Source organism: Biomphalaria glabrata, chromosome 6 (genome assembly GCF_947242115.1).
Source record: "Biomphalaria glabrata chromosome 6, xgBioGlab47.1, whole genome shotgun sequence".
Taxonomy (NCBI): domain Eukaryota; kingdom Metazoa; phylum Mollusca; class Gastropoda; family Planorbidae; genus Biomphalaria; species Biomphalaria glabrata.
Window position 1 is genome coordinate 5,716,472 of NC_074716.1, and position 104,521 is coordinate 5,820,992.

Below are 104,521 nucleotides of genomic sequence, written 5' to 3' on the forward strand. Positions count from 1 at the left end.
CGAGTACCTTTATAGTGTTGGCCACCCTTCGACCAATAAAAAATTAAAAGCACCAAGATGCCTGAGTGTAGTCGCTGAATGAACTCTTTATGTTGTGTCTGTTCTATGTATGTGTATGTTTCTGTTGTGTTGTCTGTATATGAGAAAAGAGTCCTTGCAATCACAACAAATTTCCATAAGGATGAATAAAGCAGTCTTAGTCTTAGTTATTTCATTATTTGTATGTTACCTCCGTTTAGACCTATCTGTACAAAACAAAACGGAGGCACTGACACAGATGAACCAGTTGTCAGGTAAACCAATTGTCAAGTGAACCAATAGGTCAGGAAAACTAATTATCAGTTGAACCAATTGTCAGGTGAAACAAATGTCTGAATAATTTGCGATGACCTCGAATTCTCTACATCGATACAAAGTAAATAATCTTTTAAACATCTTTTACATGTAACTGATATATTGAAGAATGTGAAGCATTGTAAATACACATTGAAAAAATATATAACAATGTTAAACATATTGTTACAAATGAACAGTGACAAGTAAAGGTCAACGTGTGACCCCAGCGAGATGACACAGCACCGAGTGTTCTCTGGAATCTACGCGTATAAACAAAGATAGGATGTGACTTGCCCTCACGTGTTGTTCCAGAGGACGAACTGATCTACGAAGGGGGCAGTGTTACAAATAAACAGTGACAGTTAGAGGTCACTACGTGTGAGCTCGGCGAGATGACACTGCAGCAGGTGTTCTCTGGAATCGACATGTATAAACAACAACAGGATGTGATGTTTCCTCCCGTGTTGTTCCAGAGGATACTAGCAGTGTTTTTGTAACAATGGACAAGCGATTAGGGACTCTTTATAAACCAGAGAGTTCATGTGAAAGTCAGTCGTGAATGAGTCGTCGGTACTGTTGTCTACTGTGCGAGACAGTAGAAGAGAGATGTGTACGACTCGATGCAAGTTAACTAGGGTAGAGTTAACTGGAGTGGACTACTGTCGTTAAAGTCTATACAGCGAACTACAGTGGACTTGAGCCGTTACAGTCGATACAGTCGATGTAAGACGTGTGCGGCTCTGATTCGGTAGACTTGAGTACGACTTGGTTCAGCTTTGGGAGACCTGGAGCGACACTGGGAAGTGTGTCGTTGGTCTGTGGAAGACGGCTCGATGCAAGTTGAGAAGAGATGAATTGCAACGAAGTGAAGAGATGAATTGCAACGAAGTATAGCTAAGTGTAAACTGACAGATATTGTACAGTCTTCTACGCTACATGTTACAGTGATGAATTGTTAGAGTTAATAGTCATTAAAGCTATATGAAACTGAAAGTTTAGTCGTCAAGTTCTTTGCAGTGTTTTTATTTGTGTGACTACTAATACATTTAGCCAGAAGATTCAGAAATACGTAACAATATTCTTGGTTAAAGGTAATACTGCAGAGAGAGAGAGTCTATCACATATCTTCATAGAGAGAGCTGTCCAGATATTGTTTGACAGCGGACGAATTTGCGTAGCAGTTTTCTGCTGGTGTTGACTGGTTCAGATCTCTGTACAATCCTGCGACGTCAGGGGATGATGGAACAATCACAACATCATAGCTATGCTTGTTATCTATAGAGAAAAAAAGGGTTAAATATTTGTTTAACGTATTCCTTACTATGTCGGTATTTGTATACATATTTATCACACATCATTCCAAGGTTTCAAGACACCCTCCCCCCACATACTTCCAAGCAGATGTATTAATTGTCATTCCATGTTGTGTTGCTGTTGGTATTGTCGTGTTTAAGAGAAAACGAAGAAATGAAATAACTCAGTAAGTACCCAAGTACCCAACAAACTTAACTTCAATTCTGAAAGTTGACGCATTGAATCAAGAGCCTTCTTTAGTCACCCCCAAACGACACTACTACTAAAGTTCTCCTTTCAGACCTTGAGCTCTAAATGGGCATCTGTTTCTGTGGCCCACGGTTAACGAGGGTAACATGTGGCCTGCACAACGACCTACCGCCTTTACTTTTCCCCAACTAATGTCAAGTATCCCTTAGAGCTGCGCGGACTCAAGAGTCGCCCTAATATCCCGAAATTAAAAATCCTAGTATTCATCACGATTAGAACCCGGGACCTCCGGCTCAGAAGTAAAGCGCTTTACCGCTTAGCCACCGCACCAAGTACATTCACAATAAAACTGTTAAATACTTTTGTTTTTAAAGTTACCGTATTCTGACCTTTACCTTTGGGATCACTTTTAAGCTGCCTGCCACCAGATGACGCTTTCTTATTTCTGCTTTTAGATAAGCTTCCATTGCTCTCCCTTTTATGTTGACGGATGTTTCCTAAGCATAATCGCAAGAAACTGTGAATAAAAAAGAAAATGTTTTATTTTATAACTTGTAAAGTTGTTTTAAAACATTAAAAATGTATTATATATTTTGAGAGCCTTTCATGACACATGGTGATGCAACTAAAGAACAAGCACTGTATTTAAAAGTGAACATAAAAGTGTCAGAAGACCAACCCGTATACTATTGTAATTTGCTGTTTAAAAATAAATGAATCATATATAAAGACCGCATCACAAACGAAGAGATTGGAGACTAAGACTAAGACTAAGACTAAGACTGCTTTATTGATCCTTACGGAAATTTGTTGTGATTACAAGGACTCGTTTCTCATATAAAGACAACACAACAGGGTTACTACAGCGATTGGACTCACGATGACCTAACAAGTGTAAAAATTCTCTATGGTCATATTACAAAGGTTTGCAAAGACCTTTCTTCAGGAAACAGTACCAGGAAAAAAAGAAGAGGCAGACAGAGAAATTGATGCGAAGACGACGTAAAAGAATGGACGCGTCGGCCTTTGAAAGAAGCTCTATCCAAGGCAAAAGACAGAGAGGAATGGAGAAAGACGGTCGAGAAATCTTGTATGGTGCCCCAACTGTCCAACAGACTAATAGATAGGGGGAGGTGAGGTGAAATTGAGGTACAACCTCACATTTATACAAAGCTTATAGCAACTTAATCTGTCTGTCTGTATGTCTGTCTAAAATTTTTTTTTGAATACGTTATTTCTCCCACACCCATTCTCAGATAAACTTGAAACCTAACACAATTATTTAGTGCCCCTAACAATTTTAGTAACAATACATGATTATTAATTCGTTAAATAATTATCGATATTCAATTATTTTGTTTGAAATTTACAATTGGAAAAAAATATTTGTTTTTACAAAAATGGAAATTTGCAGTTCTTCCTCTTAGATAAGCTTTAGAGCGTGTAGTTAATTGTTTCAAAGTGTGCAGTTAATTGTTTCAAAGTGTGCAGTTGATTGTTTCGAAGTATGTAGTTGGTTGTTTCGAAGTGTGTAGTTGGTTGTTTCGAAGTGTGTAGTTGGTTGTTTCGAAGTGTGCAGTTGATTGTTTCGAAGTGTGTAGTTGGTTGTTTCGAAGTGTGTAGTTGGTTGTTTCGAAGTGTGTAGTTGGTTGTTTCGAAGTGTGCAGTTGATTGTTTCGAAGTGTGTAGTTGGTTGTTTCGAAGTGTGTAGTTGGTTGTTTCGAAGTGTGTAGTTGATTGTTTCGAAGTGTGTAGTTGGTTATTTCGAAGTGTGTAGTTGGTTGTTTCGAAGTGTGTAGTTGATTGTTTCGAAGTGTGTAGTTGGTTGTTTCGAAGTGTGTAGATGATTGTTTCGAAGTGTGTAGTTGGTTGTTTCGAAGTGTGCAGTTGATTGTTTCGAAGTGTGTAGTTGGTTGTTTCGAAGTGTGCAGTTGATTGTTTCGAAGTGTGTAGTTGGTTGTTTCGAAGTGTGCAGTTGATTGTTTCGAAGTGTGTAGTTGGTTGTTTCGAAGTGTGTAGTTGGTTGTTTCGAAGTGTGTAGTTGGTTGTTTCGAAGTGTGCAGTTGATTGTTTCGAAGTGTGTAGTTGGTTGTTTCGAAGTGTGTAGTTGGTTGTTTCGAAGTGTGTAGTTGGTTGTTTCGAAGTGTGTAGTTGATTGTTTCGAAGTGTGTAGTTTATTGTTTCAAAGTGTGTAGCTGATTGTTTCGAAGTGTGTAGTTGGTTGTTTCAAAGTGTGTAGTTGATTGTTTCGAAGTGTGTAGTTGGTTGTTTCAAAGTGTGTAGTTGATTGTTTTGACGTGTGTAGTTGATTGTTTCAAAGTGTGTAGTTAATTGTTTTAAGTGTGTAGTTGGTTGTTTCAAAGTGTGTAGTTGATTGTTTTGAAGTGTGTAGTTCATTGTTTCAAAGTGTGTAGTTGATTGTTTTGAAGTGTGTAGTTGATTGTTTCAAAGTGTGTAGTTGATTGGTTTGAAGAAGAAGTAATAGAAAGAGAAAAGACTAGAGACCTATTCCTAATCGATTGGATTATCTAAAGTGAATTCTAAGAATTGTTATCGTTTACTTTGCCGAATTATCTTTCCCTTAATGTTGGAATAAAATGGATTATGGGTCCTGGGAAGACGGCTGTATTTTGAGAGAATGGCGACGAGGTGGTCTGTGAGTAGCTTGGTGCCCACAACGTAACAAGATTTATTACTTTATGATGACTGGCTGAATATCTAAAAGTAGAGTTACTATTGAATATGTATTTTAAAGTTTTTACACAAATCGCTTTTAAAAACGATCGTGAAGGCTCTGGATTCAATGCGTCAACTTTAAGAATTGAAGTTAAGCTTGTTGGGTACTTACTGAGTTATTTGAGTTCTTCGTTTTCTGTCTAACACTACAATACCAACAGCAACACAACATAGTAGGACAATTATACTGATTGTAATCCCCGCTATTACACCAACAGACACAGATTGATCTGAAGAACAGATACTGTACATTTAAGTTTTTGTTGAGAAATAAAAATTGAAGTTCCCCGCCTTTAAGGCCTTGCCATCTATATGACAGATGATGTAAAGGTCAACTGTTTCTATGGCCGACGGGTAACGAGGATGTCATGTGGCCAGCACAACGATCGTGGGTGGGCCACAGAAAATAAGATGACCTTTACATCATCTACCCCATAGATCACAGGATCTGAAAGGGGAACTGTATTTAATATATAGAATGTCTTAAACATTACATTGATTATTAACATCTGTTGGTCGCATTTAATTTTTCAATTCAACGAGTTAAAATATCTAAAATCGTTTAGATGAGCTTAGAGAGTAACCCTTTGCTGTTGAGCACTGAGTTAATTTGTGCTATTGCAATTAATGCAATTACATTTCTAAATCAAACAGTTTTTCAATGTGCTCAATTCTCACTATTTTAAAACAATTTTACACAATAACTCGATAACATCATATCGTCACACACTAGGTTAAGAACATGTGGAAAAAAAATAGGTTAAGAAATAAAACTAAAGCTTTCGATATGATGAACAATATTATTATTATCACAAATTTAAATGATTTAATTAATTGGCACTAATAAATGTATACCTGGACCAGTTGTGACATTGCCTCTGAAAGTCGTACTCTCATTCCCAAGTTTATTGAAGGCCGTGATTGTGTAGTTATAGAGAGTATCAGCTGTCAGGTCTGACGTCACAAGTTCTGCTTCCTTTACTTGATAAGTCAACACTTGAGTGTCTGATACAAGCGTGATATTATAATGATGTACAATCCCTTGTGAAGAGTTAAACTTCAGAACATATGGAGGTGTGTTTAAGTTACTTTCTTCTGCTAGAACTTCACCAGGTTGAGCTGGCACTGTACAGTAGACAATAATGTCTTATATTACTATCAGGCTTAGCGTATATTGAAAGTAATACATATAAACATCATCGAATGAATTGTCAACATGTTTATAACTTTAATGGATAGATAGATAGATAGATAGATAGATAGATAGATAGATAGATAGATAGATAGATAGAGAGTTAGATAGATAGATAGATAGATAGATAGATAGATAGATAGATAGATAGATAGATAGATAGATAGATAGATAGATAATTTTTATTGATCCAATCAAATGGAAATTTCAGTTTGACTACAATTGATAACCTCAGAGTAACTATTGTAACAATAACACTATAGATGTAAATACGTGCACCATACACACACGAAACACACACACACACTCATAACCAACGCTTTATGAATTAGACTTCTCTGTACTTCTCGATGACGACAGATGAGCTTGTGACACGCTGACCGAAAGTAATAACTTTATTAAACTTTACAACTATGAGAGTTTGCCTCAGCAAAAAAAGGTAAAAGGCAAAAGGTTTTTATGTTTTCAAATGCTTCTTATAAAAGCTATTTCTTTTTACAAAGCTACCCACCCTATCTATCTATCTACCCACCCTGTCTATCTATCTACCCACCCTATCTATCTATCTACCCACCCTGTCTATCTATCTACCCACCCTATCTATCTATCTACCCACCCTGTCTATCTATCTACCCACCCTATCTATCTATCTACCCACCCTGTCTATCTATCTACCCACCCTGTCTATCTATCTACCCACCCTATCTATCTATCTACCCACCCTGTCTATCTATCTACCCACCCTATCTATCTATCTACCCACCCTGTCTATCTATCTACCCACCCTGTCTGTCTGTCTACCCACCCTGTCTGTCTACCCACCCTGTCTATCTATCTACCCACCCTGTCTGTCTGTCTACCCACCCTGTCTGTCTACCCACCCTGTCTATCTATCTACCCACCCTGTCTATCTATCTACCCACCCTGTCTGTCTGTCTACCCACCCTATCTATCTATCTACCCACCCTGTCTATCTATCTACCCACCCTGTCTGTCTGTCTACCCACCCTGTCTGTCTACCCACCCTGTCTATCTATCTACCCACCCTGTCTATCTATCTACCCACCCTGTCTATCTATCTACCCACCCTATCTATCTATCTACCCACCCTGTCTATCTATCTACCCACCCTGTCTGTCTGTCTACCCACCCTGTCTGTCTACCCACCCTGTCTATCTATCTACCCACCCTGTCTATCTATCTACCCACCCTGTCTATCTATCTACCCACCCTATCTATCTATCTACCCACCCTGTCTATCTATCTACCCACCCTGTCTGTCTGTCTACCCACCCTGTCTGTCTACCCACCCTGTCTATCTATCTACCCACCCTGTCTGTCTGTCTACCCACCCTGTCTGTCTACCCACCCTGTCTATCTATCTACCCACCCTGTCTATCTATCTACCCACCCTGTCTGTCTACCCACCCTGTCTATCTATCTACCCACCCTGTCTATCTATCTACCCACCCTGTCTATCTATCTACCCACCCTGTCTATCTATCTACCCACCCTGTCTGTCTGTCTACCCACCCTGTCTGTCTACCCACCCTGTCTATCTATCTACCCACCCTGTCTATCTATCTACCCACCCTGTCTGTCTACCCACCCTGTCTATCTATCTACCCACCCTGTCTATCTATCTACCCACCCTGTCTATCTATCTACCCACCCTATCTATCTATCTACCCACCCTGTCTATCTATCTACCCACCCTGTCTGTCTGTCTACCCACCCTGTCTGTCTACCCACCCTGTCTATCTATCTACCCACCCTGTCTATCTATCTACCCACCCTGTCTATCTATCTACCCACCCTATCTATCTATCTACCCACCCTGTCTATCTATCTACCCACCCTGTCTGTCTGTCTACCCACCCTGTCTGTCTACCCACCCTGTCTATCTATCTACCCACCCTGTCTGTCTGTCTACCCACCCTGTCTATCTATCTACCCACCCTGTCTATCTATCTACCCACCCTGTCTATCTATCTACCCACCCTGTCTATCTATCTACCCACCCTGTCTATCTATCTACCCACCCTGTCTATCTATCTACCCACCCTGTCTATCTATCTACCCACCCTGTCTATCTATCTACCCACCCTGTCTATCTATCTACCCACCCTGTCTATCTATCTACCCACCCTGTCTATCTATCTACCCACCCTGTCTATCTATCTACCCACCCTGTCTATCTATCTACCCACCCTGTCTATCTATCTACCCACCCTGTCTATCTATCTACCCACCCTGTCTATCTATCTACCCACCCTGTCTATCTATCTACCCACCCTGTCTATCTATCTACCCACCCTGTCTATCTATCTACCCACCCTGTCTATCTATCTACCCACCCTGTCTATCTATCTACCCACCCTGTCTATCTATCTACCCACCCTGTCTATCTATCTACCCACCCTATCTATCTATCTACCCACCCTGTCTATCTATCTACCCACCCTGTCTGTCTGTCTACCCACCCTGTCTGTCTACCCACCCTGTCTATCTATCTACCCACCCTGTCTATCTATCTACCCACCCTGTCTATCTATCTACCCACCCTATCTATCTATCTACCCACCCTGTCTATCTATCTACCCACCCTGTCTGTCTGTCTACCCACCCTGTCTGTCTACCCACCCTGTCTATCTATCTACCCACCCTGTCTGTCTGTCTACCCACCCTGTCTGTCTACCCACCCTGTCTATCTATCTACCCACCCTGTCTATCTATCTACCCACCCTGTCTGTCTACCCACCCTGTCTATCTATCTACCCACCCTGTCTATCTATCTACCCACCCTGTCTATCTATCTACCCACCCTGTCTATCTATCTACCCACCCTGTCTGTCTGTCTACCCACCCTGTCTGTCTACCCACCCTGTCTATCTATCTACCCACCCTGTCTATCTATCTACCCACCCTGTCTGTCTACCCACCCTGTCTATCTATCTACCCACCCTATCTATCTACCCACCCTGTCTATCTATCTACCCACCCTATCTATCTATCTACCCACCCTGTCTATCTATCTACCCACCCTGTCTGTCTGTCTACCCACCCTGTCTGTCTACCCACCCTGTCTATCTATCTACCCACCCTGTCTATCTATCTACCCACCCTGTCTATCTATCTACCCACCCTATATATCTATCTACCCACCCTGTCTATCTATCTACCCACCCTGTCTGTCTGTCTACCCACCCTGTCTGTCTACCCACCCTGTCTATCTATCTACCCACCCTGTCTGTCTGTCTACCCACCCTGTCTATCTATCTACCCACCCTGTCTATCTATCTACCCACCCTGTCTATCTATCTACCCACCCTGTCTATCTATCTACCCACCCTGTCTATCTATCTACCCACCCTGTCTATCTATCTACCCACCCTGTCTATCTATCTACCCACCCTGTCTATCTATCTACCCACCCTGTCTATCTATCTACCCACCCTGTCTATCTATCTACCCACCCTGTCTATCTATCTACCCACCCTGTCTATCTATCTACCCACCCTGTCTATCTATCTACCCACCCTGTCTGTCTGTCTGGTCAAAAGTTTGTACTCGTTATTTCTCCCACACCCTATCTCGGATCAAGCTGAAATTTTGCACAGTTTTTTCTTTTACCTGACATTACAACAATCATGAAAAGGATCACCCAATCGATTAATTAAACATTGATAATTAATTACTTTGCTTGGTATCAAATAATGAAAAGAAACTGTACTTGACTGATGTGGGGGGGGGGGTATAAGTTAAATTAGTCCTTTCTATACTTTTTAGGTTGCCGCTCTAAGGTTTTCAACTAACAATAGATAACTTTGAAACTTTCTAGTTTCATAAGCATTTCGTTTGAACAGTAATTAAGATAATGACACGAAGAGACTCGAGAAAGATCACTCGAGCTCAAATCAATCGTTCAATTTAATTATATTCTTTAAATGTTATTATTATTAATGTACTTAAAAAGCGACCACGGTAACATTCATACAGCTACCCCTTTCTTTTTCCCCATTCCCTACAGGTCTAGCCAAATGATATGATTATAGTGTATTTTAATTTTAGATTACCCATGACATTCAGATGTTGATTATACCAACAGTTTTACTGTAAATTGAATCTATATATTTAGTGGAAAGGTAATTACGTTATAATATACAATTTTAGAAACTTTTTTAAAAATAATTTATTACTATACATACAGATTTGAAATAATCTTGACATCAACATACAGCTATAGGTATAATCTTTACCCTAAAATTTAATCAATTTCGTTTAATACTGTAGCAATTTTTATACTCGTATCGTCGGATTCTCTACTCAAGGCTTATCTCCCCTTATCTAAGACATTTTTATTTTCTAGAGCGCTAAGTTTTTATATACATATTTTTTTATATATATTCTGTATAAAAAAGCAAAATTAATTAATTACGACTTTATTGATAAAATAATTGGTCAAATTTTCGAATTTATTCATGTTTTGCTAGGGACACTGAATGGTTGAGCAAAGTTTTAACTTGATCCGAGAATGGGAAGTGGGAGAAATAACGTGAACATAATCTGGCGCAGACAAACAGACAGAGCAACTTGATATAAGCTTTGTAAAAAATGGTTGTTTCCCCTACCACCAAAAGAGCTCTACAGAATGAGGCATGAACCAAAGTCGGTCAACAAAACGCAATATTTAATCTCATCAGTTTACCTCTCAATGAGATAATAAAAAAAAAAAGGAAAATGGCAAATGACAAATAACACACACACACGCACAAACTTACAAGTTATGACAATAAAATTAGACTTCAAAAAAATTGGGTCGTTGTAGGTGTCAGCAGCCAAAGTTGAGATAATTTTAACGTTGTATTCTTGTCCAGGAGTTAGACCAGATATGACTTCCCTGGTGATTTTTGTAAGCTTCTCTCTTATTTCCCAACACGTTGACCAGATGAGTTGGTGAGACACAAAGTTCAGGCTGACATTATGTATATCCAGGGACACTGAGGTTTCAGCTGGGAACACCTTTGTTTGAAGAGCTGGAATAGAAAAAAAAGGTATTGCTTAATATTATCTAAATTCATCCATCCATTCCTCCATTTCTCCACCTATCAAAACTAATCTATCCTTTAACTATATACCAACACTCCTACCCATTGTTTTTATCTTATCTTATATAATACAGACGTTACTTCAAAAAAGAAGATGATTACGTCCTATGCGTCATGCATTCAGTCGTGCATGTTAACCAATGACTTAAATTCTGCCAAGTCACTTTTTTAATGGCTGGCTCAGGCAACCCATTCCATGCTCTAATAGCACTAGGGGAGAAGGAGCATTTGTGCAAATTTGTTATAGTATACGGAACGAGGAATGTGCCTTTATCTTTGTGTCTTTCAGAGTATTTTATTAGATTTTGTTTTTTTTATTTGAAGATTATTGATCAGTGATTTATGTATAATTGCTACTTTACTTTTGAGTCTTCTTTCCTGAAGGCTTTCTAAAAATTTAGTGATTTTACTAAAAGTGTCACTTTAGTCAAATGTGAGTATTCGTTAGTTATGAATCTCACTGCTTTTTATCTATTATCTATCTAATGTTGTTGCAATCAACACTAATATAAAAAAAAGAATACTAAACAATATAATTCTAATAATAATAGTAACTATAAAAAAAATTTCGAAGATCAAAGCCGCAGACTAATGCCAAAAGTGCGAAAATACGAGTGAAACGACTGAGCACCCAGTTCTCCGATAAGAAAGAAGCTTTCAAGTAGGGATTGGTAGTCGACTCTTTAGTTATGTACAAAGCTGACTTTGCTTACTATTATGTATAAATGTTGGCGCTAGATAAGAAAGGAATAGACGTTACTTTTCTTGACAGCGCTAGGTAAATTAATCGAAATTTTTCACACCTATTGAATAGTTAGAATGATATAGAGAGAAAACCAACATTTTGAACATGTTGACATAAATCTTGAATCCAAATGGATAATTTGATAAATAGTCATAGAGACCTATTAAAAATATATATGCCATTATTGCTCTCAAGGGATTAGAATATTTAATCTGGCTTTGATAATGAAACATCCTATTCATATTGGCTTCCATTTTAATTAGAGTTATTTGCCAGAGATGTTTTAAAATCCAGTTCATTTGTTATGTCTAATCCAATCAACAAATATACACAAATATTCACTTAAATGGACTTTTACATAGTGGCGTAATTTTGCATGCGATAACTTCTCATATCCTAGATCTAACACATTTTTAACTGACCTCTTGTGTATAATCAAGTCGCAATCACTGAGTGTTGCTGGTTATTTTTTATGATTTTTTAAATTAAATTTAATGCATTCTACTGACTTTATTGACTTAAATCTTTAGATTCTCAGTGAAACATAGGGCCCCAATTTCCCTCATGTCAACTTTGCTTTTGTTCTTTTGATTGCCTCAATATTAACTTTCATCTCAGGCCCATTATCTTCTTCTGTGAGTTCCAGTTCAAAGCCTGTTGTGTCATGATTTTCCTTGTCCGCCGATATTACTGGCCAACCTAGTCGTATTTGCATCTTTGGATTTCCTGCCCGTTTGGTGCTTGCTAGTCTGTTTTCTTAAGATTGTATTTAGAGATTTTAATTGGCTATTTAGCACTATGTCGTAAGCATGTGTTGTCTAATGCCTGCATGGAGCTTGTCTACGCGAAATCCTTCTGAACGCGTGGCTATGTGCGGCTGCCCACGTCACCAACACCTTGCGCCGCCTCTGCGCTTGCTATATATGTCTTTAAGTTACAGATTTATAGGACTTGGATCAAAATTATACGTGTTGTACGCTCACATATTATTAAAATGGGCGCTTCTGCTATTCACAGAACGATGTTTATTTTGAAGAAATTTCCATCTGTCTTATTCGGAATCCGTTTGCATTCATTTGCTTTCTTCTAAGTAAATTCAAGTTGTTGCACGAAACTCTCAGTACGGGATAGCTGGGCTTAGCGTACCTGTCGAACATTAAGCATCTTACAACGCCACTTACCAGGAGAGTAAGCATATTCGCAGCACTTCTATGGTTATCTAATTTAAAATTATCTAAATATGGGTTAAACTTAGAAAAAACTAATTGTTGTCCTGTCTACATAATTTCTGTCATTAATATTAGAATTACATATAGATAGTAAATTTTTAAAGTAGGAATTGCCTTTCAACTTTTTGTTTAAAGTATATTGTTCTAAATTTTCAGTCTTTATTTTTGTACGCAAATAATTTAATGCAGTCTGTTTCTAAATCGTTAAGGTATATAGTTTTTCGAAAGAAGTTACTAGCCAAGATCTTTGTATTTTTTTTTTATGAATTGCGCAATTTTGTTTTTTTGGTGTTTATTTTTATTTTACAGTGACATGTGGCCTCACATAATTCATTTTCCTTAGGGCATTTAATTTTCTAAGGCCAGTGTCACAGCCTGGTTCTAGTTGTAGGCGTGATGACGCGAATGTCTCTGAGTGTTGTAGATACCTCTTCTGGTATTACTATTATGTTCTTTAATTAAATACTTTCTCATACGCACTAAATTTGCAGGTGCGTGAGAACACTAACGTACTGAACTCTCCAACAAGAAAAATTCCGAATTATTAATAAACGCTCTTGTAGCAGACATGAATTTTATTACATATAAAATATAGATCACAAAAGATAATTGCGACTTCAGTCATCACACATTATACATATCCAAGGAAATAAGTTCTGAACTCAAATCAATTATAATAACTTCAATACTTCAATACTAATACATAACTCTGCTGTCAAAAAATATCCATAGCACTCCTCTCGCTCTGAGAGTCTAAGAACAACTGACTTGTCCACCTCGTGGTCAGACCCCGACCATGAGAAAGATCTCGTTTAGCACGGAATAGTTCAGTAACTACTAGTCACCAAATATTACAGGAGTTCTAAAACTGATACATGACAGCCAGCCCTCACAGTGCATCGACAAGGTGTTTTTAAATCTAGTTTTTTAAAGCAATCCTTAAAATTCACATTGTTCGATATGGTTTTGAATAATTCATGCCAATATTTGTTTGATTTGTAATGAAGGTATTATTTCTAGTGTATACATTTTTAAAAAGAGATTCTTACCATAAATGCAGTTATTCCCAAAATAGTAGTGACCATCAGGACAAAGACACCTTGCTTCAGTGTACTTATCACACCTGCAGGCCAGGCCAGGTTTACACATACCATCGATGTTCAAGTCACACTTCTCGGCGTGGTCTAGATCTAGAGGTTATGAATAGAGCATTCCAGTTATGAAAATATTTCTGAAACATCAACTCCAATGACAATAGAGACATATATGTAATAAAAGAAGAATCCCTTAAACAGAATTATTGATACAAGGCATTTAACATTCACATTATGGTTTCTCTAATATAAACATATTTTTTTTTTAATAATGTAAATTTCGTAGTCACTTTTGAACAGTATCCACGCCACAGCATAAAGATTCCAATTCCGATGGCTTGGACAGAAAATCTTCCCAAATGACTTCTTTATGGGGAGCTGTGTGCTAAAAAAGCGTTTTTATTTGGTTGGACAACACATTGGCCTCCTTCAGTCGTAGAACGACTATGGTTCATCTCAGAGCACACTTCCTCATGTGGCTGTGGTGCCCTATTTTGGAGAGACACTCCCGTCCACAGATAGCGCAGGTTAAGGTGGCTTTTGCTTCGGTGGTACAGGAGCTGGCCGTTTTTCGGATTGTACGTTTTTCTTCCTGAGTTGAGACCCATTTACTTTCACTGTCCATAGCTTTCTTGGTCACTGTCTCTCTCCCGCCAACACAGCAGTTCCCCCCTCTCCGCGCAGCTGATGTGACCAAAGGAACGGAATATCCGATACAGTTTGGGATCAGTAGCGCCGCAGGTGTTTGGGTATAGCCGCAGGGCAGCGGAGGTTTGGATTCAGTTATCCTTCTCCTAGATGGGTAGCCAACCAAGGATAACGAGCCCCTCCTGTCCGAAGCTTACTGGTTTAGGCGCCAGTTACTCGCCTTTGCCCCTTCTCCTGTCTGTGGTAACGGTTCCGCCAGGCTCAGTAACTGAGCCACACGTGAAGGCCAGGAGTTGGACTGGTTGTCAGAGGCTATTTGAGACTCATGTCATTGGAAGCACTTTATAGGTAATGATGGGCTTAAGACCATTACCACTTCCGGCGTTAACAACCTTGCGGAACTTGCGGGACAACACAAGCATTTCAAAAACACACTTAATAGCTCTCTCAAGGAATGTGATAGAGATATTAACGGCTGGGAAACCCTAAAGTCCGGAGACTCCAGATACGAGGCAAGGAGAACGACCAGCATGAAAGAACGCAGAACGAACAAGAGATGAAACGTTTGACTGCATTGAAACCAATTTACCGACGTCATGTTAGCGGTCGGCTTTTTAAAGCGAGGATTGGACTTAACAGTCATCTTTTGGGTTCATAGGAAAATGAGTCATGCTCTCATCTTAGACCACGAAGGAGGGGCCCTACAGAATTATTTATTGTCTAGATCTGCACATCTCTAGTGCAGTCATCATTTATCACTGACACATGTTTTGAAACGAAAACCATCAAAAAAAATCTTTTTTAAAAAGACAAAATACCTACTTTAAACAACTTAAGGAGCGATGTTTTTCTCTTTGTAACTAATGAATTTTAGATTAAATAACATTGGAACATTTTTTATAACAAGCATTGGATCTAGTATCTAGACCTAGTTCACTAGCCAAATTAAAATTTATATTTTTTTTACTTCCGAAAAATTACTGCGGTCAAACCAGAGTTTTTCCTGTGTGGCCAACGAGCTAGCTATTCTTTTCTCAGCAATATACATCAACTGTGAAATTTCTAGGAAAATCGTTAGAGACGTTTTTGAGATCCGTGTCCAGGTTGCACTTTCTGCTCACCATCCAAGTTCCATGAAGTTCTGACGAATGAATCTGTATGATTTGTGTTTAGTACTATTTCTAATGGGAGGCGCGGTGGCTGAGTGGTAAAGCGCTTGGCTTCCGAATCGAGGCCCGGGGTTCGAATACTGGGATTTTTAATTTCGGGCGCCTGTAAGTCCACCCAGCTTTAATGGGTACCTGACATTAGTTGGGGAAAAGTAAAGGCGATTGGTTGTTGTGCTGGCCACATGAGACCCTCGTTAACCGTAGACCACAGAAACAGGTGACCTTTACAACATCTGCCCTATAGACCACAAGGTCTGAAAGGGGAGATTTACATACCTAATTGGGGTGTATGGGGTATCTAGGAGGGGTAGCACCTCTAGTGAACAGACAGTCGTACCCTCTTTTTGAGGGTAGCTTGGCTCACTCTTGGTCCCCACTCGGTACCCAACTCTCACCTGTGGCTCCCAGAAGCTGTAGCATGCGCAGCGGCCACACCCCGGAAACGGCTCTGACTGGCCGGCTAAACCAGGTAGAGGGTATCTGACGTGTCCATGGCACTCAGTACACTGAGGTTCTGTCAAACCTAGCATGTGGAGTCTGGACTTGGCGTAACGTCACAAAACTAGACTAATCGGACAGAAAGGCAAGTACCAGCACAGAGCAGGACAAGACACACAGAAAGTCTCTGGTCATCCACTGCACCCAAACTTGTCCCCGACGTCTTGACCAAATCTTGCTTCCGGAAAAGGACGGGTTTTAGGGCGAGAGAGTGAGGTCGACGTGTTGAGCGAATCCTCCTCACTTTAATCCAAATTCCAGCGCAAGTCACTTGTCTGGTCATCATCGAACCACGATGAACTATATATATATATATATATATATATATATATATATATATATATATATATATATATATATATATATATATATATATATATATATATATATATATAATATATATATATATATATATACACACCTAATACTAATGGACAGATAACTTGGGTGGTCTATTGGTCTAATAAACTTTGAACAAGTCAAGGTTTAAATAAATTTTATTTTCTATGTTGCGTTTAACACCAAAAGACAAGAAATTCATTTTATCCGCAAGGAATTTTGAAATCTAGTTTTTTTAGAAAAGAAATTGCCAATTGCTTTCTTTGGTTTCCACACGCCTCTCACGAGCAGAAACCTGGAGAAAGAATTTCTCCCCCATGAATGAACATCTAGGCATTCATTAACTTTTGCCCCAGGAACATTCTTATTGTTCAATTGTCAGACCAAGATCCCCAACCAGGAACTTTTGCAAAAAAACAATTCAACAACCCGTTAAAAAAAGATATGCTCCAGAGACGTTGGATAAGCCACACTCTTCGCAAGCCTTCCTCAAGCATCACAAGACAAGCCCTCACCTGGAGCCCTCAATGAAAAAAGGGGGACGACGGCACGGCCCAGAAATATCCCAGCGCCGAGATCATGATACAGTCGCCAGAAAGAAGAGCTAGACTTGAGGACCGTTGGAGAGAAGTACCCAGAACCGAGACGCAAAATTGGTGTCCTAAGCCCTAGACGGACGTAAGGCAGAAATAAGAACATAAGCAGACGTGCACTATAAGATAATATAATATAAAGATAATATAATATAAAGATAATATAATATAAAGATAATATAATACAAAGATAATATAATATAAAGATAATATAATATAAAGATAATATAATATAAAGATAATATAATATAAAGATAATATAATATAAAGATAATATGATATAAAGATAATATAATATAAAGATAATATAATACAAAGATAATATAATATAAAGATAATATAATATAAAGATAATATAATATAAAGATAATATAATATAAAGATAATATAATATAAAGATAATATGATATAAAGATAATATAATATAAAGATAATATAATACAAAGATAATATAATATAAAGATATAATATAAAGATAATATAATATAAAGATAATATAATATAAAGATAATATAATATAAAGATAATATAATATAAAAATAATATAATATAAAGATAATATGATATAAAGATAATATTGTTGTAAACTTATTCCCCCCGACTGACCATTTTTTCCACGTGAGAACTTTTTGTATTTTGTTTATGTTTGGAGGCGAAACTGACCTGAGCGAGTGTGTTGATGTGTAAAGTAACTGGAGTTATGATCGCGGATTTTTCAACGGAGGATTGTTTTTCTTGAATCGGTTTTTGTGACTAGTTGTATGTACATTGGATTAGGAGAACTGTGAAATTATTTCAATTACTTGGATTATCGACTGTTCGTAGTGGATTGTGCTTCTGCAACCAGAAGGATATCGGCGACAAGACAATCGGTGAGTTAACTTTCTTTAGTCTATTCCAAAGTCGTAACAATATAATATAAAGATAATATAATATAAAGATAATATAATATAAAGATAATATAATATAAAGATAATATAATATAAAGATAATATAATATTGTTACGATTCTCTCTCCTAATCAGAACTTCTGTAAACACTGCTAAACACAACACACTACATCAACACATCAAGAACTTGACAACAAGGCTCCAAATAATCTGGTACTTTAATAATGGTCAAATCAAACAGCCAATACGACACAATTGGCAACACAATCAACTGCTACAACGTTAGACTGTATATCACTGTACTAAACTCATAAACTGTCTCTTCCTGGACTCGTACGTTTCACTGGAGGACTGCACCAGGACCGACTTCATGGCTGACTAACAGTCCCGGTCTCAACGCTCTCTGGTCTTGAACTGCCGCTTTCCTACACACGGTGTCTGGTCTGCCCAGGCTTATGATCAGATGACCATAACACGGGCGCTATTCACGTGCAAAGCTCATGCCAGTACTGTCCCTTGCCTTTCAATATAGCACGCTAAACTGTATTACTGGCCTGTGTCACATATGTCAGCTGGTCACACACAGTTAACCCTTTTGCGTCGCGAATAGGGTTATAACCATATAAAGATAATATAATATAAAAATAATATAATATAAAGATAATATAATATAAAGATAATATAATATAAAGATAATATAATACAATAATATAATATAAAGATAATATAAATTATAAAAAACATAACCTTCTTCTTAAAGTAGTGAATATTTAATAATAATGTTTGTCTTTGAGTTCGAAGATTAGTGAGGAAAGCAGTATTTCCCGTGGCTGCGCACCCCAGCTGTGACCTACATATTTTGTTACATCGAGGGCAAGCATAACCATTGTCCGCAGGTGGTCTACTTACATTTTCTTTTCTCCGTCTGCCTCTGTCCTCGGCATCGGGTTTTCTTTTGGTCTCAAACGTGTATCCGGCAATGCAGTAATTAGCCCACAATTGACTAGTCGCAAATCTCCAGAACGCGTTCAACGAATTTGCTTGCATACGCTGCCGCCTCTTTCGGCTTATCTATAAGCCTAGGTAAAACAGAAGTCATGTTCCAGAATTCACCCAATAAAACCTAACCAGCCTCAAAGATCACCGTAAACGGACAGCCCATTAACGTGGTAGACCACTTCACATATCTAAGTAGTATAGTATCCAATATTTACCTTGTCTATAAAAGACAGCACTAAAGCCATCACTTTGGTTGGCGCTATTGGTTTCAAAAACAATGTACATAGGACCTTTAGTTGTGAAAGTCTTTTGAGTTGTTTCATTGTAGAGTCTGACTAGCGGAGCTGAACTGTTGGAATTGCCGTTGTATATAGTTAGTGAATCACAGCAACCATCTAATTTCAAGTCGGTCAGTCTAAGGAAGAAAAAAGTAAAAAATACAGAAAAAAATACAACTTAAAAAAGAAAATAACTTATATTGAGTGAAAAGGCATCAATTATTTCAAATCAATCACGTAATTAATTTTTAAAAGTTCTAAACTAACAATTATAAACTTGAGCGATCAGAAATATTATAATAAATTGTTTTTTTTGTTTAGCGAAATTTCATGATGATAGCATGCTTAGTGCCATATGGTCCAATCACTGTTGTGGTCCAGTTGGGAAAAAAAAAGGGGGGGGGGTATCTGAAATAAGGTTTTCGTGCTGCCTTAAAATCTCTTTTTGTGTGTGTGTGTGTTATAGAATTCGAAATCGAGGTCTTGAGCCTCCATGATGGAACGACAACGTGTTAGCCACTGTGCTATCCAAGGACTTATAAACTTAGAAGAAGGATTTATAGTCTTAAAAAGTCTATAGTTTAAACTTTTTTTTTAGCGAACGATATAATTGTATACACATGGCTTATTTTCCATCAGCTCAGTACATTTTCTATGTAAAACAAAATATAATTAATTACGACGAATTGATGAGCTAATTGGTTAATTATTTTCATTGACTCGTGTCATTGACAAGGAATTATTGTGCATAGCTTCAACTTAATCCGAGAAAGGAAATAACGTGTACAAGATTCTACCCAGACAGACAGACAGACAGAGTTAATATAAGCTTTGCAGTCTATGGAGCCTACATCGAATTTCTTAGCTCTTAGTTTAGATGTGGAGACCATGGCAGTCTGTGAAGCCTTAAAGGTCATTGACTCTCAACTCGGCGAGGGACATTTGAGGGCAAGACAGATTGTTGTGGTCAATGACACAAAATCTGTACTACAGGCTTTCCAAAGCCCTGGACCATGGCCCACCAATATTAACATGTCATCATGGCCTCACACAACATAAAGCAGCGCTATGGCACCCCTGTAATAATGCAGTGGGTACCGAGTCACATAGGTGTGACTGGCAACACTATTGCAGACTCCTTGGTCCACCAGGGAGGGCTAATTCCACCAACTGAACAGGCTGTACGTTTTCATCATGCCCTGGCTATAATTCAAAAAACAGAAATTGAAAAGTGGTTTGAGTGCTGGGACAAGTCCCAACACTCCCGTGCAGTCTGGGAGGGCATGAGGCGCCCTGACCGCACTTCCCCGTGGTGGAGGCTGTCCAGGCCTGAGCAAGCTATTATAGCACAGTGCAGGACAGGCCACTGTCCTGTTGGCTCATATTTCTCACGTCTTTGGCCAAATTTTAATTCACGGTGCCCCCGCTGCGGGGAAGAAGAGGTAACCATGCTTCTTATCCTGTTTGACTGCCCCAGACTTGCTGATCTCCGCCTCGACAGGTCTGGGAAACCAAAAATTCTCGACCTGTATGATGACGTGTACGCACTACGCAAGACAGCAAGGTTTCTGTCCAGGGCTTTTGCAAGAGAGGATTTAAGCCTCACTCAAATGGAGTTTGATAATGATGATGAATATAAGCTTTGTTAAAAAGGGAATACACAGTTTAATTTTTCTTTCATTATTTTGAAACTTAAAAAATGTGAACTAATTTTATTGACACAAAAATCTGTAATTGACAATGTCATGTAGATGTTAATTAATTATTTAACCAAAGAACATAAACTTTTTAACGTCACAGACCTCAACGTTTTGTTTACACGTGGGTCGGGTCTAAATAGGTTTGTTATGTCGGGTGGGTCGGGTCTAAATAGGTTTGTCATGTCGGGTGGGTCGGGTCTAATCTTCTTGAGATCCCAGTGCGAGTGCCGACTCTAGGATAGTACGACACCTCTGGTATGAGGGAGGCTGCGGGGCCTTACCAAGTAGAGGAAAGAAATGTGTATAATTTCGGTGTTTTATAACATACAAATATTTTACTGTATATTTAATCTACTATATATATATATACACGAGGAAATACCACTCATTGATCACGAGATCTCTTCAACTCTCGGACGTATCCGCATTAAATTTCGTACACAGGTTCATTTTACTTCCTTGGTGCTCACTAAGAACGTTATTTCGAAACATTCGCAACCCGACGACCGCTATTAGAGAAAAAACAGAACGATCTATTAAAACTTTTACATAGACTTCTATACACTATATCTAGACTTGCCATGGAGACTTTTTAACACTACAAAAAAATGTCGCGAAAACGTTTTAGAAAGTTGGATCAAGGCGTTATTTTGTAAAGTAGTTAAAAGAAGTAAAGTCTTTTCTTTTTCAACCCTAACCTATGTAACATATAATTTACTTTTTAGATCTACATCTAGTAATTGAAGATAAAAAATAAGAGTAGGCCTACTCTCGTCTCATAATTATTATTTTCAATTTTTAGATACATAATCTAGAAAGATATAGGTAATAAATATATTTAAATGTACATTAGATGATTTAAATCAACATGAATGATTTCGATCTAGGATTTTTGAAACATTATCTCAATGGGAACAAACAGGAAATGGCTTTGTTTCATATATTTGCGTGAATATCCAAGAAATGATTTTGCATTATTTCTAAACTTTGAAAACTAAAGATCATTACTTTTCTAAGACAGAAAAGATTGATTGGGGCGACTCCCCTTAAAGCTTAAAAAAGAGTTTACGTACATACATATATATATATATATATATATATAGGTCTAATCGATCAGTCGCGGAGAAGGATTTATTTCCGGTTTCCGGTCTAGATATAATATATAAGTCTATGACCTTTACATTTTATTTTCATTTCCCCAAAAGGCTGCAGTCTAAACATACAAAAACATTTTAAACATAGCACAAGTTCCGTAATTTTAGAACATTTTATTTTCTTTTTCCCAACCATAGACATAAATAAATATAGACTGGAAAAAGGAAATAACTTCATGTAAGTTGAAAACATGTCTATCTATTGTTGTCGGATTTCCGAATTCTGAAAAGTTGCATGATCTTCAGTCATAGAGATTAAACAAAACTACACTGCTCATAAAAGCTGTAAAATAAAGTTCACAAAATTGCAAGTCACAAATTTTCATAAAACTCTTTTATCTGCCAGTCTATATTTATTTATGTCTATGTTTCCAACTTAATTTGTATTGGCCTTACGTCATTTCCGCTTCCTTTTAGACGCGGTCTAAATAAAAAACTAAACCAATCCTAACAGTATAAATAAGACAGATTGAGAGTCTTTTACTTTTTCTAGAGAAAGAGAGAGAAAGAGAGAGAGAGAGAGAGAGAGAGAAAGAGAGAGCAAGTAATGGTACTTTAACACTGTCCACAAACAACCAGAAAATACCTAAATCCTAACAGCATTAAAGAGATAAATCTAGATCTATTGTCCCATGAAACACTCTGCTCATCCTTAATCTTCGAAATCGAAAACATTGGCATTAGATTAATGATCATTTCGCTACATTTAAAAAGCGGTGAGATAAATAATTACAATTAATAAAATCAAATTTAATGTATTTCTTTTTATTTGGAGAACAAAATACCAAGATTAATGGAGAAAGGGGAAGGAGAATGTGGCATTAAATTCACCATTGGGGCCTTAGGATGTCTGCCTGGTCGTACCGTTTGCGCACTGGACTGTCGTTCAGAATTATCGATGGTGCAGGGTTCAAACCCTGCCCGCTCCCATCTCCCGTCGTCCTGCGGGAGATTTGGTACAAGGAAGTAACTACAACTCTGAAGGAACATCCGAAACATGTAAAACAAATAAACACAAACAACATTTTAGGAAAATGCATTTTGTCTCTAGGCACGCAACGTATAATGTGAAGAAATGTATTCGGTGTCTAATACTGTACATTACTTGCATTAAGATTAAAGGTTGAACACAAAAAAAGAAAAAGTAAAACTACAAATAAGGGGGGGGGGTCACGGTCGAAACATAATATAATTTAATTTAAGCCGAAGAAAAGTCAAAGAAGTGCGTGTATCTGTTGGGGTATTTCCAAATCTAGTCGAAGGTCTACATCAGGAAGTAATTATTTTCTGTTCTAAAGTAACGTCTGGAATTTATAAGATAAGATAATTACATGAAAGTGTTTGACTTTCCAAAGATAGTCCAGGTGAATCTTGACGATGCAGGATAACTCTTGGGGTAGCCAGGACTTGCTATGACGCCATACGTGTCAGTTATTTGGGCATCCTTTTCTGTTTGAAATTCAATAGAAATATCAGCAGTGATGTTAATGATAGATGCTGTATAATTATCAAGCATTTCCCACGCACTCAACACCCACTAATACAGCATTTTGACTTTAGCACTTTCGCAATCATAAACTGTATGATAAAACTACTAACTACTAGATATATTGTCATTTTTAAACAAGCAACAAAACAGTTGTTTTTTTTTAGAAGATTATTCTTTTAAGAATCTGATGACCCTCGTAAGAGCGACTATTTCACACTGAATAACTAATGAATGATACATTGAAGTATTTCGTAGTTGCTGTTAATTATCATGAACGAATAATAACAAGACTCTGGATATAACTTATAAGACATGAAATCAGCTGTTAGATCTAACGCCATCTTGGTTGACAACAACAGTTACAAGGGATGTTACTCCCAAACGCCGAGTGGTGCAACCTATATAAAACACACATCAACAGTTGCCAACTATCAAACGCTTCCGAGTAAGACGTTACGTGAACAGTTTCCGATTTAGTAGCGAGGATTGGAGCAAAGGCTAATTTAATGTCAAGACGGGGGGTGGGGGCGAGAAGTGGTGGAATTCACAAAAACCGAGTGTGTTTTGGGAAGGGGGTGTTTTAATGCAGGCCTTTTCAATTCAATGCAATAGATACTAGAATTCACGGGTCAAAAATTGGTATGTTGAAATGCGGGAAATCTCACGTAAAAAGAATATAAAAGGGGGGAGGGGGAATTCCGGACAAATTATCTGACCGTTACGATTCGCCAGATAGAATAATAAAAATGAGCTCCGTCCAATTAGTATCCTAGAGCCAATCAAATTGTTCGATAAAGAACTTAACAGCAGAAGTATTGACAGTGTATATAGGACTATTCATTAGGGTGAATAGGAGGGAGGATAAGTGATACTGTAATTCATGGACCGTTCTCATTCAAGGTAATAAATAATGGGATACTCGGGCCAAAGGACAGTATGGGGAGCTCATGCCTGCGGGCCTTTGTGTCGCTGCTGAAGTTTCTTGGTTTAGCGGCATCGCTAGATCTCGGTTTTATTCTATGTTACAGGGTGCCAGGGTGTCTGGTTTTGTGTATCGTTGATTCAGATTTCGGGCCGTGAGTAAACCAGGTTGTCGCTGTGTCCAGCCTTGGCTAGTGAAGAGCCTTGTTTCCTCTCATGCTGTTGTATATGCTCCGGGGCAGTGGGACCGTGTTGAGGATTGAGAGGTGTGATATCATATATAACATTACCCATGGCATAATTGATATTGTACTAATGCATTATGCCATACCGCTTCGCTTCGTTCAGTTTCAAACAATGAAAATACAAGTATATCAAATATATACATTTTATAACATGAGCAAAAGCATTTAGTTAATAAAGCTTGTAAACGAAAATATACTTCTTTTTATATTTTGGGGCGTCGCATAGTGAACGTTGTATAAAGGGGTGGCGTAACTATAAATGTTAAAATTCGCTGGCGTATAATATCCGCTTTGTAGACCAGTAGACCTATGTCCACATAAGTAAATCTATTTTATTTATTTGACTTTTTAATAATAAACAACAACAACAACAAATTTACCATAAACTCTGTAAACGATTAAGAAATCAAGTCCTCTGATTTTAGGACTATCAAAATCAACTTGAATTTGGAGTCCGGAGTTAAGTGTCGTTGCATAGGTCTTGCTATATTCATCGGAAGCGTGTGCGCTTGCTAAATATTCCAAGTTCCCATTTCTGCCAAAGTTTGTATAAGTAACGCGATAATCATAGAGATCCAAGCGATGTCTTGACTTTAACTCTGATGAAAGTGAATCCATCTTTACTGAAGAGCTAAAAAGAAAAAAAAAATGTAAAAAGAAAACAAAGATACGAAAAAAAAAAATTGAACAGTGAATCACGCATGCGTATAGCAGGGAAGCATGGGACAGATTTATTTAGAATTATTTATTCCTATTTATAACCTTTAAAAGAATGGTTTCAGTATGTGTATGACTAACTAGGTGCAATAGTATACATGCTACGGACAAGACCGAAAGTGTGGCCAGATCGCAAATTGGCCAAATGGCTGAGGCGTGTGGCATATTTCCGATAAGTTATAAAATTTAAAGTATTTTTTAAAAGAAGTTCCTGATTCTTTTACCTCTATGACTTCTTTTTATATTAAATTTGACAGCGGCACGCGTACATTTCAGTAAAACAATTAAAAACATCTTCATTAATTATATTTTTTTTTATATGATACATGTTTGTAAAATGTTTTACATGTTTCGGATGTTCCTTCAGAGTTGAAGATAGTTTACTTCCTAGTCCAGGCCTCCCGCAGGACGACAGGGGATGGGAGCGGGCAGGGTTTGAACCCGAGACCATCGATAAATTCGAACGACAGTCCAGTGCGCAAACAGTATGTATTTTTCATAGACTTATATCTACTACTAGACTGGAAACCGGAAATAAATTCTTATCCGCGACTGATCGATCGTGAATATTTTGTAGAAAGTTGGATCAAGGCGTTGTTTTGTCAAGTAGTTCAAAGAAGTAAAGTTGTTGTTTTTTTTTTACCCTAACCTATGTAACATATAATTTAATTTTTTAGATCTAGATCTAGTAATTGATTATCAAAATCACACGAAAATCACAATTTAGTGTTGCATTCAGTCTTTTGATAAAGAAGATTATGTATCTAAAAATTGCAAAATAATAATTATGAGACGAGAGTACTCTTATTTTTGATGCTCATTTGTAGAGTATTAAAGCTAGAAATGGGTTTTTATTAGGACTAGATTTTCTACGCTAGGCCAAAAAGCGTTTTATTCTTATTTTTTAGTTCACATTGAGAGAGCACTGTATGAGCGGCGTTTAGAAAACGTGTTGCTATAGAGCAGACACAAACCTTTGTAATGTGCATTGGTAATAAATAAATAAATTCTAAAATGCGTAAAAAAGATGACCATTTCCGCGGTGGCTGGGCGGTTAAGCGCTTGGCTTCCAAACCGGGAGTCCAGGGTTCGAATCCTGGTGAAGACTGGGATTTTTAATTTTGGCATCTTTGGCAGTCTCTGAGTCCACCAAGCTCAAATATTGTCTGACATTAGTTGGGGGAAAGGTATGACACCCTCGTAAACCGTGGTCCACAGAAAAAGGATGACCTTTACATCATCTGCCCTATAGACCACAAGGTCTGAAAGGGGAACTTTCCATCCATCCATCCCAGTGGCGCTACCGCCCATGGAGGGCTCTGGCCTGCTTCAACACATCCTTCCATTCAGATCTCTCCTGGGCCTTTCCTCTCCACGCCCTAACCCCAAGCTGATGCAGATCTGCTTCTACATCATCGATGTAGGGGTTTCTTGACTTTATTTATTTCCGAAATGCTCAATGTGAGAATGAACTGTGTCTGAGTTTTGGTACGTGCTGCAATGCGAGCTGAAATCATCTTCCTTTTTTTGAAGTAACCTCTATATATCATATGAAGTTTTATTAAAAGGTGACTATAAAATAAGTGTCAATCATCAAGTACATTTTAATGTCTTTAAAGAATTAATAGCACGTTACATTTATTACTTTTAGCAAAGTACACATTTTAGCAAAGTGCACATTTTAGCAAAGTGCACATTTTAGCAAAGTACACATTTTAGCAAAGTACACATTTTTAGCAAAGTACACATTTTAGCAAAGTACACATTTTAGCAAAGTACACATTTTAGCAAAGTACACATTTTAGCAAAGAGCACATTTTATACCTTTCTATCGATGGGCAGATGTTGTTAATATCATTTGTTTCTGACGCTGACAGTTAACGAATGAGGATGTAGCGTGGCCAGCACAACGACCAACCGCCTTTACTTTGTCCCCCACTAATGTCGGGTAGCCATTCTAGAGTCAGTCCTAAAAATTTAAATCCCGAAAATCAAAATCCCAGCCTTCAAGTAAATTTGAACTTGAGACATCCACCTTAACAGTCCCCCCCCCCCTTTTGAAGTTAATTTACAATGAGTTAATTTCTAGAGTAATTACCTGAATACGACATACGAGTTTGCTGAATCCATTATGATCCATTTGCAATCTTTATATCGTTTCCTGCCTTCATTCCTGACGGATGTAGAGATTTTGCCGGCTCTTCGTGTAATATTAGTATTACAATCTGAAATAATTTTGGCGCACTTATTTACGCATATTTATACTCATAATTCATGTAAATAAAGACTTTAAAGAGGTAATTAAGAATGAAGAAGGAACACATTGTAATTATTCACCAGCAAAATGAAATATCTTCTTATCTCTATCTTATATAATACAGACGTTACTTCCAAAAAGAAGATGATTACGTCCTACGCGTCATGCAGTTGGTCATACATATTAACCAAATCATTTGCTATGAAAAGAAAACTTGACCAAGAGGATTTATGGATGAGATCTATTAGTTTACCAAACGACAATACATGTTAGGATTTTTGGAAGAAACAAAAAATACAATGTATGATTGGTTATTGTGCTTTAAGTGCTTTATATATTGTTTACACTTTAATTGCAGAGAGCCGTGTAGGTGGCTTTTACCTTGTTGACAAGGCTAATAGAGCCTACAATAAAACGGTGCGCACATGTTTAATTAGGTCAATTGATTCATTAAAACTTTTTCTTGTTTGCGGATAAATGTTTTAGTGTACTGCTGTGAACCTAGTGACGTAAGTGGTGTCAAGTTGTTCCTTTGACGTCATAAAGCATTCCAGCCAAAATTAATTTTTTCGATAATGAAACATTTTCAAAAAAATGATGTTTGTAAAATGTTTTACATGTTTCGGATGTTCCTTCAGAGTTGAAGATAGTTTACTTCCTAGTCCAAACCTCCCGCAGGACGACGGGGGATCGGAGCGGGCAGGGTTTGAACCCTCGACGTCGATAAATCCGAACGACAGTCCAGCGCGCAAACCGCACGACCAGGCGTCCATCCTTTGTGCATCGCATTAGTTTAATTTCGGTTTCAATAAATCTACCTAATACTAAATTTCCGTATTATTTAGCTATAAAATATTTTAGCCCGCCAAAATGTTTCCTTTAACTTTTTGGCTCGCTTACACCAAAGGTGTTCCCATCACTGGACTACGCCTTCGGTTATTCATTACAGAGTTTCAAAAATTAATAGTAGATTTTATACATCCGCTGAACCAGAATTTTTTTCTTGGTAGGGTTGGGGGAATGCAAGGGGAGGCCAGTTGTTGTTGTTGTTTTGTATCCATTATTCATTGGTTATTAAGAGTAAATATCGCTCGATAAGTTGTATTAAGAAGGAATTGTCTTTTTTTTTTAAAAGTATTTTGTATACTTGTTATGAAAATCTCCATTATTAAATCTGAATCCTGTTTGAGCAGCATAATACCTTATTGAGACTAGATCTAATATTTTTAGATATCGTTCCAAAGCGCTTCATTATAAAGGAACATATTCTATATTAGAATTTCAGAGTATTGTATATAATAATTCCAGACTGCTGAGCAAGGACTTTGAAGAATGCTGTGATAAAATCACGCTGTATAATGGATCAGATGCGTCTAATACCATGGTCAATGTGACGACGGGGGATGGGAGCGGGCAGGGTTTGAACCCTCGACGTCGATAAATCCGAACGACAGTCCAGCGCGCAAACCGCACGACCAGACAGCCATCAAATGTAAATGTAGACCTCGAGTTTTCACGATGTAACCAATGAGTTCAGAATTTTTTTTCTCATTAATATACAAATATCTTGAAATTTTAAAGAAAATCATTAGAGTCGTTTTCGAAATAAGGTGTATAATATATGCATGCATACAAGCAGGGGTTGCCCACATTAGAGTATTGGATTTCTTTGTATAAGATAATGGTTGTGTACATTTTTTCTATTTTTAATATATAAGCGTTTGTGGATTGAGCTAGGTTTGTACGTTGATCCATGCGCTTGGACATTTTAGGTTTGGCTTAGGGTTGCTGGCCCCTACTCTTACCATCCAACCTAGGCTAATTATATGTTTCGTTACCTAGTGTCCTCTGTACTATTAAATTTGGTGTACATTTTGTTACTGGCTACAAGTTCTAATACTAAATTAATGAGTATTTTAACTAGAAATGTTTGAACAAAATGTGGTTTTGGTGAAATGAATTTATTTCAAGATAAACCACGTTCTAGAGATAAAGTAAAATTTAAATAAAAACAACAATCTAAATTAAATGCAAACATTTAGTCTTAGAATGTTTTGCAATGCCTTTTTTTCTTTATTACTTACTTGGTAAACATAAATTAATTTGACTGTCAAAGATTTGATCATAAGGGCACTGGCACCTGTTACTATAGCAATAGTTGTTGAAACATTCACTGCTATCGATGCACCTGCTCCCATAAGGCTTCAATGAACTGCTCTGATGTGTACACTCTCTGCTAAATTTCGCGTTTAGCTAAATGATAAAATGATAACTGTAAGTAAGAATAATACTAATTTTAATTCAATACTACGTCCTTTTAAAATCAATGTATCGCGGACTTTAAGACTAGACCATTTAAGCCATATGCTGAACTAGTCTGAGGTTGTTTGAGACGTATGCCAGTTAGAAGGATTTAACTCTTTTACTAGTAACTGACGATACCAATGATGATTTGACCACATTGCATTAAATTAATTTTTGATTTTATAAACTTTAATTTGTGCTATATAAAAGAACATGCATTTTTCTATTATTATATACCTTAAATAACATTTCCTGATTACATACAAAAAGTTATTGAAGTTTGATCATAACAGGGTAGTGAGACACACATGAACAAAATGAATAATTCCATCGGTACGTGGACAATAATTACGGAGAGAAAGAGTTAAACGACAAGAAGTCAGCCTCGCTTGACATCCATGGCTATATCAACCACAGAGCAACCACAATACAACCGCAATACAACCACGATAGTAAATGAAACTAAAAAAAAAAAAGCAGCAGAAGAGAAGAGATCGACTTGAACTTTCAAACAAAGAGTAAGACCTGATGTGTTTCAAAGGTTTAAAATAACGGTGTGTGAATAATTAAATTCTAATAAATTCTAATAATTAAACTCTAGTGATGCATTCTGTGTTACAAATAGCCAGATGTGCCTAGCCCGCGACATGGACTTCTTGTTATCATTTCAGAGATTTGTATACATGGCGAAAAATCTATAAATGGCTCTTTTTTGGGTGAATCCGGTGTGCTAATGAAATGGTGATAACCTTTGTTTTTAAAAGGTGTATGATAATGTGTATGCACTTTTGTTTTTGGACTGTGGTATCAAATTGTCTAAGCTTTTCTGTTGCAGCACAAAATAATTTCAATAATAAGGAATCATTACCTTATCTTATCTTATCTTATCTTATCTTATCTTATATAACGCAGACGTTACTTCAAAAAAAGAAGATGATTAGACTTGTACTCTACAACTTTAAACTTATTTGAAAACAAAATGTGCAATTTAACTAACTAGCGTTAGCAAAGAAGATCAGATGCGAAGATAAACTGCCGCGGATTAAGATATTGACGAAATTAAAGATCAATTCGTTTATATTTAGCAGACAACATCAAAGTTCCATTAAGCGTCCTTGACATTGCTTAGTTGATCGTGGAAATCTCCAATAAGTCATATCGAGTTTTTCAACATAGAATTGAGATACACAAATTTATAATCTCAAACAGATAAACATTGACTATAGAACTTATAATTACCTGAACAATAAGAAGTAAAGTTAAAGTAATGACAAACATCCTCAAATGTTATAGAGCGAAAACTTCGCTAACTGTTTGCATAAATGATGATAGATCTATGTGCTTCAAACTTCCTTCATCAAGCTCCACTTCATAGGTTGTATTAGCTCTCAGTGAGTAAGTATGGCATATTTTTAAAATGTCAAGTATGTGGTAGCTATGCGAGTAGATTTTCACCACATTGCAAACATGCTTTGTTTTCCTTTTATTGTGTTGTGCTAAATATAGCGATACGCACAATACAACACACCTCGTTTCTTTAAGGCCAAATTCTTTAATTGTTTGCCAACCATTGACATTCCCCTGTCTGGTCCAAGATAACCATCGACATTTGATCATCTACAACAGTGTTTCCCAAAGTGAGGTACGCGTACCCTCAGGAGTAAGGGAATACTTTTGAGGGTGTACGCATTACATCTCATTAACTCTGCTGATTTTTAAAATATCCAATTATTATGTTCTACTAATAAATTAAAGTGTGGTAAGGGGAGGGGCGAGGGTTACTCTGCATTACAAAAATTATAAAAGGGGTACACATAGGTCAAAAGATTGAGAAACACTGATCTGGAATATTCTAGATCTATATCCTTTCTCATAAAACTTCATTAGCCCTAAAAAGCATCTTTCTGTTATCGAGGACTATAGAAGTACGACATTTCTTTTTCAGCACATAACGGTTAAACAGACAGCGTCGACGAGACCTGTAGCTAGCCTCGGATACTCTTCAGTTCCACAGTTTGACATGGTGTATGCAGGGCCGGACTTTAGGCAGCCGCCTATGACCTCAGCAAAGGAGTCAAAGAAAATTTTGTTTAGCGAATACATTGTGAAACATGGATCAAATCTCAAACACAGCAGAACTCTATGGCTCTGTGTCTGCTAGCCTCGTTCTCCAACATAGCAGAAACCTAAGACTGCGTACTAGCCTCGTTCTCAAACATAGCAGAACTCTATGACTGTGTACTAGCCTCGTTCTCAAACATAGCAGAACTCTATGACTGTGTACTAGCCTCGTTCTCAAACATAGAACTCTAGGGCTCTGTGTCTGATAGCCTCGTTCTCAAACATAGAACTCTATGGCTCTGTGTCTGCTAGCCTCGTTCTCCAACATAGCAGAAATCTAAGACTGCGTACTAGCCTCGTTCTCAAACATAGCATAACTCTATGACTGTGTACTAGCCTCGTTCTCAAACATAGCAGAACTCTATGACTGTGTACTAGCTTCGTTCTCAAACATAGAACTCTAGGGCTCTGTGTCTGATAGCCTCGCTCTTAAACATAGCAGAAATCTAAGACTGTGTACTAGCCTCGTTCTCAAGTATAGCAGAACTCTATGACGGTGTACTAGCCTCGTTCTCAAACATAGCAGAACTCTAGGGCTCTGTGTCTGATAGCCTCGTTCTCAAACATAGCAGAACTCCATGACTGTGTCTACTAGCCTCGTTCTCAAGAATAGGAGAATTCTAGGGCTTTTTGACTTCCAGCCAAGCTCTAAGTCTCTACTTGATACATGTTTTATTCACAAACGTTTAGACCTACTATTTAAACTACCTATTTTCGAAGACCATTGCTTCTTCTATTTGGTGAAATGTCAACACTAGTCCTGAAATCTAGCATGAGTGGGCTATCAAAGCTATATGAATTTAACTTATTTATTTATTTAGATATAGATACAGGAAAGGTTTTTAATTCATTGCGTATTTTTGGGCCTTTTTTTGTGTTTTTGTTATTCTATTTCGTTTGGGGCCACCCTATTCACTTTGCCTAGGGCCTCAAATTACCTAAAGCCGGACCCGGAAGTAACAATCTTTATTTTGAAAGAAAATCCTAAATAAAGAGATAAACATGCACATTAAAAAGCAAGTGCTCTCTGGTACAATCTCTTTGGGGGACCTGTTGAGGGAAAAGAGGGGGGGGGGTGTCTCGGAAAAGATTTCCGTGCGTCATTTTGGCGATGAGCAAAACAAATCTCAGCTCAAGTCGAGATTCGAACCCGGGCCCTCCTACTCATTTCAATATTCAGTGGAAATATATTGTCGTGAAGTGCAAACAGGACTGGCTTGAATAGCTTAAGACTTAGAAACTAGTTTTAATTCTACATCATGACTTAAAATATTCTCAGTGTTTCAAACTACCATTTCATTTTCATCTTCAGCTATTCTTCAGTATGTTGAACCATTGAAGCACCCACACGTAATCTAATTTCTGTCTTTCCCTATTTCTCTGTTGTGATTTTCTATCCCTACCAAGATTAGAGACTCTTCCATAGACAACCCCGTCCTTTCCTTAATGTTGTCCTTTCATCGCTTCCTCTGTCTCTCCTTCTTTCTTTCTGGTACTGTCCCCTGTAGAAAAGTGGTTGCAAGCCCCGAGGAACACATTTTATAACTGTACAGACAGGTTGGGGGTAGTTATCTAACTTTCTACGGTTTGGACAGAAGTCTTATGTTCACCATTGGACCTTATTCCCATATCTATTTATTACATTCTATTGAATTAAATTATTGAACAATATATATATTTTTTTGCATTTTACTTTACAATAACTTTCGACTAGCAATTACAACAACATAGGATTTTCTATTATTGTCTTATAAAATTCACAAGTTAATTACATAACTAATGTAAAGTTTTAAACGATTTTGGTTTGCAGAATATGGCTGCCTGGTCGTGCGGTTTGCGCGCTGGACTGTCTTTCAGATTTATCGATGGTCCAGGGTTCAAACCCTGCCCGCTCCCATCCCCCGTCGTCCTGCTGGAGGTTTGGACTAGAAAGTAATTATCTTCAACTTTGAAGGAACATCCGAAACATGTAAAACATTTTACAAACAAACATAGTCTAAAAATTCACTGACCCACATTCTACAAGTTTCATTACTATGATAAGGAGACCCTACGAATTTCTTAAAAAAGACATTTAATAATGCAACATTGATGAAGCACATATTGAAAGTTATTTTGTCCATAATCTTTTCTTTTAAAGTTACAGAATTTATTTAAAAAGAGAAGATGATTACGCTCTTACGGGTGTTCCTGTGTCAGTCTAGTCCATTCCATGCTCTAATGGTGTCGGGAAGAAAGGGTGTTTACATGATTTGTCCTAGCATGTGGAATAAGAAACTTGCCTTTGTCTTTGTCTCTGAGTATTTAATTATCAGTTTTAAGCTCCAGGAAATTGACAAAAAGGCAAACTGGAACCAACTAAAACAGACTCTTCAAGCAACTCAGGAACCATTTCACTCTGAGGGAAATAGCTGGCAGCAGATGGCCTCTGAGAGACAGTTGGAGAGCTCTCACAAACATTTGAGACTCAAAAGAAAAGCCATCATTGAAGACAGGCGCATAAGACGGAAAGAGTCACAATGTCTTCAAGCGTTGGCAAAGATCTTCCTTCAGGGAGCAGAACCAGGAAAAAGAAGAGGAGGCTGGCAGGAAAGCGATGCGAAGACAACATAAAAGAATGGACTTGCCTGCCATTGAAAGAGATTCAGTTTAAGATAGATACAAAGAAGAATGGAGACAGACAACCGACTTGGGGATACGTGAAGAAGAAGTGTGTGGTACAGTGACGTGAGATTAACAGTAGGGGCATCAGAAATTTCAACCATTTAATTAGATACTGGACATTCGAGATATGCATATGTAGAAATCATCACTAGTTAAATGGAGTACACTTCTCTGTAGATTTTGTACATAGACTGCTAAATTTATTTGTAAGGTTTTAAAATAAATTTTATTTATTTGAATTTTATTTATGAATAAAAAAATTAAGAAGAAAATACATTTCTTAAACCAGAAGATTTAATAACTTTGTTTTTGCGATAAGTTTAATCCAATAGTAGTTGTCAAGCTTATCCGCTTAGCTGTGGCTGTCCATCTCTTAAGGGAGGTGGTGATCTACCATCTCTGGGGTGGTGGTGACAGACCGTCTCTAGGAGGGGGTAGGGACTGACCATCTCTTGGTGGGGGTGGGGACTGACCATCTCTTGGTGGTGGTCGTGATTGTCCATCTCTTGGAGGAGGTGAGGATTGTCCATCTCTAAAGGGTGGTAATGACTGACCATCTCTTGGTGGTGGTGGCGATTGTCCATCTCTTGGAGGAGGTGGGGATCGTCCATCTCTCAGTGGTGGTAGAGACTGTCCATTTCTTGGTGGTGGTGGCGACTGTCGTGATGGTACTTGGCGAGGTATTCTTGGGGGTGGAAATGATGGTGGTGACTGACCAATTCTTAGGGGTGGTGGTGATCGTCCATCACTTAAGGGTGGTAATGACTGACCATCTCTTGGTGGTGGTGGCGATTGTCCATCTCTTAAGGGTGGTAATGACTGACCATCTCTTGGTGGTGGCGATTGTCCATCTCTTAAGGGTGGTAGTGACTGACCATCTCTTGGTGGTGGTGGCGATTGTCCATCTCTTGGAGGAGTTGGGGATCGTCCATCTCTCAGTGGTGGTAGAGACTGTCCATTTCTTGGTGGTGGCGACTGTCCTGTTGGTAATTGGCGAGGTCTCCTTGGAGGTGGAAATGGTGGTGGTGACTGACCTTCTCTTAGAGGTGGTGGCGATCGTCCATCACTTGGTGGTGGGGGCGATTGTCCATCTCTTAAGGGTGGTAATGACTGACCATCAATTAAAGGTGGGAGTGATTGTCCATCATTCAATGGAGCTCTAGATTGACCGTCTCTCGGTGGTGGCGATTGTCCATCCCTCAGAGGTGGAGGCGACTGACCATCTCTCGGAGGAGGTGGAGGCCTGGGTATCCCTAAAATCAAATACATGCGTTAAACATCCATCTAAAGATATTAAGATAAAGTAATTTTATTTACACACTATATAATTCAAAATAAATAAATAAATATATGTATATATATATAATATATATTTGTATATTAAGTGGTTAAGATCTTGACCTAGTGGTCTTGGGTTCGAATCTCGATTCAGAATTGTTATGACCTCCCTGAAGTTCCGAGTCAATCCCACTACATGACATAAGATTGGGAAAGTAAAGTCGGTAGTTGAACTAGTCACACGACACCCTTGTCAAATTTCGACAAAAGACCTATACGAGCTTGACATTATCTTCCCCGTGGACCACATACAAGAAAGGATAAGCTACTATCATATGTCTAAAATACAAGAGATAAATGATACTCTTTTTATGACTGAAGGCAGCCAATGGTTTAATGCACTAGCGCTTACCATCAGTTGCTATATATGTTAAAGTATCTAAAGTAAATCTAGTTTTAAGTACACGCGAATACTGTTACTCTAATTGGATTCTATTAGCCGCTATACACAATTCCACGAAATGAGTTATTAGATAAACAGGATATGACGACATCTTTATTTGTCACTATTGCCTTCCTCTATTGTCCGTAGCATGCTGGCTGCTATAACTTCAACAAAACCGAATGACTATTTGTATAATTTACTTCCTTAGCTGTTGTACTTGCATTGTCTGGGTTGCTGTGTCTAGATTGACACTGTGATTGCTTTAACACTTTCACTAGCGAATGGTAAAGTAGGTAGAAGAAACCGGACATTACGTAAACGATTAAAAACAAGGTTACAAAGACCGTTTGTGTGGAAACACAAACTCAAAATCGGCCCCGAAGTGGTCCACCCAGGCAGGTAAAAAGGCCGGTATCAACATTTTCAAAATGAAATTCTATCAAAGCCAAATGGCAGAGAAGAATGGAGAAAGGAGGTTGACAGATCTTGTGTGGTGCCCCACCTGTCCTGCAGACCAAAGGATAGGTGAAAGGGAATGTGAGGTTAGATATGAACCTGGCCTAAGTTATGTCTTGTCATATCTAATTGATCTAATTGTTTTGTAAAGGGTCAATCTCTTATTGAAATCCTCATGAAAAAAACATTTCCGTAAAAAAAAAAAAGTTATGTGTATGTGTACTATTATGGTGTTTAGACAAAGCAGTTCACGCGATAATATGAAAAACTACTTATTAATTGTTGTTTTAAATTATGTCCAACTTATATGCATACTAAATAGAATTTTTCTCTTTGAAAAAAAAACTTTTTTTTTGTGTGTAAATGTAGTAATTAGTATGACAGAACTTACATGACAACTTAGCAATACTTATGTAATACAATTATTTTCTTTTGACTAAAAATCTAAAACCATTTGTATAAGTATTTTAAAATTATGGTCAATAATAATTAACCCATCTAAAGAGCCTTCAATGTTTGTTACTATTAATAGTGAATAGTTATAAAAGTGGTGTATTTTTATGAAAAAAAAAAAAAGCTTGCATAAGTGATTTAAAAAATTTGATTTTTCACTTCAGAAAAGAAAAAAAGTAACCGTTGCATCAGAACTTTGAATGGTCTAAAATATAATGGTGTCAGAGTTTTACTATCTTTTCTAGTTTACGAGATCTAAACGGGACGGTCGCACGGACAGACATTTCACACAAAACTAAAAATGTCTTTTCTCTGCCTTGTCACCAATTGCAGTTCATCTCAGGTGATGTGGCAAGTCTGCAGCAATACCGTCCTCTGACAGGCAACGCGAATTTTCTTAGGGATTTTAAGGATTTCGAAGGTATCTGTGAGGTCAATTGTCATTAATCTCACAATTGATCTAACAACAGTTTATTTTGTTATGAAATGAAATTTTCATTGTTTACATTGTGAGTGAAATTATTTAAAATCATCTTTACAAAACTTGTTGCGGAACGGATCGAAGCTTTATGTCTATCTAAAGGCTATACCGATAAGCTGTAAAGTTACTCACCACTGGCAAGCGCCACAAAGACCAAAACGAAGACAAAGGTGAGCTTCATCTTGCCTTGTCTCAGGACTCGCTTCCCACCTCGCTTATATACACCGAATGTCGCGACTTTACTTTATGAACATAAGCATATCAGGTGTTCTGAGCGACTTGCACATGATCAGGTCCCAGGACAGGCGGCCTTCTGTTTAAAGTGAAGGCTATTTTGGCTTTGGAATAGGATTACTGCGTGGGATAGTTTTTGTTTGATTAACTTAAATCTGATTGTGTAAGGGCATAAACTATATCCAACTATAGAAGCAAGGGGGAGAACTCGATAGTTAAAAAACTTGATAGTTAAAGAAAGGCGTTGGAGTGGGAATGCATGGCTGAGTGGGATAAACCGCTAACCCATCTAGCCGAGAGGAGGGCATGCGTTCAAATTCTGATGTAGACTAGGAGTTTAAATTAGGTAGACTAAGAGTTTTGTTTGCGGAGCGCCTAAAGACAAGGGAACGTTCTGCTCGAGACCTCGTTCCCTCCACACAAAACCTCACACATTTCCACACAAGTGATTGGATCAGAGCGCACTGAGGTATGCTACGTGAGCATGGGAGGCATGCTATGCGTAAACAATAAAAATAATTATAATAATGACAATAATAATGATACTGACGTTTTAAAAATACATTGATGTCCTTTAACTCTTTCTCTCCTAACCGACGATACAAACGTTGATTCCATCAGAATGTGGTAAATAATTACGGAGAGAAAGAGTTAACTAATATGATCTCCTTCAGTCGCGAAACGAATATAAATCATCTTATAGAAATGAGATGAATGCCCAGATATTAGATATGGTCGGAAAGATGTCGCCCACAGCTAATACAGATACGGGCAAACCTAGAGAATGACTACATGTTTATTTCCTATAATAATGATTAATATTGACGATGATAATGTTTCAGCCGTATAACCTTTAGTCACATAAACTGTGCATAACTACACACACACAGAAATTGTCTAGTCCAATGGAAATGAGCCTCGGTGGCATCATTAGGCATTGCTGGCTTTTATTTCGAGGGGGCCAGATAGTACCACGCTACAAGTTCGGATATATGGCCCGCAGGTTAAACATTGAGCACTAGAATTCTAGAACTTACTTTCATGGGTCAGCAACTTTTTAATTAGTTTAATACAAATATGTTTAAATTACCAAATCTCGTTAATAATATATACATATTTCAAATCGGTTTACGGTGTTCCCTTCAAATAAATGTTTTTATGCATTAAGGAAACACCGTGTGTTAAAACGTATTTTTTAAATTGGCAAGTTTAAAAGAATACCATCTGAGAGAGATATTCCAGAAAGCGCTTTAAAGACCCGCTAAGGTGTCAGCTTGCCTTCAATGGTCAGTGAAGAGCTTTTTCTTGAAAGATGCCTGTACAAAACAAACACGATTCTCAAAGACAACCTGCTCCCATTAACCCACTGATACATCAGATCTGAACGAATCGGTCAACTCCTCTCCATTAAAACTAAAACAATAAGATTTAAAAACTCCTTTATCCCATTTCCGGTCAGAGTGTTACAAGGTCATTAGTCGTCACCGAGAAGTATTTAGAAGTTTAATTCATAAAGCCCTGGTTGTAAGTGTGTGTTTCGTGTGTGAATGTTGTTCGTATTTGCATCAGTACTGTTATTGTTACAGTTGTTACGCGGAGATGGTCAATTGTAGTCAAACTGAATTTCCATTTGATTGGACAAATAAAAATTATCTTATCAGCCATTAACTTCCTAAAAAGAATAAAGTGGAGTACACAGGCACAGACGGCGAAAAGAGAGCTTAACTTACCACCTGCAATGGCTTTGGATGTGTGGTTTACAGCAGGGTCTACGTGAAAAGCAGCATTTTGACTGAGACTAGAAATTAACCTTATTAATTAAACAGACATTGCTCAGACCACGTTTACGCACATAAAGTTTTGTATTTTGCTGTAAGTCGTCTTCTGTCCATCTGACTGATAAGTCAGCACTCCATTGGCAACGTAACAATAGTCAATGCCAATTGTTCATAACTTTAAAAAGAAAATACTTTTCCTGATCTGCAGGGCCGGTCCTACAGATTGCAGGGCCCTATGCGAAAAGGATTACGTGGGGCCTATTCTGGGTTGTGATAAGGATAATAAGTGAAGATTAAGATTTTATATTAGAGAATTAAATTGTCTTTGCATTTTATTCATGCTTTACTAAGTACCAAATCACTGTCAAATTAGTTTTAGTAGCCATCTACAATTGATAGTAGTTTTGCAACAAAAAGCTGATAAACATTCAGATCTACCTTTTAGATTTACTGTCGACTACCAAAGTATTGCTTTTTTTTAAGAGGTCGAGATAGATTTAGATCTATATTTGTATGCCAGTGACTTTCAAAGTAAATTAAGAATTTGAACTTCTTGTTGTGGTTAAAATTCGCTTTATTATTACATTTTTATTAAATGAAAGCTTACAATGCCGTTTTTTTTTTATTGCTAGTAGGATAGGCGTTTTCCATATTGAATGACACCCAGAAATGACAATTTTGTCTGTTTTTAAGGTCATTTGCATCAGTTTTCAGAAGATTTTAATAATCTCATGACATTTTCATGACTTTTTCTTATATTTTACAATTTATAGCTGAATTCCAGAAACCCTTTAATACTAGGTTAAAATGGTTTATTTTAATAATTAACACCTAGAATTCGCACGGGGGCCTATGAAAGTGCGGAGCCCACTGCGGCCGCATAGGTTGCAGTGGCCTAAGACCGGCCCTTCTGTTGTGCGACTTTGGACTTTCTAGGTGAGGGTACGTTCCAGGCTTTATCGTTGCTTACAGTCAATTATTAGAGATTGTCTAGATTGCTATGGGGTACTCTCCATGTCTCTGCTCGAGGCCCATCGGACCGCGTGACCTTGGGCTGCTGCCCACGTCGTCTACTTCTTGCGCCGCCTCTGAACATGTGTGTCCATCTAGGTATTAATTTGTTTTATACATTTCTTTGAGAAATATAGAGCTATGTTTTTTAATTGTTGCCCCATTATTTTCAATCAGCCTGTTTTAGAAATGTAGCTTCTTGTATGCGAAGTCACAAATTCAATGAAAAAAAAATGGTTTTGTAAGACTGTAAGTTATTCTGTAATAAATTCTAGAGTTAGATTAAGCAAGGAGTATGTCCATTAGTCCCCAATGAGGCGACTAACGTGAGGTGTATATGTGCATGAATGCTGCTATAGGGAATGCCACTGTAAGTAGCGTCAAACTAATCAATAGTTGAAACAAAAATTAATAAAAATATTTATTTTACATCAAATCGTAGTTTCTTTTAAATTTATAACTCTTCATTCTTCTCCTTCCTTTGGACCTCTCCGGGTTACACCTCTGACCTTATTAGCTTTGATCACAACTAATAAAATGGTTATTTTAGATATTTCTAATCCCTTCATATGTAAATGATGGGGATGCACTAATTCTTATTTCTTAATGGTCCACTAGCCATTTTTTTCTCCGAACATTGTTATCTTATCTTATCTTATATAATACAGACGTTACTTCAAAAAAGAAGACGATTACGTCCTACGCGTCATGCATTTAGTCATGCATATTAACCAATGACTTAAATTCTGCCAAGTCACTGGTTTTCCTGGCTAGCTCAGGCAACTCATTCCATGCTCTAATTGCATAGTTATACTCAACACTGAGGACAGCAAACAGTGCGATAAAGACTTCCGAGGTCGCTGTCGTTCTGAGTGTCTATAATCTCCACTTCATCGAGGGCAAGGGTTACTTAGTGACAATTGTCGACAGTTCGTTGCTTATTGTTTTGTTTTTTCCGGCTGCCTTTTTTTTTTATAGTTCATGATCATTGACACTGTTTATTGTAATACACACCCGCCGCAGCTCATCAGTTATTCATCATAGCAGATATAAAGGTTTAAACGAGTGGTCAAAACAAGATCTGTTCTTTATGTTCGTTACAAAGAGCGAATATCCGAAATTGTTCATAAATAATGATTTTGTTGGTTCGTTTACCAGCTGTTAGATCAGCTTGTTTATATCTTCAACTTTATATACTTAAAGAACGAAATCAATTTAGCATATTTTAGATTATCGGGGACTTGAGATTTCTTTTTAGAAATAAAGAGGCCTATTGGTTTTAATTTAGGTTAATATAACCATGATTTTTGAATGCATATTAATGATTTAGTTTAGTAAGTAGTGAATACAGTATTTATATGTAAAGATTAAATTTGGTTGACATGACTTCAAATACTAATCCGATGTTTTAATCTCAATGTACTTACCACTTATGTTAACTTATGAAATATGTCCAGAGTCTCAGCTGTAAATCTGCATTGTGCATTCCCTTACAAAGACCACGCCACAATTGAGGAAATTCGAGTTACACATACAATCACTGTCACAAAATGCAAACTAAAACTTTTATGGCCATAGCACAAGGTCATCGGGACTCGCAAAGGTCTTCCTTCAGGGTACAGTTCCAGGAAGAAAATGCAGAGGAAGACAGAGAAATCGATGAGAAGACAACATCAAATAATGGACAGGCCTGTCAGTGAATGAGAAGGACACAGAGGAAGGAGAAAGACGGTTGACAGAAGGACATAGAGGAAGGAGAAAGACGGTTGACAGAAGGACATAGAGGAAGGAGAAAGACGGTTGACAGAAGGACATAGAGGAAGGAGAAAGACGGTTGACAGAAGGACATAGAGGAAGGAGAAAGACGGTTGACAGAAGGACACAGAGGAAGGAGAAAGACGGTTGACAGAAGGACACAGAGGAAGGAGCAAGACGGTTGACAGAAGGACACAGAGGAAGGAGAAAGACGGTTGACAGAAGGACACAGAGGAAGGAGAAAGACGGTTGACAGAAGGACACAGAGGAAGGAGAAAGACGGTTGACAGATCTCGTGTGGTAAAAAGAGAAAGCAATGGGAAGATAACAGGATGGCTACCTGAGGTATGCGCTCTGGACTGTCGTTCGGTCGTCTCGGGTTCTTACCCTGCCCGCTCCAATCCCCCTTCGTCTTGCGGGAGGCTTGGATTAGGACTTCAACTCTGAAGGAACATCCGAAACATGTAAACCATTTTACAAACCTTTTAAAAAATCTAATAATAGACTCCCTGTTATTGAAACAGATGCTAGTCAAGGCATAAAACAGAGAGGAAATGCGAAAGACGGTCGACAGATCATGTGTGGTGCCCTGACAGTCTAAGACAATAAAAGACAGGTGAATGTGAAGTCCCCTTACATTCTGATCTCATTTATAACTTGTTTTACAGTCCTAAAAACACAATAATTATAAGAGGAATAAATAGAATTCAAGACCTGGCCGAGCAAATCTTCATCCATGCTGTTTTAATGTTTTCAAACGAATCTTGAAGCTCGCAGATATAGGTCTCCATTGGTACAACGTCAGAGGACTTCTGAACTTGATTGACACGTGATCAGTGTCACGTGACTTAATTAGATCGATCCTCTTCATCGCCAAGGGTCAAGAGTCTGCTGTGGGGAGGGCATGTTTTCCCTCTTCATCACCACGGATCAAATGTCTGCTGTGGGGAGGACATGTTTTCCCTCTTCATCCCCACGGGTCAAGAGTCTGCTGTGGGGAGGGCATGTTTTCCCTCTTCATCCCCACGGGTCAAGAGTCTGCTGTGGGGAGGGCATGTTTTCCCTCTTCATCCCCACGGGTCAAGAGTCTGCTGTGGGGAGGACATGTTTTCCCTCTTCATCCCCACGGGTCAAGAGTCTGCTGTGGGGAGGGAATATTTTCCCTCTTCATCCCCACGGGTCAAGAGTCTGCTGTGGGGAGGACATGTTTTCCCTCTTCACCCCCACGGGTCAAGAGTCTGCTGTGGGGAGGACATGTTTTCCCTCTTCATCCCCACGGGTCAATAGTCTGCTGTGGGGAGGACATGTTTTCCCTCTTCATCCCCACGGGTCAAGAGTCTGCTGTGGGGAGGACATATTTTCCCTCTTCATCACCACGGGTCAAGAGTCTGCTGTGGGGAGGACATATTTTCCCTCTTCATCCCCACGGGTCAATAGTCTGCTGTGGGGAGGACATGTTTTCCATCTTTATCCCCACGGGTCAATAGTCTGCTGTGGGGAGGACATGTTTTCGCTCTTCATCCCCACGGGTCAAGAGTCTGCTGTGGGGAGGACATGTTTTCCCTCTTCATCACCACGGGTCAAGAGTCTGCTGTGGGGAGGACATGTTTTCCCTCTTCATCCCCACGGGTCAAGAGTCTGCTGTGGGGAGGACATATTTTCCCTCTTCATCACCACGGGTCAAGAGTCTGCTGTGGGGAGGACATATTTTCCCTCTTCATCCCCACGGGTCAAGAGTCTGTTGTGGGCAGGACATGTTTTCCATCTTCATCCTCACGTGTCAAGAGTCTGCTCTGGGGAGGACATGTTTTCCCTCTTCATCCCCACGGGTCAAAAGTCTGCTGTGGGGAGGACATGTTTTCCCTCTTCATCCCCACGGGTCAAGAGTCTGCTGTGGGGAGGACATGTTTTCCCTCTTCATCACCACGGGTCAAGAGTCTGCTGTGGGGAGGACATGTTTTCCCTCTTCATCCCCACGGGTCAAGAGTCTGCTGTGGGGAGGACATGTTTTCCCTCTTCATCCCCACGGGTAAAGAGTCTGCTGTGGGGAGGACATGTTTTCCTCTTCATCACCACGGGTCAAGAGTCTGCTGTTGGGAGGACATGTTTTCCTCTTCATCCCCACGGGTCAAGAGTCTGCTGTGGGGAGGGCATGTTTTCCCTCTTCATCCCCACGGGTCAAGAGTCTGCTGTGGGGAGGACATGTTTTCCCTCTTCATCCCCACGGGTCAAGATTCTGCTGTGGGGAGGACATGTTTTCCCTCTTCATCACCACGCGTCAAGAGTCTGATGTGGGGAGGACATGTTTTCCCTCTTCATCCCCACGGGTCAAGAGTCTGCTGTTAGGAGGACATGTTTTCCTCTTCATCACCACGGGTCAAGAGTCTGCTGTTGGGAGGACATGTTTTCCTCTTCATCACCACGGGTCAAGAGTCTGCTGTGGGGAGGGCATGTTTTCCCTCTTCATCCCCACGGGTCAAGAGTCTGCTGTGGGGAGGACATGTTTTCCCTCTTCATCCCCACGGGTCAAGAGTCTGCTGTGGGGAGGACATGTTTTCCCTCTTCATCACCACGCGTCAAGAGTCTGATGTGGGGAGGACATGTTTTCCCTCTTCATCACCACGGGTCAAGAGTCTGCTGTGGGGAGGACATGTTTTCCCTCTTCATAAGCGCGTGCGTGACATCCATAACAAGTGTCTACACAGATCTAATTAAAATTGTTCACTTGAAGAGAAACAGGCACATGATTAGATTGAGTTTACGTCTCATAAGCTGTTGATATATCGTGATGTTGACATGAGAAGTTCTGGATCCTTTAAACATGATTGCTCTTTCAACAAAACTATTAACTCATTCCGTCTGTCTGTCTGTCCGGGAGAATTCTTTTTCTTCCACTTCCCATTATTCAAGTTGAAATTTTTAATCAATTATGAAATATTCATATTCGATAACCATACATGAATAAAAATCGAAAAATTAAACAATTAGTTAATAAATTGGTGTTTATAATTTTTTTTTATGGAAAAAGGGTGGCAAACCTTGCAATATTGAAAAGATATGGCCTTGATTGTGTTGTACCTTCCCTTGTATTACTATTTTTTTAAAGAGAAAAAATCTATTTAGTATGCATATTAGTTGGACAGAATTTAAAACAACAATTAATAAGTAGTTTTTCGTGTTATCGCGTGAACTGCAGTGCGACATTACAAATATAAGACACCCAACCAAAAGAAAAAATATATTTTTTTTTACGGAAATGTTTTTTTCCTTGAGGATTTGAATAAGAGATTGACCCTTTACAAAACAATAAGATATTCATTATAAGACATCAGTTAGGCCAGGCTCACATCTAATTCTCCATTCACCTTCACCTATTCTTTGATCTGCTGGACCGCTGGGGCACCACACAAAATCTGTCAATCTTTTTTTCTCCATTTTTTTAATTTAATACGAACTTCATCTTAGTTGAAAGTTGAAAAAAAAACGAACTACTTTTATAGCGCGCAGTTTTTAAAGAAGTATTTTTTATATTTTGCTGTTTTCATTTTTGTAAATACACATTTCCCTTAATATGTCTTTGTCTTTCTATATTTGTATTTTTAAATTTTACTTATTTTTGCTCTTCTATTCTTTATCTCTTTTCTCATTCTATCTCTCAGTGTTTTTCTATTTTACTTTCTCTCTTTTTTTCTCTTGCTCACTTTTGTCTTATTTTTTTACGCTCTCTCTCGTTCGCTCTTTCTCTGTCTCGCCATTTCTCGTTATCTCTATGTTTTGTTTCTCTCTATATCGCTTAAGCTTCTCTCTAATTCTTCTCTTTCCTCTTATATTACTCTTTTTTTCTTCTTGCTAATTTTCATTGCCCTTTTCTCTCTCTTTTTTTCCCTTTTCTCTTTTATTCTATCTCACGCTTATATTTTCTTGCTTCGTTACTTAAATTCTCATTAACGCTCTTTTATCTTCTGTAAAGGACTGGCGTGAAAGCTGAAGGGGAGACTAGCAAGAGACTTGAACTTTCTATAAATCAAATAAGAACATAAAACTAAAATGTTATTTAACCTTGGTTAGGCCAATAATAGAATATGCATCCTCTTGTTGGGACCCCTCAACTCAAGAAAACATTAAGAAACTGGAACAGACACAAAATAGAGCAGTGAAATTCATAACAAACGAATATTCACATTTGATAAGAGTAACACCTTTATTAAAATTATGAAATTTAGAAAGCCATCAGGATAGAAGACTTCCAATTAAAGCAGCAAATATACACACAACTCTGAACCATAATCTTCAAATACAAAAACAAAATTTAATAAAATACTCTGAAAGACACAAAGAAATGATAGCACCATACATTCCATAAGCTAGGACAAATTTGTACAAATACTCCTTCTTCCCTAGCGCTATTAGAGCATGGAATGGGTTGCCTGAGCTAGCCAGGAAAACCAGTGACTAGGTAGCATTTAAGTCATTGGTTAATATGCATGACTGAATGCATGACGCGTAAAACGTAATTATCTTCTTTTTTTGAAGTAACGTCTGTATTATATAAGATAATATAAGCAGAAAATACCTGTATTTGATATGAGTTATATCTTGTTTAAATTGTCATTTCATTTGTGTTTTTACACATATCTACTTTCAAGTTGATGCTGTGCATATTTATAAATAAAAATCATAATAATTTTGTTTGAAAAGAATTTATTTCAACTTTATTTCATTAAGAAATTAATGCGCCTTCCTCGCCTAGTGAGCTCACATCTCGACAATCAACAATGAAACTAATTATTTTTAAGACATCAGCCTGCGACCATAACTGAAAATCTTCAGGTCAAAGAAATTAATCTCAAAGGAAGAGTTTAAATGAAGAACTTCTGCCAAATTTTGGTAGTGGGGATGGCTGGGACATGAGCCCAGAGTGATGATTGTCGCATTGACTAATACTGTTTTGTATTGGATGGAGTCTGAATGAAACAGAGATAAAAGGGCGGCACGACATCCCAAGATGGAGAGGTTACAGCACGGTGCAGAACAGGCCCGTTGCCACAACTATTTGGGCCCCAGGCAACTTAGTAAGTGTGTATACCTCTACCTTCCTCCCACATCTCAAAAACTTTCAAAGATGTATTTAAGATGATCGCAGGGGCATATAAAAAAAGAGTGGAAAGGCCATCCTTCTGTTGGGGTCACGGACTGTTTGCTTCTCCCAAATCCCGAGTGGAAGAGCTGGGCTGAACGAAATGTTTCTCACTATTTGATGCCTAGTGAGCATGAGAGTGCTTAGAGTTGATGCTAATGTTGATGATGATGGTAATGATCATGATGATGATGGGGATTATGATAGTGATGATGATGATGATGGTTCTGATGGTTATCATGATGATGATATTGATGATGATGATGATGATGGTTTTGATGATGATGAGGATGAAAATGATGATATTGATATTGATGCTAATGATGATGATGATGATGGTAATGGTGGGGATTTCGATGATGATAATGATGACGATGATGGTTATGATGATGATGATGATGGTGAAGGTGATGATGATGATGGTTATGATGGTGATGATGATGGTGAAGGTGATGATGATGATGGTTATGATGATAATGATGATGAAGGTGATGATGATGATGATGTTGATGATGATGATGGTTATGATGATAATGATGATGAAGGTGATGATGATGATATTGGTTATGATGGGAATGATTAGGATTATGATGATGATAATGATGATGATGGTTATGATGATGATGATCAAAAGTGATGATGATGATGATGTTGATGATGATGGTTCCACAAGTGGTTATCAGACGACTGAGTCATTTTTCGTGTGAACTAGTTATCTGTGAGCTACCTGTGGTCAATCACATGTCGGGGAAACAATTGGTCAAGTGAAAACGTTGTCAGGTGAAGCAATTGTCCATTAAGCCAATGGTCTGTGAACTATTTGCAGTGACCCCGAAAATATTACAAAGTAACCATTTTTTTTGGTTAAATCTGTTAAATTTGACAGACATTTTTTTTTAAATAATAGAAATAATAAAATATAACAATTTTAAAGGTCATCTTGGCTAAAGATAATATCGCAGAGACTCTATCAGAAATCTTCATAGACAGAGCTGTCCAGATAGTGTTGGACAGCGGACGAGTTTGCGTAGCAGTCTTCAGCTGATGTTGACTGGTTGAGATTTCCGTACAGAGCTGTGTTATCTGGAGATGTTGGAACTTTCATAACATCATACCCATGATTTTTATCTAGAGAGAAAAAAAGTATACAAATAATAAAAAAAAAATATTTTGCGTTGTATTCTTGTCTGGAGATTGATGATTAACTTTTAAGTATATAGGTAATGTTTTAATTTAAATATATAGTCCGGGGAAAAAAAAGACGGGCTTAGCCGGTGTGTAATGCTAGTTTATAAAATACGTTATTATTAAAGTTTGTACTATCCTTTATTTCATGCACACATTTGGAGGTTCAGGGTGGTAAATACAGTTCTCGGTTTCAATTCTTGGGTAGCAGTGGCCGGCCTTGGATATGAATAAGATGTCTCTTTGAACTTTAAGCTTGCTAGCTTGATTGAACAAACCGCTCTGTCTGGAACAGGTCCAAGTCAACGTCTATATAAAACAATGCTATTTCCAATGTGTCGGACACATGGATTAGAATACATGGCCGAAGGCCGAGCACACCAGGAACAGACGCCATTTTCCAATGTTTTACCAAGCTAACCGTACAGGACTCGCCATTAGTGTAACAGTGCCTCGAGGAACAGCGCCTGTATTATCTTATGTATATATATTACAGACGTTACTTCAAAAAATAAGATAATTAAGTCCTACGCATTTCACGTGTCAGGCTAGTCATGCATGTTAATCAATAACTTCTGCTAAGTCGTTGGATTATCGACAAGGTCGTGGAAGCTCTTGAAAAACTCCGCACTGTGCAATGGGAAACCTCTCGCATTCCTTTAGACTTCTTAGAGACACTTCCATAGCTGTCTTGTGTTGCTTCTCATTTCACCAAATCACTTCCTCTAGCGATTGTTTAAACCCAAGTACCACGTCGAGGCAGGGTAGCGTGCCGGGACTCATTTCGGTGGCTGAGAGGTAAAGCGCTTGGCTTCCGAACCGGGGACGGGGTTCGAATCCTGGTGAAGACTGGGATTTTTAATTTCGGGATCTTCCCAGCTCTAATGGGTACCCGACATTAGTTAGGGAAAAGTAAAGGCGGTTGGTTTTTGTGCTGGCCTGGTAACTATAGGCCACAGAAACAGATAACCTTTACATCATCTGCCCTTTAGACCACAAGGTCTGAAAGGGAAACTTTTTAAAAAAAGTTAACTGGACGTAATGTGCAGTCAAGCGTGACACGCCCCTACTCCCACGCAGAAGCGGCATTAAGTATAAATGGGGTCCGGGCACCGTCCGGGGAAGCTTTCCCAGAAGTCCCCCTCCAATGACACTATTGCTGTAATAAACCTAAGACTCAAGCTTCTACACAAACATATTCAAACAGTTGACCAAGTATATTTCAAGTAGAGACATAAGGTCAAGATTTCCTTATTCTGTATGCCATTTAACCTTCGACCTTACCTTTAAGGTGTCCGTCACCAGATGACTTTTTCTTGCTTTTGCTTTTCGATGAGACTTCATTTGTCTTCAACTCTTGCATATTGACATTTCTGAAAAATAAAGTCAGAAACTTTGTAAAAAGAAAATATTTATTAAATTCAATGACTTGTAAAGCTTTTTTAAAACTATTAAAACTGTGGATGTATTAAAGATTTTGAGAATGATAATTGACTTCCGCAATATAAGGGGAGGGAAGTGGGGAAAAGTTCATCCCGACCTTAAATAACGATAAATGCAAAAAAAGGGTCATAAGACCCACCCCTTAAACCTGTTATCTCCCCCACTTAAAATCATATGATGAATAATACATTTTTTTTCGTATTGGTCTAATTGGTCAGAAAATTAAGCAATTATTTATTGTATTTGTTTGACAATACTTGTGCTGAGATGGTCACGTAAAATGTGTTGAAATTGAGACAAAAAAAAAATTGAACTGAATAGTTAAATTTTGTTATTGAGATTTTTATAAAAGAAAAGAAGGGTTTATTTATCATCAATTGGATTTTCTTAAGTGAATTCTGTGGATAATTGTTATCATTAATTTTTTTAACTTGCGCTACATACGTAGAGAATCACATGACATTAAGACGTGCTCAAGAATCACTGGTGGTCCCCAATTCCGATACGTGGATGTAATCAAATGGGATCTGAAAACAGTGGACATTGATGTTGACTTCAAGGGAGACATAGCCGTAGACTGCTCTATGTAGAGAGTGTTGGTGACAAAGAAAGTTATGGACAGCCAAAAGCATTGACCTTAGTTCTGGAACGAACAATGGCTCGCTCTTCTACCAAAACAACTGCTACCCAAACCGGCGCTATATTTGTAGGAGAATGTCTTTGGAGAATAGGGCTCTACAATCAAATGAAAATGTGTTCTACGACTGAACGAGGCCAAAAAACAAAACAAACGATTTCAGTTAATTACCTCAATGAATTCTCATTTCATTTAGACTGCAAGCGAATTGTGGATTGTATGTTCTTTGAAGAGGCATGCATCCTAAGGGAAGGGCTTTTGGGATAATTGGTGAGTTCTATTAGAGTTCTATTTGAGTTCTATTAGAATTCTATTAGACCCAAAATGAAACACACATTTTTTATATTTATTAACTATATCATCAATAATGTCAACTGGGTAACTCTGTGCTACAAACTTTAGAGTTTGACATAATGGCTCTCAAGTTAGTACCTCAACATTAAGTCTTGAAGATTTATTGGTTATGTTCTTGTCCAAGAGTACTTACTGAGTTGTTTCAGTTCTTCGTCTACGTATTAGCACCAGAATAGCAACAGCAACACAACATGGTATGACAATGGCACCAAGTGTTGCACCCACTATTACACCAACAGGCAAAGATTTATCTGAGGTGTAGATAAGCATTTTAGTTTTTTATCAAGAAATTGTTAACACAAAGTATACTTATATATCCCTACATAAATAGTAATTTGTCTCACGATTTACTATTTTGACCTCATTCTTCCTTTTTCTAGAAACCGGGGTCAAGATCAAAGAAGTAGCTGAACAAACACTTGTTAATTAGAGAAAGAGGTCAGGAAAAAAAAAACCTAATGAAACTTGCATTGATAGAAAAAAGGTGAACACCACCTGTATTCAAACTCGTGCTCAAGCCCCCTCAGCCTTTTCAAGAGAATACACTAACCGCTATGCCAGCAAAGAGCTTATGAAAATAGAAAGGTTTTCTATCTGTTGTTAGTATCAATTTTTAATGTGACGACCCATAAGGTACGAAGGGGGCTAATTTAACTTATAACAATTTATCAGTCAAGTACCATTTGTTTCCTTTGTTTGAGATACAAAACAAATAAATTTAAAATCAATATTTAATTAACTATTTGGTTAATTATTTTTATTGATTATTTTTGTTTTGTCAGGTAAAAGAAATTGTGCAAAATTTCTGGTTGATCAGAGATTGGGTGTGACAGAAAGAACGTGTACAAACGTTTTGTAAGACAGACAGACAGACAGACAGAGTTGATATAATATTTGTAAAACTATTATTATCATACACTGAAAATATACAATGCGCCAAAAACTGTATACCTGGACCAGTTGTGACATTGCCTCTAAAAGTCGTACTCTCATTCCCAAGTTTATTGAAGGCAGTAATCGTATAGTTATAGAGAGTATCAGATGTCAGGTCTGACGTCACGAGTTCTGTTGTATTTACTTGATAAGTCAACACTTGAGTGTCTGATACCAGCGTCACATTGTAATGATGCACGAGCCCTTGTGAAGAGTTAAACTTTAGAACATATGGAGGGCTATCTAAGTTACTTTCTTCTGCTATAATGCCTCCAGGCCTGGCGGGTACTGTAAAATATAAAATATATGTTCCATCATACTACTACTCGTAGCGGATACTATAAAGCAAACAATAATGCTTCATCTACTTATAGTGCGTTGCGCATACAAGAATATAAACTGAACACATAAAATTAATTACAACTTGTTAGTGGCTTTTTTTCCCGTATAGAACTTTGCAGTTAAAAGTCAAAGAAGATTATGTTGTCACTCAAAGCTTCTGATAGTAATGATCCCATCTAGTCTGTTTATGATTGATTATTCGCTAGTGTAAAGTGAACGTGAAAAATACATTGTCGTCCGATCATTAAATTTTTTTGCACCCTTTCAATCAGTGAGTCTCAAACGAGATCAAACACAAACTTACACGTAACTGCTGTTAAATAAGACGTCAATACAATTTGATCAGTGTAGGTGCCTGCAGCCATTGTTGAGGTGATTTTGAAAGCGTATTCTTGTCCAGGAGTTAAATCAGATACCAAGATGTGGTAAAAATATTTCGTAGAGTTTTCTCCAAGTCTACCACATGATGACCAGATAATGTAATGAGACACAAAGCTCACGTAATAATCGTCCATCGTAAGAGTAGTAGTCGTTTCCTTGACCATAGACTTGAACTGAAGAGCTAGAGTAGAAAAAAAGAAGAAACAACTATGTATTTTTTAATAAACAGGATTCTATATGAACAATGAATAAATGAATCGATGAGTGAATCAATAAATGAAACAATCAACAAATCAATTAATTTATAAATGAATAAGTCAATGAATTTATCTATAAATCTCTCTTTCACTCTATTTTCTATGATTCTGTCTATCCATCCATCCATCCAATTTATTTACCTGCCTACCTGCTATCCCATATATATATATATATATATATATATATATATAGAGAGAGAGAGAGAGAGGGAGAGAGAGAGAGAAAGAGAGAGAGAGAAAGAGAGAGAGGGAGAAAGAGAGAGAGGGAGAGAGAGAGAGGGAGAGAGAGAGGGAGAGAGAGAGGGAGAGTGCTTTTTTTGTGACTGTACGCACCGGTACGTGGTACCGGTACCTTTTTCAATATGGGGAAAAAATGATTACTTTTCTTTAATTTTAATGTTTATTATTAATTTATAAGTAGTTAAAAGTTAGGCAATCCTGCACCTATTATTTTTCTAAAAAAGATATATATATATATATATATATATATATATATATATATATATCTCACAATCACAACAAATTTCCATAAGAATGAATTAAGCAGTCTTAGTCTTAGTCTATATATATATAATGTGTAAAATAATTAAATAGAACCATCCCATTGCGTCATGTGACATTCATTAATTTGCACTCTTTAAATAAATTATACAGATGTTTGTATTCTGTGTTGGGCAGACACATAGAGAGCTCACCTATCTCCGGAGTACAAAATCGTTTCTATCGTACATATTATTGTAGTTGTATTTTTACACGAACCAGTTCTAGAAAACATCAACAGTAATGTGTGGTTACAAATGTGTAGACTGGAAAGAAAGTAAGTGTGTGCGAGCTGTTTCTGTCACGTCAGAATGTTCTGACCACAATCTTGTACAAGCGTACACGATCTGCTGCTTCACCATGCTCCCTAGCGCTATTAGAGCATGGAATGGGTTGCCTGAGCTAGCCAGGAAAACCAGTGACTTGTCAGAATTTAAGTCATTGGTTAATATGCATGACTGAATGCATGACGCGTAGGACGTAATCATCTTCTTTTTTTTTGAAGTAACGTCTGTATTACATAAGATAAGATAGAAGACAAAATGCCTGTGTTTTGCAGTTCATGGTTCTAACCATTTCTTCTTAATTTAAGTTCATTTGACCTGTTACTTCTTACTGCTCAGTAAACACCAGGAGAATTACTGCTGGAATATACATGCAGCGCTCCCCCCTCCCCCCACAGGCCCTTTGCTTTTTAAGTTGGGAATTAGTATGTTTTTACTACCAGGATATAAATATAAATGTATGTTGTTAGACTAACCACTAACAATACACCTTTAAACATACCTTACGAAAACCAAAGCTAACATATAGGATCAATATTTAGGTTATTAAAATGAATGATCTTGTTTAACTACGGTACTCGTTTTGATTAGTATAGAAGGTAGAACATTATAAAAATGGCTCTTACCATTTGTGCAATTTTCTTCAAAAAAGTAGTGACCATCAGGACAAAGACACCTTGCTTCAGTGTACTTATCACACCTGCAGACCAGGCCAGGTTTACACATACCATCGAAGTTTGCGTCACACTTCTCTTCGTAGTCTAGATCTAGGTGTGAATTGAGCATTCTTGTTATAACACGCACAATTACTAAGACCATGCGCCCAAAAATCCCAAAAATTCAAAATCCCAGTCTTCACAAGGATTCGAATCCGGAACCCACAGTTTGGAAACCAAGCGCTTTACCATTCAGCCACGCGCCTCTTCAGCACCCCAAAGATTCCGAAATTACAAATTCTGTTTTCACAAGGATTCGAACCATCGGTTCGGAAGTCATGGAGGTCATTTTAAAAAATATTTAATAGTCGCTGAAAAAGTGACAGGCTAAGAATGGGGGAGACAGTACCATGAGATAGACAAGCCTTACACAGTATAAGTGTCAAAGAATGGCTGTGAAAATGATGCAGCTAAAGTAAAATCACTTGTGTTATAAAAGTCCAAAAGAATTCGAGAAATTCATGGCTTTATAGACATTTGTATAGTTAAGTTCGATAAATAAAACCTTAAGACATTGTTAAAATGAAGTAAATCAGTTAATAGCGGTATTCGTTTTTTGTCGCACGAATCTTTTATATATAATATTCCAGACTGAGTTTATAAGGCCATTAGAAAGCATAGTTTTTAACCCTTAAAGTGCTGAGCTGTCTTACAATGAGTGCATACAGAATGGAATTACAATTCTGATGTTTAGAGGCTAATCTACCACACGCATTTTAAGGGTTAACAAAAACGTAAAGAAACTTGACTTGATTTCCGAAGTCAATATTTACCTTGTCTATAAAAGACTGCACTAAAGCCATTACTTTGGTTGGCGCTGTTGGTTTCAAAAACAATGTACATAGCACCACTTGTCGTGAAAGTGTTTTGCGTTGTTTTATTGTAGAGTCTGACTAGCGGAGCTGAACTGTTGGAAGTGCCGTTGTATATAGTAAGCGAATCACAGCAACCATCTAATTTCAGGTCGGTCAGTCTATGGTGGGTAATAATAATGTAAATATTTAAATAACTTTTGATATTTGAAAAGATTATAGCTGTAACGGAAATCTTTTGACAACAGTGATGTAAACGTGAGTCTCAATATGCGTTCTCAATTCATGTACTATTAATCTATGTGTTCTCAATCTATGTACTATTAATCTATGCGTTCTCAATTCATGTACTATTACTCTATGTGTTCTCAATCTATGTACTATTAATCTATGTGTTCTCAATTTATGTACCATTAATCTATGTGTTCTCAATCTATGTACTATTAATCTATGTGTTCTCAATCTATGTACTATTAATCTATGTGTTCTTAATCTATGTACTTTAAATCTATGTGTTCTCAATCTATGTGCTATTAATCTATGCGTTCTCAATCTATGTACTATTAATCTATGTGTTCTCAATCTATTTACTTTTGATCTATGTGTTCTCAATCTAAGTACTATTAATCTATGCGTTCTCAATCTATGTACTATTAATCTATGTGTTCTTAATTTAAGTGTTTTTAATTTATGTTTTTAATCTTTGTTTTTAATCTACGTTCTCAATCTATCTACCAAATCTTTGTTCTTAATCTATGTTCTTAATCTATGTTCTGTGAGACCATCCTGATGCAGTCCCAGCTGCGATGGCAGGTCACATTTGCACAATGGAAGACTCCCGCATCCCTAAACGACCCCAGTATGGCCAATTAAGGGAAAGACAGCGCTCACAAGGTAGACAATAAAAACGCTTCAGGGACACCCTCAAAGCTTCTCTGAAAGCCTTCAGCATTGACCCAGCCACCTGGGAGACAGAAGCACATGACAGAGCATCATGGCGTCGCGCTGTGAAAACTTGCGCACAAATTGCAGAGGACAAGAGAACAGCGCTGGCAGAAGAAAAGTGTCAGAGAAAAAAAAGGAAGGCCAATGACACTAGCTCCAGCTGGAATAACCTGCCCAGTGTGCAGCCGAACATTCCGGGCTCACATAGGTCTCACCAGATGCTCAAGGAGGCACAAAACCCCAGCGTAAGGCGCTCAGCTCCTAGGTGACTGAAAAGTGGTTATCATCGAACCACGATGGACGAACTATACATGTGAGACATTAATAGGTATTCCGCAAAAAAAATAATTAAAAATAATAATAATTTATTCATACCAATACAGGAGCAGCTTATTGAAATATTCTTAAACGAGAACCTTAAACCAATGTCTGAAAAAGGATACCAAAATTTCTGGTTTCAAAAACTGATTTAAATTTTTTATCCAGCATTATGGGTACAAAATTTGATGACTGCTTTCGCGTCTTTATAATTGGTACAATGTGAATTCATTACTGTACTGAACCTCATTACAAATAAAAGAAACGAAATAGAAATTTAACTCGAGGGGATTAGAGGTCGCTACTTACAAACATTGTGATGGACTTGAATACACTTATAAAATCTCATCCACCTCATCCAACTCATACATTTTTTCATTTTATTCTAAATAAAAGTTATATCAATAGACGCGATCACAGCATCTGTTTTTCATTTGTAACCTTTGCACTATATTGTTATAACCCTAGTGGCGGACTGAAAGGGTTAATGTGTGTGCTGCCTACAGACACACACGATTCAGGCCAATCACACAGGTCAAGGGCTGTTGAACAAGGGACATTACTGCTAATGCACGCAATATGACCAATGTTATGGTCATGTGAACAAAAAAATCCTTTACAGACGAGAGACGGTGTGTTAGAAAGGACAGTTGATTTCAGAACATCAAGGCTTAAGGACTGTGGTACCTTGTGAGTCCTCGAAAATGTTATTGTACGAGCAAGAGAGAATTGTAGTGATTAGTTAGGCAGTCCTGTAGTGTAGCCAATTGTGTTTATTGGCTGTTATTGATGTAATTGTAAATAAACCGCCACCTTGTTACTTGAGGCTCTTGTTGTCAAGTTGATGTTTTAGATGTGTTGTGTTCTTGGGCAGTGTTTACAGAAGGCCTGGTAGAGAAGATCGTAACAATACACTATGAATTTATGTCTTTTTTTCACTTAGGGGTCTGTGGGTCCCCGAGTCGAAAACGTTTGAGAACCTCTGGCCTAAATGTTACCAGATTCAAAATTTTCCTCCCTGTTGACTCCTTAAACGTTTCTCATGTTTGGTTACAGCCACATGGAGATTGGATTCAGAATTGGTCTTTTCCTGATATATAGCCAGCCTCGGCTATTGAGCCCCTCCTTGCCGAAAGTTTTCTGGTTTAGGAGCCAGTTATTCGCCTTCGCCCTTTCTCCTGCTAATAATAACAGTTATGCTGGACCCAATATCTGAGCCACTCTTGAAGGCTGGGAGTAGTACTGGTTTTTAGAGGCTTTTTGAGACACATGCCAATTGGAAACATTTTATTGGCAATGAAGCGCTTGAAACCGTAACTGCTTTCAGATGGCTGCCTGGTCGTGCGGTTTGCACGCTGGACTGTCGTTCAGATTCATCGATGGTCCCGGGTTCAAACTCTGCCCGCTCCCATCCCCCGTCGTCCTGCGGGAGGTTTGGACTAGGAAGTAATTATCTTCAACTCTGAAGGAACATCCGAAACATATAAAACAAACAACAGTAATAACAACTTTGAGCAACCATGTTCTGGAATCCCTTTAGTAAATCTCCATTTATTATTGATGCAAATAGCATAAAATATCAACTCATGTGGTTCCTGAACTTGACTAAACAACAATATTGGATACTGTAGCAATGTGGCAAATGGAGCCTAAGAATTGCTTTGAAATGATCTCAATAACTCTTAATCTACAGATAATGTAGCGCCTCAATAATAGACTGGTTCATACTGTATTTTAGCGAGAGCTTCAGATTGAATTGGAGGCAAGGGGGAAGTCAGTTTTAAAATATTTGTTTATAACCTCGCTGGACGTTGTTTTCTTTTAAAAATTTAAACATTTTTAGGGCAATTTTTTAAGCTGGCAAAAGAGAACAAGTTATTTTACAATTTATTATATGAAAGAAATCTTTGTTATCCACTGCTTGCAATTTCTACACAGCCTTTAGAACTAACTTAATACAATTAGTATTAGTTCCTTCTGTCATTATTGAGAATTCAAAATTTCTGCCAAAATCAGAGACAATGCACACATACATACAACTGCAGCCTAATTCCAAAGTCTAATGCCTGTTAAAATGCTAGGTTCACTTAAAAAATTTGCGTTGAAAATCTTTACCGTACGAAGTCCTTTAGGATTACGTTACATTATAACTAATGTCTTAGAAGTCATGATACTTACATGAAAGAGATTGACTTTCCGGAGATTGTCCATGTAAATATTGACGAAGCAGGATAGCTCTTGGGGTAACCAGGACTTGCTATTGAGCCATATGTCTCAGTTATTTTGGAATCTTTTTCTGTTATAAAATACCAATAGAGTAAGATGGTAACATTCAAGCATTGCCCATTCACTGCCCATTCATTGTGCCCATGGGCTTAGCATCTCTATGTTATTTCACACAAAGATACACACACATATATAGATTTATATCTCAAATAGCAGTACACACAGGCTACGCCCGTTGATTTTTCCCAGGCTTTATATTGTTTAATATGGCCGGAACACACACTAACATACTTTTTATTAGCACATTAATGAGTGCATCTATTAAAACTAAATTTCACGGCTCGATTCCTCTTTTCTTCTCTCTCTCTCTTTCGCTCTCTGGAACCAACAATTATTTTTTTTTTAAACTTGCGCATCGTAATTTCTCCGTCTTAGACTTTGGATTTAATTTGGAAAGACCCGCTTCATGATGCACCCGCTCCAGACACATCCATGCACTCATACTCAGACAGATTGTGGCGGATGACCTGGTCTAGATTCTAGGTATAGAGCTAGTTTAGATTATAGGTCTAGAAATAGTCTAGATTCTAAGTCTATATCTAGTCTAGATTCCAGGTCTAGAACTAGTCTAGAAATCTAGATCTAGTCTAGCTCTAGATTCTAGATATATTCTAGATTCTAGAGCTATAGTCTAGACCTATGAAGTAGTTGCATGACGCGTAGGACGTAATCATCTTCTTTTTTTGAAGTAACGTCTGTATTATATAAGATAAGATAAGATAGAGCGATTATGATCAAAATTAGTAGGCCTACTAGTGGGTAATAGTGCTGTCACAAACCGCTGTGAGCCCACAACCGTTTGTGTGTGTGTGTAGCAGAACAACCGCAGTCTTCTACCATGGCCTTAGTTATTGTGGAAAGTTTTAAGTTTGTTTACTGTTATTTATATTCTAGATCTAATGTCATTAATTATGTTTTAATATATTTTAATTAGATTTGTTTTATTATTTGAAGGGGAAATAAGTATTTGTTTTGTGCTTTAATGTTTATTTTGTTGTCACGGGACCAGAGTACCTAGGCTACAACGAGGGCGGGGTGATCTGGGAAATCTGAGGAAAGGGGCAGTTGGCGCGGCCTATGTCATCACTGGTCAGATACCGATGATGCATGTAGACGTAACCACTGAGGTTATGCGTCACTGATGATGCAAGGGGACGTAACCACTGTGTTGCGGTGTAGTCCACGTGGGAGGGTTTCTTTTTGCTCTGAAAAAGGGATAGTTAGTTGGCGTGGGTCTTGTAGAGCGGACGGTCGTATTTCCCGCTTCTGCTTGTCTTCTCAATATTGTATGAGAAACTGATAGTGAAATCTAACGTTGATAGCGATTAGAGACCTTAGTTTAGTAGTTGATGTACCTGTATATAACGTTTCATTTGGAAGATTATATGTTGTGTGTAAATAAAGTTACAGTTTAAAGTTATAGTTTCTAACTATTCCGGTGTTTAGTTTCATATCTTAATTATATAGACTAACACAAAAATCGCGACCAGGGCTAAAGCCACCAAAGTTCCAGCGTCAACAGTCGGGCCTCCAGAATCACCCTAGACTACGACCAGTTCAAGCAGGCGCCAGCACACTGCTAGCGTCTTGTGACAAGTGCACTATGCTGTTCGCATGGGAAACCGGTTACTTGTGCAGGCTGATTTTTTAAAAATGTCCTAGCCCGTCTACTCCAATATATTAATCGACATTGTTGGGGAGAGGTACGTATCCGTGAGCAGCAGCGTCACTGGGGGGGGGGGTGCGAAGGGTACGGTCGTACCGGGTGAAACCATTTTGGGTTTACGGGTCAAGTTGAAATAATTTTATCTTGGCAAATGCAGACACATCGGGAAAGATAATTATATTAAAATCTCTAGATATATGCCCAAACACGTTTAGATGGTAGTTTAAGTTTAAAGGTCAAAGCACAACGTTATACCATTTCAGTCTTCAAGTATAACAAAAGAAACCTGTTCATATGATGTTAAGTCTGTTTCTAATTTGTATTAAATATCATTGTAAAATGTGCAATAACATTTGAATAAATGTCATAAACAGTGGGATTTAATAATAGAATTGACACTTATTTTACATTTGAGTAAAAAATCAATAAAAGTAGGTAATCAGCTGACTGTATTTGTTCAACAAATTGAACTAACTAGCAATACTGTTTATTGGAACGTATTTGAAGAAAGTTGAAGAAAGGTACCACCGTCTCTGTCTGGGAAGTTTCCATTCTGTTCTTAAGTGATCCGTTGGATCTCTACTCTACTTATTCCAAAGAGTTAGAAGAGCCCTATCAAAGACGAAGTGTTGTCCTGTTCACTTTTATGTGAAAAAAAAATGCCGAATGATTTTTGCAATGTTATTGATTTAAAAGATCAAAACAAGACTATGGTTTAAATATTCCTGGTCCATTGGTGACTTCGATGGGGGCCTCCTCTGAGTTTGTGTGATAACACAATCTCTCTATGTAATCTTGTTCTTTATTGTTTATGTTAAGACTAATTGTCGTGTTTGTACATAAGAATTTGTATTGAAGTAATACTGTGCCTTTTTTGTAACAAAATAGATGCCAGTACTCAGTGATGAATTGCCTAACTTTTAACTACTAATAAATTAATAATAAACGTTAAAATACAAGAAAAGTAATAATTTCCCCCCCACATTGAAAAAGGTGTCGGTACTCCGCACCGGTGCTTACCGTCACACAAAAAGCACTGAGTATATGTTTCTAAGTTATGTCTATGTTATGGACTTCGCCAAAATATCGCGTAACAGCGTTTATTTATACATTAATATCGACCTAGCGCTGGCTGAGGGTGTCTTACTGAGTTCGAATCCTTAAGAGTACTACAATTCATGATTTTTCGTGCGCTCTGAGTCTACCAGATTGAATAGGTACTAAAGATTCCTTACAGACTTGTATTCATTATGTTGATTACGATTCCTTCGCTTACTACTGGTAAACAAAATCCCGTGTGTAGATCATCTGCTGTAAGGCGCAATTATCTATACACTGGTATATCTGATGTGCCTAATTACTTATTTAAATATTGAATTATAAAGTAAAATTACCGTACACTCTGTAATCTATAAATGTAAACATGTTTCTTTGATATGAAGTGTCAACTTGAATTTGGAGTCCAGAGTCGAGTTGCGTCGCTAAAGTGTTTTTTTCCCTATAGAATATGTAAGCACTGTTCAAATACTCTGAGCTACCATTGCTGTAGACACTTCTTAAAGTTACAAAATATCTATAAGATCCATGATATCGCCATACTTCATTTGTCTTTTCTCTCAATGATGGAAGGTTGGATGTAAACAAAAAGCTGCAAGATGTAATAAGAAAAAAATAACAAACATGTAAATAGTGAAGTTACAAATACGTTATCTATCTATCTATCTATCTATCTGTCTGTCTGTCTGTCTATCTATCTATCTTTCTACCTACCTTCTACCTAAATGTCGTATACACCTATCTGTCTTAGTCTATGTATTAATAAATATGAAGTGACTCGCATCAGTCATTTAAATTTAGAAAATTAGAAGAATCTAAGTTTTTTTTTTTTTGGTGTAGGCCCACAAGACATTTCGTCGTCAAATTTATTGCCTTCCTCTACTAAGAGCCTCATCTTCTTAGAATTAAATAAATTATGGCTTGTATATAGCACTGCTTTCATGCTTATAGCATGCTCAGAGCGCTTTGGTCCAATCTCAGTTGTGGACCAGTGGGGGGGGGGGGAGGGGGTATCTAGGAGATGGTTTTTCCGTGCTGCCTTCAGGCGCTCAGTAAACGCAACTCTGCCCGAGTCGGGTGTCGAACCTCGAGCCCCCTTCATAGCCAAGGCAAGTCTTTCGACCACGCTTCCCACTAAATCATACATTTTTACTTACTTTTTAGGTATTTAAAATGTTTTGACATCTGTCGACCATAATGTGAATTAAAAGGATTCAAGATTTATTAATATCTTACCTTACTACGACATACGAATTATTGGCACCTACTATGGTCCATTTGATTTCTGGTCTTACATTTCTATAAAAAATATATTCATCTCTTGATGGTGTGAAAAGTTTCCCACTTACACTTGTAATATTCATGTTATTAGCTGAAATAGTTTAAATGCATTTTTTTAATAAACAGATTTACACATAATTAGTCTATGTAAACACCATTTACAGACTCACAGATGAGCAAATACAAATATAACTATTAGAAAGAAAATGGAACATTTTTCCTCGTTACAGGAATTGATAAAAATTGAAAAAAAAAATTAATAAAAATTACAAATTTCTTGAAATCCTCCAGCACCTCATCTGTTGCAATATATTCAGTATAGTACTTACTTGGTAAACATAAATTTATCAGACTGTCAAAAGATTGACCAGTGCGGCACCGGCATCGACGAGAAGAGCAGTATTGGGTAATACATTCACTGTTAGAGTTACAGCTTCTCCCAAAATGCTTCACTGAACTACTTGGATCTGTACATACTGTACTAAGTATCACCCTTATCTAAACGGTAAAACGAAAGAACAAACGAAGCTCTTCACTAAACATCCATGATGTCATGAAAGATGATTAGACTTAAATTTTCCTATTAGATGACTATTACAGTAAACAGGCCAGGTGGTGGTCTTAATTGTCCAAGCCTGTTTGCCAGTTTGTAGTATTTTATAGACAGTGAACGCCGATAACCTTCGACGCCAACCGCTATAATCAAGACCAATTATTATAGAAGGCCTGAACACTGATCCGCAACGTCACAACCTAAGGGCAGTATAGAACTTCGTACTTTCACATATGCATTAGTCTTTTGGACCGATGAAAAACCATACAAGAACCGAGGACCGCCTTTCTTCATTCCATTCTGGAGAGGATCTGGATAGAATGTCTGGCACAGGTCTTTTGGACGTAGCAACGAGCTATTGGTCTAAACTGTCTACAGGTCGTGACTCTGTTGAGGCTTTCTATACCGACTGGTGTCACTATAACTAAGATAACATTCTCTAAACGAAATAAAAATTCTCTGACAGAGATGAGAAAATAAAATATCAAATATATCAAATATAGTTCAGTCTTAAAATTATGCTTTTTTTTGTGCTGGAAGTTAGAAAAAAACTATATATAATCTAGTGACGCATTCATTGGAACTAATGACTGTAGCTAAAACTATTCGTCGATATACACTGATAGGATGAGACTATACACTGTTAATAAGAAAATAATGTAATTATTAAGATATATCTTATTATAAAAAATAGAATTTCCAATAAGTAAAAGTAGTAAAGTACAGTTCCCTATTCACACTTTGCGGTCTATAGGGCAGATGATGTAAAGGTCATCTGTTTCTGTGGCCTACGGTTAACAAGGGTGTCATGTGGCCAGCACAACGAGCAACCGCCTTTACTTTTCCCTAACTAATGTCATCCATTAGAGCTGGGTGGACTGAGAAGCGCCCAAATATCCCGAGATAAAAATCCCAGTCTTCACCAGGATTCGAACCCAGTACATTCGGTTTGGAAGCCAAGCGCTTCACCACTCAGCCACCGCAATATATATACAGGAATAAAACTGAACTGTAAAATATAATTTACCTGAAAAGTAAAAAACAATGTTAAAATGATAAAATGCATCCTTAAATAGGTCAGCACTAGAACATAGCTAACAGTAATGTAGCTAAATGTATTATCTGAGCTTAAAACTTCCTTCTTTGACGAGAAGTCGTTGCTACAATTTATTTTTAAATGGGAACTCTGTAAGCTGAACTTTAAGTGTCGATCTCGACTAAATGACATGCACGCATTGTTGTCCTTCTGTTATTTTTGCACGTCAGACATGGCAACATGTGTTAGTGTCGTTTGATTCGACCCTATCAACATCATTGAGATCTAATTATTTAATTAATTATATTTTGGAGTTTTTAATTGATTTTGGAAAGCATTCAACACAAGAATATTATTACAAGCGCCGAGTTACTTTAGTGTGTTAACAGTAGCGCTTTGAATATATTTATAGGCACCTCCGAATCCGCGTATGCCATATGAATGTGGAGACAATACAACAGCATCTCTCGAAAAACAGTCTTGACACTTGCTGTAATATATCACTTGCCACTAGTAGAAATAGTTTACCTAAGTATTGTTACCATCTAGAACGGTGATTCCCAAAGTGGTCTATATAGACCCCCCAGGGGTCTACGAGACAAAAAAGTTTGGGAACCTCTGGTCTAGAAGTTTCAATCTTTTTTACTCGTTCTCTTCACGTGCTAATTGCTCGATAAATTAAAAACTTCAAGGCCGCTTACACTTTCGATGAAACTTTCCTGCTATCAACGAACTAAAAAAAATGAATTCAGCTATTTTTTTAACATGCTCCAATCTCTTTTGCTACCACTAGTTGGTTAGCCATTATTTCTTTATGACGAACGTGTTTAAAACCATACAAAGTACACCGTATACTAGCAAAATAATGTTAGCAGTAAAAGTTGTAAACGGATGAGGGTATAACATTTAATTCAGAGTGCTAAAAAAGTTAAATAAAATTATTGAATACATAAAAAAAAACCATAGCCTTTCATTACTTCCCTTAGTTTGTATACTGGAGAGACCAAAAAGCTTAATATCTATTGTTTTCCCACCTCGCAGGAAACTACTCAATTGTAAATCATGTGTGCCAGATTATCTTCCCTTTGTCATTTTTAATTATCTGCCCTTTGTCGTATTAACAAACTGGCATTTCACGCCACATGAAATTATGACCCCTGTATCATTATCGAATGAAAATTAACAGTCCAATTAATCCTTTTAGTGTCATTAAGTAAATGTCTTTCAATAAGTTCTCTTGATGCTCTCTCTCTTCAAGGGATCTTCCTAACTCCGTTAGTTATATCAAAGTGTTTCAAAATCAGGTCATAAAGTATTCTGCTTAGACTAATTGTGCTTTAGATTTATTTCTGGGGGTACAACTTGAGATCTCATATAACCTCTAACTCTATCTACATGTAGAAACAATAGCTTGGAATACGTCCAATGTCCGACTGTTGAATTGTTGATGACTAGAATGAAAGGTGCATGTGTATTTATAGTGTAGACTAAGCCAAATATGAAACATATAATCTTGACAGAACAGCAAAGTAATATAAATAGACTGACATATAATTTTAATGGTTTTGAAAGAAAATTTATTGATTAAAATTTAACAGTGATACGATCAATTAATTACAAAGAAAAGAAGAAAAAAAAATTAATATCATAAACCAGTAGGTTTGATTTTTATTATTCGCTAAAGAAAACATACAAAGTTGCCTAACTTAAACGCTTAGCTGTGACTGCCCATCTCTTGGGGGTGGTGAGGATCTACCGTCTCTAAGGGGTGGTAGCGACTGACCAGCTCTAGGAGGTGGTGGTGATCGTCCATCTCTAGGAGGGAGTGGCGATTGTCCATCTCTCGGTGGTGGTAGCGACTGTCCATCTATAGGTGGTGGTAGGGACTGTCCTGTTGGTGCTTGACGAGGTCTTCTAGGGGGTGGAAACGGTGGTGGTGATTGACCATCTCGGAGTGGTAGGGGCGATTGTCCATCTATCAGTGGTGGGGGTGATCGACCATTTCTTGGAGGTTGTGGTGATTGTTCATCTATTAGTGGTAGGGGCGATTGTCCATCTCTCAGTGGTGGTGGTGATCGACCATCTCTTGGAGGTTGTCGAAATCTTCCATCTCTTGGAGGTGGTGAGGATTGTCCACCTATCAGTGGTGGTAGAGACTGGCCATCTATAGGTGGTGGTAGGGACTGTCCTGTTGGTGCTTGACGAGGTCTTCTAGGGGGTGGAAACGGTGGTGGTGATTGACCATCTCGGAGTGGTAGGGGCGATTGTCCATCTTTCAGTGGTGGTGGTGATCGACCATCTCTTGGAGGTTGTCGAAATCTTCCATCTCTTGGAGGTGGTGAGGATTGTCCACCTATCAGTGGTGGTAGAGACTGGCCATCTATAGGAGGTGGTAAGGACTGTCCTGTTGGTGCTTGACGAGGTCTTCTAGGGGGTGGAAACGGTGGTGGTGATTGACCATCTCGCAGTGGTAGGGGCGATTGTCCATCTCTCAGTGGTGGTGGTGATCGACCATCTCTTGGAGGTTTTCGAAATCTTCCATCTCTTGGAGGTAGTGGGGATTGTCCACCTATCAGTGGTGGTAGAGACTGGCCATCTATAGGTGGTGGTAGGGACTGTCCTGTTGGTGCTTGACGAGGTCTTCTAGGGGGTGGAAACGGTGGTGGTGATTGACCATCTCCTAGTGGTAGGGGCGATTGTCCATCTGTGAGTGGTGGTGGAGATCTTCCATCTCTTGGAGGTGGTGATGATTGCCCATCTATTAGTGGTAGGGGCGATTGTCCATCTCTTGGGGGTAGTGGTGATCGACCATCTCTTGGGGGTGGTGGGGGTCTTGGTATACCTGAAATTAAATATCAACCTTTAAGTTACACATTCGTGAACGCAATCTAATTTTTATATTATTTACACCCAATTTTGTATCTTATGAAAAAAAAGTCATATTACATAAGATATCTAGTTGAATGTTATTAAAAAAAATCAAACAGCCTTCATGAAAAAAAGCACGTTATTTCACGTTTGTTGCCGGCCGGAATTCAATTGTTTTGTGAATGTATGATAATGTAAAATGATCAGACGCGAACTGACGTTAATTTAAAATGTAAGCTTTTGACAAAGATTTTGTTTCAATTTATTATTTAAATATAGCAAGAATGTTCCGTTAAAGATTTAATTTGTAAGTGGAGAAAAAATTGAAAAATTTCCAACCAGGACCTTTATATATTTGAATACGGCCCTGTTAGAAATATGAGAGAATAAAGCAAATTTTCGGCCGCCTCGTCGTGTGGTATCAGTCATATATACACACACACATATATTTCTTTAGTTCTTTTAGCAAGCGCGTGATGTCTGCCTGTTGAAACAATTTCTTTAATTTAACAATTGAAATCTCGACCCTATTGTATTATTAAAAATAAGTGAGGTAGAAAAACAAGTTAGCATTCAAATCACTTCGCACCATAACAAAAGCGTGAAATCACACTGTTATTAATTTTCTATATATATACATACTTATACCACAACACAATAGTACATTACAATTATCTAACAATTGAAAGCAATATTCAGATGTCAGTCATTATTTCCCGACATCACCGGAAGACAAAATTAAAAAAACTAAAGTTAAATGATGGTAATGCTACATTTTTATTGCGTGTTAGTCTAAAAATCACTGAAAACCATTTCACGAACTGAGTTATTGAATGAACAGGATGTAAAGGTTTCAATATTAGTCACTATTGGCTAATAGACTTTAACATGCACGTTGGTTTTTTTGGCAAGACTTCAATAAAATCAAATGACTACTTATGCAATATGCTTCCTTATTCATAACATGTGTCAAGATCAGTAGTGAGAGTACTTAACAAAAATATAAGTTACAGGGTGTTTTAACACATTACGTAATTAAAACAAAAATAAAATCGTTAGTCTAACATAAACAATTTATGGTTCTATTTATTGGAATATCAGCTTCATTATATTATTATTTAAATTATTATTATCATTATTATTATGTTAGAAACGAACGAGTATTCCTTCTCTGACGCAGACGGGGTCGAGTTTCGTTAAAGGGAAACAAAATCCATCGTAGTCCCTTTATCAGTTTCCACTGAGGAATTGTCTGGTGATGTGGCAGGTCTGCAGCAGTACCGCCCTCTGACAGGCAACGAAAATGTTCCAAGCAAGGGCCTTGAAGGTGTCTGTGAGGTCAGTTGTTATTATCCCCTCGGTTGATATGACAATGGGGTATATTGTTGTTTTAGATAACTTCCATAAACGCCTAATCTCCAAGCCTAGGTTCCCATATTTTCGCTGTTTTTCCAGCTCAGTTTTTCTTAAATTATAAGCTAGTGGCTAGCTTTGTTTATAGGGTCTTTTCTTTTCTCTAGCAGCAAGATCAGAGCGCTCTAGTCCAATCTCTGGGCATGCGGACACTATAAGGGCAGATTGCCGTGAAGCCTTCCGGCGATTTGCAAACAAATAGTTGAATATCGAGATAAAAATTGCTAGTTTTAATGGTGGTGATTAGAAATCGATGTCTTCAGTTAGGTAGTCAAGACTGACTCAAGAGTGTGTTTTTCTTTAAAGTTTAGCCGCATCTCACATTTGTCCATGTTTTCAATCTACAACCTCCATGGAAGACAAGGGAAATCATTTTAAATATAGGAATACATATTGCAAAATATATGTAGTGGAGTGGATACCTTTTCAGGAAACACCGGCCACATCGATATCCACGTGACCCTTCCCCCTAGATGGCACTTTGCGTCCGCGCATAAAACAGCAGACAACGTGGGCACTGTCGATTCTACCGGGATCTTTTTGTCTCACTGTAGTGTCTGTACGTTACTGGACCTACGTCAGCTCCACTCCCTGTTTGTGCCTGGTTCTACACCATGTGTTTACGTATGGCTGCAGGTCTTTAATGTGTAATAAACAGTTTGGAATCGTCCTACGAGTAGCCTTCGTCATGTCATTTAGTTTGTTCTGTGCCAAACCCACCACATATATTCTTTTGACAAATGTATACAATTACTATATCCTTATGATGAATATATTATTATTATTTAATATGCAGGTCGAGACTTCTTGATATGGTCTTAAGAACCACTGCAATCCTATTCTACTTTTGAAATCGAACCCAATTACTCAATATTATGAAATTAAGTAAAGAAACATTACAACACATTATGTATTTTTTCTTGGTTGGATAAGTGGTTAGGCGCTCGGGCTCAGCATCCCGATGTAATGGGTTCGAATCTCGGTGAAGATATGGAATTTTTAATTTCATAATTTTTCAGGGCGCCCCTGAGTTCACCCAACTCTAATGGGTATGTGACCTTAGTTGGGGAAAAGTAAAGGCTGTTGGTCGTTGTGCTGGCCACATGACACCCTGCTCATCAACCGTTTGCCGAAGAGACAGATGACCTTAACATCATTTGTCCTATGGCTCGCAAGGTCTGAAAATGAACTTTACTTTTTTAAAACTTAGTTTTTATTTACTACTGGACACTTGATCCTACAATAGTAGGTTATGCCATTTCTATAAATAATTTAGTTAATGTCCAGATTTAGTGTACAAGTTTGTGTGGCGGTTATAAAATGTATAAACGTTTTTTAAAAAAAGAAAAGATCTTTTAGTTGGCCTTTCAGTTTTAATCTTTATTCCATTGGACAATGACGGCAATATCGAGAAGGTGCTAGCTCTTTGGCCGTTGCTTAAACTAAATTTAGCCTCATAAGATGATAAGGCATGAATAGAAATAAAGAAACGTGACTTTATTTCCAATTTTCTAATTGATTCGACCAAAAGCAAGATAAACATTATATATATAAATATTGTTGTAACCCCGCTCCCGCGCTACACTTCATCTGAGCACTACTGAACACGACTATTGAAAGACATATAGAGACAGGAAGAAGGACTGTTGTGAGCCGGCTAAAAGGTCATGGGAGTCTGAACAGTCTGGTGCTGAGTGCTGTCCTGTGTGATACTAGGAAACTGTGTGGGAGACCTGGAGCGACACTGGGAAGTGTGTCGGTGGTCTGTTCTGTGTTCTGGTATGAAGTAGGACTCTTAGAACTTAAGACATATTACTCCCTGTGACTTTATAGCAGACGCCCAAGTCTAGAGAGCCAATATGGAGATGCTGTACTCAAGGCAGATGCCCTTTGTGTTTGTCATGTCTCTATGTAAATAAACGTCTATGTCCTCGTTGAGTTGCCTCACTTAAGTTATTACAATATATATACACATGTGGCCAGCACAACGACCAACCGCCTTTACTTTTCCCTAACTAATGTCAGGTACCCATTAGAGCTGGGTGGACTCAGAGGCGCCCGAAATTAAAAATCCCAGTCTTCACTAGGATTCGAACCCCGGTCCTCGGTTCGGAAGCCAGGCGCTTTACCGCTCGGCCACCGCGTGCCTTAAACACAGTATAAATAAAATGTATATTATAAATAAATAAGACATGTGCCATCAGAAGCAAGCCTAAATCATACATAAAAATGATTTACTGTAAAATTACTCACCACTGGCAAGAGTCACAAAGACCAAAACGAAGACAAAGGTGAGCTTCATCTTGCCTTGTCTCAATACTCGCTTCCTACCGCGCTTATATACACCGAATGTCGCGACTTTACTTTATGAGCATAAGCATATCAGGTGTTCTGATTTACTTGCACATGTTCAGGTCCCAGGACAGGCGGCCTTCTGTTTAAAGTGAAGGCTATTTTGGCGTTGGAATAGGATTACTGCGTGGGATAGTTTTTGTTTGATTAGCTTAAATCTGATTGTGTAAGGGCATAAACTCTATCCAACTATAGAAGCAAGGGGGAGAACTCGATAGTGAAAGCAAGGCATCGCAGGCATTGGGAGAGATAGTATAACTGAGTGAGATAAACCGCTAGACTGATTGAGAGGACTCGAATTCTGATGTTTTTAATAATTAAAATAATTAGCTTAGTACCTACAGGTAAGAAAACCTTCTGCCCGAGAACTCTTCACTCCCCCCCCCCCCCAATTTCGTTAAAAGTTAAGTGCATACTTTGTGCACCTTATGAATATTATTATTATTATAACTTTATATATTCAATATATTTATATATTCAATATTTACAGAAAGAATATCATAATGAAATTCCATCAAAGGCAAATGACAGAGAAGAAGGGAGAAAGAAGGTTGACAGATCCTGTGTAGTGCCCCAAAGGTCCAGAAGACCAAGGGATAGGAGAAAGTGAATGTAAAGCTAGATGTGAACCTGGTCTAACTGATGTCTTATAATGAGTATCTAATAGATCTAATTGCTTTGTCAATCTCTTATTCAAAGCCTCAAGGAAAAACACACTTCCGTCCCTTTGGTTGAGTGTTCTATGACTGTAGCGCATAACTATAGTTCACGCGATAGTATGAAAAACTACTTCTTTATTGTTCTTTTAAAATCTGTCCAACTTATGTACATACTAAATAGATTTTTTCTCTCTACAAAAAGTGAACATTTTTTTGTGTAAATGTAGTATTTAGTTTGAAAGAACTTACATAACTTAGCAATACAACTGTTAAAAAAAATATTTTTGAACAAAAATCTAAAACCATTTGCATAAATGTGTTAAAAGATGGTAAACTGGCTTCCTCTTACTAAAATGCCTACAACGTTTGTTACTATTAATAGTGAATAGTTGTAAAAATGGTGTATTTTATGAAAAAAAACTGTTTGCATAATAAATTTTAAAAATTAGATATTTCGCTTTCAGAAAAGAAATAGTAGCCGTTGCATCAGAACTTTGAATGATCTAAAATATCATGATGTCCGATTTTCATTTTCTCTTCTAGTTTCTGAGATCTAAACGGGACGGACGGACGGACAGACAGGCCACACAAAACTAATAGCGTCTTCTCCCCTTTCGGGGACCGCTAAAAAAGTCGAAAACGCTGAGACATCTGGTGACTAGAAATACACGGGACGGACAAACGGACAGACACAACTCATGTCCCTGCATGTCAGTCAAGGATGGGTCTCTTAAGTCACACCAGATGTTACTATGTCTGCACTGGGCGTAGCTTAATATGTAGGTCACAGCTTGGACTGCGTAGTCACCTGAAATACAGTGCTCCCCATTAATCTTCGGACTTGAAGACGAGCCTTATTATGTCATATGTCGTTATAGGTCGATAAAAAAATTGCACCAAGTCGATGCCAGTGGTTTGCACTTTTTTGTGCACCTTGACTTTCAAGTGATCGTTGCTCGAACTGTCGTTCTACGCCTTCATAATGGTCGTTTCTAGATGAGAGCTGAGCCTTGAATTCTCGAGTTTTTGGTTTCGCAGAACCTGCCAACTTGACTGTTTTCATTTTATTTTGGTAGCCGATAGCAATTTTTTAAAAAAATTTATCTTGCATAAAATACTCCTTCTTCCCTAGTGCTATTAGAGCATGGAATGGGTTGCCTGAGCTAGCCAGGAAAACCAGTGACTTGGCAGAATTTAAGTTATTGGTTAATATGCATGACTGAATGCATGACGCGTAGGACGTAATCATTTTCTTATTTTGAAGTAACGTCTGTATTATATAAGATAAGAAGAAAAGGCTCTAAGGCAAAATATAAAGAGGATAGGAGATAAGACGGTCGACGAATCTAGCAGACTAAGAGATAGGCAAAGGTTGCCAACAAATAGAATATACAAAATACTTCAAATTTATTTAAGGGGAAGGAAGAATGGCATCTTTACACCTATGTATTTGTCAATATTTTTAATACCATTTAGTAAATAATACATGAAAAAATTTTCAGCATTTTGATAATATTTTGGTGACATTGATTATCAAAAATACAAAAAAAAAATCACAATTTAGTGTTGCATTTAATCTTTTGATTAAGAAGATTATGTATCTATAAGTTGCAAAATAATAACTATGAGACGAGAGTTTTTTTGTTTTTTTTTATGTTTATTTACTAGATTTAGATCTAAAAATTAAATTATAATGTTACATAGGTTAGGGTTGAAAAAAAATAGCCTATACTTCTTTTAACTACTTTACAAAACAACGCCTAAATCCAACTTTCTACAAAAATGTTCACATTTTTTGTAGTGTTAAAAAGTCTCCATGTCTATCTAGCCTAGATATAGTATTGTTATAAACCTGGTGGTGGCACAGATGGGGGTAGTGGTGTGAGTGTAGTCAGCCGACGCAAATCGCCCCAGGCCAGCGCTAGACGAGCGGTCAACCGTGACGAGTTACGACGATCGGCCGAGACGAGTGTCAACAAGAAGGGTTCGGGAAGAATCGCCGTCGTGAACAGAGCTCATTAGCGTTACGAGAGTTGTAGTCATCTGACCACCTAGAAACGTCGAGCGGCGTTCTGTCCGGTTCTAGAAGTCCAGTAGGGACCATATATAAAGAGCGGAGGTGTCGCAGTCAAGACGGTTCAGAAAGCGGGTTCACGACAGGAGTTCAGAACACGGTTGACTACAGCACAGTTCAACGGTGTGGTTCTGTACGGAGCATTACGACGGTTCAGTGCGGAGTACTGTCAAGTACAGTTGAGTCGACTGGCGTCTTGATCTTGGTCTGTGATCGAGTCCGACACAACGAGCCCAAGTGTGTGAAGTCAGTCCCGAACTGTTGAACCCAGTGCAAGCCCGGAACGAGACGGAGAGGCCAGTGCAAGACTTGATATGGCGGAACGGTGTTATCGGAGAGATATTTGTTATCGCAGAGCTATTTGTACTGTTCTACGTGCTGCCAATTGTACAGTATTGGCTGTTATTTATGGACATTAAACCTTTACGTTATTTTGGAGCCCTGAGTTCTCAAGTTCTTTAAGTTGGTGGTGTATGGTGCAGTTTGCAGAGAGCCTGGATAGTGAGATTCGTAACAGTATATATAAGTCTATGGTTTATTTATTTTCTTTTTATTGATTCATGTCTTGTCAGGCTCACTATTGAATACATAGGCAAAGTTTTAACTTCATTCGAGAATTGGAAATGGAGAAAATAAAACATGTTCAACCTTTCTACGTTACAGACAGAGTGCGTTTGTATAAGTTTTGTGAAAAAAAAAACATTGCTAAACTATTCTCTACGCACTAAATACAACTTCCCATGTTGATGTACATTTTGAAAACGAATCTTCATTCTCACAGGAGTAGGTCGCCATTATAAAAGCGTTTGTAATTTAGAAGTGTATTTATTTACAACACTTATCATCATCAACATCATCATCTGTCCCTTGACTGTCGCCGTAGTGGGGACTGCGACAGTTCGAGTAACCAAATCTCTTTGCATTTCCCAGTCAGCAACAGTATATGAAGTCAGAGACCGGTCCTATGTGTTACATTGTCCTGCCAGTTTTTTTTCTCTTTGGATTGCCCTCTCTTCTAGTTCTCTCCCCTGTACTGTGTTAGATGACTTATGAGAGTGAATCAAGACCAAACCAGCTCAGCTTACAACGCTACACGCACGGAAATGTTATAAGTATTACAATCTAACAATGTTATAAGTATTACAATGTAACAATGTAAGAAGACTTCTCAACTCGGAAAGCTGATTGCCACTTGATAAACGTCACGTGACAGAATTGCATCGAAACTCTACGTCATCATGCACCAAGAGTCTGCTTTGGGGAGAAGTTTTTCTTTTATGCGCATGCGTGACATTCATGACATCTGGCTTCCGACTTCTCGACTAAACAACATTCTGAATAAATATGAGCAGCTTTACTAAACATTGGTTAACTTGTAAGGAACATAATTATGTGTTTACAAACATGATTAGATTGAGTTTTACGTCACATGACCTAAGTTGCTGAAATATCGTGATGTTGACATAAGGAGTTCTGGATCCTTTAAACACGAATGCCTTCTTTTTGGCCTCCTTCTATGGATCATCACATGGAAATGAGATGAATGCCTGGGCGTTAGCTGTGGTCGGAACGATGTCGCCAACACATTAGTTCCCCCCCCCCCCTCTCTCCACGCAGCTGATGTATCCAAAGGAACGGCAGTGCCGATACAGTTTGGGGTCAGCGGCGTCGCAGGTTCTGCCAGGGTATAACACTGGGTGCTGCAAACTGCTTTAGGGTTGTTGACTCCCGAAGCCTCCCCATCATATACACTTTTGTAAATGGTTTAGTCGTCTCTTTAAAGTAGATCCTTTTAATATAAAGAAAGTCACACTCTCTCTTTTTTTTTTATTTCTCTTTCTGTCTGCCATTCTCTATATCACTCTCTTTTTCTGGTGTTCTTTTTATGCTCATTTTCTCTTTCACTATTTTCTTCTCTATTTTTAATTTAAGCCAAATTTCTTCGTTCTCTCTTTTTCTTATTGTCTCTTTGTATGTCGCTCTTTTTTTCTTCCTAGTTGTTTTCTATCTCTCTTTTTATTCTCTTTCTCGTATATCTCTCTCTGTTTCTCTTGTTTTCCTGCCCTCTCTAACACCTGTCTTTCGCTTTCTCTTTCTTGTTTTTCATTCTTGATCTCTCTTAAGTCTCTCTATCTTTGATAACTCTCTCTCTCTCTACTATTCCTTTCTCTTTTTTCTTTGTTGTTCACGTTCTCTTTGCCTTTAATTAATTACTTCTCTTTATTTCTCTCGTTCTCTTTATTTCTCCATTTCGTTCACTTTTCTTTAACTCTCTAATGTTCTTTCGATCTTTCTCTTTTTTTTTTGTCTCTCTACTTTATTCTCCCTCTAGAAATTTTTCTTACTTCAAGTTTAAAATCTTTCTTTTTTCTCACTCTCTTACTTTTAATTACTTCTCATTTCTCTTTTCTTCCTTTTTGTTAAGGGTGTGATTGAGAGGGGAGATAACACACTATTTGATAAAGACCCTTGGTTAACTACCTTTAGTATCGGGTTAGCCTGACAATGCCTTCTGTATCCTTATGTTAAGTGTTTGAAATCAAGATCGAATCTTTTAATTGAATCCAATACCTCCTCAACCCCCTCCCAAATTGTTAGATCTTTTCCTTGGAACACGACGAAGATTTCTGTAAGTAAGTGATGGCTCGTACTGCCTTTTGAGACAAAGTGCCTAGTGATTGATTCGTTTTGTTTTGTTTCAGACTTTCTTATTTTGTCTGTCGACTGTCTTTATGTCTGTCTGTTCCACAGTTACTAATTATGAACGTTATACAGCTTTCTAGATTAAACGAGATGATGTCTAATCGATAATCCTTTTCAAGTTTTCTGATGAGAACACATAGAATTGCAGTAAGAACTCATTTGAGCTGAAAGCAATCATTTTGCCTGACAGTGTTTCAAGTTTAGATTTCCAGATTTTTTAGCTTTAATTAATACTCATTTATGGGGCTGACTTTCTGTGTATTTCTTGATACACTATTCTGTCAAATACTTAAACGAAAACAATTTGTTTTATTTCAGCTTAAAATCCTTTTCGAAAATTTAATTCGGAAATTTATTGTAACGTTTAAATACAAATGTAAACTGACTTTTTGTTTTTGTTAGTTTCACAGACGTTTTTGGCTTTAGAAGTTGAAACGTTGGTATTTTATATTTCGTTATTTGATACTTGTGTATTTGATACTTGGGTATTTGATACTTGTGTATTTGATACTTGGGTATTGAATATTTGGGAATATGAGATAGCTAATTTGATACTTGGGCTTTTAATACTCGGGTATTTGATACTTGGGTATTTAATTTTTGTCTATTTGATACTTGGGTATTTTATACTTAGGTATTTAATATTTGGGAATATAAGATAGGTGATTTGATACTTGGGCTTTTAATAATCGGGTATTTGATACTTGGGTCTTTAATACTCGGGTTTTTGATACTTGGGTATTTAATACTTGGGAATTTGATACTTAGGTATTTAATATTGGGGAACATGAGATAGGTAATTTGATACTTGGGTCTTTAGTACTCGGGTATTTGATACTAGGGTATTTTATACTGGTTATCTAAGATTGGGAAACTACAGCTCAATTTATTTTTGAATTCACGCACGTTAAGAATTAATGTATGCTTCTTTATTTTGTAGTATATTTAGAAATAATATTCCTTTAGAGTAATACAGATGTGAGACTTATATCATTAATTGTCTTATCTATCACTTTTAAATAATTAAAACGGCTCTTTTTTATAGATGCTGTCATATTACATTTTCTCCCATGGATTAGTCCCAACACGATTATAAGTTGTATGAGCTTTGCTTATTCTCACTATTGAGTGTAAAATTAAATGTAACTTGTATGCATTTCAACTAGTAGAAATATAAAGAATGATAAAAAAATTGTTTGATTTTAAATACATATTTATTCAACAACTGTCTTCAGGTTAAGCAGTGCAATCGTACAACCAATATGGATATGCGGTGGTTGTAGCTAAGACTCGTCTTGGAGTAGTTAACAAAGCTTTTGTTGTTGGCGCTGGGGATGACAGTTTCTGTGTCAGTGGTGCTCTTGGAGTAGTGAGTACCACCTGACGGACTGGTCTGAACTCATCCCCTTGTGGCGGCTGGTCATCATCAGGGGGTGGTGGTCTAAAGTCACCTTCTGGAAGAGGAGGAAACTCATCATCTAGAGGAGGAGGAGGCGGTAGTTCATCTCCTTGAGGCGGGGGAGGTAGTCCATCTCCTAGAGGTGTAGGCGGGGGAGGTAGTCCATCTCCTTGAGGTGGAGGCGGGGGAGGTCTGGCTAAAATAAAATAAAACGCAATCCAGTATAAGAAAAAACCTACACTAAGACTGGACATACTCATGCCAATGTTTAAAATAAAAGAACGCTAAAGTTGCTACTAGCATTATCGCAAAGCTCTTTTCCATCAACATCAACATCTAAGGCGAGCAAAGTCAATTTTTTTAAAAATTCAATCGCCCAACGATGTGTACATTTGTGAAAAGAAAGAGATAAAAGGAATCGATAAGAGCGATGATAGTAATCCAGCAAGAAGAGAATATCTACTATGACACATAGATATTTACTATATTATCTTTTGAAAGCCAAATACATTTTTAAAGGAATATAGCTATACGAGCGACCCGAGGCGTAGCATACGCCGCTATTTAGTGACGGGTGAACACCTCCTGAAAGACACAGTTGTTCAAATGGGGTGGGTGGTTGGGCGACCTAGAGAATTATATATACAGGTAATATTATTTGTTCTCTTCCCCCCCCCCTCCTTTTTTTTTTCTAAGCTGCGCTCTCTGTCGCCGCGAAAGTTACGTGGGGTTACTAGTTCGTTCGACTTGCAGAAATAAAAAAGTTATCTTTCCATGACTTTTTTCATCGAGGGTTAGAGAATCGGCGTGCGTGCGTCTTGTCCCGCATGGTTGCTTGACGTAGATAATTATATATAGAGAGATAGATATTCATATTTCTTTAGTTAGAAACAGATATTTGCAGCCGCGTCTAACTCTTTAGAGTTACAATCTCCAAACACATGTCATCTCATGGTATTAGATACATCAAAGTAAACTGAAGTTTCCCTTTCAGACCTTGCGATTTATGGACAGATGATGTTAAGGTCATCTGTTTCCTTTTCAGACCTTGCGATTTATTGGGCAGATGATGTTAAGGTCATCCGTTTCCTTTTCAGACCTTGCGATTTATTGGGCAGATGATGTTAAGGTCATCTGTTTCCTTTTCAGACCTTGCGATTTATGGGGCAGATGATGTTAAGGTCATCCGTTTCCTTTTCAGACCTTGCGATTTATGGGGCAGATGATGTTAAGGTCATCCGTTTCCTTTTCAGACCTTGCGATTTATGGGGCAGATGATGTTAAGGTCATCCGTTTCCTTTTCAGACCTTGCGATTTATGGGGCAGATGATGTTAAGGTCATCCGTTTCCTTTTCAGACCTTGCGATTTATGGGGCAGATGATGTTAAGGTCATCTGTTTCCATAACCAATGGTTAACGACCAGGGCGTCATGTGGCCAGCACAATGATCAACCGCCTTTACTTTCCCCATCTAAATTCAGGTGCCCATTAGAGTTGGGTGCTCTCAGGGGCGCTCTCAGGGGCGGCCTAAAAATCCCGAAATTAAAAATCTTCGTCTTCAACGAGATTCCAACCCAGGTTCCGAAGCCAAGCGCTTAACCACTCAGCCACCGCGCGCGCCCCTAATTAGATACATAAGATTTTGTTAATTTATACAAGTAATTGTTACACTTTAGTGTTCATCTTTAATTTTTACACAAAGTATCAAACATTAGTTTTAAGGTTAGAATTGTAGACGAAAATAAAATTTAATTTTATAAACATCGCGCGTCTTGTTGCCTCTGCAGCTTGACGTTACGCAAAACTAGAAGTTACATTTGGTTTATTGGAAGAATTGAAAATTGTGCAAGCACCGTGAAATTTGTGTAAACGACTCACCCAAACTCAGAGCCACAGAGGCGAGAAGAACAAAGATGAGCTTCATCTTCAAGTGTTGATGAGAGGATCTACCAACTCACTGTTTACACGATCGTACTGAGTCCTAGAACTAAGTTTGTATTGGGGAGGGTCTACCAGCTTACCGTTTATATATACACTAAGATAGTACTGAGTCCTAGAACCAAGTTTGTTATTTCATAGTTACATATGGTCCTTTCTCATGTCAGTAGCGCAGTTGAATAAATAAGTTTAACACTCAAGTTTGTTCTGTTAGCTGTTGGTACTATTACTTGATAATTACTTTACTATATACTACTCGCAGGTTCAATTATATTACAATACAAAACACAACAAATATACTTGAAAAACAGCAGTGGCGTAGCTAGGGTGGGGGGAGGAGGGGGAGAATTTGAAAATCCCCATGGGCCCCCACTTGAGGGGGTCCCAAAATAAGTGTTTTTTTACATAAAAAAATTAAATATTAAAAAAAATGTAGGGCCCCCAAAGATGTCAAGCCCCCCTTGGCCCCCCAAAACGATGCAAAATTCCTAGCTACGCCCCTGAAAAACAGCTTGTTGAACAGCACACATATTACATAGATAAAGGAAGCGCTAGATACGATGCACATTTTCTGTGCGAGAAAATAAATTAAATGTAACGAAATGGGACACTGCACTGACCAGTGACCCTCCGATAAGGCAGCTCCGCCTTGCAACAACGCAGTGCTAAGCGAACTAGCCAGATATCCAAAAAAAACATTTTTTTTTGTAATCTACCATTTGTAAGTATTCGATTGCCACCCAAAAGTCAATAGTCACATTTATTTATTTATTTACAGATGAAGGGTTGTCGTCCAACGATTTGCAGTTTCGCTATAACAATTATATATATCTAAGCGTAAGGTCCTAATATTAGATCTATCAACTATGTTTCAAGGGCATGTTGTTATTGTAAAATGTTTGTAAAATGTTTTACATAATTCGGATGTTCCTTCAGAGTTGAAGATAGTTTACTTCCTAGTCCAAACCTCCCGCAGGACGACGGGGGATGGGAGCGGGCAGGGTTTGAATCCGGGACCATCGATAAATACAAACGACAGTCCAGCGCGCAAACCACACGACCAGGCAGCCATCCTGTGCATTTATGCGCATTCTACCCTAAGCTTTGGAGGCGTGGTGGCTGAGTGGTAAAGTGCTTGGTTCTCGAACTGAGGCGTACCGGGCTCGAATCCTGGGATTTTTAATTTCAAGATATTTAGGGCGGCCACCCAGCTCTAGTGGGTACATTGTTGGGGAAAGGTAAAGGCGTTCGGTCATTGTGCTGGTCACATGACACCCTCGTTAAATGTGGGCCACAGAAACAAATGGCCCTTATATCATCTCCCACATAGATCGCAATGTCTGAAAAAGGTGTTTTAATTTTTTTGTACCCTAAACGTCATAATTCTGCTTGCCACGTCACTATGTCTGCTGTCTGTAAGCTAATGGTCATACTTCTAATATTTAGATTACTGTAAACATATAATGCACTTATTCTCTAAAACCTAATACATCTACGTCAAGACGTGGTCATAAGAGATTTTAAGTCGTACTCATATAAAAAATTGTCATAATAGTTTCAACCCTTGCTTACACTATAAGATTTTCATCAATGAAATAATTTAAAATAAAACCTGATTTAGAATTTTTACGATAAATTAGGATATATTAGGATATCTTTAAAAAATTGTTAATTCTCTGCCACTGGTCGGATCTAGATTTCTTAGCAGAGTTTAGTCATGGATTAACATGCATGACTAGATTGAAGTAACGTCTTTAATATATAAGATAAGAGAACTCTCAGGAGTTTTCTGATGATTTGCCAGTTCTGCAGCTTGCAGGTAGTCAAGTTGTTCAGGGCCCCAGAGAAGATATCGGCCACGTCACTTCTCATGACCGATTGGGTGACCACACTTTGTCACCAGTGTATCTATAATACAGAAATGCCCTTGTACCTTAGCGAACTGATCACTCCATATGAGAGTCCTGTGCAAAATACTGTTGCCACATTTCTCCCTTAAAAGCTACGGTCTGCGGGCTTTTTCAGCGCACGGACCAAAGGTTTGGAATTCACTCCCCATCGATCTCAGACAGACAACATGCTACACTACATTCTAGAAGAACCTTAAGACCCATCTGTTCAATATTTTTTCATAAGTTTGTTATTTTAGCTCTTTTGGTTATGTTTGTAATGTTATCACAGCGCCATGAGCCTACATTTTGTAAATTAAAGTATTATTATTATACTCAAGTCACCGTCAACTTTTGTAGTTGAGTAGCAACTTACCCGCGGGCCATGGTGGGAGAACTGGCGAAGTGGTCTTATACAAACTAAAAGGTTGAGCGTGACTTTGAAAAAAACTTTATAAAATTCATTCTGAATCAACTTGTTTCATTTCATTTACTTATCTTTTTTTTTTACAAGTAAAATGACATGGCACCAGGGCCGGTCCTAGCTATTGCGGGGCCCTATGCGAAACTGATTGCGCGGGGCCTAGTCTGTATGGGAATAAGAATAATAAGTGAAAATTAAAATTTCCATAAGAAAAAATTCGACTTTGAATTTTATTCATTCTTTACTAAGTTAAAAATTGCGATCTGTACTTTACGAACCTTGTAACCAATGGTATACTTATATGCTAGTGACTATAAAAGTAAATAAAGTATTCGAACTACCGATGAAAGTAAAAATTCGCCCGATTATTACATTTTATTACATGAAAGCTGACAATGCCTTTTTTCTTTTATCGCGCGTAGGATTGGCGTTTTTCCGCAATGAATGACACCCACAAATGACAATTTGTCTATTTTTCTGGAGATTTTAAAGAGTTTTCAGGAGATTTTAATAAATTCAGGAGATTTCCAGGAATTTTTCATATATATTTTGCAATTTAATAATTACACATTGAATTAGCGCGGGTCCTATGAAAGCGCGGGGCCCACTGCGACCGCATAGGTTACAGTGGCCTAAGACCGGCCCTGCATGGCACTCACTGATTTTAATTCATTTTAACGAGTAGTGCATGTTTCATATTAACAAACACATGTTTTTTTTAGATCTTATTCCATTACACAATTGTAAATTTCCTAAACAATTTTATCACGAAACATTCTACATGAGATTATGAAGACAAATGATGCGCATGAATTTTTCTTTTTGACCTATATGTCTTGACCTTAGAGACTCGCAGACATACACATTTATAGGACACAACATAAAGAGTTCATTCAGCGACTACACACAGGCATCTTGGTCCTTTTCATGTTCCCTGATCAATGAGTGGCGTTGATATAGTCTGACCGAGTGAGGTACGAACGAGTTTTTGTATCGCTCTGTTCTTGTTTTGATTGACAGCAGTCTCCCACTTCGCGACGACCTGACGTAGTTCTGATGGAGCGGGTGGCCGTTGTCTTCCAAGATTTTTTTTTTTCCTTAGACACTTTTGTTCAAAAAGTTTCTTTAAATGTGATAATTTTGAGAGTCTATTTTTTGATGCCTTTTTATGATGTTTAATAGACGTCGCAACAGTTCAGATGAAGCGTTGCCTTGCCAACAAGTTATTCCGTATGTTAGCAGATTTTGTATGGTCGCGTCGTTAAAAGTATCTAGGGTCTTCTTGTTTAGTTTAAAGCTATTGAGTTTGTATAGAAAAAATAGAGGCCGAGCTGTTTTCTTTGTCAAGGTGGTCTTCCCATGACACATAAACTATATCTTTCTCCATTCCTGTCTTTTGCCCTGTATAGAATCTCAATAACTGGCCCGTCCATTCTCTTATGAAGTCTTCCCATCGCTTTCTTTGTCTAAATCTTCATTTTTGCCTGGTACTGTTCCCTGAAGGAAAGTCTTTGCAAGCTCTAAGGACCTTGTGATAGGGTCATAGAGTTTTAGTTTGCGTTTTTTTTTTGGACAGTAGTTACTAGGTCATCACTTTCCTAATACAGCTTTTAAAATATTTCATTAAGCACCTTACCATAAGCAGGAGGCGAGGTGGTTGAGTGCTAAAATGCTTGTCTTCCTAACGGGATGGTGTCCCGGGTTCGAATCCAGGTGAAGGCTGCAATTTTGAATTTAGGAATTTTTACGACGCCCCTGAGTCCACCCAACTTTAATGGTTACCTGACATTAGTTGACAAAAGTAAAAGGCAGTTGGTTATTGTACTGATTGTACTGGCCACATGGGACCCTCGTCAACTTTGGGCTAACAGATGACCTTTCCCTCATATATATTATAAGCACAGATATTGAGTCCGGCAGAAATGTGTCACTTATAGGAGTAAAAGGCGAGTAACTGGCGCCTAAACCAGTAACCTTCGGGCAGGAACGGCTCGTTTGCTATGAACTGCTACTCCTTACCGCTATACTCAAATACGGAAAAGAATTCGGGAGTCAACCCTGAGGAAAAATCAGGAGCCGGCGACCCTTGGGCAGTTAACAGCACAGAGTGCTACACCCTGTCAGAGCCTGAGACATCGCTAACCCCCAACTGTATTTGTCTTTTTTTTTTTGGGGGGGGGGGAATACATCAGCAGCGTAGAGAGGAGGGGGGGGGGGTTGGCTGCTGTGCCAACGACATCGTTCCGATCACAGCTAATGCCCAGGCATTCATTTCCATGGCATGATCCATACTTGATTTTCGGTTTCAGGAGGTTATGGTAAAAGTTTTCCTTGCGTTAGCTTTAAGACTCATTTCATGATTACCATTCATTAGCTAGTTCTTAATATCTCACACAGTGTGCTTATAGTTTTTGGATTATGGGATATGGGATGTGTTTGAGAAACAGAAGGTTGGTTTAAAGAGAGGAAGTTTAGTTACACAATTTAATCCCCTTTTTTTTTTCATCTTCTAATAGAATTATGACTGTTTTTGTTTTATAGTTCTGTGTGCTGTTAACAAGAATAAAATAAGCTGTGTATTAAAAATGTAATAATTATTGTTATCTTTTATGTCGTAATTCCGGCACAAGGCACTCGTCATTTGAGTGAAGTGGCGACAGAACACCTCATGAGATTCGCGGGACAGGGCCCAAGACAAGATGAAGCTGTTTCCCGAAAACAGCCCTACCATGGAAGAAAGCGAAATGGCTGTCCACGTATAACACCGCATCTTCCTTAAAGGCCTAAAAATTCGAAAGTCACTAAGAATAAGACAAGATTACTTTTTTTGGTCCAAACAAACGAAAATTCAGTTTGTCAATATCCCACTTCATCATTATTACTATACCAAGAACTCTAAAGACGCAAACACAAAGAACATATAGATCTACAATATTTCCTTCATTCGTGGGAGTCGCATGTGGCCTATCTGTATAAAGTTGACACGGGACATTTATTACGGACATAACAAAACAGATAAAACATCAGTAACGGTCATCTCGTCGAGGAAATTGCAAGTGTGATTTGAGATGAGAACAATAAAAGTGATTAAATAATAAGCGACCTAATGTTGACTAGATATATTTTTATTTTTCTGTTATAATTTTAGTCAATAAGTGCATGCATATAACCAATATGGATATGCGGTGGTTGTAGCTAAGACTTGTCTTGGTGTAGTTAAAAAAGTTTTTGTTGTTGGCGCTGGGGATGACAGTTTCTGTGTGGTCAGTGGAGCTCTTGGAGTGGTGAGTACCACCTGACGGACTGGTCTGACCTCATCCTCTTGTGGCGGCTGGTCATCATCAAGGGGTGTTGGTCTAAACTCTCCTTCTGGAGCAGGAGGAGGGGGTAGTTCGTCTCTAAGAGGTGGGAGAGGTAATCTCTCTCCCCGAGGTGGAGGTGGTGGTCTAAACTCATCTTCTATAAGAGGAAACTCTTCATCTTGAGGAGGAGGCGGTAGTTCGTCTCTAAGAGGTGGCAGAGGTAATCTCTCTCCTCGAGGTGGAGGTGGGAGAGGTAATCTCTCTCCCCGAGGTGGAGGTGGTGGTCTAAACTCATCTTCTATAACAGGAAACTCTTCATCTTGAGGAAGAGGCGGTAGTTCGTCTCCAAGAGGTGGGAGAGGTAATCTCTCTCCTCGAGGTGGAGGTGGGAGAGGTAATCTCTCTCCTCGAGGTGGGGGTGGTGGTCTAAACTCATCTTCAAGAGGAGGGGGAGACTCTCCTTCTGGAGGAGGTGGAGGAGGCGGTAGATCGTCTTCAGGAGGCGGTGGAGGCCTTGCTAAAATAAAAAAATAAAAAAGTTTTGCCATGTCAGAAAACAGATTAAGCAAAGATACGTTACAAAAACACTTAAATATGAACAAGACTTTTAAAAAAAAATCTCAACGATATATAGAGTGAAGCTCATAGATCGCAATCATCAGAAGTTGTTTTTTTTTTGTTTTCTATTTAGGTAAAAATGTAAAGTTTTGTGTCCTGTTCTTAGTTGTAAGATTGCCGATTGCTTTTTGCGGGCGAAGAAGTTGGCACTGTCCAGTTAGTTGTTTTTTACCATCTACGTTTGTCCTTGGCAGCTGCCTCGTTCTGAAGCCACCTGCAACCAGGTGCACTATTCTATGTCAGTTAAAGCAAATAGCCGCTTCAGCTGGTCTTTAAAGTGTTTCCTTGGAGCACCTCTGTTACGTCGACCACCTTTCAACTTACCTAAAACGACTGCGTTTGACATACGTTCGTCGCCCATACATGCCATGCAATAAGATATTCTTAAAACTATATGTTAATTTTTTTTTATTTGGCAACAATGACGTTTATTTTGTTTACTTTATTGTGAAATCTCCAAAAGTGATTTTTTTGTTACCTTTACCTATCCCTTAGTCTGTTGGAACGTTAGGGCACCAAGTAGGGTTCATTGAAATCAAGCAAGATCTTCAAATATTGCCATAGATTTTTAGCTTGCGTTTTTTTTTACTATAGTTAGCAGGTCATCATAGGGTCGAATCGCTGCAGTAACCCTGTCTCTTATCTTTTGGTTTGTGATGCGGTCTTTATATGTGATACCTAGGATCCTTCTGTAGCATCTCAATTCCATTGCTAGGATCCTCCTCTCTAGCTCAAAAGGGATAGGACTGACTAAATAAACAAAACATTTTTTTTGCCTCCCCTTTTCATTGTTATCTTTATAGCTTTTAATTTCAAAGACTAACATGCACACTGTTTGATGTTAACATCAATGTTGTTTACATGTTACTATGATAATATCCGTATAAATAAAAGTTGACCTAATGTCCGCTAAAACTGACGAAAGAAGGTGTTGAAATCAAATGGTGCAGACATTAAGGCTGCACTTTTGTTTTACTAAGCGTATTGATGTAGAGAAGATCTAACGAATAATAAAGATTAGTAATACAATAACAACGACAATGTCTTAGACTCAGAGGTATCACAGCTAACGTAGTGTTTCACGCGACTACGCAATCCAGCTTCTTTCCTCTATGCAAGTCAGGTCGAAATGGCGCCTGAACAATATATCTTACAAGATAAACTCGAATGTACGAGCAGTGGCGTCACTAGGGTGGTGCGGTCCGAACCGGCTGACACCCTTTGGGGTGGTGACACCCAAATGAAAAAGATGAGCTTTTGGAATAACTAACAATTTTTTAAAAAAGTGTCAGTGGCTAAATATTGAAAGCTGTTATTCACAAGTGAAAAATAGATCTATATAAATTCATAAAAAAATTCGGCTAAACATAAAATTCTATCTTCATCATCATAAAACTCCATTTGTGTGAGGGCTTAAGAGGCTTAAATCCTCTCTTGCTAAAGCCCTGGAGAGAAACCCTGTTGTTTTGCGTAGTGAATACATGTCACCATACAGGTCGAGAATTTTGGGTTTCCCAGACCTGTCGAGACGGAGATCAGCAAGTCTGGGGCAGAGAAACAGAATACGAGGCACGGTTTCCTCTTCTTCCTCTTCCTCTTCCCGCCGCAGCGGGGGCAGAATGAGTCAAAATGTGGCCGTAGCCGAGATAAATATGAGCCAACAGGACAGTGGCCTGTCCTGCACTGTGCTATAATAGCTTACTCAGGTTTGGACAGCCTCCACCACGGGGAAGTGCGGTCAGGGCGCCTCATGCGCTCCTAAATCTGTGGGCTCTTTGGGACTTATCCCAGCACTCAAACCACTTTTCCACTTCTGTTTTTTTAAATTATAGCTAGAGTATGGTGGAAACTTAGAGCCTGTTCAGTGGGTAGAATTAGCCCTTCTTGATGGGCCAAGGAGTCTGCAATAGTGTTACCAGTCACACCTATATGTCTCGGTAACCCACTGCATTATTACAGGGGTGCCATAGCGTTGCTTTATGTTGTGTGATCGATATTGGGGGGCCATGGTCCAGGGCCTTGCAAAGCCTGTAGTACAGGTTTTGAGTCAGTGACCACAATAATCTGTGTTGCCCTCAAATGTCCCTCGCCGAGTTGAGAGTCAATGACTTTTAAGGCTTCACAGACCGCCATGGCATCCGAATCAAAACTACAAACACTATCACATGGTCCAAAGATTTTGACTGCGTCAGAGCCAAGAAAGTCGATGTATGCTCCATAGCCTGCCCTTCCAGAATCTATCGATGCCGACCCATCAGTATATGTAAAAATGGCACTTGGCCTGAAAGCGTTAATGGTTTCCAGTGCTAGAATTTGAAGATCGTTATATGAAGGAATGAAATTCTATAAAAATGACCAAAAGTTACATCTTAGTTTATATCAAAAGTAAAAGTAAAACCTTATTTTAAGCTGTATATCAGTTGCATATATATAAACACTTTGCTTTTAAAATCGTTGTACCGAAGCTATTGAAATAGTAGCTAGCATCTTAACATCAGGATGCCAACCAATAGTCACTGTTTGAGAAAGTACAAGATCATTCCTACATAAAATATTACTACAATCTCACATATAAATTGTGTAGAAATGGAAATTAAATAAGTGGCGAGTGAGATTTCTAAAGATGATACTGTGATTTTAGAAGTTGACTGTAAAAGATACTGTAGCCAATATGAAGGAAATGTTACACTGAGTCAGTCGAATGATAGAGACTTCAATAGTTTAGTGTTTTTTTTTTCTTCTTGTCATGTACCAATTTCATATATATTGCGAAGAAAATGGTCTCAGGCAAAAGGGAAAGTACTCCAGTTCCATGGTTCTGATGCCTCCTGTTGGGGATGATTTACTCACTTTATATCAAGAAATTGTATTGTTTTTTTATTGTCGACTATTTTCAACCATTTCTATAGAAATGAAATATAAATTACTAACTTCATATATTGATTGGAATAAAGTCTGAAATTGGAATATCAAAAGAAGTATGAAGAAACGTCTTCAGGGTTGGAAAATTGGAAAACAAGTGCATTCAGTTATAACTACAATTTGACAAGGAAGTCCTTGCTATGATTGATGTAAAGAAGTAAAACAATGGAAGTAAATATTGCACAGATTGTTTCTATCAAACTTAATAGTTGACATTTCGTGTTTCCATTATTCTTTATATACAGGACAGATGGGCCTACTAGGGCCTACTATGGGTTAATGGAAATGCGAAAAATATGAATAGAACATTATATCATTTCCAAATTACTTACCAAAACTCAGCGCCACAATGGCGAGAACCAAGAAGAGCTTCATCTTCAAGGGTTGATAGGAGAGTCTACCAACACACGGTTTATATATACACTTTGTAAGTGTTAGGTTTAAGAATCAAGTTTGTTACATCATATTTGCACATATCGTTTCATTATGTCTCTAGAGCAGTTGAATAAACAAATCTAACTCTCCCGCATCACGATAGTGTTGAAACAGCTTGGTCAGGTCATACTTTATTAATTGCATACCTGATATTGTGTTATTGCTTACTTGACGCAATACGATTTTCATCTATAAAATAATCAACGCCTTTAAAAAAACATCGACAACAAAACGTCATTGCTATTTTTAAACTAATCTTGCTTAAAATTATCATTAAGATATTATGAAAGAAAACTATCTGGAGAGCTCCCTGATTTGGAAACCACTGTGTAGTTCATCTCATATATTGGTCTAGCCATCTGAACGCTCCAACATAAAGATGAGAACGAATAAGAAGAAGAAGACAAATTATAATATCAAATGTCTTAAAGTTTTTTCTCTGACAATTCCAGGATCTAGATCGGTTAGATATTTTGTAGTCCCATCAATAGAGTCCACTGATGAATTTTTAAATGATGTGGCAGGTCTTCAGCGGAAACGAAAATCTCTAACTATGGTTGGTTGAAATGTCTTTGAGGTCAAATTTGCACCAATACTTTATGCTGATGTCGATGATAATAGCAGAATTCTGTCATTTGTCTTGTGTTGGGTGTCCCGTTACTGTTGAGCTGGTTCATTTTGTTAAATGTGAATCTATCAAACACCAGTTATTAAGAGCGAAATATTCGCTTTGTCAAAGTTTGGTCAGCTGTGTTAAGTAGTAATTTTGTTAAGAAGTAATTTTGTTACCTACCAAAAACGTTGTCATTGAGAGCGCAAACAAATATTCTGTTCTCAAACTGTTTTTGAAAGTGCTGCTCTTCTAAAAGTTCTGCACTGTCTTGTTACTATCCACTTGTCAACGATACGATGAAGGGACATGAGTCCATCATAGCTCATCATAGTTTGCTCTGTCCTAAACTTGCTAAGAGGCAAAAACAGCTTGGCTACCTATCTAGGGGGCTTGAATTCAAATCCAGACTCGAGGTGAGTTGAGTTTGCCGGCCTTAGGTAACTAGGCGAAGTGAATAAATAAAATCAGACAATTCATTAAAAACATATCTATATCTTTATTGAAATGAAACAATATGTTTTCGACACGTTCTGTATTTCTAATTGAAGATGACCGTAAGCCTAGATCTTTCCAATCCAAGCTGATAGGTTGATCTTCTGTTTCTTTTTTCGTTTGTCTTTTGATGCACCAAACTCGAAATAACGACATTTTCACCAAAAGGTCTTCTAACATAATAACGTCTCGACTTTTTCCACCAAAAGGTCTTCTAACATTGGTTGCCAAACAAGTAAATCTAAACTTTGGTTTCTAACCTTGAATCATGGTAAAAACTTAGAGAGTGTTTAGCTTGACATAGGCCTACAGGACAACAGGCCTACCTACAGGATGGTAGAGCAATAGAGCTTTGATGTTTGAGAGTTGATCCAAGTTTTCTTTTCTCAAAATAAGGTTTTAATCAAATGAGAGGCCCCCCACCAAGAGGAAGCCCCAGGCGGCTGCCTTGTTTGTTTATGCTAAAGGCCGGCCCTGAGCGCACTAAGCTTACTTGACTGATGAAAGATGCGCTAAAAAAACAACTAACAATGCTAGGGATATTCCTTACAAAAGAGATAGAGAATTTCATTTGAGTCCTAACGGTAATTCTGAAACAATGCAGCTTTCTGATAAGTAAACTTAAAGATGACACATGATTGTTACTCTTCTTTGAAATGTTTTATTATTGTTGTCATTGTGTAACTAAGAACAGCATTGTGTCACTGGCCTTTATATATTTTGTCATCGGAAAAATAAAAATTAATACTGTACAGACAATATAAGTCGATGGTGGATTCGAACTTTTGTTTTGTTTGGTTAATGTGAATACACCATATTTTCTTTTTTCAGAACTTTGGTACTCAGTGCTCAGTAGTACGCAGTGCTCAGTAGTACTCAATGCTCAGTAGTACTCATTGGTGCCTTTTTTATGGGGAGATGTGTGCAGAAAAGCACTCTCGGGGGGGGGGGGGTAGCAAAACGTTACAAAAAACACCTTTCAGAGTTCCCTCAATGAGTGTAAGATGGATTACTACTTACATATTACTTACATACCTAGGTCCAAACAGAAGTTTTACTCTGCTTTGGAATTTGCCAAAGATTTTTTTTTTAGTCTTACGGCAATATGCAGTTTTCTGTGCGAGTGTGTGTTTGCCGCAGAGAGATGCATTTGTAATGTTAATGTCAATTTTAAAATTCTCATAGCTTACAGAAAAATAAAATATGTGCATTGTGGGTTTGTCTTACTACATGTTTACAGCTGATGTAGTTGCCTAATAAAACAACGTTTTAAGCTAGTCTTTGATATTTTTGTTTACATTTTCGTGTAGATTCTCCACATAGCTCGCGTCTAGCATTAATAAAAGGGAAATAATTATGTTATTAACTTTTGCCTGTATGTCGCATACACGATTATCTTATCTTACTATATATTACTACTCCCTACGCTTCTCCGTGTTAGTAAGTAAAGTTCCCCCTTTAGACCTTGTGGTTTATAGTTTAAATGCAGGTGATGTAAAAGTCATCTGTTTCTGTGGCCTACGGTTAACGAGGGTATCTTGTGGCCAGCACAACGACCGACTGTCTGTACTTTTCCCCAACTAATGTCAGGGACCCATTAAAGCTGGGTAGACTTAGAGGCGCCCAAAGATCCCGAACTTAAAAATCACAGTCTTCACCAGGATTGGAACCCGCGACCTGAAACACTTCACCGCTCAGCGGTGTATTATTTAGTAATTATTAGTATACTTGCAAAATGATATAAACTTTGGTTAAGCAATGAAGTAAATAACTGTATAGCTGTTTTTAAACTCAAAAATATTTAAACATGTTTTCCAAATCAGTTATTTTACAAAGCCAACAAGAACATATTTCATATGATTTATTTCATTCAAATCATCATCTGTAACACAAATCGTAGTACTGTTTCTTTGTGTCTTGTTTATTCTGATTGAGTCTCAGGGCGTCCTTCTTCTGCAGATTCATTGCCTCGGTCGTTGCCTTCTTGTACGATTCTTTCAGGCTCTCGCGTGAAACCAGAGTTACCTCTAGAGGGCGCTCTACGACGTCCGAATCGAGGAGGTGGTGGGGGGTATCTTTGTCCGCCTGGTGGTGGAGGAGGTGGATATCTCTGAAAACCTGACCCCGAAGGTGGAGGCGATTGTAGTGGAAGCCTTTGGCCGTTTGGTGGAGGTGGTGGAGGCTGTTGGCCATTTGGTGGAGGTGGTGGAGGTTGCTGGCCGTTTGGTGGAGGTGGTGGAGGTTGCTGGCCGTTTGGTGGAGGAAATGGAAATCCTAATGGAGCAGTACCATTAAGAAGAAGAAGGAATGAGGAGTTGAATAAATCTGTTCCGTTGAGTGCACCTGGTGGAGGGGGAGGTGGTGGATATAATCCGCCGTTGTTACTAGGTGGAGGGGGAGGTGGTGGATATAATCCACCGTTGTTACTTGGTGGAGGGAGAGGTGGCAGTAAGAGACCGGTAGGAAGAGAAACGTTTGGAGGGATGAACAGTGAAGAGATGTTTCCGGTAGAAAAGTTTCCAGGGAATGGGAAAATAAATTGACGTTTTCTTAGAGGCGGTGGTGGAGATGGCGGGCTACCAGTAGGCGGGGGTAGTGAACCTCCGGTGGGTGGTGGCGGTGGACTTCCGGTAGGTGGAGGTGGTGGACTTCCGGTAGGTGGAGGTGGGGAGAAAAGTTCTCGTTTTGCGAATGCAGGTGTAGTTGGAGGTGGTGGAAGGTCACCTGTTGGTGGTGGAAGACGGCCACCTGGGGGTGGAAGACGGCCACCTGGTGGTGGAAGACGGCCACCTAGTGGTGGAGGCGGTGGACTTCCGGTAGGTGGAGGTGGTGGACTTCCGGTAGGTGGAGGTGGTGGACTTCCGGTTGGTGGAGGTTGAGAGAAAAGTTGTCGTTTCGCTAATGCAGGTGTAGTTGGAGGTGGTGGAAGGTCACCAGTTGGTGGTGGAAGACGGCCACCTGGGGGTGGAAGACGACCACCTGGTGGTGGAAGACGGCCACCTAGTGGTGGAGGCGGTGGACTTCCGGTAGGTGGAGGTGGTGGACTTCCGGTAGGTGGAGGTGGTGGACTTCCGGTTGGTGGAGGTGGGGAGAAAAGTTCTCGTTTTGCGAATGCAGGTGTAGTTGGAGGTGGTGGAAGGTCACCTGTTGGTGGTGGAAGACGGCCACCTGGGGGTGGAAGACGGCCACCTGGTGGTGGAAGACGGCCACCTAGTGGTGGAGGCGGTGGACTTCCGGTAGGTGGAGGTGGTGGACTTCCGGTAGGTGGAGGTGGTGGACTTCCAGTAGGTGGAGGTGGAGAGAAAAGTTGTCGTTTCGCTAATGCAGGTGTAGTTGGAGGTGGTGGAAGGTCACCAGTTGGTGGTGGAAGACGGCCACCTGGGGGTGGAAGACGTCCACCTGGTGGTGGAAGACGGCCACCTAGTGGTGGAGGCGGTGGACTTCCGGTAGGTGGAGGTGGTGGACTTCCGGTAGGTGGAGGTGGAGGACTTCCGGTAGGTGGCGGTGGAGAGAAAAGTTGTCGTTTCGCTAATGCAGGCGTAGTTGGAGGTGGTGGAAGGTCACCTGTTGGTGGTGGAAGTCGTCCACCTGGAGGTGGAAGGCCACCTGGTGGTGGACTTCCTGTAGGTGGAGGTAATGAGCTTCCTGTAGGAGGTGGAAAACGACCTGTAGACACAATGAATGACATATATACTTTCAAGCTGATCATATCATCATCTCATTTGTAGCTTATCAGAAACAATGATATTTTTATAAGGCAACATTAGTTGTTTTTTAGTCCAGTTTTTTTTAATATTCTGAATCTAGATACCTTTTATTTGAACAGAATGCAATAAAAAAAAAATAATTTTGAGTTGAATTTTGCTGATATGGTTTTCATTCCACTCGCAAAGGTCGCTTAATTAAAATCTTATTATATACAATATCTTGCTGATATGGTTTTTATTGTTATCTTATACAATACAGACGTTACTTCAAAAAAAGAAGATGATTATGTCCTACGCGTCATGCATCTGGTCATGCATGTTAACCGAATTGTTAGTCAACTTGATAAAGTTACTTAATTGGTAGGCCTACCATCCTCATTATGCCTCTGAAGAAGTCAATAGATCTATCTCTGGTTAAGCCAAAAGGAGTGCTTCTTCTAAACTGGCCACCACAAAGAACAAACCTATGTATTAGTTCAATCTAAGTTTCATAAATTGAATACATTCTCGATGTCAAGGACGCAAAGCCAAATTTTAAATATTACCAACCAAATTAAAAATTGATTCTGCAGTGCTAAAGATGTGCACAAAATTTATCATATAATTTAAAAAAAACAACGCTTATATACATTTCATTTATTATGACCAATGTATACATCAAATTGCTAATTATTTATGGTATATGATAATCACTAATACCGACGAAAAAAAAAAGATGCAAACATTCATTTTAATGCCAAATATAGTATTCTTGGTCGACTCTATTCGATTAACATGCGTTTTTTATTACGATAGTGTCCGAAAGTTATTATATTTATTTCATCATAAACCAAACATTAAGTGCTCACCGGTTTAACTGTTTCAGATTATTTGCATTGTTAATATAAAAAAATTGCATTATTATCTCAGCATGTATCAATGTTATCGTATAAAATACAGGTGGTGCCAATTTGAATAAAACTAAAATAGACCAACAGCGGACAAAGGCTTGATGTTGCAAAATATGGAAGTCGCAAATGGATTTGTTTGATCATGTCAAATACTTCACTCAACATTATCTTCATAGTCGATGACAACGCCTATCTTCGAGTCCTAAGATTAATGAGAAATGCAGTATTTCCCGTAGCTACTCAGCCCTAGCTCTGACCTACATATTTTGCCACATCCAGCACAGACAAAGCCATTTTCCGCAAAAGGTCAATTTTAAGGCAGGAGGCAGTGCAGTATATACATTGCATATACATATTATTGACATATAATTACACATTTAACAAGCTGTTCTATCATGTGTAGGAACAATTGAACACACGAAGCAATTACTTAATGCTAGAAGAATAGTAATATGTAAATGTCTAGGTGTTATAATTACCATTCAAAGCAAGTGACTGGCCTAAAAAGACCACGAACAAGAGGACAGCGACCTTCATCTTGACTCACTGGGTCAGTCAAGTGGATTGAAGAAACCACAGCCAGGAGTGCTGGTTTTATAGTAGTTCATGTTTGACTATCATCATTGCAGTTTTGTCTACAACCACATCCATTGACGTCAATGTATGGTGTCTAGCATTACATAAAACAGTCGCTGATCAAACATGGTTCTTAACGCGGTCACCATAGACATGTTTTTACAGTTCAGTGCTGGTGTTCATTTCATTTGCTCAGTCTGTTTAACCTAACTAGTGACACTTTTTACTATTATACGCTACGCTATATTTAATTAACTCTAGTTCTACGACGAGATTATATTTTCCATCTTGGGAACAAAAAAGGGTCATTGTTTTAAAACTAATTCCGAGTTTGAATGTTCCATAGTTTTAGGTCTAAATACAAGTAAAATTATTATAAAATCAGTTAACTCCATTATAAACCTTTTTGAAATTAAGAGATGACTTAAAAGAGATGAATTAAAAGAGATGACTAAAAGACATGAACTAAAAGAGATGACCTAAAAGACATGAACTAAAAGAGATGACTAAAAGAGATGACCTAAAAGAGATGACCTAAAAGAGATGACCTAAAATGCATGAACTAAAAGAAATGACTTAAAAGAGATGACTTAAAAGACATGACCTTTAAAGACATGACATAAAAGACATGACCTAAAAGAGATGACCTAAAATACATGAACTAAAAGAAATGACTTAAAAGAGATGACTTAAAAGACATGACCTAAAAGACATGACCTAAATGACATGACCTAAAAGAGATGACCTAAAAGACATGAACTAAAAGACATGACCTAAAAGAAATGACTTAAAAGATGACCTAAAAATATGATTGTCATAGTCTCGGTTGACATTGCCTGTTATATTTTCACCTTGGGTCATGAGAGGAAAAGACACGTGAAAAACCTGATGTTAAAAGAGGATGACTAAAAGACATGAACTAAAAGAGATGACCTAAAAGGTTGTCATGGCCAGGGGTGTCAATGGGGTTAAGCTCCCATTGTCTATAAAGTACTCCTAATGGCATGCGTCTCAAATAGCCTCTGACAACTAAGTCCAGCACCTGGCCTGCTCGTGTGGCTTAGATATTAAGCCCGGCGAAACTGCTCTTACTAACAGGTGAAGGGGTGAAGGCGGATACCTGGCGCCACAAAACCGGGAGCTTCGGGCAGATGGAGCTCGTCAGCCTAGTAAGGAAGTTCATCTAGGAGAGGGGTACTCTGACTTCAAACCCCCGCTGCCTTGCGGTACTGAGGCTTCAGGAGACAACCTCGAGGAGAAATCAGGAGTGAAGCCCCTTAGGCGTTGGGAGTATCATCTACGAAATTCCCTCCGGCAGCTTCTGCAACTGAGTTGGTGCCAAATGTAATGCGATGCGTTCCTTTGGATCACATCAGCAAGGTCGAGAGAGGGATCATGACGCATGGGCCACCCATGACCCCTTTATCCAAGGCCCAGGAATGCGCCCCGGAGAGGAAACTCTGGTGCTGCTGCAAAGCGGCTAAAACAACACGGGAGACAACAGTTACGGGTTATAAGTCCAACTTGATTGGCGTAATGTATGGACGCCACGGGTTGTCTCTGACGGTGGGAGAGGTCTTCGCGCCTCACTGATCAGCTACCGCCCGCCTCAACCTGGGTAGCCCCATGTCAGTTAGGTGCTGATCCGCCACAGCCTGCCTGCTCTAATGGGTGCTTAGAGCTTAGTTTAAAACGACAAGTAGACTGGAAACTTGCACCAAGCAACATAAAAGAGGAAGTAACAATGACTTAATTGACTGTTAGTCAGTTGTAACTTTTGAGCAGTCGAAGACGGTAGTAACTTGAAGTCTTTTGAGACGGTACACGTATTTCTGATAGTTGTTTTCTGTACTTAGAGCTGGAGACGTATTATTGACGTATTATTATTATTAACTATGCCAAGTCGTTGGTTTCCCTGGCACCCATTCCATGCTCTAATAGCCCTAAGGAAGAAGGAGCTTTTGTACACATTTGTCCTAGAATATAATCATACAAAAGTTTAACATATCTTTTTCATTTTAATTCACAGACTAATGTAAGCGAGAGCCTACTCCAACTCATTGCAGCCTTTGAAAGGCAGATAATATCTCTATACTTTGAACATGATTTTATTTCACAATTTAAAATTAACTCTTTCTCTCCTAACTGACGATACCAACGTTGATTTCACCAGAATTTGGTAAATAATTACGGAGAGAAAGAGTTAAAGCTGTTGAAGATTTGAAATAGGCTGTGAATGCTCTCTTTTTTCTTTTCTTGTACATAAACACACATAGACATATGGTGTACTAAAAGGTATTGAAAATAAATAAACAGATTTGTTTAAATTATGAAATGATTGATTATAATTGTTTACTTTATTTTAAGAATCAAATATTTTTTATTTTTCTGTTTAATTTTCATCCCAGTACACTTATATGGCACAAAGATTTCATTTGTTTAAGCCATGCTTTGATTTTACGATTACTTGCTACGCGCATCCGTGTCTCTGTCTAATCGTTCAATGTGATTAGAGACTTAAACACTGTGCTATAAAGAGCATGGAATGGGTTGCCTGTGCCAGCCAGGAAAACCAGTGACTTGGAAGAATTTAAGTCATTGGTTAACATGCATGACTAAATGCATAACGCGTAGGACCAAATCATCTTCTTATTTGAGGTATAAGAATAAGATAAGACAAGACATGCACCGATTTGATTCCCATTTCTGTAATTTATCTTTTTAAAAGTTACAATTATCTTGTGTTGTTTTTATTGTCCTATATATCATGCAATCATCTGCAAATTATCTTTTGTCCCTGAGATAATGCGAGTAGTTAGGCCATTAATGTACTTTGCAAAAATGAGTGGGTTTAAGACTGTTCCTTGGGGCACACTTTAATTACTTTATGGGATTGATTTAGATTTATTTATTATTACAGTTTGTTATAAGGAAATCCTGAATTGATTGATGTAATAGACAAATACATTCTCCGTTTTCAGACCTTGCAATTTATGGGGCAGATGATGTTAAGGTAATCTATTTTCATAGCCAACGGAAAACGAGCAGGGTGTCACGTGGCCAGCAAAACGACTAACCTCCTGTACTTTCCACAACTATTGTCAGGTACCCGAGTTGGGTGAACTCAGGGGCTCCCTAAAAATACCGAAATTAAAAATCCCAGTCTTCACCGAGATTCCACGACCCCAGGTTTGGAAGCCAAGCTCTTAACTACTCAGCCACCGCGCCCCCAAATTGACCAATAATGCCAAAATATTTTTTTTACGCAAGCTATGATTGTGAACAGTCAAATTTCTTAGTTAAACCGATACGCTAGGTAAGGTCACCGGTGTAGAAGTTGAAAGCGTTATGGAGTCAATGTTTTTCTGTAAGCTCAAAAGAGGAAGGGAGCAATGCGATGTGGGACATCAGCTTTCACAGCCAGCAACGTCAAGAAAAACTGTAAGCTCAAAGAAAGGAGCTTAAACGAAACACAAAAATTTACATAAATTGAAGTCTAAAAATGTGGCAAACTTATAAATATATAGGTCGCTGGTGCATTGGCCCTCATGATGCTTACACAAAGCCATTGACCATATTTAAAACATAAACTTTTAATATAAAAATCATTTTAAACATATTCCCCCTACCCTGTATCGAAAACTCTCACCTCTAAAGCTTTATATACATACACAAACATAATTTGTATGCTTATTGGTACTTGAAGTCTAAAACTGTTTTAATGATCCCCTTGGAGGTTAGTTGTGGGACAGTTTAGGAATCAGCAAGTATTTTTCAGAATTCAAATCTGTGCAGTTTTCAAAGAAATTATGTTTGTACTTGTAGCTTACACCAGCCTTTCTTTTCATTGCTTTCTTTTCTTTGTTTGTACACTGCTCTTCTTTTGCCTAACCTCTTGACCTTCTTAACACCCCAGTCCATTCTCCAAGTTACCATAAAACAAATATTTGCCATATTAAAACAGACGTATTGGGAAAACAGTGTCGACGGGATAGATATTAAGGACTATATCTCCAATAACAATCAATCAACATTGCGCATTTTTAGGCCTGTTGGGTAAATATGGCTCAAGCTCCAGATAGCTAATCCTCGTCTATCCTGTAATTGTATTTATGACACAGAAACTAAAATAAAGGCTTGAGATCAGAGGCGGATTGAGTATTAAAATCGGCCATGAGATATTAAAACGATTCGAACCGTAAGATGTGGCGCATCCATTCATACCTGTCCTTACATCAGAGGCGGACTGGCTATATGGGTGACCGGGTAAAAGCCCGGTGGGCCGACGGGGTTGCCGAATGGACCACATAAAATACTAGTAAGTCTTTACATACTTAACTCTGTAATACTAGTCACATATTCCGAAATAATGGATCCGCTTATACCCGTAAAATGTGCTTCTATGACTTTCAATTCTCTTTACAAATTAAGAGATTAACAAACAACCTGTATATTTAGAGACCTATAAAAGTCGAACTAGTATCAATATACTCGTGTGAATGCAAGCGGGATGGTGAACGTAAAAATTAGATTGAGCCAGGACTAGATTTAAGGGAAAGAAGGCCCAGTGGCCTACACAAGAAATGGGACCTTTGACGGGACGCCTGCTGAACAAAAAAAATCGATCTTCACTGAAACACACACACAATATTTCTAATTATTTCTTGCTGTGTAAAACGGAGTGTCACATTTGATTTTCTGTCCATCCCTCGTCTTAATCGCCAGACTAATCGACCTTGGCTGAAGATTGGCATTCACAAATACATTGTGGTCACACCACGGACCTTGGTTGAAGATTGACATTCACGCCTATAGTGTGGTCACACCACGGACCTTGGTTTAAGATTGACATTCACACATAGAGTGTGGTCACACCATGGACTTTGGCTGAAGATTGACATTTACACATACAGTGTGGTCACACCATGGACTTTGGCTGAAGATTGACATTCACACATACAGTGTGGTCACACCATGGACTTTGGCTAAAGATTGACATTCACACATACAGTGTGGTCACACCATGGACTTTGGCTGAAGATTGACATTCACACATACATTGTGGTCAGACCATGGACTTTGGCTAAAGATTGACATTCACACATACAGTGTGGTCAGACCACGAACCTTGGCTGAAGATTGAAATTCACACATACAGTGTGGTCACACCACGGACCTTGGCTAATGATAAACATTCACACCTATAGTGTGGTCACACCATGGACCTTGGCAACAGATTAACATTCACACCTATAGTGTGGTTGCACAATGGACCTTGGTTAATGATTTGACATTCACACCTATAGTGTGGTCACACCATGGACCTTGGCAACAGATTAACATTCACACCTATAGTGTGGTCACACCATGGACCTTGGCAACAGATTAACATTCACACCTATATTGTGGTCACACCATGGACCTTGGCTAAAGATTGACATTCACATCTATAGTGTGGCCACACCATTGACCTTGGCTGAAGATTGACATTCACACCTATAGTATGGTCACACCACGTACCTTGGCTGAAGATTGACATTCACACCTATAGTGTGGTCACACCATTGACCTTGGCTGAAGATTGACATTCACACCTATAGTGTGGTCACACCATTGACCTTGGCTGAAGATTGACATTCACATCTATAGTGTGGCCACACCATTGACCTTGGCTGAAGATTGACATTCACACCTATAGTGTGGTCACACCACGGAGCCCTATTTACTCCTAACTCTTCTATTTCTTATCAAACCACTCCCTCCTCGGAGGTCAGTTTTATTACGTCCCTATGGCGTAATACTTCCTGTGAGGAAGATGACCAGTAACATCACTTCTATAAAGAGGGTAGGTCGGAGAAATCCGAAATCCTTTCGCTACTTTATCGACATCTTCCCCTGTAACTCGGATATTTTGTGTTTATGGAATTCTTCTTTCCAGGGTGCCTGGTTTTTTATTCATTGCTTAACTCTGCAACCATAGCAGACGTCATCCAACCTTCCTGCTCCAGCTTAACCCAGCACCTGGCGACATCACCAAGCCTCCCTAGGACCTACTGCATTTCTGCATAATTTACGCTCAGGCAACTGGACTGACTACACAGTGGAACAATCCAGCATCTATACTGCCCTGACCCGGAAAACGATTGGACCACAGGAAATTTTTACCATTCAATAATTATATTGCTCTGAGCCAGCTAACAACTGGACCACCAGGAACTCTAATATTGTCCTTCAAGAGACAATAAAGCCATAAGGCAATTGAGTGATGTACCATATCCCATCATTGTAAATAGTCTATATTTTTATCCAAGCTAGTATTATTATAGCTTTTATATAGCGCTACTTTCATGCTTATAGCATGCTCAGAGCGCTTTTGGTCCAATCTTATTTGTGGACCAGTGGGGGGAGGGGGGTATCTAGGAGTTGGTTTTCCGTGCTGCCTTTAGGCGCTCAGTAAACACAACTCTGCCCGAGTCGGGTGTCGAACCTCGAGCCCCCTTCTAGGTAGCCAAGCCAAGCCAAGTATTTCTAGTTAATCGCCTCATTAAAATATTCATTTTTTTTTACGTTTCAATATCTGTGTTCCTTATTGATCTTTCAATAGTGTGCCTACTACAACTATTCGCTCTACAGAGCAAGTGTCATGGTGAGGGACAATTCAAAGTCTTTTCCAGGGACGGACTGAGTGTCAAAATTGGCCCGAGCATTTCTATACAATCCGACTACAAATTATTTACATTATGACGGGCGCCCAATTGTACCTGTCCTCAAGAACATTGTGTAGGTTTAATAATGTATCGAAAGTAGTTAGCTATATGAATAATATATTAGATGATTTTGAAACGTCAGAACGACATTGCAACGAGGTATTGGTCTCCACTGCCCACAGGTTGTGACGTCGCAGGTCAGAGTTGAGGCCTTCTACGACGAATGGTCTCGGCCCGAAGCACTAAATACTGATGTAGTTATTCACAATGTTTTAGATTAGTATTAGACTTGAAAGTGTATACGATTTTTTTGTTTTTTTAATTTACGACTCTCAAAGTGTTGTTTTTAAAGAGAACATTGCAAAATCTTTAAACAATTTACTGGCATTTATGCGCCCCTTTTGGTGACCCTACCTGCCCAATAGGGTACCGGTCCACCCGGCATTTGCCCGAAAGCTACTTGCCTTCTCGCCTAAACAGACGAGTCACAGGATATTGGTAGGCATAACGCCTAACCAGAAATTACCATCCCCAAGTTGTCAAGTAACAGACCATCAATAATAAAGAGAAACAAAATCCATATTTCGACAGATCAGAATCTTTACTTATAACCAAAATTTCACATCGATACAGACAATACTTTAAAATTTTACAGTTGGCAAGACTATCGTGGGTTACAAAGTGTCCGCTTTTAGTGGGCTCCTATCCTGATAATATACTACGGATTTACTGCATTGCGTTAACACTAAACATTATTTTGTTTTGTTATTAAAATATGCATAATACTTTTTTTTTAACAAAGGAGAATTAAATTATACATATAAGTACTGTCTTACTTAGTATTTTTATTTAAAAGTAGATTTTAATTAAAGTTTTAGAAAAAGTGTAGGGGCCGCATCAAAATTTGTGCCCGCGGCCTCCACTTATTTAAATCCGGCACTGTATATATATATATATATGGCCCCTCCTTCTGTCTCGGAAGACAATGGATGCGCTTAGGTGAGTCACTGGCTTTGGTTACGTCTTGAGACGGGGCAGAATCTAAAGTGACTGATCAAGCCAATTCTGGAGCGGCAGAGTTTGCCACAGTTTGTGCATCTATATGCATCTGTCCTAGGGCTAGCTGACAGGGCAGCTTTCTTTCTCTTGGCTGATGCAGATTCGTTTCTTTTGCTTTTGGCGAGTTCGAACCAGCACCTACAGCACTCCATCCATACCATTGATAGATAGATAGCTACATAGATAGATAGAGAGAGAGAGAGAGAGAGAGAGAGAGAGAGAGAGAGAAAGAGAAAGAAGGAAAGAAACATTCCCAGCATTCAATTTCTCAATTTCTCAATAGAAATATCGGCTATATGTATTAAAATTTCTGAAACTATAAAAATGTTTAATATTGTAAGACTTAAATAGTTTTACTTTACAACAAATATTGTTTCATAAAGCTATGGATACAAAATATGTGGACTACTTTGTAGAACGAAAATAGATTTAAATATGATAATAACAGACGTTTATCTCTTACAGTACATTTGAGGAGGAGTAGACATATTATGTACAT

The 104,521-nt window shown here is 38.3% G+C and overlaps 7 protein-coding genes across 8 annotated transcripts; all 7 read right to left on the minus strand.

Moving 5' to 3' along the window:
• Window positions 1–1,175: 1,175 nt before the first annotated feature.
• LOC106051280 (uncharacterized) lies at window positions 1,176–31,658 on the minus strand. Its single transcript, XM_056032986.1, has 12 exons — window positions 31,384–31,658; window positions 29,925–30,093; window positions 27,682–27,808; window positions 25,247–25,497; window positions 23,543–23,660; window positions 19,295–19,494; window positions 13,899–14,039; window positions 10,549–10,803; window positions 5,431–5,700; window positions 4,688–4,805; window positions 2,229–2,356; window positions 1,176–1,611 (listed from the first exon to the last, which is right to left on the minus strand). Exons 1-12 carry the CDS (start codon window positions 31,420–31,422, stop codon window positions 1,454–1,456), a joined length of 1,974 nt encoding a protein of 657 aa, XP_055888961.1. The 5' UTR covers window positions 31,423–31,658; the 3' UTR covers window positions 1,176–1,453.
• Window positions 31,659–35,205: 3,547 nt separating this feature from the next.
• LOC129926809 (basic salivary proline-rich protein 2-like) lies at window positions 35,206–38,269 on the minus strand. The gene is made up of 2 exons (XM_056032988.1): window positions 38,175–38,269; window positions 35,206–36,182 (listed from the first exon to the last, which is right to left on the minus strand). The coding sequence occupies exons 1-2, from the start codon at window positions 38,221–38,223 to the stop codon at window positions 35,320–35,322; spliced, it is 912 nt and encodes a 303-aa protein (XP_055888963.1). The 5' UTR covers window positions 38,224–38,269; the 3' UTR covers window positions 35,206–35,319.
• Window positions 38,270–48,927: 10,658 nt separating this feature from the next.
• On the minus strand, window positions 48,928–65,086 carry LOC106078244 (uncharacterized). The gene is made up of 12 exons (XM_056032131.1): window positions 64,974–65,086; window positions 63,723–63,891; window positions 63,349–63,484; window positions 62,451–62,704; window positions 59,283–59,400; window positions 55,803–56,002; window positions 54,940–55,080; window positions 53,156–53,413; window positions 52,528–52,797; window positions 51,710–51,827; window positions 50,427–50,515; window positions 48,928–49,085 (listed from the first exon to the last, which is right to left on the minus strand). Exons 1-12 carry the CDS (start codon window positions 65,010–65,012, stop codon window positions 48,928–48,930), a joined length of 1,950 nt encoding a protein of 649 aa, XP_055888106.1. The 5' UTR covers window positions 65,013–65,086.
• A 1,458-nt stretch (window positions 65,087–66,544) lies between these two features.
• On the minus strand, window positions 66,545–71,618 carry LOC106060299 (uncharacterized). Its single transcript, XM_056033962.1, has 2 exons — window positions 71,517–71,618; window positions 66,545–67,824 (listed from the first exon to the last, which is right to left on the minus strand). The coding sequence occupies exons 1-2, from the start codon at window positions 71,563–71,565 to the stop codon at window positions 66,689–66,691; spliced, it is 1,185 nt and encodes a 394-aa protein (XP_055889937.1). The 5' UTR covers window positions 71,566–71,618; the 3' UTR covers window positions 66,545–66,688.
• A 6,634-nt stretch (window positions 71,619–78,252) lies between these two features.
• Window positions 78,253–79,132, minus strand: LOC106060618 (uncharacterized; the record flags this gene model as incomplete). The annotated part of the gene is made up of 2 exons (XM_056033923.1): window positions 78,253–78,622; window positions 79,120–79,132. Coding segments are annotated over 2 exons (348 nt in total), but the record flags the coding sequence as incomplete, so codon positions are not given.
• Window positions 79,133–85,805: 6,673 nt separating this feature from the next.
• On the minus strand, window positions 85,806–90,109 carry LOC129926825 (uncharacterized). The gene is made up of 2 exons (XM_056033178.1): window positions 89,876–90,109; window positions 85,806–86,520 (listed from the first exon to the last, which is right to left on the minus strand). Exons 1-2 carry the CDS (start codon window positions 89,916–89,918, stop codon window positions 85,850–85,852), a joined length of 714 nt encoding a protein of 237 aa, XP_055889153.1. The 5' UTR covers window positions 89,919–90,109; the 3' UTR covers window positions 85,806–85,849.
• A 2,818-nt stretch (window positions 90,110–92,927) lies between these two features.
• On the minus strand, window positions 92,928–96,266 carry LOC106060620 (basic proline-rich protein-like). 2 transcript variants are annotated; one of them, XM_056033520.1, is made up of 3 exons: window positions 96,160–96,266; window positions 93,472–94,749; window positions 92,928–93,429 (listed from the first exon to the last, which is right to left on the minus strand). In XM_056033520.1, the coding sequence occupies exons 1-3, from the start codon at window positions 96,215–96,217 to the stop codon at window positions 93,005–93,007; spliced, it is 1,761 nt and encodes a 586-aa protein (XP_055889495.1). In that variant the 5' UTR covers window positions 96,218–96,266; the 3' UTR covers window positions 92,928–93,004. The 2 variants fall into 2 exon arrangements, with proteins under 2 accessions (XP_055889495.1, XP_013074027.2); XM_013218573.2 differs by having other exon boundaries at window positions 92,928–94,749.
• Window positions 96,267–104,521: the final 8,255 nt, after the last annotated feature.

What these genes read in the sequence shown, in the direction of transcription:
- LOC106051280 (XM_056032986.1), bottom strand. Translation starts at nt 31,422, where the DNA reads ATGTTTGTCATTACTTTAACTTTACTTCTTATTGTTCAG. An exon ending in TGGGAATAACTGCATTTATG is followed by an intron (nt 10,804 to 13,898) that starts GTAAGAATCTCT and finishes TTTCTATTCCAG; the next exon opens with CTCTTCAAACAAAGGTGTTC. An exon ending in CAATGTCACAACTGGTCCAG is followed by an intron (nt 4,806 to 5,430) that starts GTATACATTTAT and finishes TCTGTTCTTCAG; the next exon opens with ATCAATCTGTGTCTGTTGGT.
- LOC129926809 (XM_056032988.1), bottom strand. Translation starts at nt 38,223, where the DNA reads ATGAAGCTCACCTTTGTCTTCGTTTTGGTCTTTGTGGCGCTTGCCAGT. An exon ending in CTTTGTGGCGCTTGCCAGTG is followed by an intron (nt 36,183 to 38,174) that starts GTGAGTAACTTT and finishes ATTTGATTTTAG; the next exon opens with GGATACCCAGGCCTCCACCT.
- LOC106078244 (XM_056032131.1), bottom strand. Translation starts at nt 65,012, where the DNA reads ATGCATTTTATCATTTTAACATTGTTTTTTACTTTTCAG. An exon ending in GGAAAGTCAATCTCTTTCAT is followed by an intron (nt 56,003 to 59,282) that starts GTAAGTATCATG and finishes TACCCACCATAG; the next exon opens with ACTGACCGACCTGAAATTAG. An exon ending in TGAAGAAAATTGCACAAATG is followed by an intron (nt 53,414 to 54,939) that starts GTAAGAGCCATT and finishes TTTCTACTCTAG; the next exon opens with CTCTTCAGTTCAAGTCTATG.
- LOC106060299 (XM_056033962.1), bottom strand. Translation starts at nt 71,565, where the DNA reads ATGAAGCTCACCTTTGTCTTCGTTTTGGTCTTTGTGACTCTTGCCAGT. An exon ending in CTTTGTGACTCTTGCCAGTG is followed by an intron (nt 67,825 to 71,516) that starts GTGAGTAATTTT and finishes ATTTAATTTCAG; the next exon opens with GTATACCAAGACCCCCACCA.
- LOC129926825 (XM_056033178.1), bottom strand. Translation starts at nt 89,918, where the DNA reads ATGAAGCTCTTCTTGGTTCTCGCCATTGTGGCGCTGAGTTTTG. An exon ending in CATTGTGGCGCTGAGTTTTG is followed by an intron (nt 86,521 to 89,875) that starts GTAAGTAATTTG and finishes TTTTTATTTTAG; the next exon opens with CAAGGCCTCCACCGCCTCCT.
- LOC106060620 (XM_013218573.2), bottom strand. Translation starts at nt 96,217, where the DNA reads ATGAAGGTCGCTGTCCTCTTGTTCGTGGTCTTTTTAGGCCAGTCACTT. An exon ending in CCAGTCACTTGCTTTGAATG is followed by an intron (nt 94,750 to 96,159) that starts GTAATTATAACA and finishes TTGTGTCTACAG; the next exon opens with GTCGTTTTCCACCTCCTACA.